The sequence below is a fragment of the Panulirus ornatus genome, chromosome 29 (assembly GCF_036320965.1).
Source record: "Panulirus ornatus isolate Po-2019 chromosome 29, ASM3632096v1, whole genome shotgun sequence".
In the NCBI taxonomy this organism is placed as follows: domain Eukaryota; kingdom Metazoa; phylum Arthropoda; class Malacostraca; order Decapoda; family Palinuridae; genus Panulirus; species Panulirus ornatus.
In genome coordinates, this window is record NC_092252.1 from 5,144,965 (window position 1) to 5,279,964 (window position 135,000).

The 135,000-nt window shown below is 40.4% G+C and overlaps 4 protein-coding genes and 1 long non-coding RNA gene across 8 annotated transcripts in view; 3 read left to right on the forward strand and 2 right to left on the reverse strand.

The window, feature by feature from the left end:
- Nucleotides 1-6,200, forward strand: part of Tk (Tachykinin) — a 227,949-nt gene extending 221,749 nt beyond the window's left edge. Inside the window, exon 6 of the mRNA XM_071679042.1 lies at nucleotides 5,848-6,200. The gene's annotated coding sequence lies outside the window, so the exon portion shown is untranslated. The remainder of the gene's footprint in view (nucleotides 1-5,847) is intronic.
- A 15,011-nt stretch (nucleotides 6,201-21,211) lies between these two features.
- LOC139758033 (uncharacterized) lies at nucleotides 21,212-22,494 on the reverse strand. Its single transcript, XR_011714750.1, has 2 exons — nucleotides 22,241-22,494; nucleotides 21,212-22,128 (listed from the first exon to the last, which is right to left on the reverse strand). It is a non-coding gene; the product is annotated as an uncharacterized lncRNA (long non-coding RNA).
- Nucleotides 22,495-31,681: 9,187 nt separating this feature from the next.
- Nucleotides 31,682-78,184, reverse strand: Abp1 (Actin binding protein 1). Of its 4 annotated transcripts, none has more exons than XM_071679038.1 (14): nucleotides 78,027-78,184; nucleotides 73,352-73,407; nucleotides 71,694-71,806; nucleotides 68,334-68,546; nucleotides 57,977-58,075; nucleotides 57,211-57,375; nucleotides 54,787-54,987; nucleotides 53,068-53,216; nucleotides 49,199-49,311; nucleotides 45,215-45,339; nucleotides 41,478-41,786; nucleotides 39,189-39,431; nucleotides 37,843-37,909; nucleotides 31,682-33,979 (listed from the first exon to the last, which is right to left on the reverse strand). In XM_071679038.1, the coding sequence occupies exons 1-14, from the start codon at nucleotides 78,107-78,109 to the stop codon at nucleotides 33,828-33,830; spliced, it is 2,088 nt and encodes a 695-aa protein (XP_071535139.1). In that variant the 5' UTR covers nucleotides 78,110-78,184; the 3' UTR covers nucleotides 31,682-33,827. The 4 variants fall into 4 exon arrangements, with proteins under 4 accessions (XP_071535139.1, XP_071535140.1, XP_071535141.1 ...); XM_071679039.1 differs by lacking the exon at nucleotides 57,977-58,075 and adding an exon at nucleotides 66,073-66,120; XM_071679040.1 differs by lacking the exon at nucleotides 57,977-58,075.
- A 16,904-nt stretch (nucleotides 78,185-95,088) lies between these two features.
- LOC139757926 (uncharacterized) lies at nucleotides 95,089-104,750 on the forward strand. The gene is made up of 4 exons (XM_071678868.1): nucleotides 95,089-97,086; nucleotides 100,802-100,994; nucleotides 101,162-101,303; nucleotides 103,322-104,750. The coding sequence occupies exons 1-4, from the start codon at nucleotides 96,336-96,338 to the stop codon at nucleotides 104,375-104,377; spliced, it is 2,142 nt and encodes a 713-aa protein (XP_071534969.1). The 5' UTR covers nucleotides 95,089-96,335; the 3' UTR covers nucleotides 104,378-104,750.
- A 20,264-nt stretch (nucleotides 104,751-125,014) lies between these two features.
- LOC139758034 (uncharacterized) overlaps nucleotides 125,015-135,000 on the forward strand; it is a 138,491-nt gene continuing 128,505 nt past the window's right edge. Inside the window, exon 1 of the mRNA XM_071679043.1 lies at nucleotides 125,015-126,748. The gene's annotated coding sequence lies outside the window, so the exon portion shown is untranslated. The remainder of the gene's footprint in view (nucleotides 126,749-135,000) is intronic.

The window sequence follows — 135,000 nt, forward strand, 5'->3', positions numbered from 1 at the left end:
CGAAAGAAATGGCCCAACCCACCCCCATACACATGTATATACATACGTCCACACACGCTAATATACATACCTACACAGCTTTCCATGGATTACCCCAGACGCTTCACATGCCTTGATTCAATCCACTGACAGCACGTCAACCCCGGTATACCACATCGCTCCAATTCACTCTATTCCTTGCCCTCCTTTCACCCTCCTGCATGTTCAGGCCCCGATCACACAAAATCTTTTTCACTCCATCTTTCCACCTCCAATTTGGTCTCCCTCTTCTCCTCGTTCCCTCCACCTCCGACACGTATATCCTCTTAGTCAATCTTTCCTCACTCATTCTCTCCATGTGACCAAACCATTTCAAAACACCCTCTTCTGCTCTCTCAACCACGCTCTTTTTATTTCCACACATCTCTCTTACCCTTACGTTACTTACTCGATCAAACCACCTCACACCACACATTGTCCTCAAACATCTCATTTCCAGCACATCCATCCTCCTGCGCACAACTCTATCTATAGTCCACGCCTCGCAACCATACAACATTGTTGGAACCACTATTCCTTCAAACATACCCATTTTTGCTTTCCGAGATAATGTTCTTGACTTCCACACATTCTTCAAGGCTCCCAGAATTTTCGCCCCCTCCCCCACCCTATGATCCACTTCCGCTTCCATGGTTCCATCCGCTGCCAGATCCACTCCCAGATATCTAAAACACTTCACTTCCTCCAGTTTTTCTCCATTCAAACTCACCTCCCAATTGACTTGACCCTCAACCCTACTGTACCTAATAACCTTGCTCTTATTCACATTTACTCTTAACTTTCTTCTTTCACACACTTTACCAAACTCAGTCACCAGCTTCTGCAGTTTCTCACATGAATCAGCCACCAGCGCTGTATCATCAGCGAACAACAACTGACTCACTTCCCAAGCTCTCTCATCCCCAACAGACATCATACTTGCCCCTCTTTCCAAAACTCTTGCATTCACCTCCCTAACAACCCCATCCATAAACAAATTAAACAACCATGGAGACATCACACACCTCTGCCGCAAACCTACATTCACTGAGAACCAATCACTTTCCTCTCTTATATATATATATATATATATATATATATATATATATATATATATATATATATATATATATATATATATATATATATTTTTATTCCCTGGGGATAGGGGAGAAAGAATACTTCCCACGTATTCCCTGCGTGTCGTAGAAGGCGACTAAAAGGGGAGGGAGCGGGGGGCTGGAAATCCTCCCCTCTCGTTTTTTTTTAATTTTCCAAAAGAAGGAACAGAGAATTGGGCCAGGTGAGGGTATTCCCTCAAAGGCCCAGTCCTCTGTTCTTAACGCTACCTCGCTGATGCGGGAAATGGCGAATAGTTTGAAAGAAAGAATATATATATTTTTAAACAATTCGCCATTTCCCTTGTTAGCGAGGTAGCGTTAAGAACAGAGGACTGGGCCTTTTTTGGAATATCCTCACCTGGCCCCCTCTGTTCCTTCATTTATTTCGCTTATTTATTTGCGAGGTAGCACAAGGAAACAGATGAAAGAAATGGCCCAACCCACCCACATACACATGTATATACATACACGTCCACACATCCAAATATACATACCTATACATATATACATATGTACATAATTCATACTGTCTGCCTTTATTTATTCCCATCGCCACACATGGAATAACAACCTCCTCCCCCCTCATATGTGCGAGGTAGTGCTAGGGAAAGACAACAAAGGCCCCATTCGTTCACACTCAGTCTCTAGCTGTCATGTAATAATGCACCAAAACAACAGCTCCCTTTCCACATCCAGGCCCCACAGAACTTTCCATGGTAAACAGAGAAGAGGTAGTAAAAGCTTTGCGGAAGATGAAAGCCAGCAAGGCAGCAGGTTTGGATGGTATTGCAGTGGAATTTATTAAAAAAGGGGATGACTGTATTGTTGACTGGTTGGTAAGGTTATTTAATGTATGTATGACTCATGGTGAGGTGCCTGAGGATTGGCGGAATGCGTGCATAGTGCCATTGTACAAAGGCAAAGGGGATAAGAGTGAGTATTCAAATTACAGAGGTATAAGTTTGTTGAGTATTTCTGGTAAATTATATGGGAGGGTATTGATTGAGAGGGTGAAGGCATGTACAGAGCATCAGATTGGGGAAGAGCAGTGTGGTTTCAGAAGTGGCAGAGGATGTGTGGATCAGGTGTTTGCCTTGAAGAATGTATGTGAGAAATACTTAGAAAAGCAAATGGATTTGTATGTAGCATTTATGGATCTGGAGAAGGCATATGATAGAGTTGATAGAGATGCTCTGTGGAAGGTATTAAGAATATATGGTGTGGGAGGCAAGTTGTTAGAAGCAGTGAAAAGTTTTTATCGAGGATGTAAGGCATGTGTACGTGTAGCAAGAGAGGAAAGTGATTGGTTCTCAGTGAATGTAGGTTTGCGGCAGGGTTGTGTGATGTCTCCATGGTTGTTTAATTTGTTTATGGATGGGGTTGTTAGGGAGGTGAATGCAAGAGTTTTGGAAAGAGGGGCAAGTATGAAGTCTGTTGTGAATGAGAGAGCTTGGGAAGTGAGTCAGTTGTTGTTCGCTGATGATACAGCGCTGGTGGCTGATTCATGTGAGAAACTGCAGAAGCTGGTGACTGAGTTTGGTAAAGTGTGTGAAAGAAGAAAGTTAAGAGTAAATGTGAATAAGAGCAAGGTTATTAGGTACAGTAGGGTTGAGGGTCAAGTCAATTGGGAGGTAAGTTTGAATGGAGAAAAACTGGAGGAAGTAAAGTGTTTTAGATATCTGGGAGTGGATCTGGCAGCGGATGGAACCTTGGAAGCAGAAGTGGATCATAGGGTGGGGGAGGGGGCGAAAATTCTGGGAGCCTTGAAGAATGTGTAGAAGTCAAGAACATTATCTCGGAAAGCAAAAATGGGTATGTTTGAAGGAATAGTGGTTCCAACAATGTTGTATGGTTGCGAGGCGTGGGCTATGGATAGAGTTGTGCGCAGGAGGATGGATGTGCTGGAAATGAGATGTTTGAGGACAATGTGTGGTGTGAGGTGGTTTGATCGAGTAAGTAACGTAAGGGTAAGAGAGATGTGTGGAAATAAAAAGAGCGTGGTTGAGAGAGCAGAAGAGGGTGTTTTGAAATGGTTTGGGCACATGGAGAGAATGAGTGAGGAAAGATTGACCAAGAGGATATATGTGTCGGAGGTGGAGGGAACGAGGAGAAGTGGGAGACCAAATTGGAGGTGGAAAGATGGAGTGAAAAAGATTTTGTGTGATCGGGGCCTGAACATGCAGGAGGGTGAAAGGAGGGCAAGGAATAGAGTGAATTGGTTCGATGTGGTATTCCGGGGTTGACATGCTGTCAGTGGATTGAATCAGGGCATGTGAAGCATCTGGGGTAAACCATGGAAAGCTGTGTAGGTATGTATATTTGCATGTGTGGACGTATGTATATACATGTGTATGGGGGTGGGTTGGGCCATTTCTTTCGTCTGTTTCCTTGCGCTAACTCGCAAACGCGGGAGACAGTAACAAAGCAAAAAAAAAAATATATATATATATATATATATATATATATATATATATATATATATATATATATATATTATATATATATATATATATATATATATATATATATATATATATATATATATATTATATATATATATATATATATATATATATATATATATATATATATATATATATATATATATATATATATGTGTGTGTGTGTGTGTGTGTGTGTGTGTGTGTGTGTGTGCATGTATAGGCATTTATGTATATATATATATGCAAATGAGTGGATGGGCCGTTCTTTGTCTGTTTCCTGGCACTATCTTGCTGACATGGAAAGTTCTGTGGGGCCTGGATGTGGAAAGGGAGCTGTGGTTTCGGTGCGTCATACATGACAGCTAGAGACTGAGTGTGAACGAATGTGGCCTTTGTTGTCTTTTCCTAGAGCTACCTCGCACACATGCTGCGGCAGTTGTTTGTTATTTCATGTGTGGCGGGGTGACGATGGGAATGAATAAAGGCAGACTATGAATTATGTACATGTGTATATATGTATATGTCTGTATGTGTATATATAAATATGTATACGTTGAGATGTATAGGTATTATATTTGCGTGTTTGGACGTGTATGTATATACGTGTGTATGTGGGTGGGTTGGGCCATTCTTTCGTCTGTTTCCTTGCACTACCTCGTTAACGCAGGAGACAGCAACAAAGTAAAATAAATAAATAAATATAAATAAATATGATAGAGTTGATACAGATGCTCTGTGGAAGGTATTAAGAATATATGGTGTGGGAGGCAAGTTGTTAGAAGCAGTGAAAAGTTTTTATCGAGGATGTAAGGCATGGGTACGTGTAGGAAGAGAGGAAAGTGATTGGTTCTCAGTGAATGTAGGTTTGCGTCAGGGGTGTGTGATGTCTCCATGGTTGTTTAATTTGTTTATGGATGGGGTTGTTAGGGAGGTGAATGCAAGAGTTTTGGAAAGAGGGGCAAGTATGAAGTCTGTTGGGGATGAGAGAGCTTGGGAAGTGAGTCAGTTGTTCGCTGATGATACAGCGCTGGTGGCTGATTCATGTGAGAAACTGCAGAAGCTGGTGACTGAGTTTGGTAAAGTGTGTGAAAGAAGAAAGTTAAGAGTAAATGTGAATAAGAGCAAGGTTATTAGGTACAGTAGGGTTGAGGGTCAAGTCAATTGGGAGGTGAGTTTGAATGGAGAAAAACTGGAGGAAGTGAAGTGTTTTAGATATCTGGGAGTGGATCTGGCAGCGGATGGAACCATGGAAGCGGAAGTGGATCATAGGGTGGGGGAGGGGGCGAAAATTCTGGGAGCCTTGAAGAATGTGTGGAAGTCGAGAACATTATCTCGGAAAGCAAAAATGGGTATGTTTGAAGGAATAGTGGTTCCAACAATGTTGTATGGTTGCGAGGCGTGGGCTATGGATAGAGTTGTGCGCAGGAGGATGGATGTGCTGGAAATGAGATGTTTGAGGACAATATGTGGTGTGAGGTGGTTTGATCGAGTAAGTAACGTAAGGGTAAGAGAGATGTGTGGAAATAAAAAGAGCGTGGTTGAGAGAGCAGAAGAGGGTGTTTTGAAATGGTTCGGGCACATGGAGAGAATGAGTGAGGAAAGATTGACCAAGAGAATATGTGTCGGAGGTGGAGGGAACGAGGAGAAGAGGGAGACCAAATTGGAGGTGGAAAGATGGAGTGAAAAAGATTTTGTGTGATCGGGGCCTGAACATGCAGGAGGGTGAAAGGAGGGCAAGGAATAGAGTGATTTGGAGTGATGTGGTATACCGGGGTTGACGTGCTGGCAGTGGATTGAATCAAGGCATGTGAAGCGTCTGGGGTAAACCATGGAAAGCTGTGTAGGTATGTATATTTGCGTGTGTGGACGTATGTATGTACATGTGTATGGGGGTGGGTTGGGCCATTTCTTTCGTCTATTTCCTTGCGCTACCTCGCAAACGCGGGAGACAGCGGCAAAAACAAAAAAATAAAAAAAAATAAAATAAAATAAATATATTTTATATTTATTATTCTTGATCCCAAACTCAAACACCAACTTCAGTAGTTTCTCACTTGAATCTACCATTGATGCAGGTAATGTACTAAAGAAGGTGATTGTTTTATTTTTGCTGTATCATTGTATTTGTTAGGAGTGAGTTAGTTATGTGCAGTTCTTGTTCATATTTTAAGTAAGAAACTTGTAAAGATCATGTAAAGATGTATGTATTTGTTGCTCTGCTCTTTTTCATGAAAACGTCCTGAATGTTGATCCTTGTATTGCAGGAGTGTGATCTGTTACCCCTGCTCAGCGACTGCCCTAGTTTTATGATGCTACCCTAAGCCACCACCTCTGTGTAGCCCAGCAACATTTTCCATCAACTTTCCAGCCAAGCCAACACCTCATTGCAGGACTAATGTCATTACTAGCAGCTTTCTGACAATTTCAGTAGCTCCTTCACATAAACTATGTAGCTGAGCAATATTAACATAGAGTAATAAGGAGTATAACCCCAAGGATTTAATAGAAGTATTAGTCCTCTGTAGACCTTCAGGGGGCAATAACAGCAGCAAGTAGTGTACTTTATGTAGCTTCAACTGTTAACATTCATATCTAACATAAAGGACTTGCATCCTTGTATACTTCTTTCCTTCATTCTACATCCTTCCTTAGTGCCGTAGTCCGTCTGTACAGTTTATTCAAACACATTGTATCCTGTGTATTGTTTATTCAGCCTGAGTGATATAAAGTGTGATAGCCATACCTGTGTCTACTGTGAGGTGTTTGAGGCTGGAGAACTATTGGTAAGTTCAACACAATACCCTTGTTGTTTACCTTTCTTTTTATCCTTATCCATTTCTCTTGGCTGGGTATTTTCTGTCAGTTTGATCCTTACTGTGTGTACATCATCATAAGTTTCATCTTGTAAATCATAGAGAAACTATATTATTAATGTAAGGCTGGAAGTCGAGTTTGCCATCTAAAGACTTGTTACATCTCATGTAATGACCAAGTCCATGCATCGAGTGGTCCTGATGGTTAGTGGAATTGTAATTTTCTTGCTTCAGGGATGACTTCTGATGTTACTTGGTCACAACTAAGTGCTCATGACCCTCACAGTTGCCTAGCATGGGATTATCTATTAATTTCACCTAGTACAAACACATTATGAAGTTCTGCTTTTCCGAGAGGAAAAAACATTCCTAGTACTTTGTAATGTCTTTAAGCAGATGAGGTCTGTTTTAGGTGTGCAAATTTTTCATTTTCTAAATTCAAAACAGGTGGTGGTTGTTCAGAGCAAAAATGGCAACTGCTGAAGGTCAGCATAAGGAGTCTGCTCTCCTAAAATCTTAATAACAAAACACTAAAATATTCTATAAATACTAAAGTTACAATAAAGGACAGTCCTCGTGAACATGATTTTCTCTGGTATACCATAGATTTTAGTGATTTTATCTGTCATGTACATTTTCTTCAACTTTTAAGAAAAAGTAAGGCATGATTTTGTGTTTGGGAAGGACAAAGGATACACACACACACACACACACACACACACACATATATATATATATATATATATATATATATATATATATATATCCCTGGGGATAGGGGAGAAAGAATACTTCCCATGTATTCCCTGCGTGTCACAGAAGGTGACTAAAAGGGAAGGGAGCGGGGACTGGAAATCCTCCCCTCTCGTTTTTTTTTTTTTCCAAAAGAAGGAACAGAGAAGGGGGCCAGGTGAGGATATTCCCTCAAAGGCCCAGGCCTCTGTTCTTAATGCTACCTCGCTAATGCGGGAAATGGCGAATTGTGAAAAAAAAAATATATATATATATGTGAGGTAGTGCAAGGAAACAGACGAAAGAATGGCCCAACCCACCCACATACACATGTATATATATACACGTCCACACACACACATATACATACCTATACATCTCAACGTATACATACATATATACACACTCAGACATATACATATATACACATGTACATAAATCATACTGTCTGCCTATATTCACTCCCATCGCCACCCTGCCACTCATGAAATGACAGCCCCCTACCCCTGCCTGTGCGCGAGGTAGCGCTAGGAAAAGACAACAAAGGCCACATTCATTCACACTCAGTCTCTAGCTGTCATGTATAAGGCACCGAAACCACAGATCCCTCTCCACATCCAGGCCCCACAAAACTTTTCATGGTTTATCCCAGATGCTTCACATTCCTTGGTTCACTCCATTGACAGCACGTCGACCCCGGTATACCACATCTTTCCAATTCACTCTATTCCTTGCACGCCTTTCGCCCTCCTGCATGTTCAGGCCCCGATCACTCAAAATCTTTTTCACTCCATCTTTCCACCTCCAATTTGGTCTCCCACTTCTCCTCGTTACCTCCACCTCTGACACATATATCCTCTTTGTCAATCTTTCCTCACTCATTTTCTCCATGTGACCAAACCTTTCAAAACACCCTCTTCTGCTCTCTCAATCACACTCTTTTTGTTACCACACAACTCTCTTACCCTTTCATTACTTGCTCGATGAAAGCACCTCACACCACATATTGTCCTCAAACATCTCATTTCCAGCACATCCACCCTCCTCTGCACCACAATATCTATAGCCCACGCCTCGCAACCATATAACAATGTTAGAATCACTATTCCTTCAGAATACCCATTTTTGCTTCCCAAGATAACATTCTCAACTTCCACACATTTTTCAACGCTCCCAGAACTTTCGCCCCCTCCTCCACCCCATGATTCACTTCCTCCAGCTTTTCTCCATTCAAACTTACCTCCCAATTGACTTGTCCCTCAACCCTACTGTACCTAATAACCTTGCTCTTATTCACATTTAGTCTCAGCTTTCTTCTTTCACACACTTTACCAAACTCAGTCACCTATATATATATATATATATATATATATATATATATATATATATATATATATATATATAGAGTGAATTGGATCGATGTGGTATACCGGGGTCGACGTGCTGTCAATGGATTGAATCAGGGCATGTGAAGCGTCTGGGGTAAACCATGGAAAGTTCTGTGGGGCCTGGATGTGGAAAGGGAGCTGTGGTTTCGGGCATTATTGCATGACAGCTAGAGACTGAGTGTGAACGAATGGGGCCTTTGTTGTCTTTTCCTAACGCTACCTCGCACACATGAGGGGGGAGGGGGATGTTATTCCATGTGTAGAGGTGGCGATGGGAATGAATAAAGGCAGACAGTGTGAATTGTGTGCATGTGTATATATGTATATGTCTGCGTGTGTATTTATATGTGTACATTGAGATGTATGGGTATGTATATTTGCGTGTGGGGACGTGTATGTATATACATGTATATGGGGGTGGGTTGGGTCATATATATATATATATATATATATATATATATATATATATATATATATATATATATATATATATATTATCCCTGGGGATACGGGAGCAAGAATACTTCCCACGTATTCCCTGCGTGTCGTAGAAGGCGACTAAAAGGGGAGGGAGCGGGGGGCTGGAAATCCTCCCCTCTCGTTTTTTTTTTTTTTAATTTTCCAAAAGAAGGAACAGAGAATTGGGCCAGGTGAGGGTAGTCCCTCAAAGGCTCAGTCCTCTGTTCTTAACGCTACCTCGCTAATGCGGGAAATGGCGAATAGTTTGAAAGAAAGAAAGATATATATATATATATATATATATATATATATATATATATATATATATATATATATATATATATATATATATATTATCCCTGGGGATAGGGGATGAAGAATACTTCCCACGTATTCCCTGCGTGTCGTAGAAGGCGACTAAAAGGGGAGGGAGCGGGAGGCTGGAAATCCTCCCCTCTCATTTTTTTTTTTTTTTTTTTTCCCCCAAAAGAAGGAACAGAGGGGGCCAGGTGAGGGTATTCCACAAAGGCCCAGTCCTCTGTTCTTAACGCTACCTCGCTAATGCGGGAAATGGCGGATAGTTTAAAGGAAAGAAAGAAAGATATAATTATATATATATATATATATATATATATATATATATATATATATATATATATGAATGGATGAAGTCAACCAAAATTAAATATATATTGATATGTATGTGTATGTATATGATGAAATATAATGTACAGATATGTGCATGTATTGACAATTATGTTTGCATGTGTATATGAGTGGATTGTCCATTCTTCATCTGTTTCCTGGCGCTGTCTCGCTGATGCGGGAAACAGCGATTAAAGTATGATAATATATATAATAATATATATATATATATATATATATACAGGCATGTGTACGTGTAGGAAGAGAGGAAAGTGATTGGTTCTCAGTGAATGTAGGTTTGCGGCAGGGGTGTGTGATGTCTCCATGGTTGTTTAATTCATTTATGGATGGGGTTGTTAGGGAGGTGAATGCAAGAGTTTTGGAAAGAGGGGGAAGTATGAAGTCTGTTGTGGATGAGAGAGCTTGGGAAGTGAGTCAGTTGTTGTTCGCTGATGATACAGCTCTGGTGGCTGATTCATGTGAGAAACTGCAGAAGCTGGTGACTGAGTTTGGTAAAGTGTGTGAAAGAAGAAAGTTAAGAGTAAATGTGAATAAGAGCAAGGTTATTAGGTACAGTAGGGTTGAGGGTCAAGTCAATTGGGAGGTAAGTTTGAATGGAGAAAAACTGGAGGAAGTAAAGAGTTTTAGATATCTGGGAGTGGATCTGGCAGCGGATGGAACCATGGAAGCGGAAGTGAATCATAGGGTGGAGGAGGGGGTGAAAATCCTGGGAGCTTTGAAGAATGTGTGGAAGTCGAGAACATTATCTCGGAAAGCAAAAATGGGTATGTTTGAAGGAATAGTGGTTCCAACAATGTTGTATGGTTGCGAGGCGTGGGCTGTGGATAGAGTTGTGCGCATGAGGGTGGATGTGCTGGAAATGAGATGTTTGAGGACAATGTGTGGTGTGAGGTGGTTTGATCGAGTAAGTAATGTAAGGGTAAGAGAGATGTGTGGAAATAAAAAGAGCGTGGTTGAGAGACCAGAAGAGTGTGTTTTGAAATGGTTTGGTCACATGGAGAGAATGAGTGAGGAAAGATTGACCAAGAGGATATATGTGTCGGAGGTGGAGGGAACGAGGAGAAGAGGGAGACCAAATTGGAGGTGGAAAGACAGAGTGAAAAAGATTTTGAGTGATCGGGGCCTGAACATGCAGGAGGGTGAAAGGCGTGCAAGGAATAGAGTGAATTGGATCGATGTGGTATACCGGGGTTGACGTGCTGTCAGTGGATTGAATCAGGGCATGTGAAGCGTCTGGGGTAAACCATGGAAAGTTGTGTAGGGCCTGGATGTGGAAAGGGAGTTGTGGTTTTGGGCATTATTCCATGACAGCTAGAGACTGAGTGTGAACAAATGGGGCTTTTGTTGTCTTTTCCTAGGGCTACCTCGCACACATGAGGGTGGAGGGGGATGGTATTTCCTGTGTGGCGAGGTGGCGATGGAAATGAATAAAGGCAGACAGTGTGAATTGTGTGCATGGGTATATATGTATGTGTCTGTGTGTGTGGAAATTGAGATGTATAGGTATGTATATTTCCGTGTGTGGACGTGTATGTATATACATGTGTATAGGGGTGGGTTGGGCCATTTCTTTCGTCTGTTTACTTGCGCTACCTCGCAAACGCGGGAGACAGCGACAAAGCAAAATAAATATAAAATATATATATATATATATATATATATATATATATATATATATATATATATATATATATATATATATATGTATATTTATTTATTTTATTATATTTTGTTGATGTCTCCCACGTTAGCGAGGTAGTGCAAGGAAACAGACAAAAGAACAGCCAACCCACCCACATACTCATGTATATACATAAATGCCCACATATGCACATATACATACCTATGCATTTCAAGGTATACATACATATACATACACAGACATAAATATGTACATAAATACACATGTACATATTCATACATGCAGCCTTCATCCATTCCTGCCGCCTCCCCACCACACGTGAAATGGCACCCCCCTCCCCCGTGTGCGTGTGAGATAGCACTAGGAAAAGACAATAATGGCCACAACAGACTTCATGCTTGCCCCTTTCTCCAAAACTCTTGCATTCACCTTCCTAACAACCCCATCCATAAACAAAATAAACAACCTTAAATACATATGTATATTTGTATTTTATTGTACTTTGTTGCTGTCTCCCAAGTTAGCGAGGTAGCACAAGGAAACAGATGAAAGAATGCCCCAACCCACCTACATACCCATGTATATACATACATGTCCACACATGCACATATACATTCCTATACATTTCAACATGTACATATATATACATACACAGACATACATATATACACATGTACATAATACATACTTGCTGCCTTTATTCATTCCCGTCGCCACCCTGCCACACATGAAATAACGACCCTCCTCCCCATACACTTGCACAAAGTAGTGCTAGGAAAAGCCAACAAATGCCACATTCATTCATACTCAGTCTCTATCTGTCATGTATAATGCACCGAAACCACAGCTCCCTTTCCACATCCAGGCCCCACAAAACTTTCCATGGTTTACCCCAGACACTTCACATGCCCTGGTTCAATCCATTGACAGCACGTTGACCCCAGTATACCACATCGTTCCAATTCACTCTATTCCTTGCAAACCTCCAACAGCCAGGATTGAACCAGGGACCCCTGTGCAACAGGCGGGAGCACTACACGCAAATATACATACCTATACATCTCAATGTACACACACACATATATATATATATACACAGACATATACATATATACACATGTACATAATTCATAGTCTGCCTTTATTCATTCCCATCGCCACCCTGCCACACATGAAATAACAACCCCCTCCCCCTCATGTGTGCGAGGTAGCGCTAGGAAAAGACAACAAAGGCCACATTCATTCACACTCAGTCTCTAGCTGTCATGTAATAATGTACTAATGTACCGAAACCACAGCTCCCTTTCCACATCCAGGCCCCACAGAACTTTTCATGGTTTACCCCAGATGCTTCACATGCCCTTGTTCAATCCATTGACAGCACGTCAAACCCGGTATACCACATTGTTCCAATTCACTCTATTCCTTGCATGCCTTTCACCCTTCTGCACGTTCAGGCCCCGATCACTCAAAATCTTTTTCACTCCACCTTTCCACCTCCAATTTGGTCTCCACTTCTCCTCGTTCCCTCCACCTCTGACACATATATCCTCTTGGTCAATCTTTCCTCACTCATTCTCTCCATGTGACCAAACCATTTCAAAACACCCTCTTCTGCTCTCTCAACCACACTCTTTTTATTACCACACATCTGGTGAAGAGCTTGTAGATTTATGTGCTGAAAAAGGACTGGTGATTGGGAATACCTGGTTTAAAAAGAGAGATATACATAAGTAAACGTATGTAAGTAGGAGAGATGGCCAGAGAGCGTTATTGGATTACGTGTTAATTGACAGGTGCTCGAAAGAGAGACTTTTGGATGTTAATGTGCTGAGAGGTGCAACTGGAGGGATGTCTGATCATTATCTTGTGGAGGCGAAGGTGAAGATTTGTATGGGTTTTCAGAAAAGAAGAGAGAATGTTGGGGTGAAGAGGGTGGTGAGAGTAAGTGAGCTTGGGAAGGAGACTTGTGTGAGGAAGTACCAGGAGAGACTGAGTACAGAATGGAAAAAGGTGAGAACAAAGGAGGTAAGGGGAGTGGGGGAGGAATGGGATGTATTTAGGGAAGCAGTGATGGCTTGCACAAAAGATGCTTGTGGCATGAGAAGCATGGGAGGTGGGTTGATTAGAAAGGGTAGTGAGTGGTGGGATGAAGAAGTAAGATTATTAGTGAAAGAGAAGAGAGAGGCATTTGGACGATTTTTGCAGGGAAAAAATGCAAATGAGTGGGAGATGTATTAAAGAAAGAGGCAGGAGGTCAAGAGAAAGGTGCAAGAGGTGAAAAAGAGGGCAAATGAGAGTTGGGATGAGAGAGTATCATTAAATTTTAGGGAGAATAAAAAGATGTTCTGGAAGGAGGTAAATAAAGTGTGTAAGACAAGGGAGCAAATGGGAACTTCAGTGAAGGGGGCTAATGGGGAGGTGATAACAAGTAGTGGTGATGTGAGGAGATGGAGTGAGTATTTTGAAGGTTTGTTGAATGTTTGATGATAAGAGTGGCAGATATAGGGTGTTTTGGTCGAGGTGGTGTGCAAAGTGAGTGGGTTAGGGAAAATGATTTGGTAAACAGAGAAGAGGTAGTAAAAGCTTTGCGGAAGATGAAAGCCGGCAAGGCAGCAGGTTTGGATGGTATTGCAGTGGAATTTATTAAAAAAGGGGGTGACTGTATTGTTGACTGGTTGGTAAGGTTATTTAATGTATGTATGATTCATGGTGAGGTGCCTGAGGATTGGCAGAATGCTTGCATAGTGCCATTGTACAAAGGCAAAGGGGATAAGAGTGAGTGCTCAAGTTACAGAGGTATAAGTTTGTTGAGTATTCCTGGTAAATAATATGGGAGGGTATTGATTGTCAGGGTGAAGGCCTGTACAGAGCATCAGATTGGGGAAGAGCAGTTTGGTTTCAGAAGTGGTAGAGGATGTGTGGATCAGGTGTTTGCTTTGAAGAGTGTATGTAAGAAATACTTAGAAAAGCAAATGGATTTGTATGTAGCATTTATGGATCTGGAGAAGGCATATGATAGAGTTGATAGAGATGCTCTGTGGAAGGTAATAAGAATATATGGTGTGGGAGGCAAGTTGTTAGAAGCAGTGTAAAGTTTTTATCGAGGATGTAAGGCATGTGTACGTGTAGGAAGAGAGGAAAGTGATTGGTTCTCAGTGAATGTAGGTTTGTGGCATGGGTGTGTGATGTCTCCATGGTTGTTTAATTTGTTTATGGATGGGGTTGTTAGGGAGGTGAATGCAAGAGTTTTGGAAAGAGGGGCAAGTATGCAGTCTGTTGGGGATGAGAGAGCTTGGGAAGTGAGTCAGTTGTTGTTCGCTGATGATACAGCGCTGGTGGCTGATTCATGTGATAAACTGCAGAAGCTGGTGACTGAGTTTGGTAAAGTGTGTGAAAGAAGAAAGTTAAGAGTAAATGTGAATAAGAGCAAGGTTATTAGGTACAGTAGGGTTGAGGGTCAAGTCAATTGGGAGGTAAGTTTGAATGGAGAAAAACTGGAGGAAGTAAAGTGTTTTAGATATCTGGGAGTGGATCTGGCAGTGGATGGAACCATGGAAGCGGAAGTGAATCATAGGGTGGGGGAGGGGGCGAAAATGCTGGGAGCCTTGAAGAATGTGTGGAAGTCGAGAACATTATCTCGGAAAGCAAAAATGGGTATGCTTGAAGGAATAGTGGTTCCAACAATGTTGTATGGTTGCGAGGCGTGGGCTATGGATAGAGTTGTGCGCAGGAACCTAGTCATAGTTTAGCATTCCAAATATCATTCGTGCTGATGCCACACTAGTTATCCAACAGTTATTTCGTCCATTGTCATACTTGTTATGCAGCAGCTACCATGTCCACACCTTAATTGTTGTTATGTTCTCAGCTTCCATGGCAGAGAGTAGAAGCACAGTCCATGCTGAGGTATGCATGGTAGTTGTAGGGTGAATGTGTACAGTAACTACCGTAGATGAATGGAGGAAGGTAGAGGGGTAGTGTAGATGACAACAACTTACTGGTAGCAGGGATTGTGATTGTGTGTTTTACAGAACGGGTGGATGCTGGACTCATCAACCATGGCTGTGGTCACTTCACTAGTGATGACACTGCCAAGACGGTGACCTGGCCCCATGTAGATGCCTCAAGTCCCAGCAAGTCCCAGCAGGTGCCCAGCAGCTCTGGGCTCCTGAAGGTGGCATCCCCAAGGGAGTCCACTGATGGTGATGGTAGTGGCGGTGGTGGTGATGGTGGTGGCGACAGTGGCCCCAGAGTACACATAGTACCTGCCTCACTACCGATCTCGCCCTCCCTCACCGGCCCACCACCAAAGGAGAACTCACACTCACAGGAGCAACTGGAACTACTACTCTCCCCAAAGACACTAGAGTGATCTGATGTGAGTCATACCTTACAGGAGATACTTTTTCCCTGATGACATATGACAGCAGAACTGTGCTAGACAGAAAGCTATATATATATATATATATATATATATCCCTGGGGATAGGGGAGAAAGAATACTTCCCACGTATTCCCTGCGTGTTGTAGAAGTCGACTAAAAGGGAAGGGAGCGGGGCGCTGGAAATCCTCCCCTCTTGTTTTTTTTTAATTTTTTTTTTAATTTTTCTTTTTCATACTATTCGCCATACTATTCGTGTGTGGACGTGTATGTATATACATGTGTATGGGGGTGGGTTGGGCCATTTCTTTCGTCTGTTTCCTTGCACTACCTCGCAAACGCGGGAGACAGCGACAAAGCAAAAAAAAAAATATATATATATATATATATATATATATATATATATATATATATATATATATATTGTATGTATGTATGACTCATGGTGAGGTGCCTGAGGATTGGCGGAATGCGTGCATAGTGCCACTGTGCAAAGGCAAAGGGGATAAGAGTGAGTGCTCAAATTACAGAGGTATAAGTTTGTTGAGTATTCCTGGTAAATTATATGGGAGGGTATTGATTGAGAGGGTGAAGGCATGTACAGAGCATCAGATTGGGGAAGAGCAGTGTGGTTTCAGAAGTGGTAGAGGATGTGTGGATCAGGTGTTTGCTTTGAAGAATGTATGTGAGAAATACTTAGAAAAGCAAATGGATTTGTATGTAGCATTTATGGATCTGGAGAAGGCATATGATAGAGTTGATAGAGATGCTCTGTGGAAGGTATTAAGAATATATGGTGTGGGAAGGCAAGTTGTTAGAAGCAGTGAAAAGTTTTTATCGAGGATGTATGGCATGTGTACGTGTAGGAAGAGAGGAAAGTGATTGGTTCTCAGTGAATGTAGGTTTGCGGCAGGGGTGTGTGATGTCTCCATGGTTGTTTAATTTGTTTATGGATGGGGTTGTTAGGGAGGTAAATGCAAGAGTTTTGGAAAGAGGGGCAAGTATGAAGTCTGTTGGGGATGAGAGAGCTTGGGAAGTGAGTCAGTTGTTGTTCGCTGATGATACAGCGCTGGTGGCTGATTCATGTGAGAAACTGCAGAAGCTGGTGACTGAGTTTGGTAAAGTGTGTGAAAGAAGAAAGTTAAGAGTAAATGTGAATAAGAGCAAGGTTATTAGGTACAGTAGGGTTGAGGGTCAAGTCAATTGGGAGGTAAGTTTGAATGGAGAAAAACTGGAGGAAGTAAAGAGTTTTAGATATCTGGGAGTGGATCTGGCAGCGGATGGAACCATGGAAGCGGAAGTGGATCATAGGGTGGGGGAGGGGGCGAAAATCCTGGGAGCCTTGAAGAATGTGTGGAAGTCGAGAACATTATCTCGGAAAGCAAAAATGGGTATGTTTGAAGGAATAGTGGTTCCAACAATGTTGTATGGTTGCGAGGCGTGGGCTATGGATAGAGTTGTGCGCAGGAGGATGGATGTGCTGGAAATGAGATGTTTGAGGACAATGTGTGGTGTGAGGTGGTTTGATCGAGTAAGTAACGTAAGGGTAAGAGAGATGTGTGGAAATAAAACGAGCGTGGTTGAGAGAGCAGAGGAGGGTGTTTTGAAATGGTTTGGGCACATGGAGAGAATGAGTGAGGAAAGATTGACCAAGATGATATATTTGTCGGAGGTGGAGGGAACGAGGAGAAGTGGGAGACCAAATTGGAGGTGGAAAGATGGAGTGAAAAAGATTTTGTGTGATCGGGGCCTGAACATGCTGGAGGGTGAAGGGAGGGCAAGGAATAGAGTGAATTGGATCGATGTGGTATACCGGGGTTGACGTGCTGTCAGTGGATTGAATCAGGGCATGTGAAGCGTCTGGGGTAAGCCATGGTAAGCTGTGTAGGTATGTATATTTGCGTGTGTGGACGTATGTGTATACATGTGTATGGGGGTGGGTTGGGCCATTTCTTTCGTCTGTTTCCTTGCGCTACCTCGCAAACGCGGGAGACAGCGACAAAGCAAAAAATATATATATATATATATATTTTTTTTTTTTTTTTTTTTTTATACTTTGTCGCTGTCTCCCGCGTTTGCGAGGTAGCGCAAGGAAACAGATATATATATATATATATATATATATATATATATATATATATATATATATATATATAGCGGGGGGCTGGAAATCCTCCCCTCTTTTTTTTTATTTCCCAAAAGAAGGATCAGAGAAGGGGGCCAAGTGAGGATATTCCCTCAAAGGCCCAGTCCTCTGTTCTTAACGCTACCTCGTTAATGTGGGAAATGGCGAATAGTTTGAAGGAAAAAAGATATATATATTATTCATTATATTTTATTTTTTTTTATTTTGCTTTGTCGCTGTCTCCTGCGTTTGCGAGGTAGCGCAAGGAAACAGACGAAGGAAATGGCCAAAACCCACCCCCTGCACATGTATATACATACATGTCCACACACGCAAATATACATACCTATACATCTCAATGTACACATATATATACACACACAGACATATACATATATACACATGTACATAATTCATTCTGTCTGCCTTTATTTATTCCCATTGCCACCTCGCCACACATGGAATAACATCCCCCTCCCCCCTCATGTGTGCGAGGTAGTGCTAGGAAAAGACAACAAAGGCCCCATTCGTTCACACTCAGTCTCTAGCTGTCATGTAATATATTTATTATATATTATATATATATACATTGAGATGTATAGGTATGTATATTTGCGTGTGTGGGCGTGTGTGTGTGTACATTGTGTATGGGGGTGGGTTGTGCCATTTCTTTCGTCTGTTTCCTTGCGCTACCTCGCAAACACGGGAGACAGCGACAAAGCAAAATAAATAAATAAATAAATATATATATATATATATATATATATATATATATATATATATATATATATATATATATATATATAATGTATATATATATATATATATATATATATATATATATATATATATATATATATATATTCCATGTTTGGCGAGGTGGCGATGGGAATTAACAAAGGCAGACAATGTGAATTGTGTGCATGGGTATATATGTATGTATCTGTGTGTGTATATATGTGTGTACATTGAGATGTATAGGTATGTATATTTGCATGTGTGGATGTGTATGTATATACATGTGTATGGGGGTGGGTTGGGCCATTTCTTTCGTCTGTTTCCTTGCGCTACCTCGCAAATGCGGGAGACAGCGACAAAGCAAAAAAGAAAAGTTATGTATATATATATATATATATATATATATATATATATATATATATAAAATAAAAAAAAAAATGAGAGGGGAGGATTTCCAGCCTCCCGCTCCCTTCCCTTTTAGTCGCCTTTTACGACACGCAGGGAATACATGGGAAGTATTCTTTCTCCCCTATCCACAGGGGATATATATATGTGCATATAATGTGTGTGTGTGTGTATGTCTGGTGTTTTTATATACATGATGTTTGTCTTACATTTTGCATCCAAGTTTTGTAATGGATGTTTTTTCTGTTTTTTTAGATTCCTGGTGATGCCACTGTGATGTCGAAAGCTCGATGGAAATATGGTACAATGGAAAATTTTGGAGGACTGGTGTTTGAGCACCCACCTAATGGTAGAAGAATATCAAGAAAATTAGAGGACATAAAAAAGATTAATAATTCTAAATATGTAAGAGAGATGTGTGGTAATAAAGAGTGTGGTTGAGAGAGCATAAGAGGGTGTGTTGAAATGGTTTGGTCACACGGAGAGAATGAGTGAAGAAAGATTGACAAAGAAGATATATGTGTCAAGAGGTGGAGGGAATGAGAAGTGGGAGACCAAATTGGAGGTGGAAAGATGGAGTGAAAAAGATTTTGAGTGATCGGGGCCTGAACATGCAGGAGGGTGAAAGGCGGGCAAGGAATAGAGTGAATTGGATCGATGTGGTATACCGGGGTTGACGTGCTGTCAGTGGATTGAATCAGGGCATGTGAAGCATCTGGGGTAAACCATGGAAAGTTGTGTGGGGCCTGGATGTGGAAAGGGAGCTGTGGTTTCGGGCATTATTGCATGACAGCTAGAGACTGAGTGTGAACAAATGGGGCCTTTGTTGTCTTTTCCTAGTGCTACCTCGCACACATGAGGGGGGAGGGGGATGGTATTCCATGTGTGGTGAGGTGGCGATGGGATTGAATAAAGGCAGACAGTGTGAATTGTGTGCATGGGTATATATGTATGTGTCTGTGTGTATATATATATGTGTACATTGAGATGTATAGGTATGTATATTTGCGTGTGTGGACGTGTATGTATATACATTGTGTATGGGGGTGGGTTGGGCCATTTCTTTCGTCTGTTTCCTTGCGCTACCTCGCTAACACGGGGGACAGCGACAAAGCAAAATAATAATAAATAATTTTTTTTTATTATACTTTGTTGCTGTCTCCCGCGTTTGCAAGGTAGCACAAGGAAACAGACGAAAGAATGGCCAAACCCACCCACATACACATGTATATACATACACATCCCCACACACACATATACATACTTATACATCTCAACTTATACATATATGTACACACACAGACATATACATATATACACATGTACATAATTCATACTGTCTGCCTTTATTGATTCCTGTCACCACCCCGCCACACTTGAAATGACAACCCCCTCCCCCCACATGTGCACGAGGTAGCACTAGGAAAAGACAACAAAGGCCACATTCGTTCACACTCAGTCTCTTGCTGTCATGTATAATGCACCGAAACCACAGCTCCTTTTCCACATCCAGGCCCCACAAAACTTTCCATGGTTTACCCCAGACACTTCACATGCCCTGGTTCAATCCATTGACAGCACTTCGACCCTGGTATACCACATCGTTCGAATTCACTCTATTCCTTGCACGCATTTCACCCTCCTGCATGTTCAGGCCCCAATCACTCAAAATCTTTTTCATCCTATCTTTCCACCTCCAATTTGGTCTCCCACTTCTCCTCATTCCCTCCTCCTCTGACATATATATCATTTTTGTTTATATATATATATATATATATATATTGTGTAATAATCATATTGGGGGAGGTGCAAGAAAGAAATATCAGTTGATATACAATGAAAAGTCATAGCAAGGATGCCTTTTGGTAAACAAGTGAATACCCAAATGGAGGCCAGGTGTGTTCAAGTGTGAAGGCAATATTTACATTAAAGATTTTAAGTAAAATTATTACTAAAGGGGAGACCTAAAAGGTTCTTGGTGCCAATTTGAGGGATTTATGAATGAAAGGTGTAGGATACTTTAACTTGGATCCAATAGAATATATCTTCTCAAACTCATCAGTATGCTCTGGACAGCAAATGCGTAATGCCCTAAGGAATGTTAACCGTTATGTTGATGAGTAATAATGGATATATTGAGCATGCATAGGTAGGTTTTTTGTACATCCTTAAAAAAACTTGTTTCCATCCCTATGGATCATGCAATCTAAAAATGAAAACATTCCATTATTTTCAATTTCTACAGTAAAATTGATGGAAGACACTAAAGTAAAAGAAAAGCTTGTAAATTTTATTTGTTGGCCAAAGATCATCCACATACCTAAACCAAATTGCATTGGAGGGTAAGATATCCTTTAGTAACTTTTTTTCAGACAATTCCATGTGAAGATTACTTAATACAGGTGAAAGACAGTCACCCATTGCCATACCAAATTTTTTTAGCATAATATTCTCCATTAAATTGAAATAGTCATTTATACACAATTGTATTAATTCGGTAAAAACACACAAACAGGTATATGAATATTTTCCAAGGTTTCATTTAAATATTCTAAGAGGTCATCAACTGGAACTTTTGTAAACAGATGAAACATCAAAGCTTACCAGCTTGAAATCAAAATTAATATTATTTTGTTAACCAAGTCTACATTGTTCATGAGAGGTTTTGATATCTATAATCACTGTGACAGTTTGTGATGGAGGCTACTGAACTCACAATGCGTCTTGCTGGAAAATTTGGTTTGTTTTGATATTACAAAGATAAAATTTTGATTAGAGAACCATTATCTTTCAACAACTTCAGTTCTTTACAAGAATTAAGAGCTTCTACAGAATTCTTATTTAAATTTCTAGAAGCCAAACAAATATACATAAATGTTCCATATCAACTTTAAGAAACAGTAAAGATATATTTTTTTTCAAACTTCGCCATTTCCCGCGTTAGCAAGGTAGCATTAAGAACAGAGGACTGGGCCTCTGAGGGAATATCCTCACCTGGCCCCCTTCTCTGTTCCTTCTTTTGGAAAATTAAAAAAAAAAAAAAAAAAGAGGGGATCAGAAGTTAAATTTTGCTGTTACTTGGCACCTCACACACCGTCACCTGACGAGCTGAATCCACCAAAGTCTCAAGGACAGGAAGTTTCAGTTGACTTGCCAGCAGCACCACCACTATGACACGTTTGCTTGGAGCTACCTGCAATATGGAAAGGCACACACTTAGTAAAATGCTTTTGTTCACTTTTTTTTTTTTTTATACTATGCTTACATCTCTTATTCCAAAACAGCAGCAGCTCACACACTTTCACCTGCTGGGCTTAATGCATCCAACTCAAGAAAAGCAGCTTCCCTGGACCCGGCAGCAGCACTACCACCAGCACCAACCTATGGTGTGGCAAGTGCAGTAAAGAAAATTGCAAATTAAATCAGAGGCATTTGTAATTTTTTTCGTTACTTGACCAAACACTTACAGATGTACTTAATAAATTGAGACAAAGAATAGTCGTTTTTTTATCAAATACTTCTTACATCTGCCAATTCACTCATTTCAAAATTCTAAAAAACTAACCTTAATCACAGTGCTTCTGACATGCCAAGGCCTTGTATTGCTGCACCACTGGATGTTGTGCATCACTTCCATTGCCCTCTCACTGTCAGGATCCTTCATGTTTTTCTCTCATGGGAAACACCTCAGATCTGGCACTGGGTCATCTGCAGCACCTGCCTTCTTCTCTCTTCCCGCATGCACCTCTCTGGATTTTCCACTAATACCAAATGTAAACCCTGAGAATGCTGTGAGAATCCTCTCTAGGCATGAGCACACCATGCACAATGACCTAGGGATTCATATGCAGCTGCTGCAAACACTCAACAGTGAATTATGAAAATCTGAATGTGAAACTTCAAAAAATATTTGCAAAAGAGGTACCTGTTAATTTGAATTTCCCAAATTATTGCTTCCAATATACGTATGTAGCTACAGGAACAAAGAAAGGCCACATTTGTTATCCATTCTCCACCTGTGGTGTGTAATGCACAGAAACCACAGCCCCTTACAAACCTTTCCTTGATTTCATATGCCCAGGTTCAGACCACTGACAGCACAGCATCCCCTGTATATCACACCACTCTAATTCACTGTCCTGTACATGCCTTTCACCCTCCTAGTGCTCATAGTGCTTAAGCACCTCACCATGATCAATACATACATAAAAATCTGAACTAACAAATCAATGCAATACTATCCACCTTACAACATTTCATATTTTACTAGGATATATATCCCCTAATACAGTTCCACCTCAACATGGCACTCAAATCCATGCAACCATTCAAACCACTTTATAACTAACCATCAACCCCAAATAGAGAAACAATATAACAATGTGAATGAATTCTGGTCTTCAACTAATGTTTTTAATGTTTCATATCAGAAAGACCAATTCTTAAGTAGGATGGATGTCTCACCTATTTTCAATTGAACAGCTATTAAAGTTTTCTGTCCAATGCCCATTAGCTTCAATTCAAATGCCATGGTACAGGCTTGGTGTGCACAACCTCTCAATTCACTCATCCATCCTAAACCCAGTCTGTTGTGGCAAATGAACTTTAAAAATATAAATATATAAATACTTCTTACTTTTCAGTTTTGCATACAAAGTTGATGCATCAAGTAAGACGAATATCAACAGGCACAGTATCTAGACATACACTGTCTTCACTGCATCCAAAAACAAATAATTCCAAAATATACAAGGACAGTGTATCAATCAGAATTGTGGTTGGTGGTTGCACAAAACTAACAAAAACCGAGGTACTGTTTTCCAAATCAATGACTATACATTTAAGATTTTGAGTATAGCTGAGGATAACAATTATAATAACCCAATTTACAATTAAGCACTTGTTCCAATAATGTAAGAAATATTAAAATTAACCTCCATATACATCCTATACAGCCAACCAGACCCTGTTTTACATGAATTTGTAGTTTTTTAGTGTATGTTTCAAAAGTGCATCTTTTAACCATCTTTCTCAATTCAACTTTTCACCCATATAACATGCAACATGCCATATAAACGTAAGTTGGGTCTTCTCCTAACCATATAGAAAATTCTCTCAACTAATCTGTACTGATATTTGCAATTCATCCGAGTTAGTAATCTATGTAAAATAGACAGGTATCACCAATATTCTGCAATATCAAGAAGTCCAACTTACAGGTATAAGAACACATGCTTAGAACTGACAGAATTTTAGATAAATTTAATAACAAATGAAAATTTTGGTTAACTGAAAACTAAAAAATTTTCTATGGTTATTACAGTGAAGCATCATGTTACCATTCTACTAGTGTAAGTATGTAAATCCCTTTCAGTTTCAATACAATTCTGTTTACATTATGATCAATCACTGAAGGTAGCAGGTTTGGAACAAAAAAGAGATAGAACAAAGTAAAAGGTCAAGAAAACTTCCTTTGTCAAGTACTTTACAGAGTACTTCAAAACTAAGACATTGGAATTTCAATTTTCCCAGATCTCATAAAAGTAGAGAAATTCTCTTGACTTTTCCTGACCCCATGGGAACCCTGTACAATAGCACTACTGCTGGATGCATGGTGACTGCTTGAAGCAAGGTGCGACTCTTCATTGCTAATGCCTCGGGAAGCTTGTTGCTGGATGATTATGCAGTCTTAGCTTTCACAGAAGCACTTTAACAACTTTCCAGCTAAAACTTGCCTGGCAAGGTAAAAACTATAATCCTTACCTTATTTGTTCAGGACAAACATAAAACTGAATGAAAACTTGTTTTCTATAGTCTGTAAGGAAACCACTCAGGTAGGAGACAATAATTACAGAGGCCTAAGCATAACTGTGGATAACCTTAAATGCAAAGCATACACAACATGAGTAAAATCACTGTAAAATAACATCTTTGGAAAAAATATGTAGACTCTGAAAACAACTTAAACACTGGGTAGACTAAGCCAAATGACACTGGGCAAACTAAGACAAATGAAAATACAGTGTTCTCTATTATCTGCATTTCAGGTATCAACAATACTGTTATCCTAAACACATCAGAATTTATCCACAATATTCTGGATTACAAAAATCTTACAAAAATCCACATATCAAATTCTGTAAATACAAATATCTGATACATGTTTACATTGCACCATAAATATTTCCCTCTCCATTCTGTGTACATCATTACTGCTAAATATGAGTCAATCAAAGCTACTCAAAATTTTAGATATAATGTCTAAAAGTACAGCATAAATAACATTGCAAAGGAGACTGATTCATGCATATCACAAAATATGACTTATAAATGAAGTTACAATAAAAGAAACTTTCTTAAAAAGTAAATGAAGTTAATGCCTCAGAAAAATAACCTACAATTACTTCACAAGTATAAAATGTGCAAAATTATCTTTAATTTGGCATCATGTATTAATCCTAAAGAGTTCAGCTTATGAAGTTTTACTATGCCAAAGTAAAATAAGGTACACCTATCCATGAAAAGTTATAGCTTTTCACAAAATAGTTTAACTGTCAGAGGAATTCTTAATTACTTTAAGTTTAAAAGTCTTTTGATAAACAAATTCTTATCTGTAATTTAAAAAAGATCAATTTGTAAAAGGGTTTGAAGTTTTATCTATTTCCATCATAAGAAGGCTGACTATCTACCACAGTTTTCTGTTATCATTATCATCAGGGATAAGTGGAGACTCTTGCCATGGCGACCACCTTCATGGGAGTTCCCAGGAAAAGGCATCAGAGATACAGAATAGAAATAGAATGCAGTGGATCAGGTATGGCCTATGGCTCACTCTCGCATCCTCAACTCATGCCCAGTGTGTAGCAAGAAAGCAAGGCTGTACACACACTTTCTTTTTCACTGTATACTAAGTTGACTTGTCAAATTAGACCAATGTTTCAAGTCATACCACCACACACAAAGTGATTCTGGAGCATCTGATCCTACATCAATCCTCTTCTATCTATATGTCTGATGCCAATTCCAATTGGAACTCCCTTAAAGGGGTGACCACGGCAACAGTCTCCGTAACTAAAGGACTCCAGTGGTGCTTCTTAGCCTTTAGTGCCACACCCTTAACAAGCCACTGGCAGAAGGCAAGTCTAGCAGAGTGTTTGCAGTCTCCTAACTAATGCTCCAACCAACTGCTTCTCCCTAATGTTTCTACCAAATAATCCTGCCTAAATGTTCCTACCTACTACTTCTAATATTTTGCCAAAAGGAAGGTCTAGCACATAGTGTTCACCAGAGTATAATCTAGTTACGAAGAATGAGCTGCAAGAGTTAAGTGTTGTCAAGTGTTACATATTATAAGGAGAGATTGTATGTTTGTGGACAGAATGCCAGTAGTCCATATGTTAGTGAGGCAGAAAAAAAAGACAGCTACCTGGGTCAGAGGAGTGTAACTTGACAACCACTAAAATGCAGGCTCATTAAGCAAATGTCACTAACACTCCTGATACCCATATAGGTAGTACTGGTAACATACCTCCCTGGTTGTTGGCTGCCTATCAACTACTACCTACCCACTGATCACCAGTCATAGCTTTCACATCATGATATATCAAAATCTATTGTAAACTCTTCCGCCAATGTTATCATCAATGTCATTACAGGTTGAGCATTCCTAATCCAAAAATCCGAAATGCTCCAAAATCCAAAACTTTTTGAGCCGCAACAGGATGTTACAAGTGGAAAATTCCACACCTAAACACATTATTTTTCAATTGTATCAATAGTATTTCATACTACTTTACTGTTAAGTACTTTTGTTTGAATAAATGTAAGAAAATGATTGCTTATCAGTAGCATATAAATTCATTGTCAGGGAATGAAGGTGATGCCAAACAACCATAGATTGTCCACATGGGCAGCTGAGGTTGTGACACCTTAGCTTTCTGATGGTTTAGTGTTACACAAACTTTGTTTCATGCACAAAATTATTAAGAATATTGCATAAATTACCTTCAGGCTATGTGTATAAGGTGCATATGAAACATAAATGGATCTTGTGTTTAGACTTGGGTTCCTATCCCAAGATATCTCATCATGTAAATGCAAATATTCCAAAATCCAAAACACTTCTGGTCCCAGGCATTTCAGATAAGGGATGCTCAACATGTAGTAACACAATATTATTATTATCATCATTATCAATATTATTATCAATGTTGGTGTAATTATGTACATATATTTCAACTATCCATCTATTACACACACCACTTTTTTTTTCTTTTTTGGATATGTGCTACTTGCTAAGGGTATGGAATAGAGGTGCGCTGATAGTATATATCTTTCTGTATTTTGAATTTAATTAGCTTGAATGACAGTCTTAAACAAATAACCCAAACAACACTGGCTATTACAGAGATAGTAAAGAAGCGAACTAATAATGGTACCATAATATGCATTTCCTAAGCAGTGCACATCCTACAAGATAACTTCTAAGAGGTTAAGGGAAATAAATAAGCAAGTCAACAGCAAATATGGAATAGATAAAAGTAATGTGAATACTTTATGCAATTCATGAAGCTTATTCCCTCATTGCTCGATGCTAAATTAGTTTCTATTCTCTACTTATTTCCTCTCATCAATTACTTTTATTCAAGGTAAATCCAACTACAGATATCTTTTTCTAAAGATACTAAAACAAACATAGCCAGTCTATACTTGAGCTCATTTTTCCTTAACTAGGTTATCTATTTGTTTCTTCTGTATATTTAACAATTAATGCATACACTCATTCATGTGAATATTCATTCTTCTAATTACTTACACAGCATCTCGAATGGTTGTCACAATGTGCCATTACACCACATTTCAGGAAACCAATTCATACTGTTCTTCCATACATGTCTCTCACTCACCTGAATATTCAGCCCAAATAACCATGAGCCTTTTACACTTCATCCTTCCATCTTCTTGGTCTCCTCTTCTCTATTTCTACTTCAGGCATGTAAGATCCTCTTAACCCTTTGGAGACTCCAGCTGTACTCATATGACAACTATATCTGGAGTCTAGCCATACTTGTACGTGTTCCTTCTTTCTGTCTTCATTTATTACTGAAGGCATGCTATATCAATAAGTGAAGATGCTTTAGGTCACAAGCAACTATAATACGCACCATGAAAAAATTAATCACAGAGCCAGTTACCCTTGTCATATAATGGAGGAAGGTATGGCCCTGGCATGCAAACTAATAAAAGTAGTGATGATTCAGCAGATGCTGAACTGGGGGAACTAGGATAAGTTCTGTGCATATCAGTCATCCACCCATGGTGGTAAAGGAGACAAGAAAATGGAAATGTCAACAAATGTTAACAACCAGGATGCAAAGCAAATGGTTTAGTTTAAATGATTTCTTTAACTTTCGACTCTTCTTGATATATCCTATAAACTGATAACCCAAAGGTATTTTCTTGAATATTTCAGCAACTCTCCATCTTGGGGACCTACCCAAATATTCTTGACTTTAGTTATTTAACTGTCCTGTCCATGTGTCTAAACCCTTTCAATACACTTTAGTCCACTCACTCATATTTCACTTGCTGCCATACCCCTCTCTTGCACTGGTGGAGGTGCGGGTGGAACTTTGTTGTGAATTTAAGAAAGGAGGAAATGATATGAGAAAGGTAAGGTGGTGAAAGTGAGCTTCAAAAAGAGGCTTGTGAGAAAATACCAAGAGATAAGATGAAAAACAACTTATGGAGAAAGGAAACATGTCTGGGAGAGTGGGTGAGGAATGAAAGGTACTCATGGAAGCAGTGCTTACATGTGTAGGGAGACGTGTGTGGCATGCAAGATGGTAGGATGTGGGGATGTGAGAAAGGGTAACCCGTGTTAGGAAGTCAAGCCAATTATGAATGAGCAAAGAGAGTTGTATGGGCATTATCTGCCAGGAAGGCATCCTAGTGATGGAGATGTCCATGAGGAAGCAGCAGGAGGTCAAGAGGAAGATGATATGGCTGAAAACAATGGAAGGATACAAAAATATTTTGGATGGAAATGAAAGGTGTGAAGAGAGCAACTGAAAAAAAATAGCCAAAGTTGAGGAAGTTAACAGGGAAGAGGTAACAGGCAAAGAGGGTAAGGGGAAATAGTGTTTTGAAGGGCTGTCAGATGTTTTAAATGATAGGGTAGATGTGGGGTGTTTGGGATGTTAAGGTATACAAAGATGCAAAGTTAGAGTCTAGGCAAGTGGTTGGAGAAAAGATAAGAGGTGGTGAATGCCTTGAGTAACATGAAGAGTGGCAAAGAGACTGAACTGAATGGGAATGCAGTTGATTTAAAAAGGTAGGGGTCGATGCTGCTGGTGTCTCAGGATATTCAATGTACGTATCGTTTGAAGCGAGGTTTCTGAAGGTTGGTAGAATACTTGATTAATGTCATTTTATAAGGCAAGGGCACAAAAGAGAGGTTGAGGATGTTAGAGTCACGTGTTTGCTTTAAAGAATCAATGTGAGAAATACTTAGAGAAAGAAAAGGATTTGTGTGTGCCATATATGGATCTGGAGAAAGAATACATTATGGTTGATAGACATGCTATGTGGAGGGTGTGAACACTATATGCTGTGGAAGAAAAGCTACTAAAAGCAGTAAGGAGTTTTTACCAAGAAAAAGTTGTTTTTAAAATGTATAAACCTTACCAGAAAGAACAGACAACTCAATTTACAAACATTGATTAAGTTTTATAATTTTTCTACCTTGCTGAATACATTACTATTATTTTTATTTTACAACCCCTGATTTTTTCCCCTAATAAGCTCAGTCATGTGTTCCTGATGCTACCCCACAAAAAAAAAAAAGGGGGGGGGGGTCCTAGCAATATACAAATCTAAGACCTCTTATCTAAGAGTGTACTGCAATCAGTAGCAAGGACAAAGTGGAATCTTTTGAAGTGAAAAGTTCTTTAATGACATGGCATTTTCAAAGGTGATGTCACACGTACATTATCTGTCTATCTATCCATCTATCAACATCTCTGACGCCTGTTCATTTCTGGAACTCTCTAAAGGGAGTAGCCATGGCAATAGCCTCCATAGTTTGTGAACTCCAGTACCGCTTCTTAGCCTTTAGTACTTCACCCTTAACAGACAACTGGCAGGTGGGAAGCATAGTGCAGTGTTTGCAGAGGCTCCTACCTGATGTTCCTACCAACTACTACTACCCAATGCTCCTACCTAAAACTATCGACCTACTACTTCTATCTAATGCTCCTATTATTTTGCCAAAAGGTAGGGCTAGCACATAGCGCTCACCACAGGAAAATCTAGAGTTATGAAGAATGAACTGTGTGAGATGAATGTGTCGAGTGTTATGTGTGACAAGGAAAGATTCCATGTTTGTGGACAGAATGCCAGAAGTCCATGTGTGGATGAAGCACAGATAAAAGAGAGCTACCTGGGTCAGAGGAGTGCAACTTGACAACCACTGAAGTGCTGGCTGACTATGCAGCCATCATTAACCCTCCCAATACCTAGGCAGGTAGGACTGGCAGTATACCTTCCTCATTGTTGGGTGCCTACCAACTACAACCTACTACTTACATTATCATACTTTGTTATCTCTCTTGGCCTTGATTACCACCTACAGACATCTGGGCATGGAACTGGGAAGGTTCCTGAGGTATTCTAGGTACATGTTTGAGTAATATGGTCTTGGATCTAAATGGGAGGAAGTAGTGATAAAGTGTTGCAAGAAGCATCCACCTGATAGTGTGTTCTGAGTGCCTAGTGCAACTAGAAATCTTAAGTGTATCCACATTTTCCTGCTTTCAGGCAAGAGTTTGTGCTTTCTCCATCATAAAAAGAGAAGAGCCAACCATCTTGAAGTACGGATGGAAAAACACAGCCCTAAGAAGTGATATTCCCAAAATAAAGTGGCAACCTGGAAGAATAAAGAAAGAACATCCTTCCCATAAGATAATCTAAGGCATGATGAGGCAGGATGCTGGCGATTACACCATTAGAAACACTAGTCTCAACGAGCAGATGTACAATGATTTCAACCCGAGAGCATTGCATATCATACACATAATAAACCTTAGCTGTGTATCACCTTTGAAAATACATGGGAGGCAGATAATATTTTCTGCAGGTATCTGTAATGTCTATTTTATCTTTCCTTCATGTTGATAATCGATTTGATACTGATTTTCAGTAAATAACAACCAAGCAACACACTCATGTTAAAAAGGAAAGCAATGTTCATATTGCAAAGCTAAAGTTCAGAGTAATATGGCATGCTTTGAAAGATATTCTTACACAGCAGTGAGCTAAACGCCTTGCTCCCCATCCAATTTTGGCTATATCATATGAATTCTACCTCACAAACTTTATTTTACATTACTCAAAAACACTTGAAACTAAATGAACATGACTGAAAGCTTTTTGATCTCTTTAGCAAACAATATAATCAACATCTATCACAATCTGAATAATGGATATGAAATACTGTTACAATCAAGTAATAATGCTAAAAAAGTATGATGGTATAGACTCTGCTCTTACCTGAATCTCACTGAGTTTGATTTGCCCTTCAGGCAAAATACTGCCATGTTCAGCTGTGGAAATCCACGTAGTCTAGCACGACTAGCTTCTGATGGCTGAGGTCGATGAGTTTTTTCAATAATACGGTTACATCATATCCATCTGATGCACTGTATCCCTCAAGTTGAATTCTCAAGGTCTTAATGTATACAATACAATCAATTAGGGTAAAAATTCATTTTAAGATTTTTCCATTATAGAAATACATTTTCATCTTAATACTGGTATCCAAACGGAAGACAGCAATCATTAACAAGAAATCATTGCACACTCTAAGATCAGAAAACCATATCTAATATACAATAACTTTAAAGATAATTTTATAGGTCACTTGGTCAATGGTTAAGGAAAACTTCATCAAAGTTGTGCCACTAACACTTTTCCATTCAATATCCTACATAACATATAAAACAGTTTTTCAGTAAGAATAAAAGAAACATTTGCTTAAGAATGATGAATCATGTTCCGTCATTTTAAATGACACTGAAAAGTGTGCAAGTTAACAAAAGAATCTGAATTTTTTCCGGCATCTTCAACTGTGCTACACTAGCAATTCTCACTAATAACATTATTCTACTAACAATCTACAAGTGAAGTATAAAAATCTTATTTGGTCTCAAACCTAAAAACTATATTACAACCTCTGTGTAATTTGACTTCCAGCTGGGTTTAAACAAGTAAAAACTACCCAAATACCTCAGCACACAACATATTAAGTACCATTAAAGAAACAGAGAAAGCTGGAACAAAAGGTAATGACTATTTCTGTTCATCCTCCCTTCAAGGTTACAAACAGACAGAACTTAGTAAACATTTCCAAGCTTTCTCCAAGTGAGAGGCCCACAGCTTTCAAGTACAACATCATGTACACAATTAATGTATTAATAGCCTGAAGCTCAAACACGGAATTATGTACCTTATCTTGGTGACATATAATTCCAAGCACTGTTAATAACTTAGAACAATACGGTGTTATCAAACAATGTAGTCCTAACAAGTTAGAACTATGAAGCTATACATTATTTCAACAAATTAGGAACAAAGACAACTACTATCTGATGACTGTTGGTGTTACTAGTAGTTAAATGTCATATTTGAAACATGGATATCTTCCTCTTTATAAAGAAACCTTACTGAGTCAACATAAACTGAGAAGTACATATCTTAGGTTCTGAGGTGTAATTCTTATGTTGAGAACCTCCAATTTTCTAATGAATAACTACAACAGCAATAGTCACCACACCTCCATTTCCAAACAGGAAATTGTGAACAAGCTCTCCAATATGAAGCAAGAAAATCAACATGTACAGTTAAGTCATGTGAGTGACCCCTTTCCATCACTACTACTACATCTTGTAACATATGAAACGAAACTGTCTTGCACCCCACTGAATTCCTCAAAAAGACAACATTCACCAATTCTTTTTGCTAACCTGACTGAAACCATCAGAAGAATACTTACCAAATCTACTTCCTTGATAAACTGATGTTTATTTCCAAGAAGGCAACTAATTTAAATGAAAAGATATACTTGGGAGATTAAATACAAAAAAAAGAAATGTACGAGAGTTAAGACAGTCCAGACAAAAAGAAAGAAGAATTAAAAAAGGTAACATAAGAAAGAAAATTAGATTATAAAAAAATTTACACAGGAGAAGACATTTTATGAAATGTAATAAAGAATACACTAATGAACAAAAATATGAGCAAAATTATATTGTGATTTTAATGAAGTGTTTGTATATTTTACATAAGATTTTCTACATATACCATGATGAATCAGATTCACTCACTCAATCTCTCTTAACCTAAAAGATAAACTCATAAAACCTCCAACAGTCTTGATAATCCATTTATCAAATGACCATTATTATAGCACTGAAACATAGAGAGGTATTTGAGCTAGGGTCACACTGAGACAAATAAAATTTAGAACTTTGTGTGTTTCTGCATACACAAAATATACCCAAACGAGTACTGAAAACGCAAAGAAAAGCATTTCAAGGAAAGTATTTACTAAATTATGATGTGTAAGTGCACCACAGTATTCCTATTCTGATCACGTAAAAAGTTAAATTCTTAGCTTTTCATCAAATTTGATTATCCAGTTCCTCTCCTATGACAATACCATGAGTCTGAATTAATATCAAAGACATACATGGTTCCAAAATTTTAAATTGGTTATAAACTGAATCAACTGTCATAGTTCACTTGTAAACTTTTGAAGAAATAATGTGTAAGCTCACTGCCCTCATAAGGTCCCATGGAAAAAAAATTGCCAACAGATGGAAATGAAGGTCTTGTTCAAACAGTTGGCTGGTTGATGAGTTCAACATAATTTGCTGGGAAAAGGCCAAACATCCCATCAGGACCAACACCCTGCCACCAACCTTCATCTATTTGATCGATGTTCGTGATGATCTCCGAAGGGTCAAAGGTTATCTCAGTTTCATCAGCTGCAAAAGAGGAGTATAAACATTTATGAGATTACTATATATCTTCTATAAGGAAAATCAAAATACAGAGATTATGCTCTCATTCAAAACCTACCAGGATCATGTCTGATTGTAATATTAAGTCACTTATCTTGATAAGTGTGAAACTAACCTTTATCATATAAGGGCCACAACAAAGTCAACCCCTCTTAGCTGTAAGGTGAAGCCGTACAAAAACAGAACACCAAAAACCATAATTCACTTGCCTTGACACTGTCTGCTTATGCAAGAACCATGCATTCACAGCAGGGTGGTATAAGCAAAATCCTTTCCAAACATTTAAAAATAAATATTCAGCAACACTGGAAACACTAATTCTGCTAGTTAATTTTCCGACTACATAAGAAAATCAAATTCTTAATGCATACATCAAAATATCTGTAGAAAAACTGAGGGATGTAACTGCAACTATTATTACTACTTTCGCAATCATCATTATTATTGCTTTTATATAAACATGGACTCCACTTGCCAATGGTAATATCACCTGCAAGATATCACCTTTGATGAAATTGCATCATCTACAAGCATACAAAAAAGAACAGAATGTTGTCTAGGACATTCTTACCCTAAAGGTGCCCACCTTACCCAACTCTTGACATTAAATGCTACTTCAGTACTGCAGGTGCAAATGACTGGGAGAATAAAAGAAAGAGGCAGGAGGTCAAGAGAAAGGTGCAAGAGGTGAAAAAGAGGGCAAATGAGAGTTAGGGTGAGAGTATCATTAAATTTTAGGGAGAATAAAAAGATGCTTTGGAAGGAGGTACAGTGCATAAGACAAGAGAACAAATGGGAACATTGGTAAAGGGGGATAATGGGAAGGTTATAACAAGTAGTGGTGATGTGAGAAGGAGATGGAGTGAGTATTTTGAAGGTTTGTTGAATGTGTTAGATGATAGAGTGGCAGATATAGAGTGTTTTGGTTGAGGTGGCGTGTGAAGTAAGAGGATCAGGGAGAATGATTTGGTAAATAGAGAAGAGGTAGTGAAAGCTTTGCGGAAGATGAAAGCCAGCAAGGTGGCGGGTTTAGATGGTATTGCAGTGGAATTTTTTTAAAAAGGGGGCGACTGTGTTGTAGACTGGATGATGAGGACATTCAATGTATGTATCGCTCATGGTGAAGTGCCTGAGGATTGGCGGAATGCACACATAGTGCCACTGTACAAAGGCAAAGGGGATAAAGGTGAGTGTTCAAATTGCAGAGGTATAAGTTTGTTGAGTATGCCTGGGAAATTATATGGGAGGGTATTGAATGAGAGGGCATGTACAGAGCATCAGACTGGGGAAGAGCAGTGGGGATTCAGAAGTAGTAGAGGATGTGTGGATCAGGTGTTTGCTTTGAAGAATGTATGTGAGAATTACCTAGAAAATCAAATGGATTTGTATGTAGCATTTATGGATCTGGAGAAGGCATATGATAGAGTTGATAGAGATGCTCTGTGAAAGGTATTAAGAGTACATGGTGTGGGAGGCAAGTTGCTAGAAGCAGTGAAAAGTTTTTATCAAGGATGTAAGGCATGTGTACGAGTACGAAGAGAGGAAAGTGATTGGTTCTCAGTGAATATTGGTTTGCGACAGGGGTGCATGATGTTTCCATGGTTTAATTTGTTTATGGATGGGGTTGTTAGGGAGGTGAACGCAAGTTTTGGAAAGAGGGGCAAGTATGCAGTTTGTTGTGCATGAGAGGGCTTGGGAAGCGAGTCAGTTGTTCACTGATGATACAGCACTGGTGGCTGATTCGGGTGAGAAACTGCAGAAGCTGGTGACTGAGTTTGGTAAAGTGTGTGAAAGAAGAAAGCTGAGAGTAAATGAGAATAAGAGTAAGGTTATTAGGTACAGTAGAGTTGAGGGAAAAGTCAATTGGGAGGTAAGTTTGAATGGAGAAAAACTGGAGGAAGTGAAGTGTTTTAGATATCTGAGAGTGGATTTGGCAGTAGATGGAACCATGGAAACGGAAGTGAGTCACAAGGTGGGGGAGGGGGCGAAGGTTCTGGGAGAGTTGAAGAATGTGTGGAAGGTGAGAACATTATCTCAGAAAGCAAAAATGGTTCAACACTGTTATATGGTTGCAAGGCGTGGGCTATAGATAGGGTTGTGCAGAGGAGGGTGGATGTGTTGGAAATGAGATGTTTGAGGACAATATGTGGTGTGAGGTGGTTTGATCAAGTAAATAATGAAAGGGTAACAGAGATGTGTGGTAATAAAAAGAGTGTGGTTGAGAGAGCAGAAGAGACTGTATCGAAATGGTTTGGTCACTTGGAGAGAATGAGTGAGGAAAGATTGACCAAGAGGATATATGTGTCAGAGGGAACGAGGAGAAATGAGAGACCAAATTAGAGGTGGAAAGATGGAATGAAAAAGATTTTGAGCAATTGGGGCCTGAACATGCAGGAGGGTGAAAGGCGTGCAAAAATAGAGTGAACTGGAACGATGTGGTATAACGGGTCGACATGCTGTCAATGGATTGAACCAGGGCATGTGAAGTGTCTGGGGTAAACCATGGAAAGTTTTGTGGGGCCTGGATGTGGAAAGGGAGATGTGGCTTCAGCGCATTATACATGACAGGTAGAGACCGAGTGTGAACGAACGTGGCCTTTGTTGTCTTTTCCCAGCGCTACCTCACGCACATGTGGGGAAGGGGGTTGTCTTTTCATGTGTGGCAGGGTGGCAATGGGAATGAATAAAGGCAGCAAGTTTTAATTATGTACATGTGTATATATGTATATGTCTGTGTATGTATGTATATGTATACGTTGAGATGTATAGGTATGTATATGTGCGTGTGGGGACGTGTATGTTTATACATGTGTATGTGGGTGGGTTGGGCCATTCTTTTGTCTGTTTCCTTGCGCTACCTCGCTAATGCGGGATACAGTGACAAAGTATAATATAATAATATAATAAATATAATATATATGTATATATATCGTAATATATTATTTTTTCTTATCTATTATACTTAGTTGCTGTCTCCCGCGTTAGCAAGGTAGTGCTAGGAAACAGATGAAAGAATGGCCCAACCCATCCACATACACATGCATACACTTAAATGCCCATATACATACATATACACATACATACATGTACATATTCATACTTGCTGCCTTCATCCATTCCCACTGCCACCCCGCCACACATGAAACAGCACCCCAATCTGAACCTTCAAGGAGGATGAGCATTCCCCGCTCAACACCTTCTTCTGTTTCCTCCTTTAGCCCCCTTTAGTCTCCTTCTATGACACGTAGGGAATATTATTATTATTATTATACTTAGTTGCTGTCTCCCGCGTTAGTGAATATGTTAGAGGTATTCTTTCTCCCCTATCCCCAGGGATACTGGGGTTGAAATGCTGTCAACAAACTGAACCAATGCATGTGAAATATCTGGGTTAACCTATGGAAAGATCTGTGGGGTCTGGATGTGGATAGCGAGCTGTGGTTTCGGTGCATTACAAATGACAGCAAGAGACTGAGTGTGAACGAATGTGGCCTTTTCTGTCTGTCTCCCTGGCACTACCTCGGTGAGGCAGGAGGTGGCGACGCTGTTTCCTGTGGGGCTGGCTGTCATCGGGTATGGACATCGAGTATGAATATGTACATGTCCATGTGTATGTATATGTGCATATGTTGATATATATATATGTATGTATATGTGCATGTATGAGCATTTATGTATATATACATGTGTGTATGTGAAAGGATGGGCCATTCTTTGTCTGTTTCCTGGCATTACCTTGCTGATGCGGAAAACAGCGATCAAGTATAACAAAAAAAAAAAATCAATAAATTATGTATCCAGTTAAACAAACGGGAAATGTAACTTACCAGCCTGGTAATCATAAAGTGCTCGGGCACATAAACCATGTTCAGGAAGAATCTGGTATTCCATTCCCTGAAAGAAAAGGAAAAATTTTCTATTCATTGATAAGAATATTTCTATACCATGTTCCCTATTCATGATACTCTACATGTGACGTAAGTTCAATAATGACCTACATTCAAGTTATAAGTACTCAAAAATTGCAATTTTACATGCTGTTGAAATGAAGAAAAAGAAAAAAGTACCGTATGAACTCTGATACCCTGCTTAAAACTATGGTGAGAAAAGACTGAGGTTTAATAATCTCTGATGACCTAGTCAAGCAAGCAGTGCAATGAAGCAATGAAAAAAAAGCAAAATTTTTTTTGGCTTAATGGGTTGAGCATTAAATTTGAAACAACTTCCAACATGAATCATGTGTTCAGTTTTGGTTAACCTGCTAAAAGAAAAAAAGGACAGGAAGAAAAAAAGGAGGGGGGTGGCAGCAACCTTTCAAGATGATATACAATACAGGTAACAATTCTTATACAAACTGTAAACAATGTAAAATTATCCAGCTTTGAAAAGGGATAACGAAGCAATAGAGAGAATGTATTCAGAATGTAAAAAATTCAAGAAACTAGATTCAACCTGGTACTTAAAACTAGATCAGTCTGATTTCACTTGTATTAAACTCATGGACATAAATTTCCTTTGAAAGAGGCAAAGTAACTCTCCTTTACAGAGATCATCATAAATTATGACTTAACGAATAGTCAAAATGAACCCCATACATATGCATTAAAACAAAATTTTGACAAATATTTTTCTTCAACACTTCTATGGTTTTTTGTGCCTCATAAAAAATGTAGAATGGTAAAGGACATTTCTCTGTTCAATATGTACTCAAAATCATCCATCCTAAATACATTCTTTCCACATACCTTAACTTCTGAATCCATTCTTCACTTTCACAACCACACCTTTCTGTATTTCAGACATCATCCTTATGCTCATATTTCTTCCTCTATCCAATCTTTATTCCTTATCAAGCAAGAGCTTGTTTTCCCTGCAATATCTCTTTATCTGTCCTAAAAAGCAATGTTTTAAGGAAGTGCTTTTATTCTCCTAAAAAACAAGGCTTTTAGCAGGTGATTTTAGTCTATCTAATCTGGATAGTACATAAAAAGACCAACAGGTATAGTATTTCACTTCTTTTCTGTAAGCTATACTAAATTAAAATGATTAGTGGTAATTAATACAAAGACACCAGACCAAACAGCCTATTCACATTTTAAATCTTCTCATACTTACTCTAATACAAAAAACATAACTATTTCTAAACTCTGCAAAAATGTATTTGGTTACTTACATCAACTTCATACACCATGCCAACAGCTGGAGTTGTGGAATTAGAAGAAATCCCTGATGTGGTGGAATTACTTTGCTGGACGGCTACTTCAAAAGTGTTATCAGTACTGTTGGATGAAGCCTTAATGGCTGCTGTGTGATCCACATAATCATACACTGACTTATCTTCTACACCATTGTGATAGTTTGGTTTGAACATTTCTACAGCTGTGTCTTCAAACATTTCTGAAACTCTAGATTCATTCTGTAAAAAAGAACAAAAATGCATGTTACAAAAGTTATACATAAACACACACACACATCCTTCCACCTCTAATCTGGTCTCCCGCGTCTTCTTGTTCCCTACATCTCTGACACATATATACTCCTTGTCAATCTTTCCTCACTCATTCTTTCCATATGTCCAAACCATTTCAACATACCCTCATCTGCTCTCTCAACTACACTTTTTATCTCCACACATCTCTCTTACCCTTTCATTACTTACTTGATCAAACTACCTCACACCACATATTATCTTCAAACATTTCATTTCCAACACATCCACCCTCCTCCATACAACCCTATCTATAGCCCATGCCTTGCAAACATATAACATTGTTGGAATACTATTTCTTCAAACATACCCATTTTTTTTCATATATATTCGCCATTTCCCACATTAGCAAGGTGGCATCAGGAACACAGGTTTGAGCCTTAGACAGAAATTTCTCACTCAGCCCCATGCCCTATTCCTTCTTTTGGAAAAGTAAAAATTGGATGGGGAGAATTTCCAGCCCCCCCCCCCCTTTAGTTACCTTCTGCAACAAGCAGGGAATACGTGGGGAAACATTCTTTCTCCTCTATCCCAGGGATACACACAAACACACACACAAATATGTATATTTTTTTTTACACATTCGCAGTTTCCCATGTTAGCAAGGTAGCGTTAAGACCAGAGGACTGATTATATTTGCAGTTAAGTTACAGATCTAATATCATCCTGTCATATCCATAAGCATGTTTTATATCTTTATCTGCATATATGATCCAGATGTTTCAGACAGCTGCCTCCTGTAAGTAGCATATCATGTAATGTTTGTTTACCCTCAATAAGATGACTGTTTATGCAGTGAGATCAGAGCTTTGTTTCACGCTTTGAGTTTTCATCATAATATCATTGATTTATCAGTCAACTGTCTATTAACTAGTATTAAACTATTATGCATTAGTTTCTCTTTTATGCTGATACAGTCAAAAGTTATAGAATAAGCTATTTAACAGTGTCTTTATGTTATAGAATAAGCTGTTTAATAGTGTTTTCAAGATTGTGGTTATGATTTCCAAAATGTTTCATTCTCTCACAGCATTCGTGAGTAACAAGACGAGGGGTACCACAACTGATGCAGACAATGAAAACATTTTAGCAGGGTCTGAGTGGGAGCAAGTCTGATGAATACTGATTTTGATGCCCCCCAAAAAACTACCACCTAAAAACTAGCCAAGGAAAAGGGAACACCTGACTTACTTCTGTCAACCAGCTCAGTTACACAAGTTCCTGAACACAAATGTCATAACACTGAGAATGTCAGAGGATAAAACCTCACAGATTTAGATGGCATTTGACTGAATTGAAATATATGATATTTAGCTATAAGAGACTAGTCATATTTTTCCTTAAATTTAGATGTAAATAATTCATAATATACATAATGCTGTACTCTGTACTGCAATTAACACAATCTACAGTGAAGATAAAGCATACTGGTAATCAAATTTATTTTTCAAGATAAAAAAGTTTAATAGTTTGTTTCATGAATGAATCTATGTAACACTTATGAGAATTTTCACATATTCTCTGCATTTTTTTATATAAACCATCACTTTGTTGAGTATAAATTTCTTGATATTTCAGTTCCAGATAAAGAAAATACATTTCCTTTCTATATATAAAAAGTATTAGATAGTGTTCAATTAATAATTTCATATTTCAGTGGATCACTGAAACTTTTCAGGAACAAGCAACAAAGAACACAGCAACAGGGTTAAATGTAGTATGCTGTCTTTGAGTGATGAAAGACTGTGCAAACTATTCCTGGAGTAAAAGGACATTTGTTTTACAAAAACGTCAAGGGAAGCAGTGCCTTAGCGGTGCAGTATCTAAACCAGTGGAGATTTGAAGCAAAGTAAATAGTAAAAACAAAATAAAATCCAATCAGAGAACAGAACAAATCATTTATCATAAGCTCCCTTTAATAAAAACAGCATGATGTGGAGAAACATTTCAACTCATACTACAAATCAAACGTACAGTATAGGCTGACGGAACTTGGAATGTCACAGGATCCTCTTGGTGGGGGGAGGTTGGATTTGGTGAACTTGGATGGTAGGAACTTTGGTTAAAGGAGAGCTGCTGGTGAGATGGTTCAGAGAACTGATGGTAGGTCTGATTGTTGTTTGTATTATGGTTTGGTTGTGCATGATGAGGGATACTATGATGTACTTCTCGTGATTTGTCCTCCCATTCATCCTTAGCAGAGGACTCTTCTCCATCAGGTGTTGGTTGGGTTGGTAGCCCTTCTCGAAGTAAGTTCCTCACATAGCCAGTATTAGTTACTTCCTGATGATAGCACTTCCATTAAAATATAAGCTTCGCAAAAACAACCGTAGGATAAGTGAACTAGCTCTTTGTACACACATATGAATTCACTTAAAAGATACAACACACAAATAAAACTTGAAATCAACCATAAGCAAATGGCATCAATATACATAAATGAAAAAATCTTCATACTTATTCATGCAAAAACAAAGATAAAGCAATGATCACTTTTCTCTAACTCTACATATGACCCTTCAGTTCCAGGACCTTTATTGATAACAAGGAAAATGGGGTTCAGACCTATAAGCTGAACAAAATTATTCGTGCAAGATGTGAAGATATACTTTATTAAAATGCTTGAAAATCTTTGGAAACTTTGTTAGTATGATATTATGCTTGCATGCTAATAATGAATGGCAAAAATTTACAAAATATGAATGTGGGGTAATACCTGTTTAAATGGAAATATGGTAAGAAGAAAAAAGATTGTAAAAAACCAGCAATAACGCATTCCCTGGAACTCATGAAGTGTGAGAGGCAGGTATGGGAAAGGTCTTGAAAATGCATATCTACTTTTTTTCCTTTTGATATATCAAAGTCAAAATGCAAAAAGCATTTTAGTCTTTACCTTTCATCATGTCTCATTCCAAACAACTGAGTATAGCATGAAAATCATTAAGGTACCACCTAAAAATATGGTTACTTCTGCTGTCAATCATGAACCATCATATTAACCTTAGAAAATTAATAATTACTATGCATAAGACTTATATAGAGATAACATGCAAAATTCTTTAGCAAATCACCATTACTGGGATGAGACAAACTCCCACAACACTTACAAAGCTGGCCAAATCCACCAAGCAGAACCACAAGTCATAAGGTACACTGATGTTCAGAGCTTGTCTATCTGGGGCAGAGCAAGGCAAATGAGGAGGAAGTGCTTTGGTGTCTATGTTGTGGAAGTTACATCATCAGCATGAAGGGTCTCAGGATATGGGGAAATGGTGTTTGTGATGTTGTAGGGATGGGTGATGTCCAGAGTACAGTAGGAAAAGTCTGACTTGTGTTTCCAAGGAGTGTGGCTTCTGATGGGTGTGTGTCTGGTGGGTTGGAGTTTACAAACTGAGTTAGGGGGATGGGTATTTAGTACTTGTTAAGTTCTCTACAAATGTATGTTTTGTCACACTTATGTTTGCTGGGGGTGGGGTAGGGGGATCTATAAGTGTGACTTGCTGAAGTGTGAAGGAGAGATAAGATTTTCAACTACAAGTTGGTGATTAGTTATGGAGTGACTTGGATGGGAGGAGGTTTAGGGCTGTTGCATAAAACTGAGTGCTAAGCAGGTTTAGGTGGGGGTGGGATTGTATTCAAAGGACTTTTGTTTCATTCTATGGTGTTGAGTGCTTGTGGCTCATGGCAGCCAGTGTTTGCTAGGAGTGTCCTATTGTGTGGCTTGCAGCTTTGCTCTATATCTGGAGTTAACCAGTTATGGAGACTTTTGCCATGGCCATCCCCTCAAGGGAGTTCCCAAAGAGAACAGGCATTAGAGATACAGATATATAGATAGAAAGATCTACATCTCTGATGCCTGTTCTCTTTGGGAATTCCCCACAGCAAAAGTTTCCAAAACATATGAACTTTAGCATCATATCTTAGCCTTTAGTACCTCACCTTTAATGTGCTACCAGCAAGAGGGAATCTCTTGCACAGTGTTTTCAGAGGCTCCTACCTACTGTTCCTTCTGAGTACTTCTAACTAATCTGCTCACCTAATGTTCCAATCTACTACCTAATGCTCCCATCTAATGTTCCCACCTACTACTTCTACCTAAAGCTCCTACCACTTTGTCATAAGGCAGGGTTAGTGCATAGCACTCAGAGTAGGAAAATCTAAACTTACAAAGAATGAGCTATGTTTGTTTAGTGTCATCAAGAATTATGTGGGACAAGGAGCAATTATGTTTGAGGACAGAATGCCAACAGTCCATGTGTAGGTGAGGCAACCATCACTAACCCTCCCAGTACCCAGGCGGACAGTATCAGTAATGTACCTCCCTGGCCAAACTGCCTACCAACTACTACATACTTGTTATATTTCCTTTTTATAAGATGTTAGACCATGCAGATGAGACAGAGTTTAAAGGGGTCATTCATGCTCAAAATATGTAGTTCTGACAGAATCTTATCTATATTCTTCAACATTGGTTTCTGCTCATATTAGCATCAGAATACGATGTCAAATGAACTGATACTAGGAAGTCGATCACAATCATGCTATATGATCTCAACTGAAGTTCTTTATTAATTTTTATCAAAATATTTCCTATCATCAGCAAATTATGGCTACTAAATTTATGTATATACATGTGTATGCGGGTGGGTTGGACCATTCCTCGTCTGTTTCCTTGCCCTATCTTGCTAACGTGGGAGACAGCGGTTAAGTATAATAATGAAAAAAAAAATTGAAAAGATAAGAAAAGGAAAATAATTCAGTTACAGTAAGCTGGATAATTATCAAGACTTTACGCCTATCAACCAACAGTTTAAAAAATGCATCACTGTCAAGTTACACCTACCCCTTGTAAAATCTTTTAATACCTTCTTCAGGGAAGAAAGATAATTCTAAGACCAAACAGACTCCCATTGTACAGACGGTTTGTGTTTCAGAAATATCTGTGTAAAGATTTGCCATGACTAAGCTTGGCATGGGAAATCAGAAGTGCAGGTACTGGCATATGTCATATTTGTGTGCTCGGAGTGCCATTAATGGCACAGGGCAGCCCATGTGTAATTGTAGTTAAGCGGGCTGTTAGGTGGATGTGTGTGTTATGTAAAATGAGATGAACTGCTTCATCCCAAATCATGGATTCAACAATAATCCAAAAAATCATATGTCTGATTTTTAGATAGGATAAGCTATCAAGCAATTACATTATGTAAGATAGTGATTTCTTCTGTATAAGAAAGCTAAGAAAATGTACATACTTAATAGCATTCTAAAATTTGCTAAATGACTCTGCACAATATGCCAAAGATACACAGTATTGAAATCATATAGTTTCCTCCCAACTGCAGTGCCATATAATGATTTGGTATGACATGTGGCATCAACCTATGTTCTAGCACATCAATGACTAACATTAAAGTCAAACATAAAAAGGACTAGTAGCTTAATGACCTCCAACAGGTTAACCTTGCCTTTAAATCTAGGCCTAACAACCAACCCAGTAGCAGGTGGCTGTGTCAAGCATGATGGCATCCAAGAAACAGTGCTCAGCATAAGAGACAAATGGACGACTACACAAACCACACCCTCCTACTTCTGACATGGCAGGATAAAAAAGAAAAATCTACTACTAAATGGCATTTCATAAAAGCTATGCTGTCATGATACATACAGAACATGAGGGGTCCCTAAAATTAGTAATAATTGTAAAGACTAACCGGATGGGAGTGTATGGACTCTGGAGGTTGCTTGATTGGTGGTGCTGGAGGTGATGACTGAGCCAGAATTGTATCCTGAATTGGTGTACTAGCATTAACTATTGAGGTAGGTGTAGCCCGATCACCTGCAATAGGAAAGGGTCATTATGCTTTTCCTCAGCCCTTCAAATTCAACAAAGCTGTGAAAAGCACTTAACTGATACCATTTCATTCCCAATATCCTTAACCTAAATACCAATGACTATAATATGCAATCAAAGTTGTAGATAAATCAAATGGTAACAATTCTAAAATTATGAGAAATGGCTAAAAGATGAAGGGTATAGTACGGGGGAGTTTGAAGAGATGACAGATGGGGTTCCAGTGAGATTAGGATACTTATAATATTCAGTGACTATATATAAGAATACATAGGCACAGGCTATAGATAGGATTGTGCAGGGGAGGGAGGATGTGTCGGAAATCAAATGATTGAGGACAATATGTGGTGTGAGATGGTTTGATTGAGTAAGAAAAGAAAGGGTAAGTGAGATGTGTGATAATAAAAAGAGTGTAGCTGAGAGTAGAAGAGAATGTGTTGAAATGGTTTGGACTTATGGATAGAATGAGTGAGGAAAGGTTGACAAAGAGGATATATGTGTTAGAGGTGGAGGGAACAAGAAGTGGGAGACCAAAGTGGAGGTGGAAGGATGGAGTGAAATAGATTTTAAACAATGGGGGCCTGAGCATGCAGGAGGGTGAAAGGGGTGCATGGAGAAGAGTGAATTGGAATGATGTGGCATACTGAGGTAATCATGCCGTCAATGGACTGAACCAGGGAATGTGAAACCTCTAAGGTAAACCATGGAAAGGTCTGTAGGGCATGGATGTGGATAGGGAGCTGTGGTTTCAGCTCATTACACTTGACAGCTAGAGAATGGATGTGAGCAGATGTTGCCTTTCTTATTGTTTCCTGGTGCTACCTCACTGATGCAGGGCGTAGCGATGCTGTTTCCTTTGGGGCGGGGTAGGCACCAGGAATGGATAAAGGGGTGCAAGTATGAATATTCATATGAGTATATATGTATGTGTATGTATATGTATGTACATATGCATGTGCATATGTGTGTATACATGGGCATTTGAGTGGATGGGTCTTTCTTTGTCTGTTACCTGGCACTACCTTTCTAACACAGGAAATGGAGATCAAATATGATAATAAAAATATACACTTTGTTATTATTATTATACTTGATCGCTGTTTCCCACACCAGTGATGTAGCACCATGAAACATATGAAGAAAGACCCATCCAATCACATACACACATATAAATATACACACGTACATATACGTGGCATGAGAAGAGTGGGAGGTGGGTTGATTAGAAAGGGTAGTGAGTGGTGGAATGAAGAAGTAAGATTATTAGTGAAAGAGAAGAGAGAGGCATTTGGACAATTTTTGCAGGGAAAAAATGCAATTGAGTGGGACATGTATAAAAGAAAGAGACAGGAGGTCAAGAGAAAGGTGCAAGAGGTGAAAAAGAGGGCAAATGAGAGTTGGGGTGAGAGAGTATCATTAAATTTTAAAGAGAATAAAAAGATGTTCTGGAAGGAGGTAAATAAAGTGCGTAAGACAAGGGAGCAAATGGGACCTTCAGTGAAGGGCGCAAATGGGGAGGTGATAACAAGTAGTGGTGATGTGAGAAGGAGATGGAGTGAGTATTTTGAAGGTTTGTTGAATGTGTTTGATGATAGAGTGGCAGATATAGGGTGTTTTGGTCGAGGTGGTGTGCAAAGTGAGAGGGTTAGGGAAAATGATTTGGTAAACAGAGAAGAGGTAGTAAAAGCTTTGCGGAAGATGAAAGCCGGCAAGGCAGCAGGTTTGGATGGTATTGCAGTGGAATTTATTAAAAAAGGAGGTGACTGTATAACTGACTGGTTGGTAAGGTTATTTAATGTATGTATGACTCATGGTGAGGTGCCTGAGGATTGGCGGAATGCGTGCATAGTGCCATTGTACAAAGGCAAAGGGGATAAGAGTGAGTGCTCAAATTACAAAGGTATAAGTTTGTTGAGTATTCCTGGTAAATTATATGGGAGGGTATTGATTGAGAGGGTGAAGGCATGTACAGAGCATCAGATTGGGGAAGAGCAGTGTGGTTTCAGAAGTGGTAGAGGATGTGTGGATCAGGTGTTTGCTTTGAAGAATGTATGTGAGAAATACTTAGAAAAGCAAATGGATTTGTATGTAGCATTTATGGATCTGGAGAAGGCATATGATAGAGTTGATAGAGATGCTCTGTGGAAGGTATTAAGAATATATGGTGTGGGAGGCAAGTTGTTAGAAGCAGTGAAAAGTTTTTATCGAGGATGTAAGGCATGTGTACGTGTAGGAAGAGAGGAGAGTGATTGGTTCTCAGTGAATGTAGGTTTGCGGCAGGGGTGTGTGATGTCTCCATGGTTGTTTAATTTGTTTATGGATGGGGTTGTTAGGGAGGTGAATGCAAGAGTTTTGGAAAGAGGGGCAAGTATGAAGTCTGTTGGGGATGAGAGAGCTTGGGAAGTGAGTCAGTTGTTGTTCGCTGATGATACAGCGCTGGTGGCTGATTCATGTGAGAAACTGCAGAAGCTGGTGACTGAGTTTGGTAAAGTGTGTGAAAGAAGAAAGTTAAGAGTAAATGTGAATGAGAGCAAGGTAATTAGGTACAGTAGGGTTGAGGGTCAAGTCAATTGGGAGGTAAGTTTGAATGGAGAAAAACTGGAGGAAGTAAAGTGTTTTAGATATCTGGGAGTGGATCTGGCAGCAGACGGAACCATGGAAGCGGAAGTGGATCATAGGGTGGGGGAGGGGGCGAAAATCCTAGGAGCCTTGAAGAATGTGTGGAAGTCGAGAACATTATCTCGGAAAGCAAAAATGGGTATGTTTGAAGGAATAGTGTTTCCAACAATGTTGTATGGTTGCGAGGCGTGGGCTATGGATAGAGTTGTGCACAGGAGGATGGATGTGCTGGAAATGAGATGTTTGAGGACAATGTGTGGTGTGAGGTGGTTTGATCGAGTAAGTAACGTAACGGTAAGAGAGATGTGTGGAAATAAAAAGAGCGTGGTTGAGAGAGCAGAAGAGGGTGTTTTGAAATGGTTTAGGCACATGGAGAGAATGAGTGAGGAAAGATTGACCAAGAGGATATATGTGTCGGAGGTGGAGGGAACGAGGAGAAGTGGGAGACCAAATTGGGGGTGGAAAGATGGAGTGAAAAAGATTTTGTGTGATCGGGGCCTGAACATGCAAGAGGGTGAAAGGAGGGCAAGGAATAGAGTGAATTGGATCGATGTGGTATACCGGGGTTGACGTGCTGTCAGTGGATTGAATCAGGGCATGTGAAGCATCTGGGGTAAACCATGGAAAGCTGTATAGGTATGCATATTTGCGTGTGTGGACGTATGTATATACATGTGTATGGGTGTGGGTTGGGCCATTTCTTTCGTCTGTTTCCTTGCGCTACCTCGCAAACGCGGGAGACAGCAGCAAAAAAAAAAAAAAAAAAAAAAATATACATACACATCAACATATACACATATACATATTCATACTTGCTTGCCTTCATCCATTCCCAGCTCCACCCTGTCCCATAAAAACAGCATCACCACCCCCTGTCCCAGCAACCCCTTCTATCTAATACAAGATGCTGGCCATGGCCACAGGGTTGGACCAATTGGTCAAGATACACTGCAATGCTGTGTGTTTGTCTGTGTGAGGTGAGTACAGGACAGCAGGGGAGTAATGGTTCTTTGTCTTCAGTGTGAAAGTTACAGCTTGGGTATGACCAGTCCTGTAGGGTCGTCCAGACAGATGGTGTCAAGAATGCATTAGCTTACAAAATATAGTTTTAGATGGATGTGGTATCTGGTGGGGAAGAATTCAAGACTGGGATGGGAGGACAGTTGTTCAGTGCAATGTAGTATCTGTCCACAATTCCTTGGTCATATATAATTTGCTTACTTACCTCTACACTGTGTGGGTGTGGAAACTTGTTGTGGAGAATCCGAAGAAGCTGGAGGCCAACGGGCAGCTACCCCTCTGCTTGGAGCCGATGGATTATTTTCTTTCCCCTCCTCTCTATGGAATAAGTAAGACAGGTTACATTATCATCAACCAATAATAGTGGAGAAGTCATATGATAGAGTTGAGAAAGATGCTTTGTGGAAGGTATTAAGAATACATGGTGTGGGAGGCAAGCTGTTAGAAGCAGTGAAAGTTTTCATCAGGGATATAAGGCATGTGTACATGTAGGAGGAGAGGAAAGTGATTGGTTCTCAGTGAATGTAGGTTTGCGGCAGGGGTGTGTGATGTCTCCATGGTTGTTTAATTTGTTTATGGATAAAGTTGTTAGGGAGGTGAATGCAAGAGTTTTGGAAAGAGGGGCAAGTAAGCAGTCTGTTGTGGATGAGAGAGCTTGGGAAGTGAGTCAGTTGTTGTTCGCTGATGATACAACGCTGGTGGCTGATTCGTGTGAGAAACTGCAGAAGCTGGAGACTGAGTTTGGTAGTGTGTGAAAGAAGAAAGCTGAGAGTAAATGTGAATAAGAGTAAGGTTATTAGGTACAGTAAGGTTGAGGGACAAGTCAACTGGGAGGTAAGTTTGAATGGAGAAAAACTGGAGGAAGTGAAGTGTTTTAGATAACTGGGAGTGGATTTGGCAGCGGACGGAACCATGGAAGCGGAAGTGAATCATAGGGTGGGGGAGGGGGCGAAAGTTCTGGGGGCGTTGAAGAATGTGTGGAAGTCGAGAACACTATCCTGGAAAGCAAAAATGGGTATGTTTGAAGGAATAGTGGTTCCAACAATGTTATATGGTTGCGAGACGTGGGCTATGGATAGAGTTGTGCGCAGGAGGGTGGATGTGCTGGAAATGAGATGTTTGAGGACAATATGTGGTGTGAGGTGGTTTGATCGAGTAAGTAATAATAGGGTAAGAGAGATGTGTGGTAATAAAAAGAGTGTGGTTGAGAGAGCAGAAGAGGGTTTTGAAATGGTTTGGTCACATGGAGAAAATGAGTGAGGAAAGATTGACCAAGAGGATATATGTGTCAGAGGTTGAGGGAACAAGAAGTGGGAGACCAAATTGGAGGTGGAAAGATGGAGTGAAAAAGACTTTGAGTGATCGGGGCCTGAACATGCAGGAGGGTGAAAGGCATGCAAGGAATAGAGTGAATTGGAACGATGTGGTATACCGGGGCCGACGTACTGTCACTGAACCAGGGCATGTGAAGCGTCTGGGGTAAACCATGGAAAGTTTTGTGGGGTCTGGATGTGGAAAGGGAGCTGTGGTTTCGGTGCATTATTACATGACAGCTTGAGATTGAGTGTGAACGAATGTGGCCTTTGTTGTCTTTTCCTAGCGCTACCTGGAGCACACTTGGGGGGAGGGGGTTGTTATTTCATGTTTCATGTGTGGCTGGGTAGCGATGGGAATGAATAAAGGCAGACAGTATAAATCATGTACATGTGTATATATGTATATGTCTGTATGTGTATATATGTATACGGTGAGATGTATAGGTATGTATATGTGCGTGTGTGGACATGTATGTATATACATGTGTATGTGGGTGGGTTGGGCCATTCTTTCATCTGTTTCCTTGCGCTATCTTGCTAACACGGGAGACAGCGACAAAGCAAAATAAATAAATAAATAAATAAATATATTTGCCAATCATAGCACTTTTCTCAAAAATTTAAAATTGATCTATCTTTCCATATCAACTTATGCCAATGTCACACAACACTTTTTAAAATTAATCACCTCCGTTACTCTTCTACAACTATTTCATAATCAGTTCACTATTACTCTCAACAAGTCAACTATATCTCCTCTCTTTTATCAACATCTTAGTCATCAGAACTCCTAGGTATATGTTGAGATTCCAACAATGTTACTTTCAAGTCTGATCCTAACAAAAATTATCACATCAATTCTTATCCATATCCCTATTAATCATATTCCTGTGGATAAAGAAGAAAGAATTCTTCTCATAAATCTCCTGTTCTTCACAGAAGGCACAAGAATCGGGCAAAAGTGGTTGGATAGGAAATCCTTTCCTAGATCTTTCACTTCAAAAAAGAAGCAACAGAGTTAGAGGCCAAGCAAGGATTCTTCCTCTGAGGCTATTTTGCTCCTAATGCCACCACACTAATATAAGAAATGGCAAACAGGTATCTAAAAATTCAATCCATTTCCTTTTTACTTCTTTCATCCTATTTCCTACTTGCATGGACTAATGTCAATCTTTTTTAAACCCAGGATGGGGAAAGTTTTTCAGTTCTCCTGTTATTATTTCTTAAGTTAAAGACATATTTTTACTGCATAACAGGCTAACAGGTAAGTTCTCCACCAAAAGCTTCTAGCATTACTGTAGGTTCTTGTATAAAGGGAGATAGATACATTTGATAAACAAACTGTTTGAAGATGATCAAGTATGAAGAAAAAATAAATTAAAAATTGACATAATTTAAAATATGATTTGAGATGTAGTACACAGGAAGCAACATGCTTTTAAAAGACTGAACCACGGAACAGGAAGCAGCCAGAAGAAACCACAGAAAGGTCTATTGGGCCTGGTTATGGTCAGGGGGCTGTGGTTTTGGTGCATTACACATGACAGTTATAGAATGGATCTGACTGAACAAGGCCTTTTCTCTGTCTGTCGCAGAAAAAATGCAAAAAAGTTTGAAAATAAAAAAAAAATTTGATTTTTTTTTTTTTTTTAACTATTCGCCATTTCCCGCGTTAGCGAGTTAGCGCTAAGAACAGAGGACTGGGCCTTTTTTGGAATATCCTCTCCTGGCCCCCTCTGTTCCTTCTTTTGGAAAATTAAAAAAAAAAAAAAAAACGACGGGAGGATTTCCAGCCCCTCGCTCCCTCCCCTTTTAGTCGCCTTCTACGACAGGCAGGGAATACGTGGGAAGTATTCTTAATCCCCTATCCCCAGGGATATATAGGATAATTCCAAGGCATATACAAATAAGTCTACTATATGCAGAATCCTTGAACCTTGAAACCTTCGAATCCAGTTTAACCTTTTCAGTCCTATACACTTTTATCGTGCATTTGGGACCATAGCCCTAAATACATCTAATGGTTCCTCCCCCATTTTCAATCTCCTGGAGCAACCATGAGCCATATATAGATACCATATGTCACTCTTCAGAAGTTTCACAGCTGTTTCAGTTACCCTACTAATGCCATAGTGGAGGGACTCTTACTGAAATGTGCATCTAGCAGCCATGAGAGTGATACTATTGTCTGGCAGCCAAAACCATAAATATGAAGTGCCATGGGAAGAAATAAGAAACAATGTTGAAGAATAACAGTCATTTACTGAAATATAATGATGATTACTACATCATATTTGGGCCCAATAATGACAATGAATTGAATATGTGGTATGTTTTTCTCAACCTTGGCTTTTTCATGTATATGCCATATCTAAGGGTTTAATACAGAAAAATTATGGTCAGGAATATAACTTCCTCATGTTTCAATGGTTCAACTTAAGACAGATTCAACTTGCAACATGTTGTAAAGGAACATAACCCTGTCATAAGTTGAAGCCTTTTGATAATTACTGTGCATAACACTGAAACATGTAGTTGTATTAGTACTGAGGGAAGCAAAATTTTACCTCACTTTCCTTCTTCCATTCCTGCTTTTATGAAGTGATACAGAAGATTTTCTGCCCCTAACTTCTACATCATGTTGGAAGTATGTGGTAAGTATTCTTTCTTCCCTATTCTGGTCATCAAACTATACTTCATATGTGCATTTGCATTAAAAATCTGCCTACTATTCAGTCTAAATATAAAAGTTACACACCTTGTTTGGCTGTTGACTGGTTTAAATTCCTTTAGGCGGCGGGGAGGTGGACGATTCCTGTCTGTTGTCTGCTGGGTATTATTTTTGATACCTGACTCAAACATGTCTCGTGTAGAATGTGTTCGTTGACCAATGAGAGATTCTGCTTCCTGAAAAATATAAGCAGAATTAAATCAATAACCCCTATCTTTCTATCTCTCTCTCCCAACACCACAATACACTAAACACACCTAACTTATCTATTGTTTTAAAATCAATTCCCATTTACACAGTGCATACAGCTTCTCAGCTCACTTTCACATAATCTCTTCTTGTGTCAAGACGTCTAAAACAAACAAAAACTTCTAAAAAATACAATGGTATCTGATAACCCACTCAGCATACTAAGTTGATTCATCTGGAGAAAATAATATTTCCAATCACAATGCCACCCTTACCCATTCACTCACTGCTTTTGTCCACCTTTTTCTTGATCTGCTTTTCCTCTTACCTTCATGTATATTACTGTAATTCATCTCAATCAACTTATACACTTACACATATGCTTCATGCGCTACATCAGCCCACTGACACCACATAGCCCCATGTAAGCCACAATGCTCCAATTCACTCTCTCATATACACACCTCACATTATCCTGCATGTTCAGGCACTAATATCTCAAGAAATCTTTCATTCCATTCTTCCACCTCCTCAATTTCCCCCTTGTTCTGTCAACTTTTGATATGCATACCCTCATAAGCATCCTCTCCTCAGTCATTCTCTCAATATGTTCAAACCAGTTCTGCAAACCTCTTCAGCTCTCTCACACATATTTCTCTTACTACTACAACTCACTCTTACCCTATAATTTCTGATTTAGTCAACCCTTCTCACACTATATATTGTCATTATCCTATCTTTCAGTACTCTTTCACACATGCCAACCTCCCATCCTTCACATGCCATAAATTTCTCTCGCACATGTAAGCACAACTTCCCTAAATACCTCCTATACCTTATCCATTCCCCTAGTTCCATTTCCTCTCATCTTTTGCTGTTCTGTTCAGTCCTGGTAACTCTTCACAAAAGCCTCACCTACTTACACTATCCTTCTCCCACCCACATCTATCTTTCTATATCTCTGATGCCCAATCCCTTTGGGAACTTCCATCGAAGGGGTAGCCATAGCAAAAGAGTCTCCATCTATCCCTACCCTTAATGCCTCCTTCGCAAACACTATTTCATGCATTCTTCTACCATTTTTCTCCCACTCAATTTCCCCATGTCACAGTAGTCTTCCTTTCATACCAATCCCTTCACCTGTACTATCATACATTCTCCTTATAAACTCTTCGTCTTGCATTTCTCCCACGTGCATAAACCACCTCAATCCAACACCATAATTTAATCCCTTTGCATTTCCTGCTATAAGAAATCTCAAAAACAACCCCTTACTTTTTTCATTACATCTGTTCATGCCACATGCTCCTCTCAAATAGCTCATTTCCATAGCCTGGATTCTTGACTTCTATGACACATCACTTCCTCTTTTCATAAAGCCCCTACATACTTTCAGCCTTGCCATCCTCAAGCACTGATCAGACATCCCATCAGCTATGCCTTTCACAGCACAATCACATCCAAGTGCCTCTCTTTAACACTCCTAGTATATCATATTATACCCAGGTAGGGTATAGTTAAAGTCGGCATGAAAAACTGGGACTTTAGTGTCTATACCTTCTTCCTCTCAAGGCGCATGATTTCAGCCCTCCTGGCTCTCTCTACTTCTTCACGCTGCTGGCTCTCCAATTCCTGCTGCCACTTCTGGTCTTGCTTAGAAGCAAGACGCTGGGCTGCTGCTTCTTCAGCTTTCCGTTCAGCTAGAATCCGTGCATTTCGCTCTCTGGTCAGGCTCTCACGACGTTGAGTTTCAGAAATCTGAAAATAATGTATAATCTTTTTAAGTAGAAACAAACACAATGAACAAAATATAAGATGTAAGTAAAAAGTCTATGTGTACCTGTTATCTGCTTCTACACATCTGTGATGCTTTTCAATATGAAATCAAAGATCACTGAATTTAAATGCTGACATCACTTGTACAATGTCCCATACAAAATATGCTATCATTAACTGTTTAACTATGCAGTAATATAATCTTTAAAAGCAGCATATACTACATAATATAGAAAACAGAACAATAAATATATAAGAGAAACCCACTGCTTTCAGCTTATGCAAATTCACAGCTTCCACCTCCCTGTGTAATCTAACTTATTATCTACAAGAACATTCCTACTTTGAATGGGTGATTAAGTGAATACAGACTATATTTACCCACATATATCCTCAAGTCTTTGTGATAAAAAGGACAAAGGCTTGTATACTACTATAAGCATTTCTTTTTCCCATTAGATATGTCAATCTTTCAAGTGAAACTAAATAACATTTTTGTACACTGTACATGATGGTTATAATATGAATGTGAAAAAATGAGGCCATTTCTTTGTCTGTTCTTGGTGATACCTTGCTAATGTGGGACGTTAGCAAGGTAAAGCAAGGAAATAGACGAAAGAATGGCCCAACCCATCCACATATATATACATACGTGTCCACAGATGCACATATACATACCTATACATTTCAATGTATTTTTTTATTTTTTTATTTTTTTTTTCCTTTGTCGCTGTCTCCCGCGTTTGTGAGGAAGCGCAAGGAAACAGACGAAAGAAATTGCCCAACCCACCCCCATACACATGTATATACATACGTCCACTCACGCAAATATACATACCTACACAGCTTTCCATGGTTTACCCCAGACGCTTCACATGCCCTGATTCAATCCACTGACAGCACGTCAACCCCGGTATACCACATCGATCCAATTCACTCTATTCATTGCCCTCCTTTCACCCTCCTGCATGTTCAGGCCCCGATCACACAAAATCTTTTTCACTCCATCTTTCCACCTCCAATTTGGTCTCCCACTTCTCCTCGTTCCCTCCACCTCCGACACATATATCCTCTAGGTCAATCTTTCCTCACTCATTCTCTCCATGTGCCTAAACCATTTCAAAACACCCTCTTCTGCTCTCTCAACCACGCTCTTTTTATTTCCACACATCTCTCTTACCCTTACGTTACTTCCTTGATCAAACCACCTCAAACCACATATTGTCCTCAAACATCTCATTTCCAGCACATCCATCCTCCTGCGCACAACTCTATCCATAGCCCACGCCTCGCAACCATACAACATTGTTGGAACCACTATTCCTTCAAACATACCCATTTTTGCTTTCCGAGATAATGTTCTCGACTTCCACACATTCTTCAAGGCTCCCAGAATTTTCGCCCCCTCCCCCACCCTATGATCCACTTCCGCTTCCATGGTTCCATCCGCTGCCAGATCCACTCCCAGATATCTAAAACACTTTACTTCCTCCAGTTTTTCTCCATTCAAACTTACCTCCCAATTGACTTGACCCTCAACCCTACTGTACCTAATAACCTTGCTCTTATTCACATTTACTCTCTACTTTCTTCTTTCACACACTTTACCAACCTCAGTCGCCAGCTTCTGCAGTTTCTCACATGAATCAGCCACCAGCGCTGTATCATCAGCAAACAACAACTGACTCACTTCCCAAGCTCTCTCATCCCCAACAGACTTCATACTTGCCCCTCTTTCCAAAACTCTTGCATTCACCTCCCTAACAACCCCATCCATAAACAAATTAAACAACCATGGAGACATCACACACCCCTGCCGCAAACCTACATTCACTGAGAACCAATCACTTTCCTCTCTTCCTACACGTACACATGCCTTACATCCTCGATAAAACTTTTCACTGCTTCTAACAACTTGCCTCCCACACCATATATTCTTAATACCTTCCACAGAGCATCTCTATCAACTCTATCATATGCCTTCTCCAGATCCATAAATGCTACATACATTTATGTATTCTTATGTATTTCACTTCATTTGTTACTCCATAGACAATATTACAAGTTATAACATATCTACTTCTATTATCATCTTAAATGATTATCCTTTCACAAATTTTCTATTAGGATTGACTGTGTAACACATGGCATTACTAAAAAAAGCATACCCAATATTATAATGTTAACCTATAGCTTCTTAATTACCTCTCTTTGTTTACGCTCATTTTCAAGTTGTTTCAACTCTTCATCTCTTCGTTGCTGCTCTTCTACCTTCCTTCTTTTCTCCTCTGCTTCTTGCTCCTCCCAGAATTTATTGCGGGATCTAGAATCTATCTCTGCTAATGGATTTGTGCGCTTATAATTGGTTCCCTGTAAATAAAATTAGCATGTCAGTATCTGTAAATAAAGTTAGCATGTCAATGATATTGAGAAAAGTAGTAAAATGCATATCTATAACAATGAACAATAATTCTAAAATTTTAAATCAAATCATAAAAGCACAAAATGAGAAATTAAATACAGTACTGAAAGGAAGTTCTACCTGAGGTATATTAAAAACACATAATTTAATCGTCTATGCAGAAATACAAAACATAAAAGGTATAACTAATAGATCTACAGAAATATGTACATAAATAACTAAAGGGTTAATCTTATGTATGAAAATACTTAAAGCATGTAAGCAGAAAATAATGCATTCCTCCCAAATGACTGCTTTTGAATATATAAAGCAATGATGTTTGCAAACATACTAATTCATAATGCTTCAGAATGCAGACTAATATGCTAAACAAGAAAAGAAAGCTTCAGTTAATGACATCAAAACACAAACACCATTTAAGCTTCAGGAAGCACTAATAAGAGCTGAAAACTTGCTAAGGTGCAATATCAAATGCAAAAAGTTCATACAATCAAGGAGTCCCAATATTCAGAGGATCAAAATAAAAAAGGGTAGCTTCCAAAAACTTACCAAATCAGGCTTCATTTTGGGTTTAGGCTTTACAGAGGGGAAAATTTGGGACCCATCACCACAGGCTACAGCAGGACCACTAGCATCACTAGGCATCGGCTATAACACAGACGGCATGTTTTAAGACTTGGGATGCCATGGGCTAAACCAAGATGAAATCAAAGAGGACGGAGCAGCTTAGGAGGTGTGGGGGTAGGAAGGAGGATGACAAGGGAGGACAGCACAGAAGAGGATAATATAGGATAGGCAAGGTTAGTACAACAATGGACAGTAAAGGGAATGCAGGATAAAGGATATGTGATGCTTACAAACTGTTAAGTAGATGAAGATGCTGAACATGGCTGACAATTTCTTATTCACTAAAACACATACATACTAATGAATGTAGGGTCCTCCTGCTGAGTAGAATCACAAAAAGTAGGAAAAACGGATGGCCTGGGATATGATGAGGTTTATATGGTTATGTTATACAACATCAAGACACATAGCCAGCTTAAGAATCCTGTGCCACATTACGGTCAAATAATTACAGTTAGCTAAGTAAACAATAAACATACATATGTTGTATATCATTTTCTATCATACTTAATCGCCATCTCCCTCATTAGCAAGGTAGTGCAAGGAAACAGACGAAAGAATGGCCCAACCCACCCATATACACATGTATATACAGAAACGCCCACACACACACATATACATACCTATACATTTTTGTGTATACATACATATACATACACAGACATATACATATATACACATGTACATATTCACACTTGCTGCCCCCATCCATTCCTGTTGCCAACCCGCCACACATGAAACAACATCCCCCCACACGGTAACACTAGGAAAAGACAAAAAAGGCCACATTTGTTGACACTCAGTCTCTAGCTGTTATGTTTAATGCACTGAAACTGCAGCTCCCTTTCCACATCCCGGCCCCACAAAACTTTCCATGGTTTACCCAAGATGCTTCACATGCCCTGGTTCATATACATATATTCATGTATACTATATACATACACATCATTCATCCTTCACATTTGCCATTTCCCACATTTGCAAGGTAGTGTTAAGAACATAGGACTTGGTCCCCATCTTTGTTCCTTCTTTTGGAAAAGCCAAACTGGAAGGGAGGCTTTTCAGCTCCATGCTCTCACCCCTTTTAGTCGCCTTCTGTGACAAGCTGGGAATATGTGGGAAGTATTCTTTCTCCCCTATCCAAGGGGACAATACACACACAAAAACACACACGTGCATAAATTCATACTTGATCACCGTTTCCTGCACTGCGAGGTAACACCAGGAACAGATGAAGAAAGGCCACATTTGCTCACATCCATTCTCTAGCCATCATGTACCTGGGGTAGGGGAGAAAGAATTCTACCTCTGTATTCTACCTTACAAAAATTCAAAAGGCTCTCATTCTGATATTCTTCCTACATATATCTTACATCTGCACAGCAACCTTTGTCAAATCATACCCTACTCTTCCTTAAGCACATAAATGAAGTGATGAACTGTATAACCACTAAGTTAGCATGGTAGTGTTTAAGCTTGGCCTATAATACTTTTATCTTGTACTGACTTGCCTCTTCCCATCTTATTGTGAGGTAGCAAATCATATTAGGCTATGAAAAAACACAGTGAGGTAAAACCCTAAATAATGTGGCACAAAATTCCTACAAGATTCCATATTAAGAGAAGCCTTAGTCACAGCTGGCCCACAAACAGTAGTAAACTAACAGGCACTTCAATATTTTCAGGAAAACAAATAAGAAAATTTCTTATATTACTTAACATGGAAAAAATTTAGTTTGTCAAAACTATTACTTAACTATCAACTGCACCATGATTTATTAGATATTAGTACTTTCCTTAATCTAATTAGTAAAAAGATAAATACTGAAGATGTCTGTAATATATATCATTATCAACAAACATAATGTTAAGGTATTAGTATAAAACAAATAGCAAATTCTACATGCAATCAGGTCAGGAGTTCAAAATCCCAGTGAGACATTAATGCAGGTGAGGGCTAAAAAAAAATGTTAGCATAATCTCCTTATTAATTCATTCAAGTGCTTATCTGTTTATGCCAATTTCCATATCCAACTTATCTTTAGAGTTCATGTCACTGAATTTTAGGATCTCTCCTACTGACAATCAAGGGCTATGAACATTAGATTAGGCTTACAATTTAAAACATTTACATTGGTAATGGCATAATACAGATAATATAAAATATGCAGTTAATCTAAGGCTTGCATAAAGAATAATACCAAAGGTGGTGCATTACATCCATCTATGACAATATGGGACAACAGGAATTCATAAAAATGTCAACTTCCTGAAAGGAAAGCATGACTGTCAACAAATTCAACATGATTCCTATATAATAACTCAAAACTTATATTTGTTAACCTGTAATAAAAATTAATTCACACATAATAAGCACATAAAATTGTACTCACATCTGTTAGCCTATACTAAAAATTCCTTTCATTTCATTTCATACCTGTCTGCCATTTCCTGCTTTAACAAGGTAGCAAAAGGAACAGACAACTGAACCTTAGAGGAAAAATCCTTGCTTTGTTCCTTCCTCTGTTCCTTCTTTTGGAGGAAAGCAATAATACAGGAGGGGAGGATTTCCAGCCCCCACTCCTGCTCCTCTTAGTCACCTTCTACGACATGCAGGATATGCATGGGCAGTATTCTTTCTACCCTATCCCGGGGATAATATACAATTCACCTTAAATCCATAAAGCATCTAAAACAAAATCTACAAAGGATATGACACTGTTTGTTACTGAAAGTAAAAAACGAGGTTGTACTTCCCTTGAAACATGGAACTGTTAATAAAAATTAAATCGAAACAAAAACTTGCTAAAGTATGTAAAAATAAGAATATAGAAAAAGTGAGTGAGGTTCAAGAATGGCATGGACCATACTGCAGAGTTCAAAATCTGTTTATACCTAAATCACTTGTATATAATTATAAATAATTTTTTTGAATTGACAGTAGAGTGGCAAGCCCATTAACTTTATTCATATATCTCTTACATCATCAAACACTTATAATCCATCACACTAGACGGTTACTAAAGAATGAAACATGTTAAGCTATTTACAGTATAAAAAATTAGATGCACTTCAATTATGATATAAAAGAAAGACAAGCCACACTCACATAAACAGAAAAATCAAGAAAGTGCCTTGTCTAAGATTGTAACATATGACAAGCGATGATGCACTGTGTATGCTAGCAAAAAGAACCATACACAAAGTATGAAGAAAAATTATCAATTGTAAAGTACCTTTATCCTAATAACTTCTACGGTTAACTGGAGCCAGCCACTCTATTAATATAACTAATCTGTTAGCAATCTGTCGGTAAACTATGATATAAATAAAGTTACAATAAACAAGTAATGATGCATGAGTAAACGATATCTACTTAAAATTTTCACACAATGTAATACATCAGTCATAACACTTTGTGAAGATTATGAATCCTGCAACCACAGTCCAATCAAAATTAAAAAAATAACTCCACAAAATTTCTATATCAAAATATCTTTACTAAATCTCATATGCACTATGTCATGCTAAAATGTTATGAAAAATAGAAAGATATTCTTATTGACAAAACATGCCAAAAATGATACCCAACTTTTCACAAAAAAATCAAAACTTGACAATAATCATTTCTAAACAGTGAAGAAATGTTCAAGAGGATCTGAATTATGCTTATCTGGAGTAAACTAAAGAAACTGGTGCAGAGAAATAACAGGAAAAAAATCATCTTATGAGATATGATTAATGAAAATCTATGAACCATTTCATATGTGGTGGGGTAGCGAGAGAAATGGATGAAGGCAGGAAGTATGAATATGTACATGTGTATATATGTATATGTCTGGGTATGCATATGTATGTATATGTTGAAATGTACAGGTATGTATATGTGCATGTGAGGGCAGACAATATAAATTATGTACACGTGTATATATGTATATGTCTGAGTGTGTATATATATGTATACATTGAGATGTATGTATATGCACGTGTGTGGACGTGTATGTATATACATGTGTATGTGGGTGGGTTGGGCCATTCTTTCGTGTTTCCTTGCGCTACCTCACAAACATGGGAGACAGTGACAAAGTATAATAAATAAACAAATAATAATGAACCAAACTAGTTTCAAAAGAGGTAAAAGGTGTGGAAGGTACGTACGTGCAAAAACTTTGTGAGGTGTATTCTGGGATTTACAAGATTATCATTTGTACAATATTTTTGGGCAATGTCATGATAAGACAGGATTCTCAGGTTTAAAAGGTGTATTTCTGGGATTTACGTTATTTGTACAATGTTTTTGGGTAATTGATTTTATGGTGCACTGTGTTGATAAGACAGGAGTTTCAGTTTAGATGTATTTCTGGATTCAAATGATTATTTGTACATCATTTTTAGGTAATATGATTTTTTGGTGCACTATCATAGATAGAAATCTCAAATTTTGGTGTGTTTCTGGGATCTGATTATCATCTGAAAAAAAATATTAAGGCAAGATTATCATGTTTAGGACTGCACCTTTACGATTTAAATGATTATCATTTATACACCAGTTCTGGGCAACATGAATCATTTGGTGAACTGTCATGATAAAACAGTATCCCCAAGTTTAAAAGTTTCTGGAATTCAAAGAATATTATCATTACTATACTGTGTCGCTGTCTACCACGTTAGCGAGGTAGCGCAAGGAAACAGATGAAAGAATGGCCCAACCCACCAACATACACATGTATATACATACACGTCCACACACGCACATATACATACATCTCAATGTATACATATATATACACACTCAGACATATACATATGTACACATGTACATAATTTATACTGTCTGCCCTCATTCATTCCCATCGCAACCCCGCCACACATGAAATGACAGCCCCCTTCCCCCGCATGTGTGTGAAGTAGCGCTAAGAAAAGACAACAAAGGCTACATTCGTTCACACTCAGTCTACCTGTCATGTATAATGCACAGAAACCACAGTCCCTTTCCATATCTAGGCCCCACAAAACTTTCCATGGTTTACCCCAGACTCTTCACATACCCTGGTTCAATCCACTGACAGCAAGTCGACCCCGGTATACCACATCGTTCCAATTCACTCTATTCCTTGCACGCCTTTCACCCTCCTGCATGTTCAGGCCCCGATCACTCAGAATCTTTTTCACTCCAGCTGTCCACCTCCAATTTGGTCTCCCACTTCTCCTCGTTCCCTCCACCTCTGACACATATATCCTCTTGGTAAATCTTTCCTCACTCATTCTCTCCATGTGACCAAACCATTTCAAAACACCCTCTTCTGCTCTCTCAACCACACTCTTTTTATTACCACACATCTCTCTTACCCTTTCATTACTTACTCGATCAAACCACCTCACACCACATACTGTCCTCATACATCTCATTTCCAGCACATCCACCCTCCTCCGCACAACTCTATCTATAGCCCAAACCTCGCAACCATATAACATTGTTGAAACCACTATTCCTTCAAACATACCCATTTTTGCTTTCCAAGATAACGTTCTCGACTTCCACACATTTTTCAACGCTCCCAGAACTTTCGCTCCCTACCCCACCCTATGATGTCCATGATTTTTTTTGGTGCACTGTCTCGATAAGACAGGAGTTTCATGTTTTGAAGGTGTGCTTTCGGGGTTTAAATGATTATTTGTACAATATTTTTGAGTTGTATGATTCTTTAGTGCACTATCATGATTATATAGGATTCTCAAATTTAGGATCATGTTGCTGGGATCTAAATGATTATTTTTTGTATTGGTAATATTGCACTACATTAATACAGGTCATTTTCAAGCATCTGTCGTTCTTATTTCAATCTATGCTTTTACTATAGAAGAACAAAATATATAGCACGTGAAATGATTCAAATGACAAAGTAGAAAAAAAATCTACTAAAATCCACAAATGTTGTTTAAATCTGGTCATCAAACCCCTCACTGCCCTTTGAAAGAACAGGTGCTAACAACTTTTCAAACAGTCTTTGCTATCAAACAGGTGAACACAATGACACAGTGATACTTCCAAGGTACTCCATGTAACCCATCCCATGATGATTCACCTTCTAATGTATCATATCATTAATCAATTTCATCCTTAAAAAATCATACTCCAAAAACCCCCAAATGGATGTGACAATAAGCTATACAACACACAGCATCCAGCAAGTCAAATGCCTGACATATTTTACAGTAAAGACTATGGATATTGGAAACGTCTCATAATGTTACTTTTACAGCTTGTTAACTCATTTCTAGCTTTTAAAAAAACCAATGCAACTATATTTCGTGTAAAAAATGATGTGTGCAAGAGATACTACACCCTCTTCAATTTTTCCACAAGACGCTTCACAGTTGGCCTAAAAATTAAACATGAAAACAAAGATCTTAAATGCTGTTCCACACATCTATGTGCAGCATGAAATCCTACATTACCAGAAAGAAATTCCTTCATCATAAATTAAACATATAAACAGTGTAATGTCATGTAGCACACAGCTCATTTTTTAACAATCTGCTTTTACTGATTCATACATACTTTCCAGAGATTAGGAACCTCTAATCTTTATATCGAAGATGTTTCTTTACAAGAAATTAAGTGATACACATATAAAAAGTAATGTTCTTAAAGTAAACTGGAATATATTCTTAAGACATTATGGCCCAATTGTTCTGACTAATAAAAACTCAAATCCTCTGGCTTATATAACATTCATAAATAAACAGTAAATCAAAATGAACACTGAGAAGTCACAGATATTTGTAATGATGACAATTAAGTGAAAAAGTTGGTTAAAACCATTAAGCATGCATCTGGTGAACCACAAAACACTAGTTTCATAACTGAAACAACCTTCAACACATTCAAACATTAAATCTACTTGTAAGTCAACATTATCTGATGCTATTAATCATCAACGATGACACCAATAGTATTACTGATGATGCCATCCAGAGCAACCGAAGTTCAGAATATCAACAACATATATATCATATTGGACTTAAGTATGTAACCCTTTCACTGCATACAGCAACTGTGGTTGCAAAAAACTAATTACATTTTCCCACTTAGTGACGTTGTTCCATGGCCATCACAAACCTCTCCCTCATCCACAGTCGAGATCACTGTTTCTGTCCATGAACTGACAGCCAGACATTGCCTGTATCATGTAGGAGCATAGGCAGTGAACAAAGAGGTCAACATGCAAATGACACACCATGCACCACCACCACCAACCTATGTGGATTTGAGTGCCGCAAATTTTCATGGTTTTTACTATAAACATAAGTTTTTATCACCGCAACATCAATATCCTATATGCAATATGTGTGTAATGTGCACATAACCACTCAAAAAAAACAAGAAAATATATTGCTAATTTCCTATGTTTAAAAAGACGAAATAAGATGCATATCTGTTTTCTAAACAACTAGGTTGTGATTTTCTTTTAATCCCTCCATTCCAGCCCATCAAATACAATGAAACTACTTATCACTTATACAGGAAGAAATACACTTCTGAAAGACGGGTTTTTCACTCCCTCCACAATTCGTACAGTATGTGTACTTTCATACATACTGTGTCAAGGCCCAGCCTTGACACAGACATGTCTGTGAGTGGGGCCTCCAAGAAAAAAAAGTCATTTTCACCTAATCTGAATCACCTTGCATATTTCTATATCTGTAAAATATTTTTTCAAAATTTTTTGACAAATGAAAGTTTTACCCTGTAAAAATGCTTCCACCTAAAATTGATATCTGATACTGAAGCACTATGTCTTTTAATACTATAAAAGTAACGAAAAAGTTCATATCAACATTTTCATTTTTTAATGATTTTAAGGACTCTTTAGGAATTAACCATGAAATCTTATTACTGCATACAGTGAAAGGGTTAACTAAATATCCCTCATTTTTCAGTTATCAGAATATGGAAAAGTTGTTTCAGAAAGTCAGATTACACAAGTAATTTGCACACATGACACACTGTTTACCACAGCCCCAGCAGCTTCACCCTTCTTGAAAGTGTCTACTAAGCCTCTCTGAAAGGAAACAGTTTAACCTACATAGCTTGTTCTTGAAATAACATAAAAGATATACAACTTAAGGTCTAATAATAAATAATAATCATAAACTATCATGTATAAGTACCAATGCCTTTCTTAAGCAAAGATATTCGTCATTCATGCCATTTATCCTCAGGCAAATAATTTCAACTTCTGTTAAATAACCAGCCACTTTACGTCAATTTAAAAGATCAATGGCTCCTGCTTCATATCTGGTATGAAGACCAATGGTGAATCATCTTAAAACATGACTTGAGACTGAAGTTCAAAACAGGTACAGATCTAAGAGTATATGAAAGTCTTGGCTCCAACCTGAAACTTAATCTGATCACGAAACTGAATAATCTGGATAATCTGAATAATCTGAATAAGGCTGGATATCAGAAACTTTTGACCACAGTATAAGCATGAACTGATGCAAAGATATGCGACTTCAGTCCGTCTTTATACATGAACTATGGATCAATTATATTATTTATCCTTGGAAAATACATGCAATTCCAAAACCAACAAAAATGAATAAAGCCTTATGTACACACATAATACTTTATCAGTCAGCTGCATCTTTGAATTACGGATGAAATCCAATATATGTGGCGTCATTACTCACTTTTACTAAAACACATCTTGATGAATGGAAACTAAAATACATAAACTACATTTCTAATTATGCACTCCAGAGGTATTAAAATAGATATAAACCCTGGCCTTTGCAAGTCAGTAATGGGGTTACAGTCTGGTGACTACGTGAGTTTGTGTGGTTATCAAAGAAATAAAATTCAGACCATTTTCAGATCTTTTCCAAGCCAATGGAAACTATTCTCTAGACCCACTTCACCTGATATGTTAACTTGTGTATAAAATATAAGCATCATGAATCTTTCTTTCATACATATTCAGATCTAAAGAACTATAATTTTATGGACAGTCTTAACCCTTTCACTGTGGATTGGGTGTATGTGTCCTTTAAATTTCTTTCTGTTCACTGTGGTTGGAGTCTATGCATTGATAATTCACACATAAGCCTCTCTGCCTCAAAAGATATATTCAGCCATTAATGCTTGTAGTGGCATTCCTGACACTAAGCCTAAAGTTTTTCCATACAACGGTCTGTATATTTGATGCCAAGGAAACCTGTATAAGATCTGCACCCTCAGGGTATGTGATAACTTGTGAAGCTACGATACTACTGAAACATATATCAGTGATGAATACCCTCAGTTACGATATATGCCTTTGACAAAGATGCTTCCAAAAATACAACTCATGTTGCTACATAAACCTAAAAGTACTCCTAAAGTATATTTGATGCATACATCTGGCAGTGCAGTAACATAAACTAAGGGAGAGATAGCAAACATAAACTATGTTTTACCAAGTTGAGGTATATACTACTTTATCTAAAATATTGTTGCAGTAAATTGTAATAATAAACTTTTGATAATTGTAATAACAGACTTTTGAAGTTATTCTTACATTTAAGAATATCCCACACATGCAGTGCCCAGAGGATATCAGACAAGTCACAGTAAAAGGATTAATTCTCTAACATCTGTACAAATAATTATTTAAAAGAAACCAAACAAGAGAACAGGATCAATTTCACACCAATTTTTTCATCATCTTTTAAGTCCTCAATACACAGCAAACAGCCAATTCGAGCTCATTTTTTCACCTTTTATACCAAAATCTTTAATTATGCAAAAATCAGAAATTCAGAATTTGGAAGACATGACTTATCCCTCCTACATGACAGTATAAGCTACTGAACACCTTAAGAACCAGTAAAAGATATCGTGGATCTTTGAGTAAAAGCTGTTTGTGATGGTAATGAACAATTTTGTAATATAATTTGCAATTAAAAAAAGAAACTTTGAACTTCTAAACTTCAATCTCATCACTATTTCCAATAAAAAAAGCTATCATATGGCCCAAGAGCCACAAAATGGAACTAATTGCAATTGCAGAACACCCTCTGCCCAGTGCATGACGTACAACATTGCTCACACTGAATAAGGCAGAAAATTAATTTTCAATTAAAAAAAAAATCTTGTCTTTAAAGTTTATTAAAATCAAGGTTTCTTAAAAACTTGGACACATGACAAATATAAACCTTTAAGTCTACACTATCAAACTTCAAGCTAAACATTAAAAAGGATTATAAAATCCATAAGAAAGATAATGCTTACCACTGGAGTAGTTTTGTCATTCATCTCTGATCTTTCATTGAAGTTATAGGTTGTTGCAGATGCCTTTAGAACAGCAGCCATAACAACTTCAGGTTCCACCTCCTCCTCTGTTCGAGCATTCACCGTAACATGTACACCTCTGAGCAACTTGTGTATATCATTCAGGTGCCGTGCACATGTACCCTTGCGTACTGTTGGAGCTCCTTCACCTTGCTACAATGGTGTTCAAACAATGCAGAACGAAAAGTTATCAAAGATACAGATCTCTTTTATCAATAATTTGTTATACTTGGTTCTTTTAATAAGTATGGGTCAAAGGCAATACAGTAAGGATATAATAGCTTATTCAATAGGAAAGACATCACACTTGATAATGAACAAACACTTGTAACTACAAAATCATTAAACCACAAGTGTCCTTCATGCTAACAAATCAGCACTCACAAAGGTCACAAGGTTTAATACAAATCAATGCTCTTAATATCATGGCACTACTTTTGGCATCTCTTTTCAGTACCTCATTCTCCTTTAACTCTACTCCAGACGATTTTACATGTAATCTTGCTCTCACATCTCTTACTTAATCTATGCCTTCTCCTATACTCTCCTAGAGTAGACCCTTCTAAGTAATTTCCCATCTTCAAGTGAGCACTGCATGGCCCAGATGGCATAACTTCTTAGGTCCTACCAGAGAATGCCTCTGAGCAACTTCCAATCTTTGTATGTTTCCTTCATCTGTCAAAGAACAGTAACATCCTTTCCTCTTGGAAGTAGGCCTTAATGCAATGCATCCCAAAGGAAATCATTCTAACCTTTCCAAGTACTGTCCCACTGCTCTCACCTCTGGTGTCTCCAAAGACTTAGAATCTCTAGGATCCTAAACTCTCTTTCTCTTCTTTCTGATCACCAATAAAGTTTTAGCAATGTATAGTCTACTGGTAATCTTCTCTCCTATGCAATCTCAGAGTAGGGAAGCAGTAATCTGGGTAAATGTGACAATCTAAAAAATTTATTTCTACCTATATCTCTTTCTAAATGTCTCATAATTTCAGACCTAAATTTTCAAAACCCCTCTGGTCCTCCTCTCTTGGGGATTTTGGTGAGTCCTTTGTCACAGCCCCTGACACCTCTAAAGCATCTGAGGATGTGGCATAAGAGTTTCAAAACATCCTCCCTCTGGTTTTCTATATTTTCTGTTATCTAAAGCACAGCTTTCTCTTTAATTAGTCCAGTGTAGTAATTGCTGAAAGAGCAACTTTCCCCTCTAATCCTTTCAACAGTGGTGTCCTACTGCCCTTATGCATTTTGCTTATCCTACGATACATCATTAAAATAATGAAGAGCCTAATTAACTAATAATCTACGATGTTACTCCATGTGATAATCAGGTAAAACCCTATCCATCCCTCCTACTACGCAACACTTGATAATTATTATGCAAGACTTTTACTACCTCCTCTCCTTTCACCACAACAATCACCGGAACTACTTCACTCTTTATGCCACATCATCACAAACACACCACATTTGCCACCCTGCCATCTGACATCGTCAAATAAAGTAGTTATTCTACATAATAGGTATACTCTACATTTATGGCACCAATAGTGTATATTTACATTCCGGAACATTACAAATAACCAACCTTTAAACCTACATGAGGTTCACAAAAATATTGTTATCATTATGATACACCCAGACCACTATCAGTAGGTCCACTTAAACCTTCCAAAAATTTCTGAAATCTCCACAATACTTGGTCCCAGACACCAATGAATCTCTAACCTTGACTTGTACATTGCTTTTCTATCATTTCCTACCTCAGATGTAGTAGAATGAAATCCATTAGAACACATTATATTCTCAATACAGACATTAGTGCTACTTAACAGCTGCTTTAATTCTTAGTGTTGAATGTCGGGTGAAGTATAAGCCAGAACACTAATAAGATTATGGTTTTCAGCTTTAATGCATAGCAAGGTGATGTTATTTTATGGAAAAAGTTATTCATTTCAGATGACACTCTTTTACATGCTGCCCAACCACTGTAGGTGTTCTTTCAAGTCTCTAGTGTCTGAAGATAAAGTAACAAGTCATCCAATCCTCTGTATCTGTTTCTTGATTATGTAATTACCATATCTGCTTCAAAAATATGGTTATTCAGGAACGAGATTTTACTTCCCATGTTCAAATCTTTACATGCAAGATTATTTGGATGGGTTAAATGTGTGGCATGTATCTGCACTTTCTAAACTTTGTTTTTCTAAGGCCTCTGCTGAGTTAAACAATGTAATATAATGTCCATCAAGTTCATAATGTTGCCTTCACTTTCTAATTGGATGATTTTGTCTCTACCATCAACTGATCAGTTAATTACTTTTGTCCTCTGCAGCAAGGAAATTCAACTGATATAGAAATAACGAAACACAGACCCAGGTAGACTGAGTATAAGTGTCAAGGTTATATAACTATTAGAAAGAAAAAGTTCAGAACCTTTTAAGAACACAAAGACCATTTTCAGATCTACTTTTCAAGATATGTTACTTTGCACATAGAATATAAGCCTTACCAGTTCCAAAGACCTATAATCTTACAAGACAGTATAAACCTTAAAATACAAATAATCATCTAAGAAAGTGCCTCAAAGGTAAAACGACAAAGATCAGGAGAGTAACTTTCAGGCCATCTTTTTGGTCCTAGGGTCAAACATCAGACCAATTTTCAGACGTCCTTGACATTAATTTTTCACGTGCAAAATTCTGAGTTTTGCAGACAAATAAAATCCTTTACCTAAGTGATTTTAGCACACTCTGTCTTCTCAGAAAAGTAAATTTCCTGAATAACTGATTCCTGCTAATAAGCCTAATGTACATAATTTAGTATGACATGCAGTGTTCTCATTATCTATATATAATTAAGCATGACATGCAATGTTTTCATGACCACTCTTAACAACTAACGAAAGGTTATATGACCAATGAGTACTATGTACAGTACATGAACAATTCATGATAAAAATGCATTTTCTAACAAAACAAAGAGCATCAAAGATTGATTTCTACATAATCTGCATATATATATATATATATATACATACAGTCAAAATAAATGATGTGTAGGAATTATCCAGCAAAAAATATGACCATACCTTAATGGACATACATTCACTGAGAGAATATGGATGTATACATTTCTATGCACACAAACAAATATGTGCCCACAATTCACAATATATTTACAAAGCAAACTGATTCACCCACTATATAAAAAGACACATCAAATGTAATTCTCTATCTCTATCCCGGTCATATACTATTTTCAATTCTCTTCATATATTTTGCAATGTACTAGGATACGCACCCAGTTTATAAGAACTATCTTTGGCCTTGTAGTGTTGGGGTCGATGACTTTGACAGCAGCATACATGATCTTACTGCTGTTCAGGTCCTCAGCTAGCTCCTCTAACCCATCCTCTGCAACACCATAAAAAAACTGAAACAACAATAAAGACTAAGAGGTATATCATGTGCATTATAATGAAGAACATGTGACTGTCAAAGATGTTACACAGTACTTTCCATTAGCTGGGGTCATTTCATATAAAGTATCAGGCTCCGAAATATGTTACAAACAATGCTTCAAGCTCTATAACACAAGATATTAATATGTTAGCCATCAAAATGTCTGGTCTTGTCCTGCATGTGGTGTCATCATCTTGTGAGTGTTGGTAAGGATATATATAGCATGGATACATGTATATGACAGAGGAAGTGCAACCATCATAAACAGGCATAACTGAATTCACCGTTGCCTTCTGTCACTAACTTCCTACAACCTGCTTCTGCCTAAAGCTATGTATTTCATGATATATCTTTACTGAAAAACTGAGCAGAGTTCAAAAAGGACACACAAGATTGCTTATAAGGAACAGTATGACATGAAGGGAAACTGAATCTTCCAGAAAATAATGATGAAAAAAAGCACAAGCTTGTCTAAAAATGATGCTCACAAATATTTTTCAAAGGATATGAATAACTAATCATCTAACCTTGTTATTCATTTTGAAAATTAATACAAAAAGGGTTAGGGGAAGATTCGAAGCTATTAGATATTAAAAACACAAATCAGTACAAGAACATGAATGTATCACTAAACACCTACAATGTTAACACATCACCAATTTACATACTGAGATACATAACCTATTTATATGGTGATCAACTTGGCACAGGCAAAATATGCATAAATCAAGGTCATCTTTGGGGAAAGGAAAAAGAGTATGAGAAAACACAGAAATATATTTGGGCTCTGCAATTATTTGTGGAACTGAATCTTAAAGAAAGAACAGTTCAAGAAAGAGGGAAAAACAATAAGAGAAATTGAATTCCACAGCTTAGCTGTTAAAGGAAAGGAGGCGGTATCATAATGGTCAATCCTCTTGTGGCTGGTCGCCACAGAGAAACTGGGAAGCAGGAGCCTAATGCACACCTCAGGATCAAACCATGGTGGCAGGAACACATGTGAATGGCTCACCAGACCAGTGGCCAAAGTAATATCTGCAAAACTGGAAGACGGAAGCAACACTGCAGCCTACAGAGAAGGATGGCCGGAGAAAGATGACCTTCATCTAATATCACTACTGCAGCCCTGTTGTTGACACTGTACACTAAAGTGATCAGACTGGTTACCTAGCCTTCAACATAAAAAGCTATTCATGAATGATTTAACAATTTCAAATCATAAGTGAGGGTACTACATCAGAAAGATTGGAGTTGGATTAAAGTGGAGCAAATACCCTAAAGGCAATATCGGACTGCATACCTGTATCACTTTCAAACTGTAAGATCTAACACTTAAATCTATTAGTTCTTGCTCATCATCCCAGTTTTTATGAGACAATATTAGTGATTATCTATAAGCATCATCAGTCACATCAACAGCTCATATGCTACATATCCACCCGAATTTCGATGTTATAGTCATCAACTTTACAAATACAATAATAAACACAGGCTTACCTCCAGTCCCAACCAATTTGAGAACATTTGTCTGGCCTTCATAACCAAACAGAGCCCTGAGAAATAAAGAAAAAAAAAGACATTAGAGGTGATGAAGTAATCTAACAGATTTTCACTCGATACACATTTGGGATTTGTGCAATACATCAAGGATCAAGTACTTGAAGAATTAAAATTTTCAAATTTGTGTTGGTTTATATCTGCAGTTGTATTACTTGTTTGGCCAGTAATTACCAAATACCATATTTCAGTCATTTAGCTCTGAATGTTGAATCAACTTTATCAGAGGTGAATGAATGCAATGATCATTGCTGCTTGTAGATTGGATAACGGAAACTCTACTCACCTGAAGCTTGTATGCATGAGGCCCTACCATATCTTCACTGCTCTTGGTTTGGATTTACTATTCTTTACACATTTCAATAATTATCAGATCACTGTCTTTAACTCAACATTCTCCCTGTACAATACTACAATTCAGAGCCCTTCCCACTTTTGTCAGGTACTTAAGACTCATCTCTTCACAATCATACATGATGTCAATCTTTTTGCCTATGAACATTTATATGTCCAAATATCTTTTTGGTCCTAGGGTCAAACATCAGACCAATTTTCAGACGTCCTTGACATAAATTTTTCACATGCAAAATTCTGGGTTTTGCAGACAAATAAAATCCTTTACCTAAGTGATTTTAGCACACATTGTCTTCCCAGAAAAGTAAATTTCCTGAATAACTGATTCTTGTTAATAAGTCTACTGTATATAAATCAGCATGACATGCAGTGTTCTCATTATCTACACATAATAAAGCATGACATGCAATGTTTTCATGACCACTCTTAACAACTAACGAAAGGTTATATGACCAATGAGTACTATGTACAGTACATGAACAATTCATTGTCACAAGAAGTATCATCTATAGGGGTTCATCCCTAAAGTTTACCAAATCCATTTAGCTAATAAGTGCTAAATATCTCTAAATTATGCACAAAAAGCACGCAAATAATGTTTTTCTTTAAGGGCTCTTGAAAATACTTATTGGATATGGAAGAAAATCTTATACATGGACTTGTAACACTTAGAGGGAGTTATTAAGGACAATGGCAAAATGAGATGACCATATAAATCTTCAGTAATAAATGAGACAATAGCAGGGAGGGATATAAAGATGAGGGGAAAATGCAGCATTCACTAATAAAAAAAAGCAGGTGAAACACTACTAGAAATAAAAAGAACATAAAAATAAAAACCTTACTGACTTCCCCCTAAAAACTCAGATTTACCCAAATATTTTACAATAAAATCAAAATATACCAACATTAATAATGAAGTGACTCAGTTGTTGTTCGCTGATGATACAGCACTGGTGGCTGAGAAACTGCAGAAGCTGGTGACTGAGTTTGGTAAAGTGTGTGAAAGAAGAAAGTTAAGAGTAAATGTGAATAAGAGCAAGGTTATTAGGTACAGTAGGGTTGAGGGTCAAGTCAACTGGGAGGTGAGTTTGCATGGAGAAAAACTGGAGGAAGTGAAGTGTTTTAGATATCTGGGAGTGGATCTGGCAGCGGATGGAACCATGGAAACGGAAGTGGATCATAGGGTGGGGGAGGGGGCGAAAATTCTGGGAGCCTTGAAGAATGTGTGGAAGTCGAGAACATTATCTCGGAAAGCAAAAATGGGTATGTTTGAAGGAATAGTGGTTCCAACAATGTTGTATGGTTGCGAGGCGTGGGCTATGGATAGAGTTGTGCGCAGGAGGATGGATGTGCTGGAAATGAGATGTTTGAGGACAAAATGTGGTGTGAGGTGGTTTGATCGAGTAAGTAACGTAAGGGTAAGAGAGATGTGTGGAAATAAAAAGAGCGTGGTTGAGAGAGCAGAAGAGGGTGTTTTGAAATGGTTCGGGCACATGGAGAGAATGAGTGAGGAAAGATTGACCAAGAGAATATATGTGTCGGAGGTGGAGGGAACGAGGAGAAGAGGGAGACCAAATTGGAGGTGGAAAGATGGAGAAAAAGATTTTGTGTGATCGGGGCCTGAACATGCAGGAGGGTAAAAGGAGGGCAAGGAATAGAGTGAATTGGAGCGATGTGGTATACCGGGGTTGACGTGCCGTCAGTGGATTGAATCAAGGCATGTGAAGCAACTGGGGTAAACCATGGAAAGCTGTGTAGGTATGTATATTTGCGTGTGTAGACGTATGTATATACATGTGTATGGTGGTGGGTTGGGCCATTTCTTTCGTCTGTTTCCTTGCGCTACCTCGCAAACGCGGGAGACAGCGACAAAGCAAAAAAAAATATATATATATATATATATATATATATATATATATATATATATATATATATATATATATATAATGACTGATCTGTAGCTGATCATATATCTTTTTTGAAGACTTTCTAATATTGTAAGAAAAAACAATGCCACATTATGGGTAAGCAGACCATGCTGTAGACAGCAATTAAATTTGTAAAGAAACTACACACAAAAAGAAATTTGAACAGAACCTTTATAAACCTTACCAAGCCTCTCCTCATATCCTAAACAATAAAACAAATATACTGGTGTTCATCTAGGATAAACTTAAGGAGTCTAATAAAATAAATATATCTGGTGTTCATCTAGGATAAACTTAAGGGGTCTTCTGCCCCCAAGTTGCTAGTTTGGGTCATCACTTGACCAAGAAGTAAGAAATCATCGCCTGTGGGCCACATATTCATCACAAGCTGGCTGATTAGTTCACTGTTGTGTTACATACAGCACTAACATGGTGCTCAATCATGCATTTGGTATATTTCAACTAGACTAAGGAACAGTAAGATAAATCCTGAGTGCTAATAATCCACAACTTTAAAAGTATAAAGACCAGAATCTCTACCTCAATTGTAACATTCAGACCTGACTACAAAGGTTTAAAGCTCGCAGGCAGTATCTTCATTAGGTTAGGTAAGTAATTTTAACTGTTAGGGAGATTAGATTGTTTCTACGAGTTCTGCTGATTTTCTAAAAGTGTATTGCCAAGTAAACCAACATTTTCCAATGTACTATAACTACTTTATTCAATATTGTAAAGTAATAAACATATGACAGCTCTGTCCTCTGAAGGTATGCCTGTAATGACAACCATAAAACACAAAAAGTGTCATAATTTCCCAAAGCTAGTCTTAATGCTAGGCTAGTTAAGACTTTTACTAATACAAACACGAGACTACAATAATTAGCTAGGCTAGTTAAGGCTTTTACTAATGCAAACACGAGATTATAAATAACAATCATCTAATACAAACACGAGACTACAATAATTAGCTAGGCTAGTTAAGGCTTTTACTAATGCAAACACGAGATTATAAATAACAATCACGTGCGAGGATAGTTTAGACTTTTACTAATGCAAAAACATGACTATAACAACCGCATAATCTTATATCAACATTCAAAATATGGTAAATCTCATCTGCTGGAGGAAGGTAAGTGAAATTTTCATAGATTATGTAAATTCCTCCATAACTTCATAGCCCTTCCCACTTTCATTTTTACTGATCAGTGATTGATTATTCAAAGTCACTATCTCAATAATGTCCTCCTACATCACTTCTCCAAAGTGTTAAGAGTTCATTTATACTTCTCTTCCACCTTCTAAGTTACTTCTGTGGTGCCCCTAAAGTAAAACAATGCCTGGATGCAATGAGAGAAAAAGGAAAGTTTGTGACCAACATCAGCCAGGCTGTGAGTGAAGAAAAAATATTGGAAAGTTACCTCTACACTGTTTAACACTTTTTAACCTCTACACTGTTTAACACTACATTATACATGACAGTCTGATTGAAAGCTAGAGACAGGATGCTTGCAAATGGAACTGCATTCTCATGTTTCAACGCTACACCCCCAAGGGAAGGAACTGCATATGGGCACATGAAGACACAAACACTAACAATTGTCAACATCATTAAAATCATGAAAGAATTCTAAACATCTGAAAAAAAAATCACAGTTCCAACCTCCTTCCAGTCTGTACAATACAGAAAACCATAATCCATAATCAATGTACGCACATTCCTGGGCACAGGATCACACAGTACTTTGTTTAAAGGACAAACTGGATTGCTTCCCTGCCTCAGTACTGTGTCCATACACTCCCACATGATGACAGAGACTAAAATCATCACAACGAGATAATAATAAACTCTCCTGCTTTATCCCTACTTCTACGACCCATTACTACACGAGGCAAGCCTACTACCAGCTTCTGTTTGGAGGGCCACCTTCAACCACAGATGAAATGACTACAATAAATACCACCACGTGAGGTTGGGGGGGTGACCTAGCTCTATGCCAGAGCACTTCACGACACAAAATCCCTCCATTGTTACTTAGAATCATTACTTTAATGACAGCGGGAGACGATCCTGGCTCTCGTACTTTCTCCCATACCTAAACGAACACTTGAAACACCTGAACTATCAATAAAGTAAATCTATAAACTACAGTAATTACAGAACGGCACATGCTGGGCGCCGCACCAACGGTCATCTAAAAATGTTTGCCTACGTGCCTCCATATCTAAATCTACTTCTATCAATCTTTGCGCAGGCCTTAGACATTAGCATCAAGTCAAGCCCTCTAACATTGACCCCGGCCATGTTACGGTGTCTACCCTGGACTACTCACCAGTTGGTGGCCTTCTTGTCGCTCACTACATCGTTGAAGGCTTTTAATATTAAATCCCGGTTCTTCTCCGTGTCTATACTCATGGTGGGAGGGTAGTTAAGAGCACCGGGCGTCCGCACATGCACCACCGTCTGTCACAACCCGACAACTGAGGCATCAAGGGCGTACATGTACCAAATTTGATGTAAACATTGGAAAGATGCCAGAAAAAACCTGAAATATAACTATCTTTCAGTTTTCCTCTTGACAGGGGTGGGCCTCGGGGCCAAATGTTTTCATATTATTTTAGTGAATTGCACGTTGATTCATTTTTGGAAAGATGTTTCTAGAAGGCGTTCCAGGAAGAGATGGCCGAGTTGACAGAAGTCACGTAAAGCGGAAACGCAAGTCAGCAGACTCGAGATCCTCTCAAAGTATTCTCTTGTAGGGCAGTTGGTATGCATAAATGATTTACAGAATATTATTAATGAATTCTCTCCCTACAACAGAATAGACGGCTTCCAGCCACCAGATGTCTCCTTATTCTGAGAATGGTCATTAATATTATAAGACTTAATAATGCACTTGCTTCCAGCTTTTAAACATGATGGAAATTATTTTGTTTTGAATATATTACAAAGTTCACGAATGAATCTGCACATATTAGTTTCTACAAATTATACTGTTGGTCAATGCAATAAATGGGACTCGCATGAACAAACAGAGTTTTGGTCTGTCCTTTAAATCGAAAGACAAACATTTTGTTAGTAATCCTATCACAAACATCATTTTACCACCATTAAGCAAAATACACTTTATTGGGTTTCTGAAAATATGCTTCTGGAATTTATATGTATGAGAAATCATACGCAAAAGAAGGGTCAATGCTATATTCTTTTAAGTTACCTACACCCCTTGAGCATCATGGTGCAGCCTGCCCTTGAGTACTACAAGAGGACGACCCTTGAGCACGACAGCTCGTGCTCAAGAGGTGTTACGGTAGCTATTTACGGACTCTGTGAATGAAAGGATTGTAACGATTTGAAGTTTATAATAGAAATAAAATAGAAAAAAAACATGGGCTAACGTTTTACGTCCAATGAAGCGAAGCACTTTTTCGTCAACGCTTCAGAATCTTGCTAAGTATTTTGCTTTAAGTTCATGATTGACTTTGACTTTGTTTTGCGCCTCATTGATTACAGGAAAATGTTGCATTTTCTGACATCTTCCACTACAGAAACGGCCTCGAAATGACCTACTGATTTGTCGTTTGAAATCCGAGCATTACCGCTTCCTACAATGCCTCTGATGTATGTTTGATGTATATGGTACGAACTATGGCTTCATGTGCCACTAACAGTCAATAACCATGAAATGAAAAGAGATACATATATTACCTTCTTTTGTTCGTTATATGTCGAAGGTCAAAAGCACTGATTTTGTTTCTTGATACACGCTGACGTCCGATGGTTTAATTAAGAATACGAAAAATGTAGACCCACCTTTTATGAGCATTATTAATTGTAACAATCATCATCTATTGAAGGGATAGATACATGTCATGCCGCCTTTCATCAACTTACATGGCATCAAATAAAGAAAGGTCGTGTAAGGCAAATGTATATATGTTAAAAAAAAAAAAAGTCACTTATAATGCTACAACGGGAAAATCTTGGTCATACAAATGTTATCTTCCAGTAGTCATTGCGAAGTGGTGGTTCTTGCATCATGTCTGTGCAATGATAACAAAGTATATCCGGAATTCTCGAGTCCGTATGGGCCTCTATATGTTTGTTAGGAGGGCGCAGCCGTTGCTGATCAATATGCAAGCCACCAGGATCCCGTAACTCTCAGTCGGAGAGACAGTGAGGCCATCAAGACTTGTTGCCAGCGAGAGGTGATGAAGCTGGAAGACCTGTTCAGGAACGTCGACAAATGCCGAACCACCGCAAAGAAAACAATGAAAACATGAAGAAAAAAAAATACAACGAATCTTGGGATACTCTCCAAGGAACGACAAAAATCAATGGAAATACAAAGATTTCTTATCAAGGCTTCTCTGTTTCCTCTAGCGAATGGATCGAGAGAACACTAACTGACATTAGTTGTACAGCAAGAGATAACTTCTGAGCCTGGCGTTATATATATCACCCTTCAGGGCTTCACCCTGGCCCCCTCACCACTCTCCACATCACCCCCGCCCCTCAACCTTTCCCTAAAAAAATAAATCTCACCCCGAAACACACCACTGTCCACTCCCTTCTGGCCAGCACCTCTCCACTTTCACTCCCATTCTTTCTACATCCCGCTTCCCCATTAGACTCACTTCTTCCCCAGCGGCCGAGCTCCCCCACCCTCTCTCCCTCTCCCGGTCTATGGCCCGTATTGTCAAAATTTATCGGGCGGGACCATAAACCAAGCGTCGGCCTCCGGTTTCCAACACACCACACCAACTCCTCGCGTATCCCCCGCCCTCCACTCTGACCCAAACCAAACGCCCTCCTCCTCTGCTACTCTTTCAACAATCCTCATTCGCCCTATTCTTATGTGTCAAATTTATCATTTCAAGCAATAAAGTGGGGGAAAAGTTAGATTTGGACACGCACATATACGGATGATATACCAAAAAGTAAACAAGTTATGGGGAGGTTACATTTGCTATGGAAATTGACCAGCCCAACAAGTTTTCTCCAACCCAATCTTTCGCCTGTTTCCTTGCGCTACCTTGTTAACGCAGGAGACAGCGACAAAGTATAATAAAATAAAGGCAGCATGTATGAATATTTACATGTGTATATATGTATATGTCTGTGTATTCTCACTTTCTTACAAGCTGATCATCGATATCTGCGTAATTATTAATACTATAAAGCACTTGCACCATAAATGCAGCAACTCTTTACATCTCAATATTGAAATCTGATTGGTTAAACTAATGACAAAAAGTCGCGCAATACTTTCCAAATTAACTTGATTAACATGTCCACTTGTCAATGCAAAACATACTCACGGTAGGTTTGGCATTCAAAGTCCAACCGAAGTCTTGTTTCTCGTACCTACCAGTTTTTACCCGTAGCGTCAATATACTTAAATCAACATGTGGCCATGATATTCTAACGTGGTAACTGGACTGATTACGAGAAAGTGAGCTTGCAGTTAGCGGGGATTTACTGTAAAAAGTCGTGCGTGACCATGGGAATCATGTGAGTGTTAAAACCAATCATATTTCAGTATCAATTTGAAAAGATGTTTGCATATGCCGTTCGTGCGGTCTATGGCATTCGCAGGCAGGCAGCTTTTGATGACCAACATACATTAGCATATGACTGCCATGTATAGAACTGGGGAAAGATGTAAGCTAGACCAGTGTGTGATTCTGCTTCTACCCAAGCAACCACACCTCTCCTTAACTTGTTTGTTTTGGCATCTACATCCGTAATGTTTAAAATTTCTTGTTTGTCTTATCTTTTACCTAAAATCTATATTAACGTGGGAGAATTATGTAGTACCACGTCAACGAACGCGTATGGGATATCCCTAAATATACAAAGCTATCGTTTCCCTCGACAGGTCTCCCAGTGTAATATCTACATATATCATCTACGAATGTCATCGTTAAGAGAGCCTGACCTATAAATGTATGTTACTCAAAAAATACCGGCGGCACTGAACTTGAGAAAAGAAAGTAAACAGGTTTAGTGTAAAAGGGAATTTTTGTGAAAGATAGAGAAGGGGAGGGGGGGGGGGTTGACGCAGAATGCTTCTGTGGTTGTAAACCAGATGGTGATGTACAACTTTGCATTACGTAAAGTGCTTGTACTACAAACATCTCTGCTACACATACTGATGTATCATCTACAGTGTACAACTGAAACATTAGATGTTTTCTATTTTACTGGAAATTTCAAGTCATTTTACACGAGTATTTTATGAATGTGTCATGATTTTCATTTCTCGCTGCGACAACCATTAGCGTACCAACAACCCCTTACCCAACACCTTAGGTACGCCGATATGACCATGAACCGCGACGGAACGACCGTTGAACACAAGCTATTCTCACCCAAGCCAAGAACAACAGTCGTGCTCAAAGGTCGTACCGCTGTGCTCAAGGGTCATACCATTGTGCCCACCAGGTCCTAAGTAATATAAACGAACACAAAAATAAAGGTAACCAGGAATAAACACTAATATATATATATATATATATATATATATATATATATATATATATATATATATATATATATATATATATAATTACATATGTTGGGTGTGGCGTGGACTCACTCGACAATCTTGGCAAGGAGGAAAAATCTTAGATACGTGGCTTTATCGGACTAACACTCCAACCCCAGAAGCCAAGGGTTTCTGCAAGCATTTTCCAAGGATTCCGCAAATTTATATATATATATATATATATATATATATATATATATATATATATATATATATATATATATATACATACATACATAAGTTATGAAAGTCCAGAAGGTTCTTGATTTATAAATGGATTTTTTTTTTTAACTTTAGCCTGACTTAATGCTGGGTACAAAACTGCTGATGAAGACCTACGATTTTGCTTAAGGAAGATGAGCGTTCCAAAAACAATATTCACATGTTCATTCCAGGGTTCCTTGACCAAGATAAAGTTGAAAAATATCGGCCTTATCCAAAGTACGCTCGGTCTAGCCTTAAAGCAAATCAACCTAACAGAGCATGGACAAACTAAATCAAATTAGACTTATTCTGGACTTACATAATACTAGCTTAGTTACATAAACCCCAACCTAACCTGAGATAACTTTAACAAAAGCAAACTAGTCTAAACCGAGATTGTCAACCAAATCTAAACCAAACTGTGCGTTTTCTAAGTTCTACCAATATCAGCTTTGTCATTTACCCTTCGCGAAATAGTATATACTGAGGAGCCAACTGATGTCCGGTAAGAACGATTGCCCTCTTGTAGCCTAGCAAACACCTGCGGCAGAATTACTAGGAAGCGAATACTTGAAACGTTTTTATGGTAACATACTTCAAACGTTTTTATGGTAAGAAGGACTGTGTGCACAATGTACCATCCAGTGTGCTATAATGAGTTCTATGACACCGTGAACAAACTAAGGTCACCACATGTTCTTAGTCTTTTTTGTTATCAATTCAAAATAATAGCAAAAAAAAGACTAAATATAATTACCGGGAACTTTTTTACCCACATTGGACCGGTGTCAAGCCTAGCTGACTTGCGCTCCATTTTTAACTGGTCGAGCCACCAGCATGTTGACAACCCCTCCTAACCCTCTTCCCCCGACTTCAACTCCGGACTTCAGCTGTTATTACTGCCATATTCCTCTTTCTTAGGGATAGTCTGACACATACAGACACATACATTCATGTATGTACGGCAAACGGCAAAATTCCCACGGAAATACAACGCCGATTGAGATCTATTGATATATCGTTTGGCACCGTGACTGGGTGAGCCACACATTTCAAATCTCACTGAGTTGTAGGATAGATAATGTTCCTCTGGGTTAAAAAAAAAAAAAAGTTTGTTAACCCCAGCTGATGGAGATGACGGCAAAAGTTAATTTCTAGTGAGGGGAAACAAGGGTAATGGCGAGGGCCTTTGACCACCCAACCTCTCCATGAAAACGTCATGGAGAGGCGAGATAAGAAGTGGGTCACAGGCCAGAACGAATTATGTCTTAAGTTTACGATTATGTTCTCTGTTTACGTAAATATAAGAACAGAAAATGATAGGAGAGGCAACGGGCATGGAAACAAGGGTGGCATTCTAAACGAGGCTGCAAAGACACGACACACACACACACACACACACACACACACACATTAAGACGAGGCTGTTCGCTCAACAGATCGACTTATTACCTCCAGCAATTGCTCAAAAATCTTCTCTGCGTGTATATAGAAAGGTTACCTATGTGCTACATATCTAAGGCTTCTCTTGATTACCTCGGCAGCTTCCCATACGGCTTTATACAACTGTACATACAGTTTGTAGGAACAAGTTTACCCTTCACGCGATCATCTTTTGTTACATCAAGGTTGAAGGTGCGTCCGATGTGTGTTTGTGTTGTCATAGGGATACATGTTTTTCTAAATGTTTTTGTTGCCCCTTTGCTATGTGTGTGTGTGTGTGTGTGTGTGTGTGTGTGTGTGTGTGTGTGGAAGAGCTGTAGACCACGTGTCTGTGGGTACAAGAGCTCACCCAGCGCTTGCAAAGCTCATCATGTGCAGTGGCTTGTAACCCTCCGCGTATGACGCTACGACCCTTGGGTATCACGGCCGGGCCTCTGACCTGTCACTGAGTCAGCCCGAACGCCAGTGCAGCAAAAACAAGTATCGTATCGTCGTGCTCAAGGGTCATAGCGTAGTGCTCTAGGGCAGTAACGTCGTGCTCAAGGGTCGTAACGTCGTGCTTAAGGGTCGTTTCGTCGTGCTCTAGGGTCGTAACGTCGTGCTCAAGGGTCGTTTCGTCGTGTTCTAGGGTCGTATCGTCGTGCTCCACGGTCGTACCACCGTGTTCTAAAGGTTAATCCCGACTCCCAAGTCAAAGTCAAACTCGACATGTGATATTTTTTCCTTGGACATGTTTATTTACCTCCTCTCGTTTCATTTTCTGTATTTCTATTTCATGTTCTCCACACAGCAATTTCATCAGCACACTTAAAACACACAAGCTTCCTCCGCCTGCAGCGCAAGCTTAGTTAGTGACTGGTGAATTCCAAACAATGTTAAACTTGGTATTTCTTGACGTGTGAAAGCAATCACTGAATGTTGGGTTTTGAAATGACTAAAAAACCGTTGGTGGCTTTGAAATTACATCTCTGGGCGAGCGTTGTTGCCGACGCCCTTCCAAAAGGTCCTGCGTCGGAAAGGCAACAGTAGCTACCCACACGTATAACTCCTATACCAGTCGTGTTTTCAGCACAAAATGCTCTTCAAATTCCTGTGATACAGTTCGTACATAAGTAGACATTCCCTTGGTGGAAACAGGGGTATAGAAGTCTCTGGACCTGAAAGAATGACTGAAAGGTTGATAAGGCATCGTAGATATGCTTATCAAACTTCGCAGGTCTCCCTAAAAGTAGGAGTTTTATGACGTTTTCTCAGACGACTCTCGACGAATCGAAGGAAAACAATTGCGATTTCAAATTATGCGAATAAAAGTTTCAGAGCGTCATTTTTTTTGTTGTCTTCCCCCCCCCCCCCCCCAACTAGTATGTAATCTTTTGATTCACTAACATTAACTCTTATCAATACACAGAACTGGGAATAGTCATCAAACTCTGGACAACAACGGTACAACTCTTAAGAACTGAGCCTCACGATCGAGTTTGAAGACCGAGACGTTCATCGTACCATCGAACTCGGAGTATCGTATTATCGTACTCAATTACTATCCATTTTGGATGTGAATAGTGAGGAACTTTTTACATTATCTGACCAACTGTAACCAAACAAGCAAATCCACACAGAAAACTATGTTCAAGATCGTTCATTCTTCATAGCCTGTTGTCTTTATTGAATAGATCTATTTGTAGCCGCTATAGGGAAGGGGCGAGGCTCAACAGCCTTCAATGATGGAGGATGAAGGGGGGTTGAATACAAAAGCCTTCAACGATACAGAGAAAGGGGGGGGGGGGGGAGACCCAAAGGTCTTCAACTGGAGGAGAGGGGGAGCACAGAAGTCTTCAAACGATACGCCTTTCCGGTCTTGATTACGACCGCTTGGAGTAAGGGGGAGGGCAGAGATAGGCGATGAGAAGAAGACAGCGATGAACGTACAGCGTTCGAACTTAGCCTTGGTCTTCGTCCACGTTCGCCCCCAAGTCTCGAATCACCGTCGGGTTTCTATATCTATAACACAATACGTATAGTATAATCATAACATGGTGGAGCTTCGGACTCCGCCAAAATGCTGTACGAAAAGTTAGAAAATTCAGAATTCTAACTTCGAAAGACGGTCTTTTGATATTTCTTATGAGATTTCTGACGCGTTCAACACCAAGGGATAATGATCACTGAAAATAAGAAATACACTACAACGACAAAAATATTTACATATACATGTTTTAATTGCTTTCTTGCGTTATTATTATTCGCTTCTTTTTTTTTTGTTTTAGCAGATAATATTCAAATAAGCGTTTTTTTCTTAATATAACGTCTCAATAATAAGGATAATAATAATAATAATAATAATAATAATAATAATAATAATAATAATAATAACAGTGCAGACTTTATCAACGAACAGGCTTAAGATAAGACGATACAAGGAAGGAAAAGTCTGCAACACTGAGATACTGAGAACAGGTGGTGGAAACCAGCAGTCAGCCAGGGGCTCTCCCACACACCAGCCAGCTGCCGTCAGCAGGTCAGGAGCCAGCCGAGGCAGGTCTACCCCTCCCTCCCTCCACACCAGCTACAGCTGATGTGACGCAGAGGTACATGACTGGGTCAGGAACACCTCGTTCAACAACTTCCTCTACGGCAGGAGAAAGCAGCAGAGCCCACCTCGCCTCGACGGCTTTATCTTATATCTTTTCTATCTCCTCTTTTCAGTCCATTTGAACTTTGTTTTTCTTTCAGGTTTCATTGTATATGTTCTGGTAAAAGACCTTCTTTACATTTCGGGTTGCTAATGAGTCTCCTGTCAGAGGTATTTCTTGCCTCGAAGAAAACTAGAAAGCCCTTCTGTTGCTCCTGAGGTTCAGCAATCTCCTTCAGGACTGGAAAGGAAGTAGAGCCTAGTGATATATAATCCTTTGTCTTGGACGAATGTATGATCCGTGGTGGAGGGGAAATCCTCAGTCCTTTGAACATGATGGTACGACCCCTCAGGCAATTTTAAAAATTGACGAAAATTCCTTAAACTGTTCTTGAAAAATGGGGTAATCATCGAATGATGCATCTTACCTAAGATGAAAAATACAGGAAAAAAAATAAGGAAATGCTTAACGAAACCAACGGACTGGCTTGGGCATAACTACTTAATCATAAATTGATCGTTACATCCTGCAGCCTCACAGTTTACTACAGTAATTCTAAGGGAAAAATACACCTACAAAGTCTTTTAAGAAGTAAATCTCTGCAGTAACTCCAAAGGCTGTCTGTCTGTCCTTTTTGTATTACTGGCGCAGCAGTATTGTAGTGACGCATAGCCCCTATTCATGACTGTAAATACAGGAAAGTACAACTCTCTCTCATGACGGTAATTTCCGCCTCTATGTCTGCGTCCCCAAGGGGGGTCATGACTCATGCCTCCGATCCAAAGGGGATTATTTCCTCTCGAAGCCGCTACCAGTTACCTCCGCTCAATTAACATGCCACATACTTCCACTGCTTCCTGTTCTTCATAGGCTCTGCACCTGCGAGGACGCTGGCCAAACCCAACCCCTTGCCCACCGCACAAACGGGCCAAACACGTAGTGACAGCATGTGTGATCGAAGAATTGTTATGAACACCCAAAAGGTGTTGAGTCTCGATCGATCAGTTGGTAATAAAATACCATTAACGGTCCTAATGACCCCTGGCAGTTAGGAGACATAAAACTTAGATGACTGACTAACCAACTACCACATACGGTCAAACAAGGTCAGCACTCCTTACGCTGTATATGCATGAGCTTCGTAATGAGAACTTCGCGAGGTGGGAAGAAGGCTTCGTTAGCCATACCCACTCACGTTTTCTTAGCTAAATACATCATACCCCCACTACTACCAGTCTACTGATATGGGTATCCAGTCATCACAAACACCTGCTGGTGCTAAAGATGCAATATTCCAGTTTGCTGCTCGATTTGCATATAATGTAAAATGTCACTAACCTAGGTGGTCATTTTCCCATCTAGATGTGCGTAACAGCGTGTGTTTCAACGCAACGGGAGAATCATGATAACACTAGTTATCTGAGAGTGATAAGGGAAGGGGCGATAACACGAGAAGATAAGCAGGCTTCACACGAAGGAGTTTCTGATAGCGGAATAAAAAAAAAAACTCACAAAACACTTATTAATAAACCACCAGGCGATCGAGGATTCTGAAGTTGTATATCTTCATTTGTTTCACGTAACTACAGTACGTACGCTCATTTACCTACATCTCCACCAATCTCACTTTTATTTCAAAAACTATTCTCAGCAACGTCGAGCGATATCTTTTCGGTTCTTATCTAATACAACATGTTTTACTACCGTATCTCATGTGTCATATAAAGGTTCTGTCGTCATCACGCCATCAATTCATAGCCTATTAAGCCGAAGTGCCACGAAAACATCACTCCATTATACTTATGCTAATGTCTATTACTACGGTTGCTTAACAGGTCGCATTCCATTTAATCGACGCATTCGATAATATCCTTTTAACGAAACTGTGAACAAATAAAGTAAACAATGACACTACTAACGCCACTCTATGGTATTTGGTAATTTCTCGTGCGGGATAAGAGGAAATACCACTTCTAAAATCCTCGTCATCGCACATCACCATCTTTCGAAATCATCCTACCTCTTCGCCATCAATACTGCAAAGCCAAACTGCAAATAAAATCATCCCCCAACGGCACCATTCTGTCTACAAGACCATTTAAATGTCCGTCAAGACAAGCACCACACACCTCCCTCTCCACCGTCATGGGACTCCATCACGGCGCCATTCCTAGCGAGATGGCAGATAAGCAGTTACATGATAGTGAAAAGGGTGGCAAGTCTTGTTATCACGTAGACCTGATGTGTCCGTTGAGCTGTATCATAAGGAGGGGAGGAGGTTGTTGTTGCAGATAACATGCAGTAGGCAACAATGTCAGCGTTGTCCAGAGCGGGTAATCTAATCCTAAGTTTAACACTCCGTTTATAACTTTAATAAAGTAACTTTAGCCAAGCCAGAAACTGCCTGGGCTGAAATTTCACACTTAAGTGTGAAGGATTAATTGTTTGCGATCACTACGTCGACAACATCCGAAAGTAAATATGTCAACGCATGTCGAAGTTGATAAGTGAAGGCCTATACATGTAAATACGAGAAATAAGATCAAATTTTAACCTTTTGCATCGACACACAGAGATTCCGCTCTCGACATCCGGGACACCCACACCGCCCATGACGTCATGCTGGCGCAACAACGGCCGCCGAGAGGAGGACGGCGGCTGACACGCTCGGTCACATAACTTGTGATGAGGACAACTACAACACTTATATATATATATATATATATATATATATATATATATATATATATATATATATATATATCACATCAACCAAGGACGGCCAGGACAATGGTTGTGTTTCCCGTCAATGTTGCATCACCGAGAACACCTTTGGGGGGAGGTAAGCATTGACGTAGAGGATACGTTACCGTAGCGATGCTTACGTTCGAGAAGGATTATGAAGGCTGCCAGCCAGCCCGCCAGCCCGCAGAAATCTAGACTAAGGTCAAGAGGTGGATAATATTTTCGAGCCAGTCATATGATATCCCTTTGACGTCACGTAAGTCCATGGGCGCAAGGGTTCTTCTATCACGATATTCGTAAGACAATCCTCGTGTGTTTATATATATATATATATATATATATATATATATATATATATATATGTATATATATATATATATATATATATATATATATATATATATATATATATATATATGTCATGTAGTCACCCAAAAACCTAAATGATTCTTGGATGTTAAAGTAGATGAACCTGTCTTGTCTATTCTATTTATACTAATGATCCAATCTTGAGCTAATTATCCAATCATCGGGTGATTATCCAACCACTGGTGATGAGAGACCTGCGAAGTACCTAATTCTCATAACGCGCACTCAAACACAAGCACAGACCACATAAAATATTCAAGTATATATATATATATATATATATATATATATATATATATATATCTTTCTTTTGTGACATTTTCCATCGTTAAGACCAGACGAGTCTTGAACGTGACCTCTAAATAATATGCTCTCTTACAGTGAACGAAAGAACAAAAAGAAAAAAACGCTTGAAAATCCACATGAATAAGTTTTTGGAAGCGGAGACCAACTGCCGCTGTAACCACGACCTAACTGTACTTCTCCAAGCGAGCCACATGCTTGTAACGATGCAGTTGGCTAATTTGTTAAATCACATATCCCTTTAGCAAGTCTTACATAAATCTGTAATGCATATATATATATATATATATATATATATATATATATATATATATATATATATATATATATATATATATATATATGGAAAAAAAACATTTTCTAGCACATTTGACTTTATTTGCTGAACTGGAGGGAAATATCTGTAATACAGGTAGTTTAACTAAGATGAGATTTGTCTACGTAAACATATCACGTAAACAATATCATCTATAACACTTTTTTTTTATGAACACAACAACCAAAACAATGTTACACCTCCGTTACGTAACGTACGCGTCATAGCCACACGAATACAGAATTTTCCTCTCCATTTTACGCGAACAGATCGAGACACGTCACTGCTGACGACACAAAACTAATAAACACAGACGAATCAAAGTGATTCTGTATTCATGAAGAAAACACCAAACGAGGAACATGTACGTTTTTCAAAGGAATCAATTACCGAAGGCGTCTCGCGCCCATGCGCTTCTCCATACCGCAGTGAGCGCCGCCAGTACACACCCGTCAGAATGGTTCTAACTGGACTTAATGATACACTAATGGAGTATGGAAGGAGGATGCGAGCGTGTAATTACTTATTTGTTACAGTACGGGAGGAACGAGCTTTACACTCGTGGTGGGGTTCCGTCTCTCGAACATTCTCTCATATCGTGCGATCTTTAACATTCTGTGTGAGCTGCTCATATTTACCACATCCTCGTCCGGTGGATTCCATTCTTCATCCACCGCGCGTATAACACTTACGTACACACCTCACACCTGTTTTTCCATGCCATGGCCTGTGGGTTCTCCTCTCCCTACATCTCTCGAAGAAGTGTTCATTCTAAGACATGAATCTGGTCCAAAAACTTAAAAGGTTTGTAATCAGCTCATCCCTTACTCCTCTCTCTTCCATGGTGAGCAAACTAAAGGCTTCTATAAGCTCTTTTTACTTTTGTACCATCAATGTTGCTCTCCTCTGGACCTTCTCTATTAGCTCTTGGTGTTTCTTGTGTTTCGGTGACCAAACTTGTGGAGCATATGCTAATTCTGGGCTTATGTTGGATATGAAAAATTTGCTGAATATCTCCTTATTTGTGTGCTTGAGAGCGATGCTTATATTTTCCAGCATATAGCTGGTCTCCTTTGCTGTTCTAAGATGGAACCCTCAATCAAATTATAAGTCCCTCTCATACATAGATTCCTGAAACTTTTTTTCCTCTCTAGAAAATAATAATAATGAGGTCTTCTTTCACCATGTTCCATCCTCATTACTTTACACTTAATAAATCTAGTAGGAATGAATTTCATGAAGTGTATCACACGAACTTCAAGGTTTTGTTTAGATGCCCCCGAAGTTGACGCAATCTTCTTCGCTTTCTAGCTAATTAGCACCCATGACCTTTGCGTCACCTCGTCCATATTCCATGGCAAGTTCCTCACACGTATCAGGAGGAATTATGGTCAAAGAACAGACCCCCCCCCCTCCCTAGGACACTCCGGCACACCATAATATAAAAATATATAATGTGAGAGCATACGTGATATTGCCAGACCCACGGGATTCAAAAAGCATAAGAAATTATCTTTTTTCCTCGTGTAGTAATCTTCATTTTTTATCATTCCTCTTAAATATGCTTAACTATTTCCGATTTTTCTTTTTTTTTTTCGTGCATAGATTTTAAAAGATTCAAAACTAGGAACATCCTACGCTTGGCACCACTCATCGGCACGGTGGTTTTGAGAACCCGTTCCACACAGCCTTACCAAAGCTCTCATTGCCCTCCCAAAGTTGCAACAATTCATTAAAACTTTACAGAAATACTGCGCTCATGGGGGTGACCTCCCCCCCTCTCTGGTATCTCCGGCTCTTCTGCTATCTTTTCCCTCCTCTTCCTTGAACCATACGTCGGATAGGCTTTCTGTAGACCGTCTGCATAGCCTCTCCAAAATATGAGATTCACTAGGACACTCATAAATTTACTAGTTGTGTCTTACGGGGAAAGAGTTTAACATTTGTGTCGCCCCGTCTCATAACAGTGTACATGTACCCTGTCTTTAATTCTATATATATATATATATATATATATATATATATATATATATATATATATATATATATATATATTATATGTGTGTGTGTGTGCTTGTGAAGGAAGTTCTATTACGAAGCCTTTGCTGTTGAGAACCTAAGAGAGAAATCAATCATCTGTGTATAACGTAAAGCTTTTATGTACACATTACAGCATAACTACAGAGTTTTACCTTCGTACTTCGTATGTCCTGTAAAACTAACCTGTAGCGCGCGGTCATACCAGGAAAACTCACGATAAATTCGAGAGCAGCCAAGTATATGTGACCATTTTTACCTGCTAGGACGATTGACCAAGTGGAGTGTGGGGAGCAATGCATTCTACGTTTACACTTGAAATTACATCTGTCCTATCAACACTATGCGAAGCTGACGAAGTTTCGATACGTGCGAAATCCCAACAAATAAGCGGATGTGGTGATTTACATTCATTTCCTACTCAGTCAACAGAGCCCCTGTGTAGTGTATAGGGGGTACAAAGTGCTCTACTTAACTTTACCGCAACAGTGTTTACTTTACGTCTTCACTCCACCAGACAGACAACCGTGGCACTGTTTTCCCTCTAGGGGTAGAAAGAATCACTTTGAGAAAATGGAGTGAGTTGGTGGCGGGGGCACTTCATCTAAAACAAGACGGACACCATATTTGATAACACCTCAACATTTGCTGGATGTTGATGTATTATTTCATGACATTCGTGTTTGGAATGTAGCACTATCTATACATCTTGATAGGTAAGTCACATTTTCTCTTTTAGATACAGTATTACTTGTAGGAGGGACGATACTCGAAGTGGTTTTGGTAGCAGTAGTATGGTCGGCTGGTGGGACCATTAAATGTGTTGGTGGTAGAAGGCATCGAAACATGGTTGTGGTGGTTATTGTGATGGCGGTATAGGGGAGGCAATAAGTGCTAGAAGTATGGGATTGTGTCTGACTGTAGTGGTTTACGATGGTTGGTGGCGGTGATTCTCTGGGAGGAAGGCGGTAACCAGGATCTGGTGCCGGAGACAATGGAGTGAGACGATATTACCAACAGCATCTGCGGTGCTGTACCGTTGTCTTGTGCGATTACAGTTAAGTCTGGTGTAGCATGACTTAACTGTAATATGTGAGATGATTACAGCGGTAGTGGTGACATTGTAGTGAGGGATCCAAGTCTAATTATATTCGCGACGATACGCTTACGTGATGGCATTCGGCCAACATACGCGTTCGATGGTCTTTTTTTTTTCTTTTCTTTTCTCGAAAAGATACATTACCTTATAATCGATAAACTGATTCAGAATTTACGTCTTGGGTTATAAAATTCTAAATTTATACTCGATCGTCCTCCAGTAGGCCCAGACACCACTGAAGTTCCGTTAAACAAAAATTCGGGAAGGAAAAAAAAATATATGGAGTTGCCAGCAAGTAAATAAGGCGTTCACTGATGGAACGCTCTTGAACTTTAATACTTAAAATAACACACGATTGTCTTCAGTCAGTAAGTCACTATCAGTATAGCACTTGTTGCTTGACTTAAGTTACATACATACAAGATATGTAACTTAACATGTAACTTAATTCAATCTAAGGAACCAGACCAGATTTTGTTGCAAGGATCGCTTAGTTTACGGTACCGAGAGCGACAGCTGGTCTGGGCCATGTCCCCCAGGGGTATCGCATGACTCGGTTAACTTTACACTTAGGTAAATTATCACTTAACTTGTTGAATTAACACTTAAATGTTTAGACATTATATCTCAGATACCGACGTCGATTCCGAAGGGATTATATTATCAGCATATTGCAAGATGTTAGAGTAGATAATTCTACCAAATCCTCTCAAGCAAGACTTGTGTTTGTGCACAATGGTATATCTCCCGAACACAAAGGTTAAAACTTTTATCCACGAAAGTAAAGACTCTTAGATAAGACGGTACAATTCGTGAGCACGTCTGTACGATACTTGAGCACGACGGTACGATTCGTGAGCACGACGGTACGATACTTGAGCAGGACAGTACAATTCTTGAGCACGGTGGCACGATACTTGAGCACGACAGGTACACTACTTGAGCACGACGGTACGATACTTGAGCACGACGGTACGATACTTGAGCACGACGGTACGATACTTGAGCACGACGTTATGAACCTTCGCTCTGAAAGACTGACCTTCACCCTTAATCTAGAGGGTCAGGTCATGGGCACACCATTGTACCCAAGGGTTGTACCGTCGTGCTCAAGGGTCGTACCTCCGCATTTAATGGGTAAAAAAAACTGGAATCAAGGTAATCCAGTCGGACTGGTGTGGTCGTTAGGAGACCAAGGAGAGAGAAAGTCTGTTACGTCAAAGAATCTGGCACATACAGACGGATAAAGCGAATATATAACAAATATCTTTACCAATATAGACCGAAAATTACACACAAGAATGAAAAAAAATCACGGAAAACAAAAAATCCAAAAAAAAAAATCATGACCCAATCAAAACATTACTGGAATGAATGACGAACACGAAGGAAACAAATAAAATCACTACAAAGAACATTAACAAACACCGAACGACATTGAAGACAAGGTGTTGCTTGTGGGAGGCGTCACCCACCGGCAAGACAATTAAAAGAGTCTGTGTTTGTTGTATGTTATCATACAAATATATATATATTATACTGTGGTGTCCTTGTGGACAATACATGAGTCTTGTTCTGTCCTTCAAGAGGTCCCTGGTGATGGCGAGGAGGAGGATGGTGGTGGTGATGAGGAGGAGAGGAAGGTGTAGACTAGAATGCAGGTGGTGGCGATTGGGACTGATGATTGGTGATTGTATCCGGTGATTGGCGTCAAAAAGTGGCGACGACTGTGGGGATGAAGACAGTCATGATGGTCGGATGGTGACTGAATAGCTGTGGATGTGGTGGTGGTAACGTACGCCTGTGATACGACCTTACGGTACAATGGGTCAGGTCAAAGGCATGGCACGTCATATCCCAGGGTCGTGCCGTCGTGCTCAAGGGTCGTGCCGTCGTGCTCAAGGATCGTGCCGTCGTGCTCAAGGGTCGCACCGTCGTGCTCAAGGGTCGTACCGTCGTGCTCGAGTCGTACCGTCGGGCTCACGAGGGTTAAACCCCCCCAGCTGCACGACATCGTACTCTATCATCTGTCAGTTTCATTCCAAGTTTTCAGCGGTCGACACCTCAAGTTCCTCCAACCCGTTGTACTGAAATCCAAGCTGCTATTGATGGCCCTATCCGGGATACACTGATTCCAGTAACCACACATCAACGGGTCTTACACACATTCAGACACGACGTCTTGACAAAAAATGACCTTAAATGATTTTTCAGGTATATATGTGTGTAGAGCGATGCAGGAGATAACAAAAGCCACCATAATACAACGCAATATATATAAATCGACATACTTTTCGATCATCCCCCATGTTACAATTACCTTCACCTCAATATCATCGCTGATCTTACACTATACCATAATCTGCCTCATTCTTTCGACAGCGTCTCATTTTACAAAGCACGTCTGCGTATGTCATCAGCATGTCTTCCGAATACCTGTGGTGGTGGGGTCGTCGCGTTCTTCTTTTTTTTTTTCCCCCCTAAGCTTCTGCAGACGAGATCGTATTCGGTGCATTTAAATATGATCTCACTCTACTCCATGTCTGTCTACACGCGTCCCTACTCTCCCTGAGATGCCTTGGCACTACCTAAAGTGGGCGATTCCGTGATCATCCACTCATCTGCTTGTGCTGAGAGCACCAACATACATCAGTGTTATCTGTGGCTTATCTACCTGATCATGTTTCAACTCACTTCATCACTATTTTTTCCTCCTCTTTGTATCTATTCATAAGGATCCTTCACTCATCTTATGACTCCCTTAACTCTATCGCGAGCCCTCTTAACTTTCAAACTATACACATATCTTCACCACGTTATGAAAAATGGAGGTGTTTTAGTTCCGAAACAACCCTTGAAGGCGACATTACCTTCCGTGTTAAGAGAGGTGGGTACCTCCGTACATAACTCCTGCTAACGAGTTCAAATGTACTTTCAGAATCATGTATGTACTTCAAGAGCATAAACAGAGTCGCTTGTTCCAGGCAGAGATACCAACTTGGAGGTTCGCGGTGGGAAAGAGGAGGGAGGACCTGGCACTTCGACGTGAGATGGGGAGGCGAAGTGTAGCCAAAGTCTTGGGAGTCCTGGTGCTCCTCGTCTCTTGGTTAGTTTGGTTCCACCTCTACAACTACGGCCCGACCTTCACGCTCGAACCTCTCTCCCCCGCCCACCAGGATACTCCTACGCATAACCACGCCCATCTACATCTGCCTGCTGACGCCGCCCGAAACGATGACGTCCCCAGCAGAAGCCGAAACGACGGCACCCAGACCAGCGACTTAGAAAAAACCAACGTTACCCATGACCAGAGTTCTCACACTCATGGCCAGTACGACGCCAGGAACCTAATGATCCACGATGGCGCCATTACAGACCGTACCGCTAACGATCATAAAACTGACAACCTGATTGCCGGTGACCAGCGCACTCCCAATCAGGCCAATGAAAGCCAGAACGATCGTCAGGTTCGTAACGACGAAGCCGGCCAAGACCAGACCAGTGACCACAACATCGACATTCGAATCGTCAGCAGCGAAACTACGGATTATCAGACGGCAAACGACCAGGTCAAAAACAAGACCATGGACGACTATGCTAATTACAGGCAGACTACCAACGACCTGGCCTCAGAGGATCTAACCATTACCGATGGTCGAACCCACGCGACCAATAACAAACACGTCGATAAAGGTAAGCTGAGCGACCCCTTTCACCAGGGGGTGTCCCTGGATCCTGGGGGGTGTCCCTGGATCCTGGGGGGGTGTCCCCTGGATTCAGGGGGGTGTCCTGGGTCGATCCAAAGCCAGTAAACTAAGTCTGGAGTTCAACCTACCATGAACTGTAAAATATTACCTAGCGCGTCTGATTAAATCCAATGCCGTTGAAATAAATCTCTCAAACATCAGGAAATGTACAGTCGAAGGGAATTAATTGCCAGGCAGTTTTCTAATAATCTTTCTATTCTTTTAGCTGTTTACGATAAAAAACAAACTGAGTGTTCCCATTCCCTTTCTATTACCTATCAAACAGCATATGAAATATTAAAAGAAAGGAACGTGAAATAAGTCAGTATCAAAGGACTTCATTGCACTTATTTCCACTGTGGTAGAGAGTGGCTGAATCGACACAGGACTCTTACAGTATTGTTCAATATTGGGGGAGACTGGGGCACAGAACGTTGAACAGTGGGCCCAACGTTTTTCTATGATGCGGGGTGACGCAATATGACCTTTTGACGCTGTGTGCTTTTTCATATGTGGGCTGAATAGTTCTCCTTTTTTTTTTTTTCTGTGCGAATGCTTACAGGACAGAGAGAGAGAGAGAGAGAGAGAGAGAGAGAGAGAGAGAGAGAGAGAGAGAGAGAGAGAGAGAGAGAGAGAGAGAGAGGCGGAGGGGAGGTAAAGTGAGAGTACAGGCGACCAGAGAGAGAGAGAGAGAGAGAGAGAGAGAGAGAGAGAGAGAGAGAGAGAGAGAGTGTGTGTGTGTGTGTGTGTGAGTGTAAATGTCAAAGCCTTGCCAGTACAGTGGAAATCCAACTTACACCGCCAATCCGCTGTCCTGTTTATGGGGGAGAGTGTATAATACTTTCTAACACGGCGTCCAAAAAATGAAAATATATCAGGTTATTATTATATCCGCGGGTGTTCGGGAGTGGTTCTCTGTAGCGAGGCCAGAGAACACCGGAATGTGATGGGAGGAAAATTTGGAAGACTGTGGTATATACAACTTCTCAAAGTATTCATTTCTTAGCTATCTTTATTACATTTTCTTAATCTTTTCTTTGAAAGTTCCTTCTAACCCTTTCCTAACGTCAAAATATTTCACAATAACACATCCCGTTACGTAACAGAGTTCTGTGCAATATATGTTTGCTAACGTTACAGTGTTCCTGAGCAACATTTCTGTCTAAAGGAACAGTGTTCCGTTCCTGTACGACGCTAGGTGACTGTTCCTGTATTGCCTCCCCCACGTTCCGTTGTTTTGAACGTTACATCCCACTCATAACTGCAGCTCCAGTAACAGTAACGTTCTCCACTAGACTACGTGACTCTTCTTCAGTAGTCTGAAGAACAATTCCATTCTACACCATAAGAACTTCCTTCTCATCACAAACACGTTTAAAGATATCACTAAGGATCGCCTGCCTCGCCTGGCGTTATTTGCATCTAAAGAAAGCTTTCAAACATTTGTGAAGGTATCTATTCGCTTTTCATTTCTATCGACTCACATGTTTTCTGTTTATGATAGCATCTAGCTCTCACAGACAACCTCGAAAGGATATATTACTGTATTCTCTAAATAGCAACCTAAGGCCTAACTCAAACCTCTTCAGTACAATGATATGACCCCTTAAGAACGACATTACGACCCTTGTGCACACGACGGTACGATTCATGGATACGGTGGCCTGGCCTTTATACCTGACCCCTAAGGATCAATTCAGTCACCAGGTCAATATATGTAAGGGTCGTATTATTGTCCTCAAGGGTCGTATCGTTGCTCTCTAAGGTCGTACTTTCATTTGCGCCATTCGACCAGACATCCTATGTTCTTAACGAAGGTCCTCGTCACACGCAAACACCGTTAACAAACAAGTAGAATACTGGTCTCACGCCAGCACAAAAGTCTCATTAAACAATTTCATCATTTCATTTTAATGAACAATTTAGCTGGCCTGGTGTAAACACCATAACACAAACACGTACAACCTTTTTTTTAAGTCTTTCAGATCCATGAAAAACACATCGTCATTAATAATTTCAATACATCACCAACTGTGGTGTGACGAGTCATCATACAGAAAAAAAACCCACTTTGGTGAAAACTTTTCAATCCAGACACACACATGTTCACACTACGACTAACTATCATTTAATGGCAAGACTGTTGTTAATGATGACAACGAAAACGATAACAGCCAATGTTGAGACATCAAACACGCACAACACTGACATCATATGTCACGACGGCAGGACATCATACATGTGCAGATTGAATGACACCATAAATGGCCACACTGCAATCATGATGCCATATACACATGTGCACACTGCATGATGATGATGATGATGACGTCAAACGTGAAACACTGTCTGCCGGCAACACCGCTAGGTTGACAACGCCCATCCTATATGCACATTTCTATGATAGCAGGTGTACAAGATAGCTGTACAAAAATACTTTAGTTATACTGTAATTGGCATGATTTTTTTTATATGATTCTTATATGTCAAAGCACTTTGGGTCTATAATATATTCATATTATAATGTCGGCTTCTTAAACGAAATTCATGTTATCAAACAGGTAAAACAACCTTACTAACAACACAGATTATGTCATATGAAAAACTTGATGCAAAATTGTTATCTATATGTTTGTATTTATACAATGTGTTTATACACATATTCCAACACAGTGAGAGACGTCTTTCAGATATCATCGTACATCGGCACATGGCGGCTTCATTCAAACCCGACTACTCATACATTCACAAATATCACCATATTCCTCACCATAAACTGGCAATACCAACCATTGACAGTCTCGAGATATCGTTGCTTTCACCCACAACCTCTGTGGCCCCACCCGACAAGTCGTTGCTATGCTGAAGTAATATGATTCTTATTATAGTTTGTTCGCTTAACGGTTCAAGAGGCCATTGAGAACGCCGGGTCCCTCCCCCAACTCCCTTTGCTCGATGCCAGACGCCATCTTTCCCCTACCTCTTATATTTTATCGTCTATCGCTCGTTCGCTTCTGTATCTCCTTGTACCCTGGAGATTATGGTGTGATTTGAATGACCTGTGCCTAGTCAAAGCCTCGTCCCTGTGTGTTCTTTACCATTCGTCCCTCTTGCAATTGCCTTAATACCGAGACATATGCAAGCACACACACACACACACACACACACAGGCTTGCGAGACGTATGCACGCACGCACACACACACATATTACAGCACTGACTCATATGAACAGTTGGAGAAAAAAAAGTAGATTCACTTCTACAATAAGTCAGTCAACATCTGCTTTCTCTTACTGTCTGAAATTGTGCGTGTGTGTGCGTGTGTGTGTGTGTGTGTGTGTGTTCACACCGGATTCTCTTATCACTATTTTTTCCTGTCTGCAACGTTACTGCCTTACTTTCAAGAAATATATAAAAAAAAATGGATTGTTTTATCTGTGTGTGAGTGTGAAACAGGACAGTACTAGACAGTAAGACATATGTGATCATTCAACCACATAGTTTCGGCTGTGAATGAATTAATTGCTGGAATTTCTCTCTTTCAGAGAGAGAGAGAGAGAGAGAGAGAGAGAGAGAGAGAGAGAGAGAGAGAGAGAGAGAGAGAGAGAGAGAATTTTAATTACGTCGGCGTGTATGTATTACTGAATACCTATCCTCGGCAGGTGGAGCAGCGTCATACGGCCGGCAGCTCGGGACAGGGCCGCCCCGGGAGGCCTGCCGGCAGGTGTACCAGCAGGAGATGGCTGACCTTCGTCGGGTGGTGCTGTGGACGCCCTTCTGGCAAAAGCAGGCGGCCTGGGAAGGAATGGTCAGCAGTCGTGGCCGGCTGAGGGAAGCTCGCTGTCCCACTTGGAGGTTAATATATATATATATATATATATATATATATATATATATATATATATATATATATATATATATATATATGAGGCAGGAGCCGTGTAAAAGAGATCCTGAAGTTATATAATGCTAATAATAATAATTAATCATAATGATAAGTGATCCTTTGTGACGCGTTACAGGTGTGAGTTCGTATGGACGCAGGAGGCAACGGAGAGGCTGGTGGGGGTGGCTGACGCAGTCATGTTCTTCAGTGTGGACCTGACCGTACGGCCGCTACCCCCTCGATCCCCACGCCAGCTCTGGATCTGGCTGGAACTTGAGGTATTATAGACCGCCAGTCTGTCACGTTGACCCTAGATGTACACTGCTACTTTCTGTCTCCACATGTCTTTTGGGAATACCGAAACCACGAAATGTTAACCTCTTGAGTACGGCGGGACGACCCTTGAGCATGACGATACAGCCCTTGAGCACAACGGGAAAGCCCTTGAGTACGATGAAACGACCCTTCAATGCGATAAGACGACCCCGGGGCTTAATAGTTAAACGTTTACGTTACGTTGCTGCTGGGTTGAATGGGTCATGTCCAAAGAGTAGACGGGAAAGTGTGACCCCGTGTTTATCTGGGGAGTGTGATTTCTTATGGATGTACGTACGTCTGTCTGGTTGAGGTGGAGTCCAAGAGTTGGGAGGACGGGTGTTCAGCGCCTATCTGGTCATTTCAATGTACACGTACTTGGGGGGGGGTGAGGAGTGGAGGGAGATATCTGTGTTTAGAGGTTATTGACGTGTAAGGCAGGGGTAGGCTTATCATTCCTCCTTGAGAGGGTTCGTGGTTAGTTAGTGACTGGTTTAGCTCCGTTGCACAAATCAGTGCCGAGCATGCCGAGGTGGGTATTGTACTGGAGGGGGGGTGGCTCTTTGTTTCATTGTGTCAATGTTTATATCTGTGGTTGCTAGGAAGTCAGCGATTGTTCCGAGTGCTCTATATCTGTGTGGTTTGCAGCGCTGATATATTTGCTTTTGAGAGGGTGGAAGACCAGCCCGGTGAGGTGTATGCCAATGCACGAAGAAAAACATACATGTATACACATACACAAGGAGACTCGTACACAATAAAACAGTTACGTGTGACCTTTCACTCATCAACCCAATCGCGTTAAAACGACTCGAAGAGAATTATTTTTAAAGTTTCATTATTCTCTCTCTCTCTCTCTCTCTCTCTCTCTCTCTCTTTGTGTACATGTGTATATAAGTGTGCATGGTCGCGCCTGAGAGGGGTAACTCTCTTTCTCCTACTTGCATTTCCTCGTTCTGCGAGAGTCTGTCCTCATGTACCCTCACTAAGACAAACGCGAGGAGGAGGCATTAGCCTAATACCCCACTTCAACGCCGCCAACTCATTCTCACTCGTTAAGCCGTGGCTGTACTGCAGTCAGTAACCGTCTCGCACACGAAGTAAACATCTGCTTGAGCGACGGTTTCAAGCTTACGTTTTGACACTCTGGGTCACATCTCTGCCTTGGGATTACGTCTACTTGAGGGAGATTTAAACATTCCTGACGCTAACGGTACGACCGACCCCTGACCGTCGATAGGCCGAAACAACCAATCAACCGACCTGCTGGTTAGAATCGTGACCCCAGCCATTCGACCGTTTAATTATTCAATTACATTAACAAACATGATTAAGCAGGTAAATAACTCTGTGTGTTCAGTGATGTGGAGTATATCATAATTCCTGTTGAGATAGAATTGATCGCACTGTATTTTGCTTTATATCAAAGGAACCCATTTAATTATTTACAATACTTTTCAAAGGACAGAGGTCACTCTGCTAACAAAAAAAAAGTGTCAAATGATATTCATCTGTTCTGTAGCCATTACAAAGACCGCAGCATCTGAGTACGGCAAGCAGTCATGGCAATTCACAATTCAGAATCATCTTTTTGGCTTCTCTTACTTAGGTGGGTTCACAGAGACGGCTACTGATCGTCTGTCGGTGACGGTATTCGAGGCTTTAGCATTTCCAACCAACATGGGATCTTGCAAGAAAATATGAAAGAAAAAAATCATATATAAAATATTCCTCGATAACAAGAATAAAGTATTTTACTTCTGGGAGAAGGTGATTAACTGAATATATTAATGGTTGTTGTCAGGGTTAAGCAAGAGAGTTTGGAGACGACTCTCCCTCCTGAGTCTATTTTGGGGTTAACCTGTTTCTAGCTGAATGTGTCACTTGCCATAGTGTTTGTCAGGCCTTTGTAGATAAGGTACTGGATTGCCTGACGAAGCACAGGAGCTGACGATCTGTCTTCCCTGACCATCCACCCTAGGCACCTCCCATCAGCCAGCTGGCCTCGGGTCCATGGGCGCAAGCCGAGAAGGACGGCGTCTACTTCAACCTCACCATGTCCTACCACCACCTCAACGACATCGTCGTCAGCCAAGGGTACCTCTTGCCCTTGGGTATCCCCCCTGAATGCCCCGTTCAGCCGGACGACAAGCTAAACAAATCATCGCCTGCGTTCCGCAGCTACAGCGAACACCTTCGACGGTACGATGCCTTCATGCTGACCCGGGGGCGTCGCGAGGACGATCTACTGCGGAGCGAGAGAGCTCGGCGGTACGACGAGGTGATCCAGAGCTTTCCAGACATCTTGCGGGAGGAGGGGCTTGGTATTCCAGGCAACACCACGGGTCCGTCAACCCATGTTCGCGAAGGTTATGACGATGCTACACACACGGACCAGAGTCCTCCAGGAGACCAAAGCGGCGAAGAAGACGGGAGGCCTGATGACAGTTGGTTTACCAGACAGGAGGTCAGGTGGGGCGCTAGGCCCCGTCTGGCAGCATGGATGGCCAGCCACTGTCCCACAGAGTCCCGCCGGGAGTCGCTGGTGGCGGCCCTTAGACGACACGTCAACATCACCACCGTTGGGAAGTGCGGTGACCTCGCCTGCGGGAAGAACCACATGGATACCTACTGCTACCGCTGGCTGGCGGGGTCGCATCTCTTCTACCTCTCGTTTGAGAACGCTCTGTGTGACGACTACGTCACAGAGAAGGTCTGGCGCCCGTTGGAGTACGGGATGGTGCCTGTGGTATATGGGGGGTGCAAGTACAGCGATACCCTTCCCTTCGGTTCCTACATAGACGCGATGGAGTTCTCGAGCGCGGAGGCTCTGGCGAGGCGCTTGGTCTACTTGGCGAATCACCCCTCCGCGTACTTGAGGTACCTGCAGTGGCGAAGGTACTGGCGGGCGATATGGCCGGCGCCCTGGTGCAACCTGTGTGCCGAGTTACATCGAGAGCACCGACGCCCAACCCACACCACCCTCGACAAGTGGTGGGAGACTACGACAGATTGTTACGACCCCTTGATGTGGTGAACGGGAGACGTACTGATGTTCCCGTTTTCTTTAGCGTTCAGCCGATCATCCAGTGATCCTAATACATTAAACTCATGGTTGTGGGATCCATGCTATGGTGTGTTAGGTCAATTATTCTGCAGCGATGAATTATGCTCATAAATCTCTTGACCTGATGACTATAATGAAGATAATGATGCCAAAACTCTTTCAGCGTATCGTTTCACAAAATAACAATCTAAACACACCAAGACGAAATGCGATCAAATACCGTCTCATTTACAAAATACGACAAAACTACAAATCTATGTCTTCCCCTAATGCGAACGAGCTTCGAGCCTTTTCCAGGTAAAACAGGAGAGTTACAAATCCACGAAACCCAAACAGTTCATGTCTAAACTCTGTATAAAGTTCTCCTATAAAGTTACTTAGAGCTTTAAGAAGAATTTTTAGTTTTACTGTAATTAATACATCCATAATGCTAATTATCCCATCTCCACATTAATATGTAACCGCTATCAACAGGGATATATATATATATATATATATATATATATATATATATATATGATCATTGGTAATAGCCAGCAAAGTCTTGTTTAAGCCTGTCATTGCAGATTGGGAGATAATCACTGCTCGTATGGATCACTGATGATTACATGATAATCTACGATGAATAATGCATATCACTGCTCTTATAAATCACTGTTGATTAACTGATAATCACTGCTGACTGACAGGAAACAATCAGTGATTGATACGAAACGACTTCTATGAGTCAATGCTGATTAAGATAATCACTGTCAATAACAGACAATCACTGCTTGAATGGAGCAAAATAAGATGATTTACGATAAGGTTATAATCAAATGGGGTTATCATATTCGTACAGTATATCTTACAAGATAAGGTCACCCCCACTGATGGGAGTTCCCGGACGAAACGGGCGCCAGATTGTTGACAGACATGGCAGTGCGCCACTGTAGTCAAATACTGTAGTTTGCGTTAAAATAATAATCGGTTTTCTCTAAACCAAGTGTACCTGGCTGACAGAAAATGGAAGTCAGGGAACACACACTTAGATAACCACACACACACACACACACACACACACACACACACACACAGCCGAATCATTGCTGTGTCTGTTACTTATGTGTCTGTTATCTAACTGCTAATATATATATATATATATATATATATATATATATATATATATATATATATATATATATATATATATATATATATATCAGGATGACACGGTTACCTCAGCTGGAAAGAGAATAAACTGAACACTGAGGAAAGAAGGTCGCGTGGTGTGACGAAGTCATCCTCAGAAGGACACATGGATGAAACTCCCTGAAGATTGTGTGGTCATGGTAGGACGTATGGCAGATGATAGGGTCGGTTAAGATATATATATATATATATATATATATATATATATATATATATATACCAGTACTAGAGAAGGTTCAAGAACGAGAGAGAGAGAGAGAGAGAGAGAGAGAGAGAGAGAGAGAGCGAGCCTACGGACGACATGGATAGATAGAAACGAGGTGATTGAGAGCTGAGGAGGATTTAAATGTTATGAGAGATAAGATTTCGGATCGGATGCAATGGGACCGTTTTATGTATGTCTGTGGCATGAACAGAGACACTGGCTTCAAACGAAGAATCAGTTTGAAGTGTAAGGTGTAAGAGAAAGAAGCACCTTTTTTCATAAGTGTGGATGATCATGTTCCACTTTATCACACAGCGTATCTGTTGAGGAAGTGTGTGTGTGTGTGTGTGTGTGTGTGTGTGTGTGTGTGTGTGTGTGTGTGTGCATGATATTTTGGAGGCTGTGTATACCTAATCAACATCATAACAACGCTGGAAGTGGAGTAATGGTAACAGATGAACGTTCCACTAGCTCTAATCACTATGTTGTTCACGAGACACACTATTCAGCTCCCATCCTCTTCATCCACTACTTTCACGGCATAATCACTTGGATGGGGGGGGGGGGGGTTTGGATAGGGGATGGGGAGGAGATCTATCTATTTCAGTGACGGGTTTCCCAATAACTATAAAATTCACACTGTGTTTACTTTTGCCGTAAACTCCATTTTCCCTGGGCGCTTCTACTTTAAAAAAAACAATGACGATAAGGGATAAACATGTTTTCGTGTTTTTCGACACCTCCACGAAAGGTCATATAGAAGGGAAATACATTTTTCGTAAGAAGAGCAAATCACAGAGGAAACATGTTTTCGAAACCACCATGAAAGATCGTAAGAAAACAACATATGTTTTCTAAACCACCACAAAAGACCATAAGTAAAGGAAACGTTTTCGAAACCTCCTCCATAAAAGGCCATAATCAAAGGAAATATGTTTTCGAAACCTCCATAAAAGGATATAAGTCAAGAAAGTAGATTTTCTAAACCTCCATAAAAAGCCAGAGCGAAACAGACTTTAGAAACCTCCATAAAGGGCCATGATTAGAGGAAATATGTTTTCGAAACCTGCATGCATGAGAGACAGAGGTTATATGAGTAAATGACAAAAAAAAAAAAAACTGACGAAGGTCAGAAAACTCGACTCCCAAGTTATTCTGCTAAGATTTCAAAACCGCGCCAGACACACTGCTGATCAGCCACTGGACAGTGAACGGCCCTCACAGGGGGGTTGGTTCATATCGGGCGCTGGATGATGACAACCTCAGTTTCCTCACTCCCATCCCCTAACTTCAGCCGCAGCTTTTTGACCAAAGTTTAAAGTTTGTCCTTTTTCTTTTCTCGTTGTACGCGCCAAAGCGTCGCTGACAGGGCTGTGTGGTCCCCCCCCCCCCCCCCCCCTATGTGTTGACGTTACTCCTGACTGACAATGAGAGAGAGAGAGAGAGAGAGAGAGAGAGAGAGAGAGAGAGAGAGAGAGAGAGAGCTCTGTATGACAGGGAGAGGGCTCTCACTATCTATGTATGGCAGGGGGCTGTGGGAAGAGGAAGGGGGGTGGGGGGGAGAGCGAGCGGGTGAGTGATGATACACATAGACAGAGTAATGAAAGAAGGGAGAATGTGATTAATTCAGGAAGAGAGACGGAAGGGGAAGGACGTAAAAGGGGAGGAAAGCGAGAGTGTTACATGAGAAGCACGTGTAACAGGCGCGCACAGGCACGGGTGAGTAAAGAGGTGGATGGCACGGTGAGTTGAAAACCCACGAAGATGGTACGGTGAGTAAGACAGGTGGATGGCACAGGCACGCAGAGGGTAAAGACAAATATGGTTGACGGAACAGAGAGAGAGAGAGAGAGAGAGAGAGAGAGAGAGAGAGAGAGAGAGAGAGAGAGAGAGAGAGAGAGAGAAGACACGGTCAAACGTTTAGACACGATGATGCAGAGGACAAAGAATCAACATATGACACTTCCATACACGCCACCAGCAGGGGGGTTCGAACCGAGTACCCTTTAATGACCACAGGGGGAAGACAAGCCACGGTAGTCACCATAATGTATTTAAATTTTCGCCATAAGATATAGCAATTTCGCCATGATATATAGAGGGAACCAGCTTAGGTGAAAAATGTACGGTGATGAAGGAAATTTTAATGTTACTCTACATACAACGTATTGAAAAAAAAAAAAGGAAATTAAATCAAGCAGTGATATAAGAAAACAAATTTCACAATATTTTTGTCTTTTTTTTTTCAGACAGGAATTTCTTGAGAGAACAAGAAAAAAAAAAAAAAATCTCTGGCCGGATTTTCGGTTTTGCCGAAGCGATACGTTATTCGTACTGACACGCGGAAATGGAAATAGTCCATCGCTGAGCCCTGCAGGGGCTAGGATACAGACCTGGGAGGTCGCCCGTGTCGCCCAACACAGACCACGTCAGTCACACTTCGCTCACTCCTCTCAAAAATCAGCAATTATTCAGCCGACTGTGGGAGTCTGTCCCTGTGATTTGTGCTTTTCCGCAGGGGGAAAATCCATTGTTTAACTTTCTTCAATTTCGCCGCTTCGTTTTGAGGTGATTTTGATATTACGATAACGATAATAATCCTTATCCTGATAATAATAATAATAATAATAATAATAATAATGATAATAATAATAATAATAATAATAATAATAATAATAATAAAATAATAATAATAATGATACTAATAATAAAAACAATCATAATAATAATAATAATAATAATAATAATAATAATAATAATAATAATGATAATAATAATAAAAACAATAATAATAATAATAATAATAATAATAATAATAATAATAATAATAATAATAATAATAATAATAATAATAATAATAATAATAATGGAAGGATGGAGCGAAGGAGCTTTAGGGTTATCGGGACCATAACATTCAGGAAGGGGAGAGGCATATATGGGATAGAAGGAACTGGAAGAATGTGACACATGAGGGGCGACGCGCTGTCAATCGGCTGAACTAGGACCCATAAAGCCGTCAAGGTTTAAGAATGGAGTAGCCTGTGGGGCCTTGGCTCTGGTTGTGGTACATCAAACGCGACATCTAAGAGATTGGATGCATGAAGATAAGTTCGTTTGTTCTCGGCGCTACTACGTCTTGCTTAAATGGGAAAGGCAATTAGGCGTAAAGAAATAACAACAGTGATATCAACAATCTTATCATTAATAGCTGCACAAGCAATTAGCACGAAGCAATAAAAATAATAATAATAATAATGATAATAATAATAATAATGATAATAATAATAATAATAATGATAATAATAAAAACAATAATGATGATGATGATGATAATAATAATAATAATAATCTTTCCTGTTCCTGAGGCGACATCTTCCTGTCATCTGGGACAGGAGGGATGAGCTCCCTCCCTCCCACACCAACATATAACTCTACCTCCTCGGAGAATTAGCCATATAAGAAAAAAAAAAAAAAAAAGCTATTACCTTTTCGGGAGGGAATCATAAAATGGCCCCACATTTTTCATGAAATTTAAGGAACATCGTCCATTTCTGTTTTCTCTCTTTTTTTTTTCCACGACGTTTATGATGAGCGATTTTCCAGGTCATGTAGCAGGAGGTCCAACTGGACCCAGGCTGGACTTCCAGGATGGATAGCCGAACCTGGCTTGGCCTCGAACACCACACACCCACCCCTTCTCCCTCCTCCCCTTCATTTGGCCAACAAAGAGGACCCCCATCAGAGGCGTGTGGACCACACGAGATACCGCGAGGACCGCCTCTATGTGCCTGATGACTACGCTTGTTCCCGGTCGTCAGGATTTAAATGGCTAATATTAAGAGCTCCGAGCTGGAAATTGGCGACATGTGGCAACCCGTAGAGAAGGGGGGGGTAGCTTGCGAATGGACGCTGGCGGACGACGCGCCAAACCCAACCCCAAATAAACACTTCCAGGATTATTCTCTTCTTATGGAAATACATTCAGAGTCCCCTACAATACATCTACTACAGTGGACCTTAATTTTGGGCGATGTATCCAGCTGTATTTCTCTGTTTAGAGGCATACAATAAGACACACTGCAGCGGTCTATATTTAGGCATCAGTGCTGTGGTATTTTATTCATTTTCTCCTCCCCCTCCCCCTCAGTGCGAGGTAGGCCATGGTTCCTCCCTGCATGAGGGACACCAGGGCCGGCTTTCCCCTGTCATTATACTCCAGGATGGAAGACGCGCATTGGCAGAGGAAATGACAGCGTTTGCATTTCTGTCTAATAACGGGGCAGGTGGTTGGCTGTGATGTTTGGTGGTGACGATGCTTGGTGGTGGTGGTGTCCAGTGGTGGAGATGCCCAGTTGTGGTGATGATGGTTTGTTGGTGGTGGTGTCCAGTGGTGGAGATGCCCAGTTGTGGTGATGATGGTTTGTTGGTGGTGGTGTCCAGTGTTGGCGGTGATGTCCAGTGTTGGTGGTGGTGATGATGCCTAGTGGAAGTGGTTGTCGGTGGTGACGTGTTTTGGTGGAGGTAGTCGACGATGGTGATCCCCAAGTGGTGGCTGTGTTTTGGGTGGAGGTCCAGCGGCAAAACCACCCCTCCTGGTGTGTGTGTGTGTGTGTGTGGTAGTGGTCAGGCCCTTGTGTGTGTGTGTGTGTGTGTGTGTGTGTGTGTGTGGTAGTGGTCAGGCCCGTGTGTGTGTGTGGTAGTGGTCAGGCCCGTGTGTGTGGTAGTGGTCAGGCCCGTGTGTGTGTGTGCGTGTGTGTGTGTGTGTGTGGTAGTGGTCAGGCCCGTGTGTGTGTGTGTGCGTGTGTGTGTGTGTGTGGTAGTGGTCAGGCCCGTGTGTGTGTGTGGTAGTGGTCAGGCCCGTGTGTGTGTGTGGTAGTGGTCAGGCCCGTGTGTGTGTGTGTGTGTGGTAGTGGTCAGACCCGTGTGTGTGTGTGTGTGTGTGTGTGTGTGTGCGGTAGTGGTCAGGCCCGTGTGGGTAAGTCTTTAACCACCGCACAAGAGGACCGGACGTGGAGGATATCAGGACTAGAAAGACCATGATTGATAGACCTGTCCTCCTTTTACACAGCTTCTCATTTTTCACCCAGGGCTGTGTGGGCCAATCGCCTCCCCTCTCCCCCCCCACCCACCCACCCACCTCTCTCTCCCTCTACCCCCCTCCCCTCCCCTCCCCCTCACGATATTCACCGCCGTTACCTGATTCATTCATCTTGTTTCCATTCACTCGAGTGATTACCCAAAGTCATTATGCATTTTTAACGGAGGGCGTTGCTGTTTCCCCTGCCGCCTGTGTAAACATACGGGCTGGCGACTCATCACAGCCATATGTCTTATCAACACCTCGTTGTATTCAGGGTAATTATCTTTTAACAAGGTAATTGTCTTATGCAGGGTAATTATCTTTTAACAAGGTAACTGTCTTCTTCAGGGTAATTATCTTTAAACAAGGTAATTACCTTTAACGGAATAATTACATTTCTTCCTTAAGTTCTCTTAAAGAATACGGATACCTATCCCTAACCTGACCCACGGAATCACGCTGACACAAACACGATAACGACAGTATCATTTAATGAGCTCATTAACTGAGCCTTCTGGGCAGACTCGCATCCGCGAAACTGTGAATGTAAACACAATGGGTGAGTTCTGGTGCGGGTTGTCACCGGCAGATGGCTCTGTCCCAAGCCTATCGTGTAAACATGCCAGTGACATTATTAAAGCATTAAACTCCCCCCCAGTGGGCCAATATCCTCTGCTTTAGCGAATAGCGCTTCCAGCGACGGAGCAGCGGCGGAGGAGGTGGCATATTTTGTAGCTCTCTGATTAAAACATTGTTAACGCTGCGTCTGGGTTTAAAAGAAAATAAAAAAGAAGTCTGAACTGGTAAATGTTGTGTGTTAAACCTCAACAGGTTAGATGAATGTTTCTATTTCCTCTTTTTTGTATATTTTTTCCTCCAGTCTTAGGCAATACCGTGGCTTTAAATCTCTCTCTCTCTCTCTCTCTCTCTCTCTCTCTCTCTCTCTCTCTCTCTCTCTCTCTCTCTCTCTCTCTCTCTCACCTGCTTGGGTGATGGGTTAATTGGCTGTACGTCCCTCAGGCCTCTGAATTGCCAGAGTCATTAATGTAGTCATCGTCAACTAACCTCTAGATCCTCCAACCGAAAAATATGAAAATTAACACCTTCATGTGTTAAGGATAATTGTAAGACCACATACACTCAGTATGGCCCCACGCAACTCTCCCGCTCAACCATTATCATCATCTTGGTACAACAATAAAGTCCTCAAATATAAGAGTACACAAATAAAGAGTACAAAGAAAACAAAACACGATCAACACATATTTACCATTAGAGCGACTGGGATTTTTTTTTTCCATCACGATTCTTGTTATAGTCACCTTATACGTGTGTTTGCTGACGAGTCGGTGGGGCAATACAGCAGATCAAAACCATGAACCAACGTAGAATGTGGCGAATGACGGAATTATACCAGCGCGCGTGTACGACACCCTCCTGTATGTATGACACTGGTAAGGATGACACCCTCTTCTATGTATGACAGTAGTATGACACCCTTTTCTATGTACGACGCTAGTAAAGATGACACCTGTTGCATGACCCTTGCCAGTATGACACCCTCCTGTGTGTATGACACCATAGCAAGGATGACACCTGTGTGTATGACACCATAGCAAATACGACATCCTCCTGTATGCGTGCCACTACCAAGAATGACACCCCACTGTATGCATGACACCCTCTCCTATGCACGACACTGGTGAGGGTGAAGCCTTCTTCCTTGCATGACACAAACGAAAGCGAAATCCCCCCCCCCTATAGGATCTTGACATCAATCCTACGGGTCGGATCACCCCATCCTTCAAAGGCAGGATCCCCTCTACCCTCTTTCCCCTTTCCATTCTCCCTTCCTCTGAACACCTACCGTCCGGTGGGAAAGGGGCACGACACTGAGCCATGCACCACAATATGCAAAATGAGTATTCATATATACATCACCATCTTAGGGGAAGGAGAGAGAGAGAGAAGAAGAAGAAAAAAACCCAACTTACAAATGACAACAGATTCATCTAAACCATACTGCTAATCGTCCCCTTCTCAGAAACAACCTGGCATTGTAGGGAAATGAGACGGTGGTTAATGGGAGTAGAGACGGTGGATTTAAAATTTTGGCTGAAGGGTCCCAGGGTGGTGGGAGGTGGTTGGAGAGAGAGAGAGAGAGAGAGAGAGAGAGAGAGAGAGAGAGAGAGAGAGAGAGAGAGAGAGAGAGAGAGAGAGAGAAGGGTGGTGACACGCCTCACGTTCCCCAATCACTAATGATCATGTCATTAGCACGATGTTCTACTCCTGTTTCATTTATACCCATCCCTTCCCTTCTCTCCCCCTTCCTCCCTTCCTCCCTCACTTTACTCGCATCAATTACCAGCTCAGAGACGATCTTATTTTTTTCACTCTCTTCATCTTTTTTTCGACAGACATTTAATCATCATAATGTGTCTGTCTATATGTTCACGGTAATAAATAATTACCTTCATTAAGTTTAAATATAAATGATGCACCATACATCATAATGCAGAAAAGCTTGTATATATATATATATGACAACAACCGCACTGGTTTTTGCGCTCTCCTCACCTTCCAAAGACAGCAGAGAACGTAGCGCACAATGCGCTACGTGTTAGCGTAAACACTGGTCGCTGGGTTTCGAACCAACGATTTCAAGCCGTTGGGAGACATGGACAAGAGGTATGTGGCATGCCTCAGCCCCAGGGATGGGATGGATGACACATGCAGAAAAGGTATACTCGAACGCCAATCCCCCCCCTTTTTGGGGGGGTGGGGGGATACGGGAACACAAGGGAGGGTAAACTTCAGCAATCCAGGGCGAGCTGCCGCTCGACGCGTCATTTTTGGTTCCAACTCCAGCCACCATCATTACTCACCAGGGTTGCAAGCCGCCGCCGCCGCCCGAGATCGCGCAGGGTTGCAAACACTCTTAAGGCTTTTACCCCGGACCCTTCCATTTAGGTCCGTAGCATTCATCATGTTAAGTATGGTCTTAAAGTTTAATGTGATCTGTAACAAAAGAGCATCGGAATGTCGACTACATTGCGCGGGGAAGTATGGGAAAATGTTTTTAAGGTGTTGGACGAATACAGCTTTAAACCCCTTATCGTTAGACGTAATCCGTCATAATCACATATCTTTTTTTTTTGTGATTATAAAGTTCCTAATTGAGAGAAGGAAAACAAAATACGTTGTATTTGATCAATAAGACACGTTAACTGTTGAATAATCAACTCGAAACTTACTTTGATGATGGCTTATATATCATTCGCGGTTAATAATTATGCATAAGAGACAAAACAGTTTGATCTTAAGTACTCGATTCCGTAATAAATCACAAAGTTTTTGACTGGTCGAAGACGAAGCACTTTCGTGAACCGCAGCAAAATCTCTCAACACCCGAAGAAAACGTCGAAGAGTTTTTGGGTTGGTGGATGAAAAGTTGACACTGACGGCCTTAATCACCCTGACAGCTGACAGTCCTAAAAGACCAAACAATCAAACAACCTGTAGCAATTCGGTCAAGCCCTTAGAATCGGTGACGTTCGTATATTTCTATAATTTCCATAAACTTTCGTTAATCATCACCTTTATAACCAGCTCCTCCCAAAGTCATCGCCTGCAAAAACCCCCTCTCTCTCTCCACCTGGTCAGCCATCAAGAGACATATTGACACAGCTTTCCATGGAGGCCACCAGGAACTGGAGCACCAAACACCGTGTCATCAGAACACACTCCATCTATCATACCAGCTATATCTTACCCATCAAACTAAGTCCAAATAGAAAACTTTATTAACTCTACTCACGTATAATGGACAATCAACGCCTCTAAACACCTAATTCTAAATACATGAATCAGTAAGCGACGACATGAAACATGTCTGCATCTGTGGGAGTTGATTCCCATTTAAGATATATAAATTTGAGATAAACGATAGTATTGTATCTTCCGCACCATGCTGAAGATATACATTCGAATTTATAGAAGTATAGTATATCATAGCAGAGTATAGTATAGTATGGTATACCACAGTATAGTACAGTTTAGTATAGTATGGAAATGTGTCTCTCAGTGAATATATCGAATGGCAAAGTGTGTATATATCTAAGTTACGGTGAAAATCACACCTTAGGCGGTGCCAGTCCACCATCACCAGGTTACCTTCACCAGCATTTACGTCACGACGCCACGGAGGAGTCGAACCCTGGGTTACGAGGTCAGGGGTCTGGCTGGAAACTTTACCCGGGTGTAGTTACTGGTGGACGAAGTTCCGCGCGTCCTCCCAAGCGAGATACGTATCCCGGCTTGAATTCAACCCAGAACTACACACACACACACACATACGACGGTCCCACACGATGGAAATGGCTGGACTGACTTAGTGGCCTCTGTGAAAGCTTAAAATGGAACACACTGAGTAATTGTACAGAGAAGGATCCTTGCTCCTGGGAAGTCTAACATTTCCCCCTGCTCTTGATTGGAGGGAAGCCGTAAAGCTGGAGGAGGGAGAAGATATGCTGGGGTTGTGTGACTGAATAATACATATCTTAATATGTACATAAAGCAATCAAGTGACACTAGTAAAACAGTACGTGTAAACAAATATGTAAACGAACCTACACTGAAAATTATGTAAATAATACCATATAAATAAACAGAAATATACGAATAGATGTGAATTAATCAAATATATAAATATATAAAGAAAAAAAAAAGAGTAACGAATGACATTCACGTAAATTTACAGTTTTACAAAATCAACATAAATACTGTCATGTTTTTGACGGACAAGAGAGCGCGCTGGACATTTCCAGCGACCATGGTATGGTAACACTGCACTCGACCAGGCCTCCCCCCCCCCTCCCCCCTGGTCGTTAGTGACAACAAAAAAACAAGTTGTATTTTCAGCGGAGGTTTTGAATATACGCCGAGGGTGAGGGTGAGGGTGGGGGTGGTGTGTGTGGAATGAATGAATCGCCTTGTCCACCAAGCACTGACTAACGTCTCGTCCCAAGCACAAGACTGAACTTACACATTTTTTTTTTTATTTACTCATTCATCAGAATCGTCTTTCCACACTTTTTTTTTTCGTTTTCTGTTACGTTTATCAGAATCATTTATTTTTTTCTAACATTAGGAAAAATTCTATTTCTTGTTCCTGTGATCACAACTGGTTATAAAATATATAGTTATAAAAACACGGGAAATATGCGTAAATCTTTTTATAAAAATAATATGAGCAAGACTATTGAGTTCCACAGACAGAATTCATCCTCGCTGGTTTCTCGTGATTGCAATCACGCACAGAGGTGTTATTCAGCGCAACTGCAGCGGAACTTTTATAATAATCAAAATACATAACCGCGATGATGCCCCCCCCCAAAAAAAAAAAAATCGCAGGGGAACCAGAGACAACTAACGGTGTGTGTGTGTGTGTGTGTGTGTGTAAAGACTTGTGCGCGCGCGTCAGCCACCACAAGAAGCTTGGCCATACCCCTAGATCTTAACGGGTGCCCCCTATCCGTCGTTCCCTCAAAGAAAACGAGACATTGTTTTTTTTAATGGAGTCGCTCTTGAATTCAGTGGAACACAAGACCCAGTCTTATTCAAATTGACAACAGACACATCTTGCATATTCCTCTCTCTCTCTCTCTCTCTCTCTCTCTCTCTCTCTCTCTCTCTCTCTATATATATATATATATATATATATATATATATATATATATATATATATATATATATATATATATATTAAGAGCGATTCAGTTCTGCGTTCTTTGATATAAAGTGGTATAATCCACTCAGTGAGCCACCGCTTTTCTATATACCTCCTCCTCCTCCCTTCAGCCTCACCCCCCCTCCTCCTCCCCCACTGATTATAGACACTAAATCCCCCTCCCTCCCCTCCGTCCCTCCCCCCCCTCCCATGCAACCTCCTGGGGATTGAGGAAAGCCCTTTGGCATCCCCCCCCGTAGCGCGTGGCGTGGGAGCGGGCGGACTCGCCTCGAGGGAAAACACTGATGATTAATTGGAGTTCGTGGGACAAAAAGAAAGATTTGTTGGCCATCTTAACTGCTGCTGACGGTGTGTCCCGGAGAAGGGGGGTTTGGGGGGGAGGGGAAAGGTGTATAGAGAGAGAGAAAGGGAGAGAGAGGGGGAGGGGGTGTTGGTGGTGTCGGGGGAGATAAGAGAGGTTAGAATGGATGGGGATAGTTGATGGGGGGGGGGGAGGGGGGAGGGATGACAGAATAAGGGGAACATCCGGGATGAAATAGTGTGGGTGATTATGGGTGAAAATGGGGAGAGATAGTGTTGGTAGCAGTGGTGGATAATGGTGTGAGTGATACTAGGGGGGGGGGGGGGGTGTGGTGATCAAAGTCGAGGTGACAGAGAGGGAATGTGAAAATGGGAGCGTTACAGTAACGGGTAACAGCGGAGGGTGGCAATAACGTTATCAGAGGCTGATGGCGTAACAATGAATGTAACAGGACTAATTTTCTTTTATTTCTTTTTTTTCTTTTTGCCCCCGACGAGCAGTGAGGTCACTGTTACTACCCATCCTATGGACACAGAAAAGGACACAGACGAACACACAGAAGGCCCAGGGGGAAGTGTTCTTCAGTGACCAAATGGCATTAAATCAAGAGGGAACTTTTAATACTGGAATGGATATTAATAAATTATCTAACAGGCCGAAAAAACATTTAAACAGGCCGAATTATATACGGATCAGCATCAGTGATTATCATACAAGATATATCATCCATGAACTACGTACAATTATCAAAGTTTACGGTACTTTTTCAACCATTTCGGGGTGGACTTTGTTACAAATGACGACACGTAGCTTCGTAATGTTTAAGCGGCACTTGTATATACAAGATACTGTGAGGGTAAATCTACGTGACTGTTCTGAAATATATATATATATATATATATATATATATATATATATATATATATATATTCTTTCTTTCACTCTATTAGCCATTTCCCGCGTTGGCAAGGTAGCGTTAAGAACAGAGGACTGGGCCTCTGAGGGAATATCCTCACCTGGCCCCCTTCTCTGTTCCCTCTTTTGGAAAATTAAATAAAAAATGAGAGGGGAGGATTTCCAGCCCCCCGCTCCCTTCCCTTTTAGTCGCCTTCTACGACACGCAGGGAATACGTGGGAAGTATTCTTTCTCCCCTATCCCCAGGGATATATATATATATATATATATATATATATATATATATATATACACTTCGGCCCCGAGTCTACCAGATTGTGTACGAATTCTATATATACACGCATATCTCTGTTGGTTCTTGCGTATATCCTCATCTTGACGCACGTCATCTGTATGTACGCATTCATCCCTGGTGCACACGTGTGATCACCTGTGCGTCCAATTCACACGCACATGACTCAATACGTCCACGGGTTCCCCCCCTCCCCTCTTCTCTTCCACGAGTTCCCACTGCTACGAGTCCCCTCTGAAGTTCCCACTCCTACGAGTCTCCCCATTTGGAGTTCCCAATCCTACGAGTCCCCCCTCTGGAGTTCCCACTCCTACGAGTCTCCCCTCTGGAGTCCCCACTCCTACGAGTCTCCCCTCTGGAGTTCCCAATCCTACGAGTCCCCCCTCTGGAGTTCCCAATCCTACGAGTCCCCCCTCTGGAGTTCCCAATCCTACGAGTCCCCCCTCTGGAGTCCCCAATCCTAGAGTTCCCACTCCTACGAGTTCTCCCCCAACCCCACACTCAAAATTCCCCTCACGTAAAAACTGGGAATTGGTTCCATTGAGCGTCGGGCTGGAACGGGAATTAGAGGGCAGGAATCATCGGAGTGTCCGGCGGATGACCCTCCCCCCCCCCCCCCCCCCCCACTGGCTATTCTGGGAATTGTCTGGAATGATGGATCGCCAGGAGGGAGGGAGGGAGGATGGGAGGGTGAGGGGAGAGGACGTAACTACACAATGGGGGGGGGGGGAAACCCTCCAAAATCACAGACGTGAAAAGCTGTTTAAACTTATCAGAAGTGTGGGACGAAGTTGTCTGGGGAAAAAATGTCTTAAACCTGTTAAAACAACGGTGAAGAGACGAGTATAATGCTTTCAGATCAGGTTTAAACTCGTAAAAACGACGGCGGAAGGATGAAAATTACTTCAGATTAGGTTTAAACTCGTTAAAACAACGACGGAAGGGAAAAAATGTCTTCATATTAGTTTTAAACTTGTTAAAACAACGGTGGAAGGAAGAAAATGCCTTCAGATTAGGTTTTGACGAGTTAGAACAATGGTGGAAGGAAGAAAATGTCTTCGAATTAAGTATAAACCGTTTAATACAACGGTAGAAAGAGGAAAACCATTTCAAACTTAGTTCAAACCTGTTGTAATAACGGAGGAAAGAACATAATGCGTTTAAATTGGGTTCAAACCTGAAAAAAACAACAGTGGAAGGGAGAAAATGCCTTGAAATTAAGTTTAACCATTAAAAAAAAAAAACAACGGTAGAAAACAGTGCAAACTCCTTCAGATTCAGTTTAAACAATCACAAAAGAAAAAAAACACGATGAAAAGCGGTAGAAAACGTCTTCCTTAAAATCTGCTGATGGTAAAATCCAGAAATCTTGGTCCACCACACGACATGGAACACAGTGGTCGCTGAAAAACGAACAAATGAAATCCAGCCGCGACACATATAGTGAAAAACGACGAATGGTATGAATCAGGATATATATATATATATATATATATATCTATATATATATATATATATATATATATATATATATATATATATATATAGGACGAGCATCTTTGGTCTTGATGTAACCCAGGACCTTTCTGATGACTCCTGCCGAGTCAAAGGCTGCGCTACTTCCAGTAGCAGAGAAGTGTAGATTCCCTTACAGTGAGAAGTTCTCTGACGAGACTGTACTCTCAATGATACAGCCTCGCGGAGTATATATATATATATATATATATATATATATATATATATATATATATATATATATATATATATAACATGAAAAGGATTATAACTCGAACGCTCTTAGATTGCATATGGAATCCGTGGAAAAATCCCTCATCCAAGAGAACGATCAAAGGAAAACGAAATGGGGGAAAGTACAAAAAATTTACAAAATTTAATAAAGTATGATAATTTAACTTCTCTTGGGAGTAGGGTGTTATGGGGGGAGGGGAAAGGCCAAGTGGGTCATCACAGCGAAGGGGGAAGAAAACGGGCGATTGAATTACGCCGATAAAAGAAGATGGGACGTTGCTTTTGTTGTCTTCCTTCTTTTTTCCATATTCACCCCCCCCCCCCCCTCCTCCTTCTAATGTTCTATGTATTTCTCATTTCTGTTTTTCTTTTTTTTTTCCTCTCATACGTTACTCGTTCATATACTTTCTTGTCCTCCCTCCTTTCACCTCCCTCGTCCTGTTTTTCCATCTCTCTCTCTCTCTCTCTCTCTCTCTCTCTCTCTCTCTCTCTCTCTCTCTCTCTCTCTCTCTCTCTCCATTTTTCTTTATCATTCACACACACACACACACACACACACACACACACACACACACACACACACACACACACTAAAAGGGGAGGGAGGGGGTGGCTGGAAATCCTCCCCTCCCGTTTTTTTTTTCTTAATTTTCCAAAAGAAGGAACAGAGAAGGGGGCCAGGTGAGGATATTCCCTCAAAGGTCCAGTCCTCTGTTCTTAACGCTACCTCGCTAACGCGGGAAATGGCGAATGTATATATCACCAATCATCTTCCTTTATAACGTTCGAACCCTACATCCTTCTACCATATACTCTCTCAGCCCCCTCGCTCGCTCCTTCCCTCCACCTTCCATCTCCCTTGGGCCCTCCACCCGGCCACGGAGGTTATCGTGAACTTCCCGTTCGCTGGTGAAGCCTCCAGGTACTAGGTCAAGAGGACTGGGTGTACTGTGCAGGGTGTGCTTAGTGGGTGAACTGGGTAGGCTGTGTACATCGTTCGTACTGGTTAGGATGTGTATATCGTGTGTACTACGAAGGATGTGTATGCTGGGCTTACTGGGTAAGGTGTTTATATCAGGTGTACTGGGTAAGGGTGTGGTGTAATGGGTGTACCGGGCAAGGTTGAGCATATCAGGGTGTACTGGGCAGGTTTGAGTATATCGGGTGTACTGGGCAGGGTGTGTATAGTGAGTCTTCTGGGAAGGGTGTGTACTGGGCACATACGCACTGTCTGGTATCATTCAAGGTGTACTGGACAACGTATGAATACATACTGGGTGTACTGGACACGAAGATTATGTAATACAGAGTGCTATGTACGGTGGGTGCTCGAGTATTTCTCATTTGTACTGCATGGTACAACTGTGTCTCGTGTATATATGACACACAAGATACATGTGTACACAAGTGCACAGGCACGATGTACGTATGAAGAATTAGTACATGACCAGAATGTACCCTGGAAAGATAATTGTACAAACCTGGTTATGTCCTAACTGTACTACTAAATGTAATGTGAATATATTGGCCAGAACATGGGTACTGTTCCAATACTCTCACTGAGAGAGTGTACTGGGTTGGCAGGATGTATGATTACGTATTTCATTAAGGCGTAGTCCACATACACAGTATGTAGTACATACATACGGCATAGGGTAGGGGAGTGTGCCTACATACAGACAGACAAACTGGGCAAACACGTTTACTTACAGTGTGTGTGTCTGTGTGTGTGTGTGTGTGTGTGTGTGTGTGTGTGTGTGTGTGAACTGGGTTATTGTCTGGGCACTCAAGTCGTCTCTTGTAAGCTTTTGTTAAGCAGATTTGTAAGTTCGTAGCAATGACAGATGACAAAAAAAAATAATAGGCTTTTCTAATGGAGGGAGTGGAAACGTGTATGAGGGGATACGCTAACTTGAACACAAGTTTGTGCTACCATATATATATATATATATATATATATATATATATATATATATATATATATATATATATATATATATATATTGTGAGGACAAGTGTGAATTGAGCACCTCATATGTGATGGACAGGGAGGGAGACTAAGCCAGGAGGACAAGCAAAAATGATACTGAGAAGGACGAAAGAGATGTGTTCACTGAGGGGGACACAGATCAGCGCGGTGGTCATTCTTGACGACGGATTTAAGAGTTATGCAGGCGGACGAGAGATGACGATGGTGCTGACGCGCCCCACCCAGCCAGCTTAGTTTATCGTCCCGAGTGACACCGAAGAGAAATTTGGGGGCTGACGAGGCTGGGCTACGGGTCCTGGTGTGGTTGATGGTGATGCGACCGGCGGTGATCCATGCGCGGGCGGGTTGGTGGGTGGGTGAGGCGCCGCGCGCGGGGGGCGTCGTATCCTGGAAGGCCATGTGATCAGGGGGAGAACCATCTCCAACGAGAGACGAAGGGAAGAGTCGGTCATCGTGGGGCGGCGGGGGCGCCTCCATCGAGCGAGTGGACTTGACCAGGTGACCTTCACAAGGATGGAGAAGCCCGTGGTGGTCCCATATCTCCGTGGCCCCGCCGAAGGCTACAACTGAGGGACCTGGAATGTGGTGGAAGAAGGAGGGAGACGAGACTCCCCCCACCCCGACCTTCGGAAGTGCTCACCCTGACGACGCCAGGTGAGGTAAGCCAGCGAAGGTCATGGGATGAGACTCCCCCCCCCCCCCCCCCCCCCCCCCCAGCGCTTCCTTACGTCGACGGTGTCGGTCGTCATCAATGTTCTGGGTGACCTGAATCAACTGTTTCGTGACGGTGACACAGACGAGAGCCACAGAGGTTTTTGCGACACCCTGCGACGCGACAGATGGAGTGAAGTAGTTGTGGTGGGCATAGATGTAGAAACATGGGTTAGTGGTTGTGATGGGTAGGCAGTGGTAGTGGCAGCTGTGGTACTACCGCAGATAATACCCAGTGGAACTGGAAGCACTAAGATCAATGGTGGTAATAATGAAAAAAATATATATGACGTATCTTTCCTGTTTCTACAACTATTTGAAATTAATCTTCATGCAAAATTTGCTTCAAGCGCAAAAGCCAAACTCCGGGTTTTCTATTTTCAAAAAATTACACATACAGACCTTTTTACCTTTCAACTATTAACAGATATGGACAAAAAAAAAAATAATAACACACACACACACACACACACACACACACACACATTACAGTATAGAAAATACCATCACTGGAAAAGAAATAGTTCCTCTCTTTGACTCCCTCCCCCCCTCCATCCCCTCCCACATTTTCCCTCCCTCCCTCCCTCCATCCCCTCCCACATTTTCCCTCCCTCCCCTCCCACCCTCCCAACTTTCCTTCATCTGCTCTCGTCTTTGTCAATAATGGTTCAAAAGGGGAACAGGAGTGTTTGTCCAGAAATGGGAGGGAGGGAGGGAGGGAGGGAGGGAGGGAGGGAGGGAGGGGGAAAAAAAAATCAGGGTTTCCATTCGCCGACTCTCCGACGTAAGTTGCTGACCCGTGTTCACAAAGGGGGAAACAATATATTATATACAATTCTAAGTCTTTAAACCCGCTAACTTCCCCTCTCCTCTCCTCTCCTCCCGGCGTAAGAATCAAGAGACAGTTCAAGATTCAGCGGGCCAATTAAGAATCAGGACGCCAATTAAGAATCAGGACGCCAATTAAGAATCAGGACGCCAATTAAGAATCAGGACGCCAATTAGCAATTCGCGTGTTTCTCCAGGAGGCACGAGAACCGTCCAATGTCTCATAGTTATCGCCTGGTTTCCTTGCCTGGCAGCCAACCACGTCTACCCTGCCAACAGCCGCTGGGAAAACTACCCTGCCAACAGCCACTGGGAAAACTACCCTGCCAACAGCCACTGGGAAAACTACCCTGCCAACAGCCATTGGGAAAACTACCCTGCCAACAGCCGCTGGGAAAACCACACTGCCAACAACCACTGGGAAAACTACCCTGCCAACAGCCACTGGGAAAACTACCCTGCCAACAGCCACTGGGAAAACTACCCTGCCAACAGCCACTGGGAAAACTACCCTGCCAACAGCCACTGGGAAAACTACCCTGCCAACAGCCACTGGGAAAACTACCCTGCCAACAGCCACTGGGAAAAGTACTCTGCTAACAGCCACTGAGAAAACCATTCTACCAACAGCCACTGGGACAAACTATCCTGCCATCAGCCACTGGGAAAACTACCCTGCCAACAGCCACTGGGAAAACTACCCTGCCAACAGCCACTGGGGCAAACCATCCTGCCACCAGCTATGAACCAGCGTAATCTCTTCCGCTTTAGCTGCGGGACTTCTGCCAACCCGCCATGAGCTACAGAAATCCTCAACCATCAGTTCCCTGTATCAGTGCCACCGTGCCACCAGCTAAGAGAACCTCAGTTTCCAACTCCAGAATCTCTGCCACCCTGCCAACAGATACAGGAATCTGTGCAAACTGCTGCCAACTACTGTCGTCTCTGTTATCTTGCCGCCATACAAGGATCTCTGCCACCAGCTTAAGGTACCTGAGCGACCCTGCCACCAGCTGTAGGAATAAGTGCCACTATGCCACCAGCTACGGGGATCTGAACCACCCTGCCACCAGCTATGAGAATCTGTGCCACCCTGTAAGAGCCACTCTGCCACCAGCAACGAGGATCTGAGCCACCCTGCTGCCACCAGCTACGGAGAAATCTCTGCCACCCTGCCACCAGCTACGGAGAAATCTCTACCACCCTGCCACCAGCTACGGGGGAATCTCTACCACCCTGCCACCAGCTACGGGGAAATCTCTACCACCCTGCCACCAGCTACGGAGAAATCTCTACCACCCTTCCACCAGCTACGGAGAAATCTCTGCCACCCTGCCACCAGCTACGGAGAAATCTCTACCACCCTGCCACCAGCTACGGGGGAATCTCTACCACCCTTCCACCAGCTACGGAGAAATCTCTACCACCCTGCCACCAGCTACGGGAATGTCTGCCACCATCTACCCCAACGGGGGGGAGGGGTGGTTGAGGGGCCACCACCGACGTCAAAGGACTCAGGAGCTCAGTTTGGCGTGAGCCGCCGAGGTGAGCGGACGTGTGGCGGCCGCTCCTGCCTGCCGACCCACCCACCCACACCCCCTCCCCCCCAAAGCCTACCTATCTCCCGCAGCTTCACTTGGGCGACGCGAGAAATTTTAATTAATTCCTGGACGGCTCATTCCTTCGCCTGGGGAGAGGGATAGTCATTCCTGAAAATACACAATAACTCCAGAGAGACCCCCGGGCAACTTGCATTCATTATGTCTGGCATAATTGCATATCGGGAAAGACTTGCGAACGAACGGTGCCGAACGGAAAAGCTCCACTGATTCGAATCATACCAAGTGAAAACAAGCCATTGATTTTCTATTAAACGGGACTGGAGACTCATACAGCACGGGTCAATTAACTCACCCCCACACACACCCCCCCAACCCGAGATGATAATTAAAGCAATTACTATGAGCATCGTAATAAGGCATCGCTTCCGATAAATGGTGATCAAGGAATTGTCGTACACTCTCTTGTGAAGTTTCGAGATTCTTGTATTCGCTGACCCGAGTCTGAACCACTTAATGTGGTTCGAAGGATCCCAACGAGTGTGACAGTGTTTGGTGAGCCCAGACACATCCCCCTGTGAGACTTGGGGCACTTGTGAGCCCAGACACACCCCTGTGAGACTTGGGGCACTTGTGAGCCCAGACACACCCCTGTGAGACTTGGGGCACTTGTGAGCCCACGCACACCTGTGAGACTTGGGGCACTTGTGAGCCCAGACACACCCCTGTGAGACTTGGGGCACTTGTGAGCCCACGCACACCTGTGAGACTTGGGGCACTTGTGAGCCCAGACACACCCCTGTGAGACTTGGGGCACTTGTGAGCCCAGACACACCCCTGTGAGACTTGGGGCACTTGTGAGCCCAGACACACCCCTGTGAGACTTGGGGCACTTGTGGGCCCAGAGTGAGAGCGAGCTGTGAGGGCCCAAGGACATCTGTGAGGACCAAGACACCTGCAAATCTTAGACAGGTGTGAGCCCACACACGCCTGTGTATGTATATACAAGTCCCGTTCGAGGAAGACACAGGTGTTCAGCAGGTGCTTCCGCGAGGCTCAGGTCGACAGGTGTAGGAGAGAGAGAGAGAGAGAGGGGGGAGGTTTTGAGCCTGGGAAACACATCTGTTGCTGGACCATCATGCGAAGGCTGCCTCCTTTGGCAGCTGTGTAGCCCTGCTGTGTAGGCCTACAGTGGCTCCTGGGTAGGCCTACCCTGTCTACTACTACATCTACTGCTACCATCCACCTGCCACTAACATCAACCTACCACAGTTTAGAAACGACCACAATCACCGACCACTAAAACCTATCATCACCAACAACTCGCTACCACAACTACCATCACTTGTTGACACCACCTCAAATCACTACCACCACCACCTACCATACCACTTACCACTACCACCCAATACCACCATCGGTGGTTGTAATTTCTGGTGCTACATTACAACAGGTCCCACTACCACCATCCCTACCACCGTTTTGACACTATCACCACAACTACCACTGAATCTACCACAACCACCACTAAACCTACCACAACCACCACTAAACCCACCACAACCACCACTAAACCCAACACAACCACCACTAAACCTACCACAGCTACTACCACAACTACCATCAACACCACAACCCCCACTCAAATCGGCCTCACCACCTACCACAACTACAACCAGGAGGAGGAGGAGGAGAAACAGCAGAAGCGGAAGAGGAGGAACCACACACAACCATGCAGTAGTACCAGGAACGCCACACACACGCCTTACGGTAAGTTCATCTTGGCTACCACAATCTCAACTCCCTCAATTCCCCTCCATCTCCATCCACCCAGGACACAAATTTCCATCACACGATAATTCGCCAGATAATCACATTTATTTTTTTTCGACATAAATGGCATAACCCTCACACCCCCTCCACTCATAACCTCTGTGAGCAATAGGTCTCAAAATCAGAGATGGTTTCTTTGCAGATGACGAAAGAAATTTTTTTTTCTAGTCGTGGGTAATATCGAGAGGACTACCTATATGTACTTGTTTATGTACGTTGTTATGTACGGTGTTACGTCTACCAGTAACAGTTACGCCTCTCATAAAAGTGACTCATAAATGCACTAGTTTGTTGTTATTATTATCATTATTATTATTATTATTATCATCATTATTATAATTATTATTATAATCATTATTATCATTATTATTATTATTATTATTACCACCACTACTACTACTGTTACCATTTATTACTACCACTACCATTTATTATCATTATCACCATCATTTTAATATTTATCATCATTACTATCAATATATCCTATGGGAAAATATGGCAGATACATTTCAGAAGACTTACAAACGGGTAGGAACAGATTCTCAGCTCGGGCAGCGAACACACACACACACACACACACACACACACACACACACACACACACACACATACAGGCACAGAACATGTTAAATCCCACACGTCGCCATGTGGACCACATTATGCACAAAAACGTCAAGTATTTTCGTATCAAGCCACGGTAAGATGCATTTCAACCCTCTCCTCGTGTACAGAGGCAGACATATATATATATATATATATATATATATATATATATATATATATATATATATACATATACAGAGAGAGAGAGAGAGAGAGAGAGAGAGAGAGAGAGAGAGAGAGAGAGAGAGAGAGAGAGAGAGAGAGAGAGAGAGAGAACTGGCTACCTTACAACACAGGCATGAGGCAACGCCCGCGCAGCCTTCTCCACAAATGTGTAGCAGCAATTCACTGGCATCTTTTCTTTTTTTTCTTTTTTCTTTTGTGTGTGTGTGTGTGTGTGTGTGTGTGTGTGTGTGTGTCAAGGGGAAAGATTCCCGGGGAACAAGAACCTTTGGGGGTGGGGGGGATTAACTACTATCCCCCTCCCACCCCTACACCTCCAGCCGTTTAACACCCCCCTTCCCCCCAACTGTTCTTGCTCTGAATAGAATGAAGTTCTCCGTCACACACACGCATTACCTCTCCCTCTCTCGCACACACACACACACACACACACACACACACACACACACACACACACACACACACACACCGTCCCAGAAATTCCTAAATCAATTACATATAATAAAGACACGCTAAAACATACACCCACATGCCGGAAACTCAATTAATTATTCATAAATGAATAAGACTTATACATATTCCAGCCACATCTTAAAATGTCCGCACATATTGTCCAAGATGTAAATAATAATAATGATGATAATAATAATAATAATAATGATAATAATAATAATAATAATAATAATAATAATAATAATAATAATGATAATAATAATAATGATAACAATGACAGCTAGGGAATGGATGTGAGCGAATGCAGCCTGTTCCTGGCGCTACCTCGCTGACGCGGGAAACACTGATCAAGTACGAACAATAATAAAAATAACAATACTAATAATTGAAAAAAAAGACCCTAACACCATACACCTATTATATAATACACCTCTTGAATAACGTCACATGTGTAACGTCACATGTGTAACGCATCAGTACACTCTGTGACGCAACAGTGAAGATCCGTACGCATCCAACAGACACACAAACATACAAACAGGTAACAAGGCCACAGAACAGCCTGGAACATCACAGACGCGTTACTTGTGACAACTCCGTTACTGTGAGGTGGTAACACAGGGGCACTCCTCGTTCCGCAACTCGTAACTTGATCGTTCACCACGCTTGTTCTTCATGAAGAACATTTCATCTGTTCTGTAGAGATTATATCGGGTACTTCAACCTTAAACCATACGGTTTAACCTTATACGTATATACGTTAAACAATACATTTTCACCTTCTATCATATACCCTGACCTTAGACCTTATACCTTATAATGTACATTTTGAACAACCCATATATATATATATAATATATATATATATATATATAAAATATATATATATATATATATATAATATATATATATATATATATATATGCCGCTAATACCATATATCCTGTCCTTATCCCTAACCTTTCAACCTTATACCATACCTTATACCATACCTTATACCATACCTTATACCATACCTTATACCATACCTTATACCATACCTTATACCATACCTTATACCATACCTTATACCATACCTTATACCATACCTTATACCATACCTTATACCATACCTTATACCATACCTTATACCATACCTTATACCATACCTTATACCATACCTTATACCATACCTTATACCATACCTTATACCATACCTTATACCATACCTTATACCATACCTTATACCATACCTTATACCATACCTTATACCATACCTTATACCATACCTTATACCATACCTTATACCATACCTTATACCATACCTTATACCATACCTTATACCATACCTTATACCATACCTTATACCATACCTTATACCATACCTTATACCATACCTTATACCATACCTTATACCATACCTTATACCATACCTTATACCATACCTTATACCATACCTTATACCATACCTTATACCATACCTTATACCATACCTTATACCATACCTTATACCATACCTTATACCATACCTTATACCATACCTTATACCATACCTTATACCATACCTTATACCATACCTTATACCATACCTTATACCATACCTTATACCATACCTTATACCATACCTTATACCATACCTTATACCATACCTTATACCATACCTTATACCATACCTTATACCATACCTTATACCATACCTTATACCATACCTTATACCATACCTTATACCATACCTTATACCATACCTTATACCATACCTTATACCATACCTTATACCATACCTTATACCATACCTTATACCATACCTTATACCATACCTTATACCATACCTTATACCATACCTTATACCATACCTTATACCATACCTTATACCATACCTTATACCATACCTTATACCATACCTTATACCATACCTTATACCATACCTTATACCATACCTTATACCATACCTTATACCATACCTTATACCATACCTTATACCATACCTTATACCATACCTTATACCATACCTTATACCATACCTTATACCATACCTTATACCATACCTTATACCATACCTTATACCATACCTTATACCATACCTTATACCATACCTTATACCATACCTTATACCATACCTTATACCATACCTTATACCATACCTTATACCATACCTTATACCATACCTTATACCATACCTTATACCATACCTTATACCATACCTTATACCATACCTTATACCATACCTTATACCATACCTTATACCATACCTTATACCATACCTTATACCATACCTTATACCATACCTTATACCATACCTTATACCATACCTTATACCATACCTTATACCATACCTTATACCATACCTTATACCATACCTTATACCATACCTTATACCATACCTTATACCATACCTTATACCATACCTTATACCATACCTTATACCATACCTTATACCATACCTTATACCATACCTTATACCATACCTTATACCATACCTTATACCATACCTTATACCATACCTTATACCATACCTTATACCATACCTTATACCATACCTTATACCATACCTTATACCATACCTTATACCATACCTTATACCATACCTTATACCATACCTTATACCATACCTTATACCATACCTTATACCATACCTTATACCATACCTTATACCATACCTTATACCATACCTTATACCATACCTTATACCATACCTTATACCATACCTTATACCATACCTTATACCATACCTTATACCATACCTTATACCATACCTTATACCATACCTTATACCATACCTTATACCATACCTTATACCATACCTTATACCATACCTTATACCATACCTTATACCATACCTTATACCATACCTTATACCATACCTTATACCATACCTTATACCATACCTTATACCATACCTTATACCATACCTTATACCATACCTTATACCATACCTTATACCATACCTTATACCATACCTTATACCATACCTTATACCATACCTTATACCATACCTTATACCATACCTTATACCATACCTTATACCATACCTTATACCATACCTTATACCATACCTTATACCATACCTTATACCATACCTTATACCATACCTTATACCATACCTTATACCATACCTTATACCATACCTTATACCATACCTTATACCATACCTTATACCATACCTTATACCATACCTTATACCATACCTTATACCATACCTTATACCATACCTTATACCATACCTTATACCATACCTTATACCATACCTTATACCATACCTTATACCATACCTTATACCATACCTTATACCATACCTTATACCATACCTTATACCATACCTTATACCATACCTTATACCATACCTTATACCATACCTTATACCATACCTTATACCATACCTTATACCATACCTTATACCATACCTTATACCATACCTTATACCATACCTTATACCATACCTTATACCATACCTTATACCATACCTTATACCATACCTTATACCATACCTTATACCATACCTTATACCATACCTTATACCATACCTTATACCATACCTTATACCATACCTTATACCATACCTTATACCATACCTTATACCATACCTTATACCATACCTTATACCATACCTTATACCATACCTTATACCATACCTTATACCATACCTTATACCATACCTTATACCATACCTTATACCATACCTTATACCATACCTTATACCATACCTTATACCATACCTTATACCATACCTTATACCATACCTTATACCATACCTTATACCATACCTTATACCATACCTTATACCATACCTTATACCATACCTTATACCATACCTTATACCATACCTTATACCATACCTTATACCATACCTTATACCATACCTTATACCATACCTTATACCATACCTTATACCATACCTTATACCATACCTTATACCATACCTTATACCATACCTTATACCATACCTTATACCATACCTTATACCATACCTTATACCATACCTTATACCATACCTTATACCATACCTTATACCATACCTTATACCATACCTTATACCATACCTTATACCATACCTTATACCATACCTTATACCATACCTTATACCATACCTTATACCATACCTTATACCATACCTTATACCATACCTTATACCATACCTTATACCATACCTTATACCATACCTTATACCATACCTTATACCATACCTTATACCATACCTTATACCATACCTTATACCATACCTTATACCATACCTTATACCATACCTTATACCATACCTTATACCATACCTTATACCATACCTTATACCATACCTTATACCATACCTTATACCATACCTTATACCATACCTTATACCATACCTTATACCATACCTTATACCATACCTTATACCATACCTTATACCATACCTTATACCATACCTTATACCATACCTTATACCATACCTTATACCATACCTTATACCATACCTTATACCATACCTTATACCATACCTTATACCATACCTTATACCATACCTTATACCATACCTTATACCATACCTTATACCATACCTTATACCATACCTTATACCATACCTTATACCATACCTTATACCATACCTTATACCATACCTTATACCATACCTTATACCATACCTTATACCATACCTTATACCATACCTTATACCATACCTTATACCATACCTTATACCATACCTTATACCATACCTTATACCATACCTTATACCATACCTTATACCATACCTTATACCATACCTTATACCATACCTTATACCATACCTTATACCATACCTTATACCATACCTTATACCATACCTTATACCATACCTTATACCATACCTTATACCATACCTTATACCATACCTTATACCATACCTTATACCATACCTTATACCATACCTGGGGCTGCACTTCATTATGAAGCAGGGAAAGGATGCATTCCTTTGGAGAGAGAGAAAAAGAGAGAGAGATAGAGAAGGTCACTGATAACAGTGCACTCTTTCCCTTCCACTGGCAATAATAACAGCTTTACCGACAGTGACGTATGGGCGTCGAGGATTCGAACCGAGACCTACGGTGTGGAAGGCCGGTTAGCGCGCACCGGCCTGCCAAGCGATAGGTCTGGGTTCGAGTCCTCGACGTCCGCAGGTAAATTCGACTCCATCGACACCGCTTCCCCTTTCATTCTCGTCCGGGTCGCCGAATGAACACTATAATAACAAATAAAAAAAAAAAGGACAGATCATATATTCACATCCCAGTCGAGCGAGGCCTCGCTCTTCACTAACACGATTCTCAGAGCAACAAGGAACTTGCGATTGTTTGTTGTCAACGATTTCGTCTGTTTTTGTTTGCTTCTTGTCACCGAGCTGTGGTTATGACCAGGCCTCGGACACCTGCCGTGTTTACAGCACCCTGAAGGGGACGGGTTTGTTTTTTTTTGAGAGAGAGGTGTTCATAGCAGGGTGGGAATACATCATCATCGCCCTTTCCTTCTTCAGGAGGGGTTCAGATCGGCCGCCCAGGTTCTCGCCGTAAGGCCGGCGACCCTCCTGTGGGTGAGAGAGAGAGAGAGAGAGAGAGAGAGAGAGAGAGAGAGAGAGAGAGAGAGAGAGAGAGAGATATTCCTCTGTGTGTATCCATATATCAACGCCCGCGTCTCACGAGCTCTAACTATACTATATCATCATCGCAAGCCCTTAGGGTGAGGGGGGAAGCTAACTAACTGCTGGTGGGTTCTCTTTGACCTACGCCAGGGTGAAGGTAGGACGCCGTGCGTATACATAGGTCTCCCCTCCCCCTAATACCCTGCCTTCCCAGGCCCCCCCCCCACATAATGGTATCCTGTAAAAACATACGCATTTCCTCTCCACCCCACTCGTTTCACCCACCCCCTCCCACCGCTCTTACCCCAACTCACTCCCCTTCCGCTCTTACCCCAAGGGCACCAGCTGACGGAGGTAATCCACCGTACCTCCAAAGACTGAGGTGGGAGGGAGGGGGAGGGGGAGGGGGGAGGTTATCTTAGCGCCCCCCCCCCCCCTACACACACACACACACACACCTTCAAAAAGTCCTCTTGTCTTTGAGCCAAACGTCGGAGAAAACTTCACTATTTCAAACCAGCTGCTGTGTGTTATCTGGGTTCAGCGGGTTAGGTTGGGTCTTGGGAGAGACGTACAGAAATACGTCACGTCGTCACGGCCCTAAGATCTTTGATCACGACGGTACGACCTTTGGGTACGATGGTGCGACCATTGATCACGACGGTACGACCTTTGGGTACGATGGTGCGACCATTGATCACGACGGTACGACCTTCGGGTAGGATGGCCTGGCCTTTGCCCTGCTGAAGTCAAAGGCCAGGCCACCGTACCCAAGGGTCGTATCGTCGTGGCCGAGGGTCGTACCGTCGTGTTCAAGGGTCGTACCGTCGTGTTCGAAGGTCGGCTGAACATGAAGCACGTCCGTACAGCTGGACGATGGTCGTGACGCAAACAGGACGTAATAATGTGTTGACGAAAACGACATGCGATTGTGGTGGAGGGAGGGGCTCCACACGGGAGAGAGAGAGAGAGAGAGAGAGAGAGAGAGAGAGAGAGAGAGAGAGAGAGAGAGAGAGAGAGAGAGAGAGAGAGAGAGAGAGATGTACATGACGAGGGTATGAGGAGCTGGACGACGCTTTCAAAGCCCCCAGCCACCGTACGGGAACCTCCCTCCCCTGAGCGCAGGGCTTGGCTGCGGACCACTTCTCAAAGATCCCGACTCACGATATACTTTTAATTAAACTTTTCAAGTTGACTGTGGCCTCAAGCGGGAGGCGGACATCACAACGCGAACCCCACTGGACCGGGAGAGATTAAATTCTGTAACGTCTTGCCATCCCACCAAGGATAAGACCTAACATGCGATACATAATCATACTACATAAGGATACATAATCATAATACACGAAGATACATAACCATACTACATATGGATACATAATCATAC

Bases quoted from the DNA above. Each gene is read 5' to 3' on its own strand.
- LOC139757926 (XM_071678868.1), top strand. From the start codon at position 96,336: ATGTATGTACTTCAAGAGCATAAACAGAGTCGCTTGTTCCAGGCAGAG. The intron at 97,087-100,801 runs GTAAGCTGAGCG...TATCCTCGGCAG, and splicing joins TAACAAACACGTCGATAAAG to GTGGAGCAGCGTCATACGGC. The intron at 101,304-103,321 runs GTATTATAGACC...CATCCACCCTAG, and splicing joins GGATCTGGCTGGAACTTGAG to GCACCTCCCATCAGCCAGCT.
- Abp1 (XM_071679038.1), bottom strand. From the start codon at position 78,109: ATGAGTATAGACACGGAGAAGAACCGGGATTTAATATTAAAAGCCTTC. The intron at 53,217-54,786 runs GTATAGACACTA...TATATTTTTCAG, and splicing joins TGCGCCTTGAGAGGAAGAAG to GAAGCAGAATCTCTCATTGG. The intron at 37,910-39,188 runs GTAAGTAACCAA...CTTTTCTTTCAG, and splicing joins GCATGGTGTATGAAGTTGAT to GGAATGGAATACCAGATTCT.